Genomic DNA, 108,136 nt, shown 5'->3' with positions numbered 1-108,136 from the left:
TATTTTTCTGAAATTAATGAACTAAAACTTGAAGAAGATAAATAAAATGTCAAAAGACTGGCTTTTTTCTTTTCTTTTTTTTTTTTTTTTTTTTTACAGGCAGAGTGGATAGTGAGAGAGACAGAGAGAAAGGTCTTCCTTTTTGCCATTGGTTCACCCTCCAATGGCCGCCGCGGCTGGCGCATCTCGCTGATCCGAAGCCAGGAGCCAGGTGTTTCTCCTGGTCTCCCATGCGGGTGCAGGGCCCAAAGAATTGGGCCATCCTCCACTGCACTCCCGGGCCATAGCAGAGAGCTGGCCTGGAAGAGGGGCAACCGGGATAGAATACGGCGCCCCAACCAGAACTAGAACCCGGTGTGCTGGTGCCGCAAGGCGGAGGATTAGCCTGTTAAGCCATGGCGCCGGCCAAGACTGGCTATTAAGATTTTTTTTTAATCCATATATATGTTTGTTAGCCTTGCTTTGTTTTTCCAGGCAGTAAATCCTTTATTTTGGAAAGGACATGTCTAGAAATGGCCAGAGGAATGGGAACCACCCTAAAGCAGAGGGCAGTGGCCTTAAACTGGAAAGGTTCAGCCTAGAGGTGAAAGGTCTCCTGGAGCTTGGTAAAGGGTCATATGCTCTGGCAGTGCTTGTATGCTTGCTTGTTTGCTTTTTTTTTTTTTTTTTTTTAACATATTTTATTTACTTGAAAGGCAGAATGACAGCGAAATAGATCTTTTATCCACTGGTTTATTCCCCAAATGGCCACAATGGCTGGGGTTGAGCCAGGCCAATCAGGGGCCAGGAACTCCATCCAAGTCTCCCACATGGGGGGCAGGGACCCCAGTACTTAGGCCATCTTCCACTGCCTTGCCAGGTACATTAGCAGGAACCTGGATCGGAAGTGGAGCAGCCAGAACTTGACTCAAAGCCGGGCTCAAACAGGATGGTGATGTCCATCTGGTAGGTGGTTGGGGTGGCTTAACCCACTGTGCTGTAGCGCCAGCTCCAATAATCATTCTTAGTAGAAAAAGAAACTATGCCTGAGCAACATTCTTATCTTGGGCAGTCATTCCCTAAGAATGATTCATAGACTCTGACTGTCCTTTTCCTCATTTGTCATAGATAGGCAGAAAAATGAGTGATGCATAGAACACTAAATAGATCCATTTAAAGGGATGTCCTTTATTCTAACATAATGGCTTCCTATTTATTAATACTAATTTTTTTTAATGAATTGATTTAGCTCTTCTGTTAGGAAAAACTCTACCAACTTAGGTCTAACTGGTTGGGAGTCTGCAAATTATTGATAATAGATTAACAGGAGAAACCGTTATTACACACATAAGAGTATCCTATAGTGGGAGAGAAGCTCCTAGAAAAGGTAAGGATAAGGATTTGTTTACTGGCTTAATAAGGGGACAGTGATACTTAAGCCTTTGAAGGATCAAAGATTCTCATTAAGTCTTGTTTAATTTTGGGGGAATGTCCTGGTGTTCAAGGTCAGTACTGCCATGACTGGAGACCTTGGAGGGGAAGGGGGGATTTGTAGAAACTGACTCTCACAAAGCTCTGTTGTCGTCAGATAAAGGAAGTTCAGATAGGTTTCCTCCTACATCTTTTGAGGTTCAGACGTTTTCACTGTGAAGTGAACCAGTCTGGTGAGTTGTTGCTCTCCTGAGACCCATGCTTTCTGCCTCTGGGGTCCTAACAATGAGGGTGAAGTGAGGTTGAAAATCATAAAGTTGGAAAGTGTCAGTGGGTTCAGTTCTTTGAGACAGACAAAAAGCATACATTGGAATGGCATTTGAGATTGGCCTTAATGGTTAAATTAGGTCTTCTCCCCACCCCCCCTTTAAAAAAAAAAAAAAAAGAGAGATTTACTTACTTGAAAAACAGAGTTACAGAGAGTGAGGGAAAGGCAGAGAGAGATCTTCCATCCACTGGTTCATGCCCCAAATGGCCACCTCATCCAAACCCTGGAGCCTTGGACTCCATCCGGTCTCACTCAGGCCACCCTCCACTGCTTTCCTAGGCATGGAGCTAGATCAAAAGTGGAGCAGCCCATGTGGGCTACCAGCAGCATAGTAAGTAGGCAGCTGCTTAACCTGCTGTGCCACCATGCCAGCCGATAGGTTGTATCTACAGATGCCTCTGTGTGTGATTTAAATGCCTACTTCCTTGACTGGTGCCACGTGCTTTCTCTCACCTGTAAAACGGTAGATAATTACCTCCCTTCATAAAATGCTTTGAGGTTAAAGGAAGTGTTTTGGCTTATTATCCATAATTTTTCCTGTTTTGAAGAGCTTTAAGGCTGAATTATTGAAACCCAGAATTAGATTGAAAAACGTCTGTGGTAGCCCTTGCTTCCCTTACTCAAATATGACAATCATGTTGTGACTGAGTGAGGCCAGCATCGCAGGTGTGATAATTCTCTAGAGCAGGGAGAATGAATGGAGCTTGAAGCAGTGGACCAGCAGGGCAGGTAGAGGTAGACTAGTGCGGCAACAGAATTGTGTTCCTAGAGCTACAGTTTCTTCCAGGGTGACTGTCACCCTATGGTTGCAAGGGAGCAGTGGACACAATACTTTCTCAGGTAGGGTGAGTTTTCTGTAGCCAAAGAGATCGGTTTTTCGGGATAGGAGATTTGCATCTCTGGGTGGAGCCGGAGCTGGGGAAACGCTATCAGCTTCATCTTAGGAGACTCCACCAAATGCCTTGAGGCCACTCCCCTCCCCATGCAGATCGCATTCTAGCCCTTTGATTGTCTTTTGTTCCTTTTATAATGTGTATTAATGTAAAGTGACTGGAGAGCTAAGGTTTTTTGTTTGTTCTTAGCTCTTAAGATTCATACCCCAGTCTAAAAGAGACACTCCATAGGCAGTCTTGACTGAGTTGCTCCTTAGAGATGATTTGAAGCAGCTGTCTTACTGAATGCACAGTTCTTCTGCAACATTGGGCCACTGGTACCACGGCCCCAAGCTTGCTTCAAAGGCTGGCTTTTGGAAGCCAAGAGCTCTTACCTGTTTAAGGCTGGAATTCTGGGGCCAGCATTGTGGCATAGGTGCTGGTTCTAGTCCAGGCTGCCTCACTTCTGATCCAGCTGCCTGCTGATGTGCCTGGGAAAGCAGCCCCTGCACCACATGGGAGACCAAGAAGTAGCTCCTGTCTCCTGGCTTCGGACTGGCCCAGCTCCGGCCATTGTGGCCATTTAGGGAGTGAACCAACAAATAGAAGATCTCTCTCTCTCTAACCCTGCCTTTCAAATAAATAAATAAATAAATAAATTTCTTAATAAGGGCTGGAATTTTGAGAGCAGAATCTTAAACCAGAGACCTCAAGGTTTCTGCCATTCGTTAGTTTGTTGAGTTAAGCAGACTAATTCATTGGACTTTTATGATGCAGATTGAGAGATACACCGTAAAATAGAAGAAAGGGAGACTTTAGCCTTGAGACTAATGTCAATTAACATAACAAACTGGGAGTGGAAGAACGTAGGAGGCTTTTATTTATTTATTTATTTATAAAGACTGTATACAACTCTGCTCAATAACTTGTTTGGTTAAGTATCAGCCAAAGAAAAGTATCTTTTTTATTTTTAAGATTTATTTTATTTGAGAGGCAGAGTGACAGAAAGAAAAATAGCAAGAGAGAAATCTTCTATCCTGTTTCATTTCCCATATGCCCACATAGCGAGAGCTGGGTCAGGCAGAAGCTGGAGCCTGGAACTACATCCAGGTCTCTTGGTGACAGGGACCCAAACACATGGGCCATCATCCACTGCCATCCCAGGCACGTTAGCAAGAACCTGGATTGGAGGCAGAACAGCCAGGACTTAAACTGGCTCTATGATAGAGAATGAGGGTGTCCCAAGAAGCAGCGCAACCTACTGCACCTCAGCACCAACCCCCAAATTTATCTTCTTCACTATTAAGTGACATAATGGAGAGATAGAAAATTAAAATCATTACAAAACTTAAATTTAAATTATTTTTTAAAACTATACTCACCCTACATTAACCTCATTGTTATTAACGAAGGTTGTAGTAACCTTTCATTAATTGTTCTGTAATCTAATGCTGATCTAAAATACCATCCTCAATGACTGTCAATTCCCAGTTCCCTCCTCAATGCATGCTCTTTTCCGTAGCATTCATTAGATGTTTAGTCACATACTGCCTAGGATCTTAATATGCCATTGTGCAACAGTATGTGATGGCAAGCAGGGTGTGAAAGAGGGAGGGGACAACCCACTGTATCAGAAATTTGTCAGTAAGAATTATAGTGTAGTCTGTCACTGAAATGCTGTGTGGTTTGAGCAAACTCATTTTATCTAAGACTTATTTTCTTTAATTATAAAATGAAAGTTCTGGAACTAAAATCACTAGATTCTTCCAAGTCATTGGGTTCTTGTATAATATTTGTTTTTTACTAATTGCATTTAAACAATATACATTATACCAGTTAATCTTTTTTTTTTTTTTTTTTTTTGGACAGGCAGAGTAGACAGTGAGAGAGAGAGAGAGAGAGAGAAAGGTCTTCCTTTTCCGTTGGTTCACTCCCCAATGGCCGCTGCGGCCAGCATGCTGTGGCCGGCGCACTGCGCTGATCTGAAGCCAGGAGCCAGGTGCTTCTCCTGGTTTCCCATGCGGGTGCAGGGCCCAAGCACTTGGGCCATCCTCCACTGCACGCCCAGGCCACAGCAGAGTGCTGGACTGGAATAGGAGCAACCAGGACAGAATCCGGCGCTCTGACTGGAACTAGAACCCGGGGTGCCGGCACCACAGGCAGAGGATTAGCCTATTAAGCTGTGGCACCAGCCAATCATCTTTTTTTTTTTTTTAAGATTTTATTTATTTTATTTGAGAGGTAGAGTTACAGACAGTGAGAGGAAGAGACAGAGAGAGACCTTCCTTCTGTTGGTTCACTCCCCAGTTGGCTGCAACATCAAGAGCTGAGCTGATCCGAAGCCAGGAGCCAGGAGCTTCTTCCAGGTCTCCCATGTGGGTGCAGGGGCCCAAGGACTTGGGCCATCTTCTACTGCTTTCCCAGGCCATAGCAAAGAGCTGGATTGGAAGTGGAGCAGCCAGGACTCCAACCGGCACCCATATGGGATGCCTGCACCGCAGGCGGAGGATTAACCTACTGCACCGAAGTGCGGCCCCACCAGTTAATCATCTTAATGCAAGTATTTGTGTGAATATCAATCTAGGGAATATTTTTTTTCTTTAAAGATTCTATTTATTTATTTGACAGGTAGAGTTACAGACAATGAGAAGGAGAGATAGAGAGAAAGGTCTTCCATCTGCTGGCTCACTCCCCAAATGGCTGCAATGGCCAGAGCTGGGCCGATCTGAAGCCAGGAGCCAGGAACTTCCTCCTACTCAATTGCAGGGGCCCAAGCATTTGGGCCATTTCCACTGCTTTCCCAGGCCATAGCAGAGAGCTGGATCAGAAGAGGAGCAGCCAGGACTAGAACTGGCACCCATACGGGACACTGGCACCACAGGTGGAGGATTAATCCACAGCACCAGCCCCGGGAATATTTTCTACAGCAATAATTCTTGGATTCCCTAATGTATGTAGTCTAGATTAGGTGTGGTCTCTGTGCCTCATAAACACTTTGCGCTGGTTTGGAATGTATTGGTAAAATATTTACCTGTTTATTTAATATTTATTCTCCACTAAATTGAAGGTTCTTGAAGAATTTGTCAGTTATATAAGTCCTAACCTTTAAATAGTACTTGGAATAGGTATTTAATGAAGTGAATGAATGATGTTGCAATAGAAACTTTAGCAGTTAAAAGAAAGCAGCTGTTACAGGTAGATCACTGAGGAATCTGAAGTGTGCGTTAATATTGAATTTTAAATGAGGTGGCCCAGAATCAAAGTACACAAGACACATTTTACATAAAATTTATAACATTTATTTAGGCAAAAAAAAAAATCCCCAAACAAAAATCTATAGACACAACATTAATACTTAAGTGTTGTCCTGATTTAAAATGTAGAATGTTTCATGTACAGAATATCCCCATTTATCTGGCCATAGAGAGAATATGCCTTCAGTCCAGATAATTGAGTCTTTGAAATATATACACATTACATTTTCCATTGACTTTTTCATATCCTTTGATTGGAGTTAAACTTTTCCATCAGAATTCAAGCAAAAGATACTTTTCTCTCACATGTCAGTGAGAATTTGACAGTGGGAATTCTACAAAAGTTATGGAGTTTTAAAATTTCATTCTTTTAGTTTATCTGAGAGTATAAATATTGATAAAACACCTTCCCATTGTATTGAAGATTTATTTGAAAGGCAGAGCTACAGAGAGGGAGAGACAGATGCCAGCTTCACAGGTGTCATAAGCAGTGGCTTACCCTGCTGTGCAACAGTGCTAGCCCCTGTCTTCTCAATTTTGTTTTAATTTTCATTTATTTATTTGAGAGGCAGAACAGGGAGAAGACACACAGAGAGCTCTTAGAGACTGGTTTACTCCCCACATGTCAGCAACAGCCCCAGTGGGGCTGAAGCTTGGAGCCTGGAATTCAATCCAGGTCTCCCAATGAGTGGCAGGAACCCAGTCACTTGAGCCTTAACCACTGCTTCCCACAAACTGCATTAGCAGGAAACTGGAGTCAGGATTGGAGCCAGATATGGAACCCAGTCACTCTGAAATGGGAGGAGAGCACCTTAACTGCAAGGCCCACATCCTCCCATTTTTTTTTTAAAGAGAAAAATGCTCTCAAATTACTGCTTTCATCACCTTTTATTAGGTAAGTCACTGCTTCTAATCAGCTTAGATTAAAATAAGTGTAAAAGAATCAAATTTGCAGTTTTCCTCAAAGGAAGTTCAAAATTAAGCAATACTACTAATGAACTGGGTTTATGATTTTCAATAAAATAATTTTGATAAAATTTCCATTTTTGAAATGTTCATAGTAGCCATTCTTTCTGGCTATAAGGGTAGAACTGTCCAAAAGAACTTTACGTCATTCAGAGTAGTAAGAAACAGCATTGATCTTTGCATAATTACCCCAAAAAGTGGACAGGAGAAAAACAGGCAGAAAAAGCTAGCTCTTTCTTAGGCTACCAGTTAACATAGAGTGTCCTAGGTTAGGATTTGGAAACCAAAAAAAATGCATAATTAGGAGTATACCATGTCATGCAAAGTCTATGAAGTATTAAATAAGATAAAACAATTAATCATTTAAAGCACAATCAGCAAGATTCCTATCATAGTGCTATTCTCATCACTGGACGAAGGTTGGTTTTTGCATTATTCCTAAACAGTTCATGAGTAAACAGGAAAAATTTAAAATTTCTCAACACACAGCAAATAGTAAAGACTAAACATCCAGTATCCTTAAAATCATTTGAAACTGCTAAAACAATTTGAACGGGAAACCAAAGTTTGCAAACCTCTCTGGAAGCTGTCTCAGAGCACTTTCTGAAACTCTGGTGGTACCAAGTCCCCAGATAAGTAACATACAGATGTAACTGGAAGAGCCCATATCCACCAACAGTATGACACTGAATTTAACTTATACCTCAAGTTCAGTAATACTGTTTATACTGTAATAAAAGCTATACAATAACCCAATAGTGTAAACAAACCATTAGAATGCAAGAGAGTGTGGGTTTTGCAATTTGTTTTTATAAACAAAACAGTGAGTTTATTTTCCCTGCCGTCACTGTTCTTCCTTGCGCACTGCTTCACATCTTTCCATGGGGGGGCAATGCATTTTAAAACACTAAACCTGTAACTCATTAATTGGATTCATGCCAATTTAGCATATAAAAATATGTTTTCATTAAAGTGTGCTCAAAAGGAATGGAAGATGGCTCAATGCCATCTTTTTAAATTATTATTATTACTTTCTCTGTAATTCTTTAAAAGATTTATTAATTTATTTGAAAGGCAGAGTTACAGAGGGAAGAGAGATAGAATTTCCATCTGCTGGCTCACTCCTCAAATGGCCACAACAGCCAGGGCGGGACCAGGCCGAAGCCAGGAGCTTCATCCTCATCTGGGTCTCCCATGTGGGTACAGGAATCTAAGCACTTAAGCCATCTTCCACCATTTTCTCAGGCCATTCTCAGGGAGCTAGATCAGAAGTGGAACATCTAGGACTGGAACAGGTGCCCATATGGGATGCCAGTGCCACAGGTGGCAGCTTAACCCACTATGCTACAATACCAGCCCTGGCCCAGAGCCATCTTAACACATGGCATAATTGAAGCCAAATTAAAGTGGGGAGAAAATAGGCCAACACAAAAGATCCCATTTTTAAGAGAAGCTCCCTAGAGCTGGATATATAAGATTGATGGTTTTAGACATGATTCTTTGAGTCTTTGGAAGTTTTCAAATAAAAGATCATGAGCATGAACTCCCAAAGCAGCCTTATTCACCTCTGCCTTTAAATGCCTTTACTGCTATTAAAAGACATTCCTGTCCAAGGGGAAGAAGCAGCAATATTTATAGTCAGTTCCAGAATTGTTGGTCTAATGTGCTTTTTAAAAACCTTCAACTAAGATCAGTAGCCACTGAGTCCTTGCCTACAGGGTAGACTACAACTATTACTATTCAATTTGTCTCCTTTTAACTAAAAAAGGAAAAAAAAAATTATTGTTTAAGGTATAAAGACCATAGCAAAATTTACTTGATGCAAAAAAATATAATGCCTCAATTATATTTGCTCTAATTTGTTCTTATTTTGCTCAGTGATACCAACATGTATCATTACCATCTAAAAACTCAAATTCCATTTCCTTTAGTGGATTGGGAACTGCTTTAGTGATGTTTTGCAATATCTGAGCACACCAATGATTGCTGCAACAAAGTAGTTCAACCGTGGCCAAAACTGTGCTTTAAACAGACCTCTAAGCCACCTGAAAGGTAACCCTTGAAGGCACCAAGTAGTTATAAAAGGGAGGCCTCCCAGAGTCTGAACTCCAGACTGGCCAGTTCTACCTTATAATTTAAGTTATCTACATCTACTATGTTTTAGCCAGATTCCAGACCTTATGAACAATTCTGTGCCTTAATTATATACTCAATTTTAAGAACCATCCCAACCACAAAGACACTATAATTTTTACATATTTGAGTTATGTTCAGTTATTTTGCTTTTAGACTCAGAAGTACCTGGCCACTACTGATGATCACAGTAGTTTATTTAGTTACTTAAAGACAATTTTAAATATTTTTGGGCCTTCATCTATCAAGAAATTATTCTGAGTAAAGAAGGGATTTACTGTTTTCTGTACATTTTAGCCAGTTCTGAAAACAATGTGCAAAGATGAAAACTTAGCATACCCTTAGAGAACACATACTTTTGAAACTTGTAGCTAAACTTCTCAAATCGGCTTGCCCTTAACTACTCTAGAAGTGGTCAGCATTGTAACTTTCTGGCTACTGCAGGCCATCCTGTTTCCTGAATTTTGCCTTAGAAATTAAAACTTTTAAAAAGACCCCCAAAAAACTTTTTAAAAGGATTTTTCATTTCCTTTGAAATAAACAATCTGAAAATTCATCTTATGCCTATAAAAATTCCTCAAGCCAATTAAGACAGAATCAATTCACAATTTAATACAGTTTTTAGTGGTTCTAAATTCCCATTTTCATTTAAGTCAGTTTTTATCCTTGTGAAGGAACTCCAATAAATTCAAGCTTGATTATTCTGATAGTGGTATGAAACATGTCAAAAATGTTATCAGCATATTAGTGAACCTGTTCCTTCCTAAATTAAAATTTAGTCACCATAATTAAAACATCCCATTTAAAATCTCTATTGGGAACATTTTGGCCATTTATGGCCATCTGTGTCATCATGTGAGGTTGTAGACTAAGTAGCTGTTGTTGGCTCCCCAAGTACTAGATAGCTATTAACTGATTCTTTACTATAGTGATCAGGTATCTTAAGGAAATGCAATTGTCTGAAAAGTAATCCATCAAAAATATTTCCTTTTATGCACTGCAGGTGGAATCATTGTATTTCACCATTTAACAGCAGTCTAATTCTTCTCTTGCATTTCTGGCAGTGAGATGTGGACATCTTTCTCCAAAATGAACACATTAAGAAGATACACGTGTTTTGAACAAAAGAAAATTTAACTTTTGTAATAAAATTTACTACAATTGTAGTCAATTATATTTTAACTGAGCAGGTTAACACCATGTGTACACTACAAAAATGGCTGAAACTGAAACAAATGGTCAGTTTTAACTGCAGACAATTTTTTTTTTTTAAATTACATTTTCACAACAATTTGACATACAGATTTGGACAGTGAGTCCCGAACACAGAATGCTGTAATATTTTACACTGTGGTGATTGGGAGTATATATCTAGGGAGGCCCAGCAGTCTGTGCAGAAGCAGCACAACATGCTTCCAAGCCTAACTACAGAGAACAGGCTGCTGCTGCTCACTGTCTCAGAGAGGTGGGCCCCGGAAGGATAGAAGGAATAGTTGGAAAAGTAAACCGTGACAGCGATTCCCACATCCTAGATTCTATGCTCCCTTCCTAGTTTTTCTTTCTATTTTTCTATCAGCCAACCAGGCTTCTGCCAGTCTGTAGTTTCCATAAGGAGACTAGATTTCCATTCTTTGACACTAAGAAGGACATCTTATAAAAGTTACATAGACAGAGAATAAAGACATTTTATACAGAAGCAGTATAAAATTTACAGTGGAAGCAGTGCCAGAAATCAGGTTAACAGCTTACTTGGAGCTGCAAATTGATTGGAAGGGACTTTGAGATCAGAAAATTTGGCCTAACGGTTCGTGCAAACTTTATCATAAAACTGTAGAATCTCAAGCACAGGTGAGTTCAAACACTGAAAGATGTGGAAAATTTCCTAAAGGGCAACGATGAGGGAGGAGACCCTTTGTGCCGCGTAAGTTAAAAATCACAAGACAAATTAGAGACTGTTCACATGGGCAGTACTATACATGATCAATCCCAAACTGGTGGATGACTGTGGTCAGAAACCCCACAACATCACAGAGGGCAGGGTATTCCAAACACACCAATCACAAAAAGAATTCCTGTGGTTCAATTATCCAATTATCTATGGCTATCAATTTAGTCTGGCCTGCGGCTGCTTTTTACCAGGAGGTGGCCTCCCATGGCGTACAATATGTTTTTCTAAACTGTCCAGAATGGCCACGGCAATCTGTTGGACGTGCGGATCAGTTTGTTCGTGTTCTTTGATGTTGTATAAGTGCTGCAGTCCTCCTTCTTCTATCAGCATGCTGCAGTACCGAGAAGCTGAAACAAAACAGGAGAAACAGCTGTGCTTTTCTATTTTCCTTTTGTCTTTAAGATTTATTTATTTCAAAGGCAGAGTTACAGAGAGGGAGAGACAGAGAGAGATCTTCCATCCACTGCCTCACTCCCAAGTGGCCAGAATGGCTGAGGCTGGGCCAGGCTGAAGCTGGGAGCCAGAGCCAGGAGCTTCTTCTAGCTCTCCCACGTAGGTGACAGGAACCCAGATATTTGGACCATCTTCCACTTCTTTCCCAGGCACATTAGCAGGGAGCTAGGTCAGAAGTGGAGCAGCCCACCGGGAGTGCAGTGGAGGATGGCCCAGGTTCTTGGGCCCTGCACCCACATGGAGACCAGGAGAAGCACCTGGCTCCTGCCTTTGGATCAGTGCAGTGCGCTGGCCATTGTAGGTTGAACCAACGGAAAAGGAAGAACTTTCTCTCTGTCTCTCTCTCTCACTGTCCACTCTGCCTGTCAAAAAAAAAAAAAAGAAGAAGAAGAAGTGGAGCAGCCCTGCCCTGCTTCAGTGCTGGCCAGCTCCCCCTTCTTTTTTAAACAGCTTCTCTTAAAAATACTTCAAGGGCCGGCGCTGTGGAATAGTGGGTAAAGCCGCCACCAGCAGTGCCAGCATGATATATGGGCACTGGTTCAAATCCCAGCTGTTCCACTTTCAATTCTGCTCTTTGCTATGGCCTGGGAAAGCAGAGAAAGATGGCCCAGGTCCTTGGGCCCCGCACCCATGTGGAAAGACCCAGAGAAAGCTCCTGGCTTCAGATTGGCACATCTCCAGCCGTGGTGGCCAACTGGGGAGTGAACCAATGGATGGAAGACCTCTCTCTCTCTTTCTACCTCTCCTTCTCTCTCTGTGTAACTCTGACTTTCAAATAAATAAATAAATCTTTTAAAGAAAAAGAAGAAGTTAAGATATCGTAAAAAAAACTTAGAAATTTTCTCACAAAAGTATTCTTATGATGTTTTTGTGCTCAAATTTTGTCTATTTTGTTACTGAATACTAGTATGCTACAACTTGATAAATATTTCTATAATGATGTTATTTCTGCTGTACAAGGCCCACACATAAATATGCAATTAACCAATCATTTTCTTCTTACCCCAGCATAGATAATCTGGAGAAGTAATAAGAATCAGAATCACAAGTATCTTTCTTTGGATCCAAAATCACCAATAAGATAGTACTGTTGTACTTTTATGGATTTCCTATGTATTTTTTTTATAAACTTAATGGAACACATCCTTCACATACAAGTTCAAAATTTTTTAAGTGTTCACTTTAAAAATTTTTTTTTTTTTTTTTTTTTTTTTTTTGGTATACAGGACTTTTAAAGTGTTTTTGTCGGGGGCCGGCGCTGTGGCACAGCGGGTTAAGGATTGGCCTGAAGTGCCGGCATCCCTTATGGGCATGGGTTCTAGTCCCGGCTGCTCCTCTTACAATCCAGCTCTCTGCTATGGCCTGGGATAGCAGTGGAGGATGGCCTAAGTCCTTGGGCCTCTGCACATGTGTGGGAGACCCAGAAAAAGCTCCTGGCTCCTAGCTTTAAAAATAAATAAATCTTTAAAAAAAAATGTTTTTGTTTCAGTCATTCTACTAAAGTATAATTTATAAAAAATGAAATGGACCATTTTAAATTGACAGTTTGATGAGTCTTGCCAGATGTATATACCTGTGTAACCTGCAGTAGAGTCAAGATAGAGTATTTCCATCAACAGAAAGCTTCCCTGTCCAACTTGGCAATCAGTATCTCCCGCACCCCTCACTGCAGGCAACCACTGTTCTAATTTATGGGACAAACACTACTTTTGCCTGGACTAGAATTTCATAAAAATGGAACCATAGAATATCAATTCTTTTCTGTCTGGCTGCTTTTGTTCAGTATGAGGTTTCTGGAGATACATCCTTGTTGTTAATGTGTATTGGTTTTTTGCTTTAGGCTAGAAAATACTGCATTGTGCAGAATATGCCACATATTTTTAACCTCCTTTTCCACCAGTAAACATTTTTTTGCCCCCCCCCCCCCGCCTTCCCCCCATCTTCAAAGGTTTGTCTGCAACAGTTAAAACTACTCTGATCATTTTTGTACAAGGTATTTTGTGGACTTTTCACTTTTCTCAAATGGTTATAGAATCTTACAACCCCATCAGCAATGAATGAGAGCTGTCCCATACCCTTGACAAACTTTGTTATGGTCTGTATATCTATCTATCTATCTATATTTTAATTTTTGACAGGCAGAGTGGACAGTGAGAGAGACAGAGAGAAAGGTCTTCCTTTTTGCCGTTGATTCACCCTCCAATGGCCGCTGCAGCCGGCGCGCTGCAGCCGGCACACTGCACTGATCCAAAGGCAGGAGCCAGGTGCTTCTCCTGGTCTCCCATGGGGTGCAGGGCCCAAGCACTTGGGCCATCCTCCACTGCACTCCCAGGCCATGGCAGAGAGCTGGCCTGGAAGAGGGGCAACCGGGACAGAATCCAGCACCCCGACTGGGACTAGAACCCAGTGTGCCGGCGTCGCTAGGCAGAGTATTAGCCTGTTGAGCCACGGCGCCGGCCAGTATCTATATTTTTTTCAAATATCAGTCACACCAATAAGTTTTTTTTTTTTTTTGGACAGGCAGAGTTAGAGAGAGAGAGAGACAGAGAGAAAGGTCTTCCTTCTGTTGGTTCACCCCCCAAATGGCTGCTATGGCCGGCACGCTGCACCTATCCGAAGCCAGGAGCCAGGTACTTCCTCATGGTCTCCCATGTGGGTGCAGGGCCCAAGCACTTGGGCCATCCTCCACTGCCTTCCCGGGCCACAGTAGAGAGCTGACAGTAGAGGAGCAACTGGGACAGAATCCGGTGCCCCAACCAGGACTAGAACCCGCAGTGCCAGCAACGCAGGTGGAGGATTAGCCTATTGAGCCGCGGCGCCGGCCAAGATTTTCTTTTATGATTTATTTATTGGAAAGACAGAGTGACAGAGAGAGAGAGAGATACAGAGATCTCCCATGTCCTGATTCACTTCCCAAATGCCCGCAATGGCCCAGGGCTGGGCTAGGCCAAAGCCAGGAAGCCTGGAACTCTGTCCACGTCCCCCATGTGGGTGACAGGGGCTCAAGTACTGTTTTCCCAGGTGCATTAAAAGGGAACTGCAAAGGAAGTGAAGCAGTCTGGACATGAATCTGTCCTCTGGTGGGGATGCAGGCATCCCTTAGAGGTGGCTTAACTCACTGTGCCAAAATGCAGCCCCTTGTTTTTTATTTTTTTTTATTCCTTTTTTAAGATTTACTTATTGGGACTGACGCAATTGGGGCTGTAGCGCAGCAGGTTAACATGCTGGCCTGAAGCGCCAGCATCCCATATGGGAACTGGTTCAAGACCTGGCTGCTCCACTCCCAATCCAGCTCTGTGCTGTGGCCTGAGAAAGCAGTAGAAGATGGCCCAAGCCCTTGGGCCCCTGCACCCGCATGGGAGACCTGGAAGAAACTCCTGTCTCCTGGCTTTAGATCGGCGCAGCTCCAGCTGTTGTGGCCAGTTGGGGAGTGAACCATTGGATGGAAGACCTACCTCCCTCTTTCTCTGCCTCTCCTCTCTCTGTGTAACTCTGACTTTCAAATAAATAAATAAATCTTTAAAAAAAGAAAAGATTTACTTATTTACTTGAAAGCTAGAGATACAAAGATATAAGATGAAACAGAGAGAGACAGAGATAAGGAAAGACAGAGAGAGAGATCTTCCCAAATGGCAACAACAGCCAGAGCTGGGCAAGGCCAAAGCCTAGAGCCAAAAACTTCATACAGGTTTTCCACGAGGGTGCAGAGGCCTGAGTATCTGGGCCATCTTCCAGTGCTTTCCCAGGCACATGTGCAAGGAGCTGGATTGGAAGTGAAGTAGCTCAGACATGAACCTGCATCCATATGGGATGCTGGCATTGCAGGCAGTGGCTTAATCCTCTGTTGCACAATTGTGGCCCCTCACATTTAATTTTTTTACTATTTTTGATATTAACTTTAGGTTTGTCAAAAAAGCATTTTGTCAAATGCTTTTTCTGTGTCTATAAGATGATCAAATGGCAGGCGCCACAGCTCAATAAGGCTAATCCTCTGCCTGGGGCGCCAGCACACCAGGTTCTAGTCCCGGTTGGGGCGGCGGATTCTGTCCCAGTTGCCCCTCTTCCAGGCCAGCTCTCTGCTATGGCCCGGGAAGGCAGTGGAGGAGGGTCCAAGTGCTTGGGCCCTGCACCCACATGGGAGACCAGGAGGAAGCACCTGGCTCCTGGCTTTGGATTGGCACAGCGTGCTGGCCGTGGCGGCCATTTGGGGGGTGAACCAACAGAAGGAAGACCTTTCTCTCTGTCTCTCTGTCTCTCTCTCTCTCACTGTCTAACTCTGCCTGTTAAAAACAAATAAAAATTTTAAAAAAAGAATAACTTCTTTGGTCCTTTTTATGTATTGTTAGATATCATTTATTTAAAAGTTATTAAGAATTCCTGGGCCAGCATTGTGGTATGGTGGCATTCTGTATGGGTGCCAGTTCGTGTCCCAGCTGCTCCAATTCTGATGCAGCTCCCTGATAATGCACAGGGAAAACAGCAGAGATGGCCCAAGTGCTTGGAGCACCTATGGGAGACCCGGACGGAGCTCCTGGCTCCTGCCTTGCATTGGGGCCATTTGGGGAGTGAACTAATGGATGTAAAGTCTCTCTTTGTCTCTCCCTTTCTCTGTAACTCTAGATTTCAAGTGAATAAATCTTCAAAAAAATTTCCCATCTTTTTCATGTGAGATATTGTTCAGTAATTTTTTTTCTTTTTAAAGATTTATTCATTTTACTTGAAAGTCAGAGTTATACAGAGAGAGAAGTAGAGGCAAAGAAAGAGAGAGAAGTCTTCCATCCAGTGGTTCACTCCCCAACTGGCCACAATGGCTGGAGCTGCGCCAGTCCAAAGCCAGGAGCCAAGAGCTTCTTCTGGGTCTCCATGTGGGTGCAGGGGCCCAAGGGCTTGGGCCATCTTCTACTGCTTTCCCAGGCCATAACAGAGAGCTGGATAGGAAGTAGAGCAACTGGGACTTGAACTGGCATCCTTGTGGGATGCCGGCACTGCAGGTGGCAGCTTTAAATGCTACGCCATTGCAGCAGCCCCCAGTTTTCTTTTCTTATAAGGTTTTTGTCTGTTGTTTGTGTCAGAGTAATTCAGGCCTCATAGAATGAGTTGAAAAGTATAACCTTTCTCTTAAGATTTTTGGAACATTCCTTTTTAAATGTTTGGTAGAATTTACCAGGAAACCATTTGAACCTAGAGTTGTCTTTGTCATAGGTTTCTTATTTTTATTTTTTAAGATTTATTTGTTTATTTATCTGAAAGGCAGAGTTACAGAGAGGAGCTCAAAAGACAAAGAGAAGATGAGCATCTAGAGGAAGAGACAGAGAACATGTAAGTAAGAGTGTTCTTCCATCTGCTGGTTCAGTTCAATCCAGGTCTCTGCCTGGGTTCAGGGACCAAGTACTTGAGCCTTCTGCTGCTGCTTTTCCAGGTGCATCATCAGGGAGCTAGTTGGTAGGTGCAGCAGCAGAGACTAGAACCGATGCTCATGTGTTATGTTACTGTCAGAGGTAGTGAGTTAACCTGCTGGGCCCCCTCCCTTGTAGGTTTTAATGACAAATTCAATTTCTTTCTTTTCTTTTTTTTTTTTTGACAGGCAGAGTGGACAGTGAGAGAGAGAGACAGAGAGAAAGGTCTTCCTTTGCCGTTGGTTCACCCTCCAATGGCCGCCACGCTGCAGCCGGCGCACGGCGCTGATCCGATGGCAGGAGCCAGGGGCTTCTCCTGGTCTCCCATGGGGTGCAGGGCCCAAGCACTTGGGCCATCCTCCACTGCACTCCCTGGCCACAGTAGAGGGCTGGCCTGGAAGAGGGGCAACCGGAACAGAATCCGGCACCCCGACCAGGACTAGAACCCGGTGTGTCGGCGCCGCATAGCGGAGGATTAGCCTATTGAGACGCGGCACCGGCCAACAAATTCAATTTCATGATTAGACATAAAGCTATTCAGATTATCGATTTCTTATTGAGTGAGCTTTAGTAATTTGTGTTTTCCAAAGGAATTCATTCATCTAAGTTGCCAAATTTATTGGCATTTGTCTATAAATATTCTCTTATTAACATGTTATTGGTGCTGGCACTATGGTGTAGTGGGGTAAGCCTCCATCTGCTGGGCCAGCATCCCATATGGGCACCAGTTCAAGTCCTGGCTGCTCCACTTCTGACCCAGCCCCCTGCTAATGTTCTGGGAAATCAGCAGAAAATGGCCCAAGTCTTTGGACCCCTGCACCCGTGTAGGAGATCTGGAAGAAGCTCCTGGCTCCTAAATTCAGATGGGCCCAGCTCTGGCTGTTGCAGCTATTTGGGGAGTGAACCAGCAGATGGAAGACCTCTCTCTGTCTCTCCTTCTCTCTGTCTGTAATTTTGCCTCTCAAATGAATAAAATCTTTTTAAAAATATTTATTTTGGGGTCGGCCACGGCCGGAGCTATCTGATCCGAAGCCAGGAGCCAGGAGCTTCTTCTGGGTCTCCCACATGGGTTCAGGGGCCCAAGTGGGCCATCTTCATACTGCTGTCCCAGGCCATAGCAGAGAGCTGGATCGGAAGTGGAGCAGCCGGGTCTCGAACCAGCGCCCATGTGGGCAAAAGCCGGTGTGCTTCAGGCCAGGGTGTTAACCCACTGTGCCACAGTGCCGGCCCCTGTAACTGTCTTTCACACATATAAAACCTCAAAAAAATTTTATTATTTGCTGAAACCAAGATTGGTTTGGTTATTTTCTGTATTACTTCCTGTTCTCTATTCAACTGATTTCTTTTTTCCCTTCTTGTTATTTCCTTTCTTGTGCTTCTAATAATTTTTCCAGTTCCTTAAGTAGAAGCTGAGGTCATTAATTTGAGACTTCATTTTTTTTTTAAATTTATTTTTATTTTTTTGACAGGCAGAGTGGACAGTGAGAGAGAGAGAGACAGAGAGAAAGGTCTTCCTTTACCGTTGGTTCACCCTCCAATGGCCGCTGCGGGCAGCGCATTGCGCTGATCCGAAGCCAGGAGCCAGGCGCTTCTGGTCTCCCTTGGGGTGCAGGGTCCAAGGACTTGGGCCATCCTCCACTGCACTCCCGGACCACAACAGAGAGCCGGACAGGAAGAGGAGCGACCAGGACAGAATCCGGTGCCCCTCTTCATTTTTTTTTTAAACTGGTACTCACATGGGATGCCAGCATTATAGGTGGCAGCTTAACCTGCTATGCCACAATACTGGCCCCAGGACTTTCCTTCATTTCTAATATAGACAGTTAATAGTGTTACATGGCATGTATCCCATCCATTTGGATACATGGTGATAATGGTCATTCAGTTCAAACACTTGTACTATAGGTAATATGCCTTTTTTCTTAACTGTTTTTAATGTTTTCAGCAATTTGATATTGATGAGTTTTGCTATGATTTTTCTTAGATTTATTCTGCTTGGTCTTTGCTGAACTTAGGCAATCTGTTGTTTGTACAGTTTTTTCAAGTTTGGAATATTTTCAACCATCATTTTCCCAATCTTTTGCTGTTCTCTTCTTTCCACTATTGGGATTCTAATTACACTATAGGTCACTTGATGTTGTCCCAGAAGTAACTAAGGTTCTGTTCTTTCTTTATTAATTTTTATTTATTTATCTATTCATCTGAAACACAGACATACACAGAGAGAGTCTTCACCCACTAGTTCATTCCTCAAATGCCACCAACAGGCAGTGCTGGGCCAGGCTGAAGTCAGGACCCTGACCCTGAATCAGGTCTCCTACTAAGATGGCAGGGAACCAAGCATTGGTACATCAGCTGCAGCCTGCTAGCCAGGGTGCACATTAGAAGGAAGCTGAAATCAGAAGTGTAGTAGGGAGGACCCAATCCCAGGCCCTCCAATATGGGATATGGGCATTCCAAGCAATGAATTAACTGCTGCACCAAATGCCTGTCTCCACTTTTCTTTTTAAATTTTTTTTGTTTACTTTCATTTTGCTTAAAGGCAGAGTGACTAATAGATCTTCCACATACTGGTTAACCCCTCAAATGCCCACAACAGCCAGGGTGGAGCCAAGCTGGATTTCATTCACCATACCCGTATGCCTGTAAGTCTACAAATTGCAGGTTTGTTATTTGTTTATGTGTGCTTATTTTATAAACTGAGTTTATTTTTGTCCCCATCAAAACCATGTTTATTAACAAGAAAGGGGAGAATGGCTAGTGGGTAGGAAACCATCTGCCTGCTCAGCTACTTGCTGCCCTTGTTTCCCAGAAGGCAATCAGGATCTCCTACTTGGGTGGCAGGGACCCAAGTACTTGAGCCATTACTTGCTGCTTCCAGAGTGCACATTAGCAGGAAGCTCAAATCAGAAAGAGAGCCAGGGGGTGATGTGGTGGAACAACAGGATATAAGCTGTCACCTGCAAAAGCCAACATCCCATAAAGGAGCATGGTACAACTCCTGGCTGCTCGGCTTCTGATGGTTCACTCCCCAACAGGCCACAACGGCTGGAGCTGCGCCAGTCCAAAGCCAGGAGCTTCTTCCGGGTCAACCATGCGGGTGCAGGGGCCCAAGGGCTTGGGCCATCCTCTACTGTTTTCCCAGGCAATAGCAGAGAACTGGATCAGAAGTGGAGCAGCTGGGTCTCGAACCGGCACACATATGTTAACCTGCTCCACAGAGCCAGCCCCTGCTCTGCTTCTTGTCCAGCTCCCTGATAATGTGTGTAGGAAGGCAGCAGATGGTGGTCTAGCAAATCCTCCCAGGAAGAAAAACAGGAAGATTGTAGAATTCATTGCTTTCCTTCTTCAGAATCCTTGCTGCTTTTGTCTAATGTCTAGAAACAATTGTTTCAAACTTGTGGTTGAGTTTCCTTACAGCTGGAGCTGGTCTGGTCAGTTACTTCCATCATGGCCCAGAGGTAAATTCTTGCTTATTTTCTATAATGTCTTCTTCACTTAAAATGACATGCAACATGAAGATGGCCAAAGCCCTTGGGCCCTGTACCTGCATGGGAGACTCGGAAGAAGCTTCTGGCTCCTGGCTTCGGATCAGCACAGCTCTGGTTGTTGTGGCCAATTGGGGAGTGAACTAGCGGATGGAAGATCTTTCTCTCTTGTTCTCTTGCTGCACCTCCAGGTCTTCCACACAGGTGAAGCAGCCCAAGGACATGGGCCATCTCTACTGCTTTCCCAGGCCATAGCAGGGAGCTGGAACGGATATGGAGCAGCCGGGTCTCAAACTGGCACCCATATGGGATACCAGCACTGCAGGCGCCGCTTTAGCAGCTACACTACAGCGTCAGCCCCGTGGCTTCACTTCTAATTCCAGCTTCCTATTAATGCAGATTGTGAGGAGCAACAAGTGATGGCTCAAGTACTTGGGTCCCTGTCACCATATGGGAAACTAGATTTAATTCCAGGATCACGGCCTCAGCTTGTCCCAAGTTGTAGTTGTTGCAAGAATTTGGGGACTCAAGGCCAGCACCGTGGCTCAACAGGCTAATCCTCCACCTAGCAGCACCGGCACACCAGGTTCTAGTCCCGGTTGGGGCACCGGATTCTGTCCCAGTTGCCCCTCTTCCAGGCCAGCTCTCTGCTGTGGACCGGGAAGGCAGTGGAGGATGGCCCAAGTGCTTGAGCCCTGCACCCGCATGGGAGACCAGGAGAAGCACCTGGCTCCTGGCTTCAGATCAGCACGGTGCACCGGCTGCAGTGTGCCGGCCGCGGTGGCCATTGGAGGGTGAACCAACGGCAAAGGAAGACCTTTCTCTCTGTCTCTCTCTCTCTCACTGTCCACTCTGCCTGTCAAAAAAAAAAAAAAAAAAAGAATTTCGGGACTCAACCAGTGGTGGGAGCTCTCTCTTTTGGCTTCCTCTCTGTCTGCCTTTTAAATAAAATGAAAATAATATTTTTAAATTTAAAAAGTAGTTGGTTTAGTAAACAGTTTAGAAATGGCTCGGGGGCCAGCGCCGTGGCTTAACAGGCTAATCCTCCGCCTTGCGGCGTCGGCACACTGGGTTCTAGTCCCGGTCGAGGCGCCGGATTCTATCCCGGTTGCCCCTCTTCCAGGCCCGGCAGTGCAGTAGAGGATGGCCCAAGTGCTTGGGCCCTGCACCCGCATGGGAGACCAGGAGAAGCACCTAGCTCCTGGCTTCGGATCAGCATGATGTGAGACCTTTCCCTCTGTCTCTCTCTCTCACTATCCACTCTGCCTGTCAAAAAAAAAGAAAAAGATACTGGCTCCTGGCTCCTGGCTGTTGAGAGTATCTGGGGAGTGATGGAAGATGGAAGATCTCTCATTCCATCTTCAAAAAAAAAAAAAAAAAAAGAAGAAAGAAAGAAAGAAATGGCTCGGTGTCAGGGCCAGCGCTGTGGTGCAGTGGGTTAAAGCCCCAGCCTGCAGCACCAGCATCCCATATGGGCGTCGGTTCGAGTCCCAGCTGCTCCACTTCCAATCCACCTCTCTGCTATGGCCTGGGAAAGCAGTAGAAGATGGCCCAAATCCTTGGGCCCCTCACCTGTGTGGGAGACCTGGAGGAAGCTCCTGGCTCATGGCTTTGGATTGGCGCAGCTCCAGGCATTGCAGTCATTTGGGGAGTGAACCAGCGGAATGGAAGACTTCTCTCTCTCTGGCTCTACCTCTCTCTGTAACTATGTCTTTCAAATAAATAAAATAAGTCTTAAAAAAAAAAAAAAGAAAGAAAGAAATGACTCAGGGTCAGCGCTGTGGTGCAGCGGGTTAATGCTCTGGCCTGAAGTGCCGGCATCCCATATAGGCACTGGTTTAAGACCTAGATGCTCCACTTCCAATCTAGCTCTCTGCTATGGCCTGGGAAAGTAGTAGGAGATGGCCCAAGTCCTTGGGCCCCTGTACCCACTTCAGATACCTGGAAGAAGCTCCTGGCTCCTGGCTTCGGACTAGCGTAGCTCCAGCTATTGTGGCCAACTGTGGAGTGAACCATTGGATGGAAGACCTCTCTCTCTGCCTCTCCTCTCTTTGTGTAACTCTGACTTTCAAATACAAAAATAAATCTTTAAAAAAATAAAAAAAAAAAAAGAAATGGCTCTCCAGGGCCAGCATTCTGGCGTAGCTGGTTAAGCTGCCACTGTGATACTGCCATTCCATCTAGACCCAGCTGCTCCACTTCCAATGCACCTGGGAAAGCAGCAGATGGTTCAAGTGCATGGGCCCCTGTTCCCATGTGGGAGGCCTGGAAGAAGTTCTAGTCTCCTAGCTTCTGCTTGGCACAGCCCCAGGCATTGCAGCCATTTAGGGAGTGAACCAGTGGATGGAAGATCTATCATGCTCTCCTTATCTCTCCCTTTCTCTCTGTAACTCTGCCTTTCAAATAAAAAAATAATTTTTTTAAAAAATGGCTTTCCCATGAAAGGAGAATTTTACTTAAAAAGCAAATCATAGTTTTCTGGTTTGGTACATACGATTCTTGCTGCAGACGTGTTGCATGGCCCAAACTGCCCATAGCTGGACTCCAGGTGTTGTAAAACAGCCAAGTAATGGGAAAAATGGATTAAAGGACCTAAAGGTTTAAAAGAAAAGAATCAAGGTTATATCCTATATTTAGCATAATTTTGTAAAGCAGCAATTATCCTAAGATCTTCATTTCAGAAATTTCATCCTACTATTTGTAAATTAATATAAATAAGCTATAGGATATCTTTTCTTTGTTTTAACCATTTCAGAAAGGGCTGTATTCAGGCATGTCTTGGTAGAAGATGGAAGGTGATTAGAACATAGAACTAGGGCCAGCGCTGTGGCAAAGAAAGTTAAGCCTCTGCCTATGGTGCCCAAGCCTGCTCCTTGCTGATGGCTTGGAAAGGAAGCAGAGAATTGCCTAGGTGCTTGAACCCTTGCACCCACGTGGGATACCTGGCTCCTGGTTTTGGCCTGGCCCAGCCCTAGCCATTGTGGCCATCTGGGAAGTGAACCAGCAGATGGAAGATCTCTCTTTCTCTCCCCCTCCCCCATCTCTGCCTTTCAAATAAATAAGTAAATAAATAATCTTTAAAAAAGGGTTAATTGGACTATTAAAAAAACACAGAACTAAAATAAAACACTTTTCAAAAGCATTTTTCTGGTCTAAAATACACAATTTGAAGACTAAAAGAGTTTGGAAATTAAGACGAGAAGATAAATGATAACTAACTAGTAAATGATAACTAACTAACTAATGGTCTGAACAGAAACAGTAGAACATAAGTTGGTGAAATAAAAAATGTTGACACCACCAGCTTTTATGTAGCAGACAACAAAAATAGGTTGTAATAAAATTAACTGTGCAGCAACTGAGATATTTTGGATAATCAGTCACTTGGCTATCCAGTCACCTAATTGTCTTAAACTGGGTTAGGCATCCAGTATACACTTTAATCAATTATTGTAAATTGTTTTACAAACAAATGTGGTGCACGTTACTTCCTTTAGTATTTTTTAAAAAAAGATTTATTTATTTATTTGAAAGTCAGAGTTACACAAAGAGAGGAGAAGCAGAGAGAGGTCTTCCATCCATCGGTTAACTCCCCAATTGGCCGCAATGGCCAGTGCTCTACCGATCTGAAGCCAGGAGCTTCTTCTGGGACTCCCACATGGGTGCAGGGCCCCAAGGACTTGGGCCATCTTCTGCTGCTTTTCCAGGCCATAGCAGAGAGCTGGATCGGAAGTGGAGCAGCCGGGACTCAAACCAGCACCCATATGGGATGCCAGCACTGCAGGTAGCAGTTTTACTTGCTACGCCACAGTGCAGGCTCCAGTTCTTTTAGTATTATCACACTGTTTAGACTTCCTTACAGCAATACCTTGTTTTCTCTTCCTAAAATCTCCTGCCGCTACTTATCTTTAAAAATTCAGCTCAAAACTCACTTCCTGTGGAGGCTCTGTCATTTTCCAATGTAATTTAAATGCTTTCATCTTTAATTTCATAACATTTATGCAGATGAAGTATAATGATGAATTAAATCTGATTCACATTCCATCTCCCTCTCTACGGTATAAGACACCTGTGTCTAGGCACCAAGTCTCTCTCTCTGTCTCTCTCTCTCTCTGTCTCTTTTTAAGTAAGTTTTCATGTATTAATGTGAAAGGCACAGTGAGAGAGTGAGAGAAAGGGAGAGAAATGCCTACAACAGCTAGGGCTGACTAGGCTGAAGACATGAGTCAGGAACTCCGTCTGGGTCTCTCATGTGGGTGGCAGAAATCCAAGTATTTTGGCCATCATCTGCTGCCTCCTGGGCACATTAGTAGGAGGGAAGCTGTACTAGCAGTGGAGATCGGACTCAATCCCAGTTTTTCTGATAAGGGATGCAGGTGTCCTGAGTGGCAACTTAACTCACTGCACCACAACACCCAGTCTCTTGTTCATTTTTGATTTGAAGAACATGGAACAAATCCCTGACACTTGTCTTCTGTAAATGTGGAATGGAGGAAGGAGCGATGAATGATAAAAGGTCGGAAAAAATAAAAGTGCTTCACTTCTTGCAAAGCTAGACCTAGGGCTGCCACCTGCAGTGCCATCATCCCTTATGAGCTCTGGTTCAAGTCCCACCTGCTCCACTTCCGATCCAGCTCCCTGCTAGAGTGCTTGGAAGAGCAATGGAAGATGGCCCAAGTACTTGGGCCACTGCACTCATATGGTAGAGCTGGAAGAAGCTCCTAGCTCCTGGCTTTGGGTCAGCCCAGCTCTGGCCATTGCGGCCATTTGGGGAGTGAACAAGCAGATAGACACTCTCTCTCTCTCTCTCTTTCTCTCTCCCTCCCCTTTCTGTAACTCTGCCTTTCAAATAAAATAAATAAATCTTAAAAAAAAAAAAAAAAAAAACCTGTGCCTCCCCCAAGTAAAACAGAACTAGAAGCATGCATTTGACCTAGCATTTAAGATGTTCCTGGCTTCAGCCTGGCCCAGCCCTGGCTGTTGCAGGCATTTGGGGACTGTATCTCTCTGCCTTTCAAATAAAAAATGAAAATAAATTAAAAAAAGTAAAGCCAGAACTAAGGTAGGTAGATGCCTGAGGAAAAAAATTATACATCTAGCAGAAATTATTTCAAGGCAAAAAAAATGAGCAGGTTACAGGTTTAATATTAATTGTCATGTTGATTACCTGTATGCTACCATCTCACAGTCTGGAGTTGGCCATTTCAAAATAGCTGAATGCTGGAAGACAACAAGACACACAAGAGAGGATTAGAATACTTATTTAGCATAGTATTATTATTATAAGACTTTGACAGTTTAACCATTATGAATGTTGTTTGAATGCTTCCAGAAAATACCAGATGACCCTACCAAATCATCCAGGAGAGAATTTCTCTGGCTGTGGCTCAGTGTCCAAGCTTGTTCACCTCTGGATATTAAGTGGGCAATTATTCCAGCTGCAAAGTAGCTGACTTCCACCTCCACACTGTGCAGCAGACTGCTGATGTGGTCTATAAAGTCCTTCCACATGAGTTCCGAGTGCAGCTCTTGTACTTCAGCTATATTGTTCTGGAAAAGGAGAAGATACAAAAACTAAGCAGGTGATGCCCTGCAGCAGCACATCTGGCTGCAAAATTAAGCTATATGTATAGTTCATGGCTGAAAGAACTCTTTTCAGACGCTAGACAGCAAGCAATGCCAGAAAGGAACCCCTGGGAAAAAGTATTCCAATAAATTGCTGTTTCCAGCTTGCAGTAAGGGTTAGGGGAACCAAAAGAGAAGCTGACAGCTTTCCTGAGTTGAGACAGAAAAGCATAGTGCAGGGTGGCCAAACAAAAAACTGTGTAGAACAAAGTACTAGAAAGGGAAAAGTTCCAGGAAGAGAGAAAGAAAAAATAGACAAACAGAAACAGACTGTACAGGAGTTGCCCCAGCTTGTTGACTGAGAAGTGATAAGAGGTTGGGTGAAACTCCATGAATCCTGTAGAAAAATCACCAGAAACCAGTACACAAACAAATCACTCCAGTCACACAGAGTTAGGGATCCTTGACATTCCCACCAGAGTGAAGAGCTTTCATAATAAGCAGAGCATTTGATGGTAGTGGGACTAAGTTATCTGTTAGCCCTAGGGTAAAAGCTTATCTGAAACCACTTTAACAAGGCAGATAAACAAGCTTCAAAAGGAATAACTTGATCTGCAACTTAACTGCATGCCAGAACCAAGTATGAAACTACATAGAGGAAAACAGTAAAACCCAAGGATCACCACTGAAAATGTCACAGCGACTAACACCCAATCAAAAATCAGCAGGTATTCAAAGAGATAGAACAGTTATTCATAACCAGGAGAAAAAGCAATCAATAGAAATGACAGAGATATCAAAAAAAAAAAAAAAAAAAAAAGGCCGGTGCCGCGGCTCACTAGGCTAATCCTCCACCTTGCGGCGCCGGCACACCGGGTTCTAGTCCTGGTTGGGGCACCGATCCTGTCCCGGTTGCCCCTCTTCCAGGCCAGCTCTCTGCTGTGGCCAGGGAGTGCAGTGGAGGATGGCCCAAGTCCTTGGGCCCTGCACCCCATGGGAGACCAGGAGAAGCACCTGGCTCCTGCCATCGGATCAGTGCCGTGCGCTGGCCGCAGCGCGCCTACCACGGCGGCCATTGGAGGGTGAACCAACGGCAAAAAGGAAGACCTTTTTCTCTCTCTCTCACTGTCCACTCTGCCTGTCAAAAAAAAAAAAAAAAAAAGAAATAATAGAATGAGTCAGACTTGAAACAGCAATTATAATTGTTATAAATGATTCATCAACAGATGAATGAATATTATTTGTATTTATATTATTAATATAAAAAAGAAATATTCTGTCATTAACAACAAAATGTATGGAATTGAAGGTATTGTATTAAGTGAAATAAGCCAAAGAAAGAAAGACAGGTACCACATGTTCTGCCTTATATGTGGAAGCTAACAGAAAAAAAAATCTGAACATAGAATAGGGATCACCAGAGACTAGGAAGAATTGGTGGGGAGTGGGGGATAGAGCTTGGATAATGGGTGCCAAACTGCAGTTCAATAGAAGGAATAATTTCTAGAGTTCTACAGCACAGTGGGGTGACTATAGTTCACTAATTCATTTTATATTTTGTGAAGAACTAGAATAGAAGAACTCAAAATTCCAAACATAAAGTAATGATAAGAAAACAGAAATGCTAATTACTCTGACCACTGCATGATATACATGTGTGGAAATATCGCACTGTACCCTGTAAATGTATAATTATTACAAGTTAAAAAGTAAAAATATATTTTAAAATATGACTCAGGATGAAATGAAAACATAAGCATTAGGAGAGAAAATGAAGACCTAAGGAAGACCTAAATGTAATTTCTAGAAATTAAAGAAATTACAATATTTGAAATACAAAATATACTAAACGAACTTAATAGAAGATGAACTGCTGAAGGAAAATTAAACCACAAAGCAATAGAAAACAACCAGACTATGCAGAGAAAGAAGAAAAGACTAGGAAAAGTCAGTAAATGTCTCCTGTGATCATGAGACAGTATCAAGCATTTCAACACAACTGGAGTTCCAGAAGGAATGGAAATGGAAAGGTACTGGATGCAATAATGGCCAAAATGTTTCCAATTTTGATGAAAATTATAAAACCAGGGGTGGGTATTAACAGTGCCGTGGGCTAAGCTGCTCGGGATACCCACATCCCATATCGGAGTGCCATTTGGAGTCCCAGCTTCTCCACTTCCAATCCAGCTTCCTGCTAAAGTGCCTAGGAAGGCAGCAGATAAAGGCCGAAGTACTTGGGCCCCAGACATCCACGTGGGAGACCCAGATGGAGTTGCTGGCTCTTGGCTTTGGCTTGGCCCAGCTCCGTCTATTGTGGGTATTTGGGGAATGAACTGGCAGATGGAAGATCCGTGTTTCTCTGTCACTCTGCCTTTCATATAAGTAAATGAATAAATATTTTAAAAAATCAGAAAACTAAAACAGAAAAAATGCCTACTTAGATTTCAATAGCCAAGCAAAAATCTATCTTTTGAAAAGAAAAGCAGTATAAAAGACTTTTTTACACAAATCCTGACTTAAAATGAATCACTAGCATATCCTTCAGAAGGAGAAATGAAGAGGAAAAACAGTATATATGAACAATGAGTTTCTCACTTAATTTTTAAAATTAATTTTATTTATTTGAGAGACTCCCATCTGCTGGTTGACTTCCCAGATGCCCATAACAGCTGGGGCTGGGCCAGGAGCCAAGAACTCAATCCAGTCTCCTACATGACAACAGGGGCCCAATTATTTGAGCCATCATCTGCTGTCTCCCAGGGCACATTAGTAAGATGCTGGAATCAGGAGCTGAGCCAGGACTTCAAAACCAGGCTCTCTGGAATGGGATGCAGGCACCCCAAATGGTGTCTTACTGCTAGCCCATATACTTGTCCATCATGATTTCTCATGTTTAAGTCTATTTAGGGGCAGGCATTTGGCCCCACAGTAAAGATGCCTATATCCACATCAGAGTGTCTGGGTTTGATATTTGGATCTGCTCCTAATTTCAGCTTCTAGACAATGCAGGTGTTAGGAGGCATCAAGCCATAGCTCAAGTGATCAGGTTTCTGGCCGGCGCCGCGGCTCAGTAGGCTAATCCTCCGCCTACAGCGCCGGCACACCGGGTTCTAGTCCCAGTTGGGGCACCGGATTCTGTCCCGGTTGCCCCTCTTCCAGGCCAGCTCTCTGCTGTGGCCCAGGAGTGCAGTGGAGGATGGCCCAAGTGCTTGGGCCCTGCACCTCATGGAAGACCAGGAGAAGCACCTGGCTCCTGCCTTCAGATCAGTGTGTGCGCCGGCTGCAGCATGCCAGCAGCGACGGCCATTGGAGGGTGAACCAACAGCAAAGGAAGACCTTTCTCTCTGTCTCTCTCTCTCAATGTCCACTCTGTCTGTCAAAAAAAATAAGTAAAAAAAAAAAAAAAAGTGATCAGGTTTCTTCCATTTGGGAAACTTAGATTGAGTTACTAGCAGCCAGATTCAGCCTGCCATACCCTAGGTGCTGCAAGCATTTGGAGAGTGAACCAGCAGATTAGACTTTTGTCTCTGTCTCTTTTCATCTCTGTCTCTGCCTCTCAAATAAAATCTATGTAGTGGAGGATTGATGAAGATTACTGTTTTTGGCCAAGACAGAGTATAAGCACCTAGAATTACACTTGTGACTGAAATAGTTGGAAAAAAAAACAAAGAAAGAAACATCAGTTTACAAGGTATTGGATATTGGGCAATAAAGGTCAGTGACCCTCAGAGATGGCAAACAGTGAGAAAGTTTCTAGGCTACCTTGAGAGAGGTTCTAGGCTATGGCACAGGGATACGGGACTGAAGCAGAGCCCAGTGGACTTACAGAGTAGAGAGATGGAGTTCAGAGTCCACATAAGCTAATGCAATTTATGGGACAGAATCCCAGGAAGAAGCTCAACTGCATACAAAGAGAGAATAAATGGTCCTACACTATTCAGCAGAATGGTGATCAGAACATGAGCATGAACAAACTATCTGAGGGCAGAAAAGAACCATTAAAAAAAGATTCCAGAAAAGTGTCCAGTGCTCACACAGGGCCAAGAATAGTGCCTATTCTCACCAACCAGTACAAAAAAACTCTATTCACAATGCAACATGTACAGAACTCAGGAAGTTCTTAGTTCAGTAGTGGAAAATAATTAATCCCAGACTGATCACTACTCTGGAACCTCCTAATAATTCATAAAAATAAGAACCAAAGCGATCAAATTCTTTAAAAGTAAGCTAATTGCATTCCAGAACAAAGTCCAAGGATATTTGCAAGAAAACAAAAATACCTCGGAAACCAAGAAGGTAAAATTCACAATGTCTGGCATCCAAGCAAAAACTACAAGTAAGGCCGGTGCTGCGGCTCACTAGGCTAATCCTCCGCCTGCAGTGCTAGCACCCTGGGTTCTAGTCCCGGTTGCTCTTCTTCCAGTCCAGCTCTGTACTGTGGCCCGGGAAGGCAGTGGAAGATGGCCCAAGTGCTTGGGCTCTGCACCCGCATGGGAAACCAGGAGGAAGCACCCAGCTCCTGGCTTTGGATGGGCGCAGCGCGCCAGCCATAGCAGCCATTTGGGGGGTGAACCAACAGAAGGAAGACCTTTCTCTCTCTCTCACCGTCTAACTCTGCCTGTCAAAAAAAAAAAAAAAAAAAACTACAAGTAGCAAAAAAATTACAAGTCTTATAGCTGATAAGACATGATATCCACAGTAAAGAATTTTCAACAGCATCAAAATAATTCAGAGATGGATAAATGACTTCAACAGATACTTATCCAAAGACAATACACACATAGCCAGTAAACACTTGGAAAGATGCTCAACATCACTAGTCATTAGAGAAATGCAAATCAAAACTACAGTGAGATGCTACCTCACACCCATTAGGATGGTTAGTATAAAAAAAAAAAAGTGTTGGTGTAAGGCTGGAACCCTGTGCACTGCTGGTAGGAGTGTGAAATGGTACAGCTGCTCTAGAAAATCGTATGGCAGATCCTGAGAAGATTAAAACAGAACTGCATATTATACTCCAGAGAGTTGAAAGCAAGGTCTTGAAGAAGAGATGTTTGTACAGACATGAATGTCCCTAGCATCATTTTTCACACAATAGCTGAAATGTTGAGGCAACCCAAGTGTCCAACAATAGATGGATAAGCAAAATGGAATATTATTTGGCTTTAAAAAGGAAGAAAATTCTGGCATATGCTATAGTAAGGGATGAACCTTGAGAACATTACACTAAATGAAAAGCCAGTCACAAAAATGAAAACAATGTGTGCCTTCACTACCACGAGGGAGGTAGGGGAGTCAGAACCACAGATGTAGGTGTTGGCCAGAGACTTGGGGAGTGGAAGTGGGAGCTATTCCTTAATGAGCTCAGAGTTTCAGTTTTACAAGATGAAAAAAGCTGTGGAGGTGAATGTTATGATGATTGTACAACATTTTTTTTTATTTTTTTTATTTTTTTATTTTTTTTGACAGGCAGAGTGGATAGTGAGAGAGAGAGACAGAGAGAAAGGTCTTCCTCTGGCGTTGGTTCACCCTCCAATGGCCACCGTGGCCGGCGCACGTGCTGATCTGATGGCAGGAGCCAGGTGCTTCTCCTGGTCTCCCATGGGGTGCAGGGCCCAAGCACTTGGGCCATCCTCCACTGCCTTCCCAGGCCACAGCAGAGAGCTGGACTGGAAGAGGAGCAACCGGGAAGAATCCGGCGCCCCGACCGGGACTAGAACCCAGGGTGCCTGTGCCGCAGGCGGAGGATTAACCTAGTGAGCCGCGGTGCTGGCCAGGTAAATTTTATAATTTTGCCACAAGGAAAACATGATTCATAATGGGAACAGTCAATCATTTGAAATTGTCCAGAACTGATATGGATACTAAAGTTAGCAGAGAAGGATACTAAAATAGTTACAAGTTTATTTCATATATTCAAAAAGCAGGAACATGGAAAATACAGAAAATATTATTGAAGGCACAGCAGTGGAAAATGTACAAGCCAAACATACAGGAAAAAAAAAATTAAAAGAGCAGCAGTGAGCTGTGGGACAGTTCCAAGCATCTTTTAATATAAGGGAAACCTGCCAGAAACTTTGTAGACTTGATGAAAACTATAAATTTGTAGGTCCAAGCAGCTCAATGAATCTCAAATACAGGAGACATGAAGTTAACTAAAGACATATACATCATAATTAAAGTAGTATAAATGTTGCTAATCTTAAATCTTAAAAGTTGGGGCTGGCTGGAACTGCTGCTCATATGGGATTCCGGCATCACCAGTGACTCGAGCTTAACCCACTGAGCCACAGGCTGACCCCAGCTATGACATTTTCTAATGAGGTCTTTGTTTTTTTCCTGATTATAAAAATAAAACATGCTCAGTATCAAAAATGCAAAGAAAAGCTGTATGTATTTATATTTTTCCTTTTTAATGTGGCAAAAACAGTATTTATATACAATCTCATAGACTACTTTCCAGTTATATTATGTGTTTTTCTAATGCCATTAAGTGTTCTCAAATATTATAGAGTAGCTTTCAATGTATTGCCTCAGATAGAATATAAATACAGTATGGTATTTAGCAGGAAATGTGTATATCTTACCAGAAGTCCTAGAACTTTCTGTTGAATGGATGACTCAGTTGGGAACGACTGTAAAAAGGAAAGAAAACTTTTCACATAAAAAATCAAACGTAATAAATAAATGCTTAAATAAGTAAATCAACGAATGTTGAACTGCAGGCTGAATTGCCGTTCTAACCTCGAGGACCCTCATGAAGAGTTCCAGCCCTTGGTTTTCAATAAAGTGTCTGCAAGTGGTTGGGGATTCATCTGTGAGGTTCCAGAGTGCACTCAAAGTAAACTTCAACGTAGTGTCCACTGAATTTTGATTGGTTTTCTGCTTCACTATTTGCAGAAGTTGCTGAAAGAAGGAAAATAGAATTAATTTTTTCATTATTGAATTATTTTATAATTTTTGACTATTGATAACCTGAGTCTAAGAGACTCAATCTCATGGCTTAAAGCCATTTCCCATAAATGTTTATTTAATGCAATAGCCCCTGTATTGGATTTTTCTTTCCATAAGAAAAAAAATCCAGGATTCCCATAAATTGATCTATATTGTTCTGATCATACCTACAATCTAATCACCTGTAAATAGCACTTAAAAGACAAAATGATTAAAGCTATGGAACAGTTATCTTAATTAGTTTATATATATTTAGATCCTAGGATTTAAAAAAAATAACAGTTAGAAGGGCCGGCACTGTGGCACGATAGGTTAAGCCTCCTCCTGTGGCGCCAGCATCCCACATGGGTGTCTTTTCGAGTCCTGGCTGCTCTACTTCCAGTCCAGCTCCCTGCTAACAGCCTGGGAAAAACAGCAGAAGATGGCTCAAATGTTTGGGCCCTTGCAACCATGTCGGAGACCAGAAAGAAGCCCTTGGCTTCTGGCTTTGGCCTGGCCCAGTCCTGGGGCATTGTAGCCATCTGGGGAGTGAACTGGCTGATGGAAGATTTCTCTCTGTCTGTAATCCTGAATTTCAAATAAATAAATCTAAGAAGTTCCTACCTAGGCGTTGTACCTGAATACCTCCTCAAATCTTAAGTCTTTTTTTTTTTTTAAAGATTTATTTATTTATTTGAAAGGCAGAGTTACAGAGAAGCAGAGAGAGAGAGATCTTCCATCCATTGGTTCACTTCCAATGGCTGCAATGGCTGAAGCTGGTCCTTTCCAAAGCCAAGAGGCGCTGCAGGCAGCGGCTTTACCTGCTACACCAAAACGCCAGTCCCAGCCCATGCTTTCCTAACATAAATCACAGAATTTTAAACTAGGCATGATATGATATATATTTATTTATTTAAAATTTTCATTTACACATTTTCCTTGAAAGGCAGAGAGACAAAGAAATATTCCATCTACTAGTTTACTTGCCAAATGGCCACAATAGCCATAACTGTGCCAGGCTGAAGATAGGGGCATGCAGTGTCTTCATTGCTGCCCTAAACACCCTCCCAAAAGGATTTTTTATTTTTTAATATACAATGTCAAGAGAAAGACAACACTGCCTGAAAACTGTTAACAAATGAAGATCATCTGGTGTGGCACACACCGAGTAGATGGCAGACTCACCCTGACAATGAAGAGCTCAGCACCAAGCTGTGCAGTTTGTTCAGTAGAAAGCTGTAAGCAAACAAAAGACAAAGTCAGCGTCCAAGAAGTCACAGTGTGAGTTCACAGTCATTCCCTGTAAGGCTTCAAAGGTCAGGCTCAAATCTCTGATCAACCTGGAATTGTGAAATACGGAATGCAGCTTGAATAGGCAGGCAAGCAGAGAGGCTAGCTAATCTTTCTGGCACATGGATGTGTAGGAAAATAGTAATGAGTAACAGCTGCCTACAGAACATGCGGCAAGACTTCAGGTACCTTGGCAGCCAGGATGGAAATGATAGCAACTGCCATCCTTTGCATGTTTTGGTCCTCATGGTTGCAGAGCCACTGCATGACAAGCTTGGCCGCTTCAAACCTGGGAACACACAGAGGGGTTCATGAATTAATCCTGGAGGCCAGGCATGGTTGCAGAGCTCCAGCTTGGTACTGATGCTACAACCTAGGTGAGAAGGAAAGGGAAAATCCCTCTTAACTGATAGAGAATAACAATTATATTTCATGTTTTAGAGATGATGCCTTTTTATTAATGCTGACAACATTCTGTAAAGAAGTAAGAATGTGATCAAAACTATAAGAATTTCTGAAATCCAATGAAAATTGTCAGGCACTTTATCTTCTGGAATTACTTTCTTTGTTTTTAAAGATATATTTATTTATTTGAAAGCCAGAGTGATGGGGTGGGGGAGGTGGGGTAGTAAGAGAGAGAGGAGAGAGAAAGATCGAGATCTCCCAACAACTGGCTCACTCCCCTTCCCCTAATTCCCATGATAACCAAAGCTGAGTCAGGCCAAAGCCAGGAGCCAGGAATTCCATCCGTGTCCCCCATGCGGGTGAAAGGAGCCCAACTACTTAAGCCATCATCTGCAGCCTCCAAGGACACAAGAAACTGGATTGGAAGCACAGTAGACAGAACTGAAACTGGCATTCTGATACAGAATGTGGATATGATATGGGTGCCCCAAGCAAATACAAATTCTTCTCTCTCTTTTTTTAAGATTTATTTATTTGAAAGGGGTTGGGGTAAAGAAAGAGATCTATCTCCGCTGGTTCACTCCCAAATGGCTACAGCTGGGCAAGGACTTGGACCATCTTCTGTTACTTTCCCAGGTGCATTAGAGGGAGCTGGATCAGAAGTGGAGCAGCCAGGACTCGAACTGGTTCCCATATGGGATGCCAGCATTGCAAGCCGCGACTTAACCCCTTATGCCACAACACCAGCCCCGTAAATATAAATTCTTATTCAAAGAGTTAGAGAAATGGGCCAACTGCTATTATGAATGTCACTTAATTAGAGAATTCAGGTTAGCAGTAAAATAGAGAAAGTAGGGGCAAATGCTCTGTTGTAGTAAGTTGGGCTGCCACTTGCAGCACCGGCATCCTATACTGGCACCAGTTTGCATTCCGGCTGGTCTCTTTTCTATGCAGCTCCTTGCTAATTTGCCTGGGAAAGCAGCTGAAGATGGCCCAAGTCTTTGGGCTGCTGCAGCCACATGAGAGATCTGGAAGAAACTCCTGGCTTCAATCTGGTCAAATCTCAGCTGTTGTGCCATTTGGGGAGTGAATCAGCAGAGGGAAGACTTCTCTGTCTCTCTGTTAACTCTCTGTTAACAATTAGAGAAATTAGGGACCAGCACTGTGGAGCAGTGGGTTAAGCCACCACCTGCAAAGCCAGCATCCCATATGGCCACTGGTTCAAGTCTCAGCTGTTCCACTTCTAATCCAGCTCCCTACTAAAGTGCCTGGGAAAGCAGTGTAAGAGGGCTCAACTGCTTGGGCCCCTGCACATATGTGGGAGACCTGAATGAAGCTCTTGGCTCCTGGACCAGCTCTGACTGTTGCAGCCATCTGGGAGAGTGAACCAGTAGAGGGAAACTCGCTCTTGCTCAGTCTCTTTCTCTCTCTTCCCTTCCCCCTCTTCTTTTCTAAAACTCTACCTTTGAAATAAATAAATTAATTTTTTTAAAAGTAGATTTAGCAATTTATATAGCATCCCTCGATCCTACTCCATTCATTTTTCACCAAGGATGTTCTAAGTGGTGAGAAATGACACCATATGCTTTGCTCCATTTGAAGCTCCAGGGCTACCACTTGCCTGTTAAATGGAACATCTTGAAGGATCCGGTCACTGCAAAGTGAAAGGAGGCAGTTCTTCTGTAACTGAAGATTCAAAGGGAGAAAAAAAACCTTAGATAAAATACCACTTTGTTGTTACCTTTCAACCATAGTTAGTCTACACAGAAAAGGCAGGCGACGAATAAAACACTAGTCACTTCTTACACCCTTCATTCTACCCACTTACTGTTGAAAGACTGACTCTGCTGGACTCACATTAGTTTACTGGCACGTTTGTATGTCCTTTCCATTAGGTGAGAAACAAGATACGATAATTCCTGCTGATTTCCATTTGTGGTGACCTACAGAGTAACTTTTTTGTGTTTTGGAGATGAAGAGAGTAAGAAAAAGAGGTTGAAAGCTTTGCCTGGAGTGGGACCATTAAGAATTTATTCACTTGGCAGGTGCCGCAGCTCACTAGGCTAATCCTCCACCTGCTGCGCCGGCACCCCGGGTTCTAGTCCTGCTTGGGGCACCGGATTCTGTCCCGGTTGCTCCTCTTTCAGTCCAGCTCTCTGCTGTGGCCCAGGAAGGCAGTGGAGGATGGCCCAAGTGCTTGGGCCCTGCACCTGCAAGGGAGACCGCGAGAAAGCACCTGGCTTCTGGCTTCGGATCGGCGCAGCACGCCAGCCATAGCAGCCATTTGGGGGGTGAACCAATGGAAAAAGGAAGACCTTTCTCTCTGTCTCTTTCTCTCTAACTCTGCCTGTCAAAAAAAAAAAAAAAAAGGGAAAAAAAAGAATTTATTCCCTAGGGGCCAGCGCCATAGTGGTAAAGTTCAGTGCCAGCATCCCATACGAGCACCGGTTTGAGTCCCAGCTGCTCCACTTCCAATCCAGCTCTCTGCTATGGCCTGGGATAGCAGAAGATGGCCCAGGTGCTTGGGCGCCTGAGCCCACAAGGGAGACCTGGAAGAAGCTCCTGGTTCCTGGCTTCAGATCAGCACAGCTGTGGCTGTTGTGGCCATTTGGGGAGTGAACTAGCGAATGGAAGACTTACCTCTCTCTCTCTCTCTGTCTCTCACTCTCTCTCTGTCTCTCTGTAACTCTGCATTTCAAATAAATAAATAAATCTTTTTTTTTTTTTTTTGAGAGGCAGAGTGGACAGTGAGAGAGAGAGACAGAGAAAGGTCTTCCTTTTTGCCATTGGTTCACCCTCCAATGGCCGCTGCAGCCGGCGCACCGCGCTGATCTGATGGCAGGAGCCAGGTGCTTCTCCTGGTCTCCCATGGGGTGCAGGGCCCAAGCACTTGGGCCATCCTCCACTGCACTCCCGGGCCACAGCAGAGAGCTGGCCTGGAAGAGGGGCAACCGGGACAGAATCTGGCACCCCGACCAGGACTAGAACCCGGTGTGCCGGCGCTGTAGGCGGAGGATTAGCCTACTGAGCCACGGTGCTGGCCTAATAAATAAATCTTTAAAAAAAATTTTATCCCATCCTGCTTTGAAGATAGAATGACTCAGGGCCGGCGCTGTGGCGCAGTGGGTTAACGCCCTGGCCTGATGCGCCGGTATCCCATATGGGCGCCGGTTCTAGTCCTGGCTGCTCCTCTTCCAATCTAGCTCTCTGCTATGGCCTGGGAAAGCAGTGGCAGATGGCCCAAGTTCTTGGGCACCTGCACCCGCGTGGAAGACCCAGAGGAAGTTCCTGGCTCCTGGCTTTGGATCGGCACAGCTCTGGCCATTGCAGCCATTTGGGGAGTGAACCATTAGATGGAAGACCTCTCTCTTTCTGCCTCTTCTCTCTCTATGTAACTCTCAAATAAATAAATAAATCTTAAAAAAAAAAAATAGAATGACTCTAACCTAGAGGATACAGGGGGAGTGTACATAAAAATTATACATACATATGGGGTGCCATGTGATGTCTAAACACGTGGATGCAATATTTAATGTTCAAATTAGGGTGTATATATATACACACACATTGTAATATATATTTTTAATTTTTTTTAATTTTTTTTTTTGACAGGCAGAGTTAGACAGTGAGAGAGAGACAGAGAGACAGGTCTTCCTTCTGTTGGTTCACTCCCCTAATGGCCGCTACGGCCAGCGCTGTGCCAATCTGAAGCCAGGAGCCGGGTGCTTCCTCCCAGTCTCCCATGCGGGTGCAGGGCCCAAGCACTTGGGCCATCCTCCACTGCCTTCCCGGGCCACAGCAGAGAGCTGGACTGGAAGAGGAGCAACTGGGACTATTACCCGGTACCCCAACCAGGACTAGAACCCAGGATGCCGACACCGCAGGTGGAGGATTAGCCAAGTGAGCCATGGCGCCAGCCAATAATATATATTATTGTATTATATATACATAATACATAATAATATATGTATTATATATAATACATATATAATAATATATGTGTATATATATATATATATATATATATATAACATTGTAAATTGTAGCCACCCAATTGTGCAAATACCAGAATATTTTTCTCCTGTCTTTTGGATGAAGTTTAGATCAGTGAGTAAAAATGGAAGTTAGTTATCAGCAGAGTCTAGGTACACCATCCTCACAGAAGAGTCACTCAGGTTAGTTCCATGAAACAAAATAAGAACTTCTAAGGTGTAGATTTCAAAAAAAAAAATATCATGTTAGGGCCAGTAGGGCCAGGGTATAGTGGGTTAAGCCACCATTTGCACATATCAGAGTGCTGGTTTGAGTCCTGGATGTTCTGCTTCCAATATAGCTCTCTGATAATGTGCTTGGGAAAACATCAAAAAATGTTACAAGTACTTGGGCCCCTAGTGCCCACATGAGAGAAATAGAGTTCCTGCCTCCTGGCTTCAGCCTGGCTCATCCCTAGCTGTTGCAGCCATTTGGAGAGTAAACTAACAGATCTTTTTTTCTCTGTCTTTCCCACTCTCTGTCACTCTTTCAAATAAATAAATCTTAAAAAAAAAGTCATGTTATATACTTATAATTTTAATTTGGAAAATGCCTTTATAAAAAGCTTTCTGTGTGGTTGGAAGATCTCTCTCTCTTAAAGATTTATTTATTTGAAAAGTCAGAGTTACACAGAGAGAGGAGAGGCAGAGAGAGAGAGGTCTTCTATCCGCTGATTCACTCCCCAGTTGGCCACAAAGGCCGGAGCTGTGCTGATCCAAAGCCAGGAGCCAGGAGCTTTTTCTAGGTCTCCCATGTGGGTGCAGGGGCCTAAGGACTTGGGCCATCTTCTACTGCTCTCCCAAGCCATAGCAGAGAGCTGGATTGGAAAAGGAGCAGCCGGGACTAGAACCAGCACCCATATGGGATTCCAGCACTTCAGGCCAGGGTGTTAACCCGCTGTATCACAGCCCTGGAAGATCTCTTATCAAAAGACTATAAGGGAGTAGAATCATTGAAGGCAAAACTCAGCTTAATGAGGGATATAAAGCTATTCAAGATGCTGAAAATCAAATGAACATCCTATTTGCTTCATGGAAGATGTACAGAGATTCTATAACAGAAGGAAAGGCATGGAAAAGATAGGGTAGTATTAAATCTCTGCTGGATATTATTGGACAAGTCAGATACAAGTATAATTCATTAACAGGGTTTCTCAAAGGAGCTGGTGCTATAGTGAAGCAGGTTAAACCTCTGCCTGTGACTGGCATTCCATATGAGTTCTGACTGCTCCACTTATTTTTTTAAAATTTTTAAAAAAGATTTATTTTGGCCGGCGCCGCGGCTCACTAGGCTAATCCTCCGCCTTGCGGCGCCGGCACACCAGGTTCTAGTCCCGGTCGGGGCACCGATCCTGTCCCGGTTGCCCCTCTTCCAGGCCAGCTCTCTGCTGTGGCCAGGGAGTGCAGTGGAGGATGGCCCAAGTCCTTGGGCCCTGCACCCGCATGGGAGACCAGGATAAGCACCTGGCTCCTGCCATCGGATCAGCGCGGTGCGCCGGCCGCAGCGCGCTACCGCGGCGGCCATTGGAGGGTGAACCAACGGCAAAAGGAAGACCTTTCTCTCTGTCTCTCTCTCACTATCCACTCTGCCTGTCCAAAAAAAAAAAAAAAATTAAAAAAAAAGAAAAAAGATTTATTTTATTTATTTGAAAGAATTACAGAGAGAGGTAGAGAGAGAGGGAGAGAGAGAGGGAGGGAGGGAGGGAGAGGGAGGAGGAGAGAAAGGGAGAGAGAGAGAGAGAGAGAAATGTCTTCTATCTGCTGGTTCACTCCCCAAACAGCCACAACTGGTGCTGAGCCAATCTGAAGCCAGGAGCCAGGAGCCCATCTGGGTCTCCCATGTGGGTGCAGGGGCCCAAGGATTCGGGCCATCCTCCACTGCTTTTCCAGGCCACAGAAGGGAGCTGGATTGGAAGTAGAGCAGCCAGGACTTGAACTGACGCCCACATGGGATGCTGGCGCTGTAGGCCAGGGCCTTAACCCACTGTACCACTTCTGATTTCTCTGCTAATGTGCCAAGAATGCAGCAGAAGATGGTCCAAGTGCTTGGGGCCCTACCACCAACATGGGAGACTTGAAGGAAGCTCCTGGCTCCTGGCTCCTGTCTTTGGCCTGGCCCAGCCCTGGCCACTGGGGCCATTTGTGGAGTCAACCAGCAAATGAAAGATCTCCTCTCTTTGTCTCGCCCTCTTACTGTAACTCTCTCATATAAATTATTATTATTTTAAAAATAGGCTTTTGGGTGCCAGTGCTGTGGCCTAGAAAGTTAAGCCTCTGCCTGCAGTTCCATCATTCCATATGGCACTGGTTCTAGTCCCAGCTGCTCCACTTCCAATCCAGCTCCCTGCTAATGTGCCTGGAAAAAGCAGCTGAAGATGGCCCAAGCACTTGGGTCTCTGCACTCACATGGGAGACCCAGAAAAAGCTCCTGGCTCCCTGGCTTCTGCCTGGCCCACCCCCAGCTGTTGCAACCATTCAGGGAGTGAACTAATAGGTAGAAGATACGTCTCTTTCTCTCTTTCCTTCTCTCTGTATCTCTGCCTTTCAAATAAATAAATCTACAAAAAAGGGGGGGGGCAGTTCTCAGCAAGTTTTGTAGACACCACAGATAGTCAAAGTGATAAAACAGACCCTGCTGAAGCATCCATTTTCCTCCTCTAAAATCTGAATAGTTGACTGGCAAGTGGGTGACTCTATACTGACTTTCTCCCCAGATAAACACAAGAATTTATAAGGGATCCATGGAATAAGAGATGCAATAAGGTTAATAATGTAGAAAGCCCATTCCTCCTCCTTTTCTGAAACAAAAAGTTTAATTATTCTTAGCTACTGGAAAGGCAGAGAGAGAGAGAAATATTCCATCTGCTGTTTCACTCCCCAAATGCCTACAACATCCAAGGCTAGGCCAGGCTGAAGCCAGGAGTCCAGAACTCCATCTGGGTCTTCTTTGTGGGTAGCAGGAGTCCAAGCACTTGAGCCATCATCTGTTGTCTCCTAGGATGCATTAGCAGGAAGGTGGATTAGAAGTGGAGGAGCTGGGTCTCGAACTCCACTCCAGTATGGGATGTAGGCATCCCAAGTGGTAGCTTAACCTGCTACAAACCTGCTACACTACATTTTGTGCTTCTGTGTCTGGATTTGCAGAGCTTAGCTCAAGCACACATAGTCTGAGTTCAATAAGGAGACACTAAGTTTAACTGAACTAACGGCTAAATTGGTAACAGAAGCTTCACTAGATCTATGGTTTACTGGCCTCTGAAATGCAACACAGGCAGATACAGAAAAAAATGAGGATATTTGTTATAATCCTCAAGTTCTGCTCAGCTAGCATTTTGATTTTGAGAAGTAGAGCCTGAATTTTTTATGCAGCCATTCACAGATCTAATGCTTACTCCTGTGGTGAAGTCTTACCCGGTTTTCATCATGTGACTCAAATGTCATCTCTCCTTTTAAGTCTTTTATTTTTATTTTTTTAATTTTTTGACAGGCAGAGTGGACAATGAGAAAGAGAGAGAGAGAAAGGTCTTCCTTTGCCGTTGGTTCATCCTCCAATGGCTGCCGCGGCCGGCGCATTGCGCTGATCCAAAGCCAGGAGCCAGGTGCCAGGTGCTTCTCCTGGTCTCCCATGTGGGTACAGGGCCCAAGCACTTGGGCCATCCTCCACTGTACTCCCGGGCCATAGCAGAGAGCTGGCCTGGAAGAGGGGCAACCGGGACAGAATCCGGCATCCCGACCGGGACTAGAACCCAGGGTGCTGGCGCAGCAGGCGGAGGATTATCCTATTGAGCCGCGGCGCTGGCCTCCTTTTAAGTCTTGTCTGGTGCCTTCGTCCATTTACCAGTCCAGCCTACAGAATTAATCATTCTCCGCAAGGTTGTGTGGCAGTTAGTTCAGTCAGCTAAAGAGAATTTATATAATAGCTTATAATATATGCAACTTTCTGACAGTTGGTGAGTTCCAAGGGGCTATTTTTAATTCATAGTTTTAGTATTTTTATTAAATAAATACAGGAAATATCTATATAGTGTATGTTAGCATAAGGCAGTGTTTCTCATACTTTAATGTGTATACAAATCACCTGTTTGATTTATTTGAAATGCAGACTGACAGGAAGAGAGAGAGAGAAAGAGATCTTCAGTCTGCTGGTTCACTTCCCAAATGATCTAGCCAAGGCTGGATCAAGGCATAGCCAGGAGCCTGGAACAACTCATCCAGTTCTCCCACACAGGTGGTAGGGTCACAAGTACTTGGGCCATCTTCTGCTGTTTTCCCAGGTGCACGTCAGGGAGCTGGATTGGAAGTGGAGCAGCTAGGATTCAAATCAGCATTCTGCTTTGGGATGCTAGCATTGCAGGCAGTGGCTTAACCAGCCACAATGGTGGCCTCCCACGTATCTTTATAAAATGATTCAGTAGGTTTGGGGTAGGCCTGAGATTGTGTGGTACTAGACAGTTTGCAGGGATCAGCACAGTTGGTTAACAGAACACACTTTGAGTAACAAGGATATAGGGAATACTAATACAGTGAATAACCTGTGTACCTACCATGCATTTAAGAAAAAGAATATTTCACCAAGAGCACCATCAGCAAACTCAGAGTGTCCTCCTGTATTCCCTCTCACTTACACTCAGAGGAACTGCTGGCCTGAATTTTGTGTTTAACAGTCCCTCACTTTTTTTTCCCTAACACATAACTTATGTCCTAAATAATGTAATATATAGTAAATATATAAAATTTACTAATAATATTTACTCTATTTAATAATAATATTACTATAAGGAATATATATAATTTACTAATATATAGTAAATATATGTGTGCTCTTCTGCAAGTTGTTTTTTTTTCTGACAGGCAGAGTGGATAGTGAGAGAGAGAGACAGGTCTTCCTTTTTGCCTTTGGTTCACCCTCCAATGGCTGCCACGGCCGGCGCATCTCGCTGATCCGAAGGCAGGAGCCAGGTGCTTCTCCTGGTCTCCCATGCGGGTGCAGGGCCCAAGCACTTGGGCCATCCTCCACTGCCTTCCTGGGCCATAGCAGAGAGCTGGCCTGGAAGAGGGGCAACCGGGATAGAATCCGGCGCCCCGACTGAGACTAGAACCCGGTATGCTGGCGCCGCAAGGCGGAGGATTAGCCTGTTAAGCCACGGCGCCAGCCATCTTCTGCAAGTTTTTATATCCATCTTAGTTTTTGGAAAGATTTATTCATTTATTTGAAAGAGTTATAAAGAAAGAAAGAGAGGGAGAGAGAGAGATATCTTCCATCCATAGGTTCACTCCCCAGATGGCCACAAAGACTAGGGCTGGACCCGGCCGAGGCCAGGAGCCAGAAGCCAGGAGCTTCATCTGCCTCTCCCATGAGGGTGCAGGAGTCGAAGGACTTGGGCCATATTCTGCTGCTTTTGCAGGTGCATTGGCAAGGAGCTGGATCATAAGCAGAACGGTCAGGACTCAAGCCAGCATCCATATAGGATGACAGCACTGCCTATGGCAGCTTAATCCACTGAACCACAGCACTGGCTCCTAAACCCAGTTTAGAATCAGGATTGATCTGGGTTGTAGTCTGGAATTGTAATTCACTCATCACTCACTGCTGATGGACAGCTGTGCTTCTAATTTGTTGCCATTACACATAGTACTATTGTGAATATTCTTTTTTAAAATATCTGACTTTATGGATATAATTTCCATGCTAAGCGGTCCACCTATCTAAAGTGAACAACTCAAGGGTTTTTAATATGTGAAGAGGTATGCAGCCATCACCACAATCAATTTTTAAATATTTTGATCACCCTAAAAAGATACCCTTCTATCCATTACAGTCACTCCCTATCCGTACTTCCCAATCTTTTTTTTTTTTTTTTGACAGGCAGAGTGGATAGTGAGAGAGAGAGAAAGGTCTTCCTTTTTGCCGTTGGTTCACCCTCCAATGGCCACTGCGACTGGCGCATCTCGCTGATCCGAAGGCAGGAGCCAGGTGCTTCTCCTGGTCTCCCATGCGGGTGCAGGGCCCAAGGACTTGGGCCATCCTCCACTGCCTTCCTGGGCCACAACGGAGAGCAGGCTTGGAAGAGGGGCAACCGGGACAGAATCCAGCGCCCCAACTGGGACTAGAACCCGGTGTGCCGGCGCCACAAGGTGGAGGATTAGCCTGTTAAGCCACGGCGCTGGCCCCCAATCTTGTTTATTTGCATCATCTTTCATTTTTATCTTAATAGTTTGTCAGTAAAATTTCAAAAGTTTTAATATGTTCAAGTAATCAATGCCTGGCATTGTTGATTCTCTCTAATCCAACGGCACATCTGTCTTTTATTTCAAAAGCTTTTACTTCCATCTTTATTATTTTGTTTCTTCTACTTTCTTTGGGCTTATTTTCTTGTTGCTCCGTACCACGTGCCGATTTATTTATAGCTCCCTTTTACTAAGACTTTATCCCATAGGGAAGGGAGTCATAGCTCTTTTCTAGAGATCTGTCTTCCATCCACCCGACTTCCAGAGACCTTAAATTTAAACCAGAGTCTACATTTCACTGACTTGGTAACTGCCCTCAGTAAGGAAGCTAGTTTTCATGACCCAGCCACCAATCTGGGCTGCCATCTTTACTTAGCTTTAGGTATTTTTTAGTAACTTGCCACCTCGCTGCTCAATTTCGTAAGACTTACAAAAATAATTCAAACATCATTTTTAATATTCTCCTGAGGACAGGACAGGTTATGTGGCTCACTGTATACCTGGAAGAGGAAGACACATCCATTTTCATTTCTGTGTGCTAGCTTATGACAGTGTCTAGCCCAGAGGAGATCCTCCATGCCTGTTTGCTGCATTTATTGTACACTCAAGATCTGGGTGGAAGAGGAGTCTCATGTGGCTTGCGCTGTAAATCCAGTGTAGGGATTTAACTGCTTTTAGATGGGACTGTACTCTTTAGTCATCTTACACTAAGACCACAAATTAACTACAACCCCCAAGGGAATTTGCATTTCCAGCCCTTGTCTATTAAATTCAAATGTATGGAGGTAGAAGATGAGTAGGAGGACACACTTAAAGGACTACTTGAATGGGAATTTACATATGCTTACCTGCTGGTGATTGGGAAAATGTTCCATGGCCTTGAGCAGCAAATGGGTCACATCAGCCAGGAGTCGAACAGGCATTCCTACAGCAAGATCTTGCTTGGTTAAGTTAAATACACAGGCGCTTGCAGCCAGTTGCACTGGCAAGTTCATAGGGTGGTTTCTCATCCCAGTAACTACAAGCTGAAAGAAAAAAATTAATGCTATTAATTCACCTTATAAACATAAGCCCCCTTCACAGAACAATATTACTTTGTTGATTATCACAATTTCAAAGATACATATGTTTTTCTCACATGCAAAGTTCATAGTACATAGCAGTTACTCACAGATAGTTCCTGGCTGAGCTGGTATCCAGTTGGTCATATCCAGAGATTTTTCTCTAAAGCTAATGAATCATTTCTACACAGGTACTCATCTCTGTATTTTATTGAGTTTGAACAGTGCCTGCTGTATGGAAGGCAGTGAATAAATCCTCACCAACGTGCACAGAATAAACCAGTGGTGAACTTCACTCTGCGTTCTCAACCTTCATTTCTTTGAGAACATCCCTAAAGTTAGCATGCCTAAATTCTACTGACTTCCCCAAGGCCTAGACAAACATTTTGCACCTTTTCCTGTTTCCTCAAACCCTAAACAAATACTCCCCCTTTCTTCCTATCTGCTGAAGACTGCTTCTGCCTACACTAAGAAAACTGAAGCACCCAGGAAGGAACTTCAGATTTTAACCATGACAGGATTCCCCTCAGCAGCATGTGTGCCTGCCTGCCTATTACCATGATGGATCTTTCTGGGCTCCTCTCTAAAATTTAATCCCAACATTTATTTGCTAGATCATTCCTTTATTGTCTCCTCCTCTTGTCTTCAGCTGTTCTCTTCCCTCACTTCTACAACTTGTTTTTATTCTCTATTGGATCATTCATGTCCGCAGAATCACATTCACATACAAAGAAAGCTATTTCTCCCATCTTGAAAAACAAAACAAAGCCCTCTTTTAATCCTACTTCTTCAGCCAATTACCACCTTTTTCCTTTGTCTCCCTTTGCAGCAAAACTCTTTGTAAGAATTGCCTGTATTCTTTAATTTCTCTGTGAGTCATTCTCTGAATGAGTATTTCAGATCAGGGCTAGAGATCTAGTCCTTTGTTGCTCTGGTTTATAATGACTAAAAACAAACAAACAAACAAAAAAAAAAAAACAATGCATACACCAAGTATCCTCCGGTATGTGGAAGCGAGTGACAGGTGTTATAGATAATATCCTAGGGACCGAAATGGACCCGGTTCCTGTCCAAGCACTTCATTCTCAAAAAAAATTTTTCCCCCATTGGATAATATTTTTTTTATTTTTAACTTTTATTTAATGAATATAAATTTCCAGTGTACAGCTCATGGATTACAATAGCTTCCCCCTCCCTTAACTTCCCTCCCACCCGCAACCCTCCCCTCTCCTGCTCCCTCTCCCCTTCCATTTGCATCAAGATTCATTTTCAATTCTCTTCATATACAGAAGATCAATTTAGTATAAAGATTGCAACAGTTTGCACCCACATAGAAACACAAAGTGAAACATACTGTTTGAGTACTAGTTATAGCATTAAATCAAAATGTACATTTCCCAGGTTTAGAGAAGGACAGAGGCATCTTAGTACAGGAAGCTTACAGAACCCCTAATAAACATGACCAAAAGAGATCCTCACCACGACACGTTGTAATCAAACTCACCACAGTGAAACATAAAGAAAAGATTCTAAAAGGTGCAAGAGAGAAACGTCAGATTACTCTTAGAGGATCTCCAATTAGACTCACAGCAGACTTCTCATCAGAAACCCTACAAGCTAGAAGGGAATGGCGAGACATAGCCCAGGTACTAAGAGAGAAAAACTGCCAGCCCAGAATATTATATCCTGCAAAGCTCTCATTTGTGAATGAAGGTGAAATTAAGACTTTTCATAGCAAACAGAAACTAAAAGAATTTGTCGCCACTCATCCTGCCCTGCAAAAGATGCTTAAAGATGTGTTACACACAGAAACACAGAAACATGGTCACCAATATGAAAGAAGGTAAAGGAAGGAAACCTCACAGCAAAAGATCACAGGAAGCTCAATTTCTCTTTGACATAGAATTAATCTCTGATGCTCTGTTAAAGCAATGTGTTAAAGTAATCTATTATGTTCTCTTGATGTCTGTTAAATTCTAATTGTTCAAAAACAGCTGAATTTTTATTAAGAGCTATGGGTTATTTAAATATGTGCTTATTTTCAAAGATTTGAATAATCACCTTGTAGCAATGATCAAATTTGGTCTATGTTATGTCATGATTTTAAGGAATCTTATTTCAACCAGATATTTTGGATTTTGAGCCTTCTTGGCATTCTTGACAGGCATTCAAAAAATCAAAGTTTCAAACAATCTGGTCTCTAAAATTTCCAGTAAATCCTGGACTTTGGTTTTTCCAGTTTGGGCCCAACTGAAAAAAATCGAAGGACATATGTCTCTCATCTTAGAGAGACACCAACTAATCAGTCTATTTGGATTATATTAGAAGTACTGTCAAGATGTGATGTGGTACCAAATTTTAAGTTTCTATAATGGAAAATGCTATTAATACAAATGTTTGAGAATTAAAAGTCTAATGATTTTGTGTTACTAGACATGATAGTTATCTTAATGAGAAAGTCCCAGAGGCCTAAAGGGTTAAATACTTGTAAAATCCTACAGGTGCTTTCAAAAATACTGTGAAGTAAGCAAGTGCCTCTTGTTGGTTGATGAGTTTATAATTTTAAACATGGCGACTTAAAGTCTTTTGTCATCCACAGTTATATATGATTTGCTGCTCATAAAACTAAAGCATTGTTGGTTCTGTGTTTAGCTGTCCTCCTATAGGTTCCTATGGACTTTTTCCAGCCACTTCTATTGTATTCAGTACTTTGGGATGGCTCTGTAAACAGATGAAGCCAATAATGTATTAACAGTACCAACTGAGAGAAAGTATGGTTAACTGAGGTTACTAAAAACAAAAAGCAATTCAAATCAATTGGCAATCTACAAAAAGAGTTAAAGATTTTAAAAGCTATTATTAAAATTGCTATATTGGTCTATTATGCTATGTTATATGTGTGTATATATTGTATGTCCACATGGTGAAATTTTATTAAGAGTTTTATTTTAAATGGCTTATAGATAAGATTGTCCATAAATTTAAGCTGCTAAAATTAATCAAAGATACATTTTAATTTGTGTGACCTGAATCTGTGTATCATATGTTTTAAACTTGTTGGTAGAAAGAAACTAAAAACATCTTATATGGTTGTGCTTAAGTTTACTGGTTAAACAAACTACACCATGTTAGATATTTAAGAGGTGTTTTCAAATACATGATTCTTAAAATTTATAGAAGGCATTGGACCTTCTGGTAAATGTTTTCTTCAGTTGTTATCTAATGGTTGAAACGGTTTGCTAAGTATTCATGTGATATTGCTATTGTCAGCAAGCGATCTAGGACTTGCTCCCTCATTTCTCTATTCTCAGCCCAACTTGTTCTTTCATTTCTCTATTCTCTTCAAGGTAGAAAACTAATTCTATTATGAAGGAATCTGTAGGACGCACAATTTAATCTTTAGACCTTATAAAAGAGATGGCTAACATTTTTCTGTAATAGCATAGCCAAAATAAGAACTTAAATAATAATCTCATAGCTAGATTCACTTCGCCATCAGCGAAGTATACAGTAAGTAGAAAAAACCTCCCTTTCAGACCAAAGGGAAAGAGTTTTAAAGAGAGAATATAATTTTCCTCATAGGCATTGTCTACCTTAGAAAAACTACTACAGAACATGCCTGTGACTATAGGCTTATAGTTCAGGCCACCGAAGATTAGAGATGGGACTTGGGCACTCCCTTGACTTGCATCCTCTGGTCTGCTTTAACAAAAACCAGGAGGAAAAGAAAGCTCGGCATCAGAAGCAATGGGTGGCAGGCCTATTAATGGCTGATCTGTACAGTGATCTGCCCTCAAGGAGACCCAACAGGCCAGTGCACTGCAGTGGCTTTCAATGTGGTAAGCCTGGGCTTCAGCAGAAGTCAGCTTGTGAAGACCCCTGGCAGCTCTGCCAAGAGTTGGATCACTGGAAATGGACCTGCCCTGGAGTCGAAGGATGCCCAGGTCAGAGCCACAGATCTTATTGGCTCCAAGCTGAAAAGCCCTTCAGTCAGCCCAACTTCCAAAGTGACCACTGCAGCTGAGGGGATGGTCAAGTAGGGTCAGCAACATTGAAGGCAGAACTGTAAATTTCTTGTTAGAGATGTCATTCTCAAAATTTTTAAGATATCCAGGAGGTCAAATCAGTTCTGGTTCTGCCACTGACTTACTCATCTCACAAACCTTCAGATTCACCATCTGTAAAATAGAAGACAGAACCTATCTCTTGCAATTGTGACCAAATATACTAGGACTCACCAGTTTTGAAAAATTAGATGTACATAAGAATGCTCTTGGGAGCTTATAATGCAGATTCCTGTGCCCCATCTAGCCCTACTAAATCTGAATTACTGGGGTGGGGTTCACAAATAGGCTTTTGTAGCAGCAGTTGGGGTCCCGGCTGCTCCTCTTCTGATCCAGCTCTCTGCTGATGCACCTGGGAAAGCAGCGGAAGATGGCTTGGGCCCCTAAACCCACGTGGGAGAGAGAGAAGAAACTCCTAGCTTCTAGCTCCTGGCTCCTGGCTTCGGATCAGCCATCTGGGGAGTGAACCAGTGGATGAAAGATCTGTCTGTCAGTCTCTCTCTCTGTAACTGCCTTTCAAGTAAATAAATAAATCTTTTTTTAAAAATAGGCTTTCTAGGCCGGCGCCGTGGCTTAACAGGCTAATCCTCCACCTTGCGGCGCCGGCACACCGGGTTCTAGTCCCGGTTGGGGCTCCGGATTCTATCCCGGTTGCCCCTCTTCCAGGCCAGCTCTCTGCTGTGGCCCGGGAAGGCAGTGGAGGATGGCCCAAGTGCTTGAGCCCTGCACCCACATGGGAGACCAGGAGAAGCACCTGGCTCCTGGCTTCGGATCAGCGTGATGCGCCAGCCGCAGCGGCCATTGGAGGGTGAACCAACAGCAAAGGAAGACCTTTCTGTCTCTCTCTCTCTCTCACTATCCACTCTGCCTGTCAAAAAGGAAAAAAAAAAAAATAGGCTTTCTAAAATAAGCAATATCCAAGACTGCTAGTGGTCAAAGGGCCACATTTCCACAAACACCACCCTAAGCGATCAACAAGATGAACGGTCTCCTTTCTTGTCCTTCTAAAGCTGTCTTGGTTAAAATATCTTAATTGGGGGATAACATGTATCAGTTACAAAAATACAGATGGTTCATAAATGGTCTGGAAAAATGCTTATGGAATTGCAGTATTGCATTTCTTTTTTTTTTTTTTTTTTTTGGACAGGCAGAGTGGACAGTAGAGGGAGACAGAGAGAAAGGTCCTCCTTTTTGCCGTTGGTTCACCCTCCAATGGCCGCCGCGGTAGGCGCGCTGCAGCCGGCGCACCGCGCTGTTCCGATGGCAGGAGCCAGGTGCTTCTCCTGGTCTCCCATGGGGTGCAGGGCCCAAGCACCTGGGCCATCCTCCACTGCACTCCCTGGCCACAGCAGAGAGCTGGCCTGGAAGGGGGGCAACCGGGACAGGATCGGTGCCCCGACCGGGACTAGAACCCGGTGTGCCGGTGCCGCAAGGCGGAGGATTAGCCTACTAAGCCGCAGCGCTGGCCTGCAGTATTGCATTTCTAAAAAGATCCCACATGGGAAGCAGTATAGAGTTAATATACAATAAAGTGCCCTGATTCCATCTCACACTTCCATTATCTACTACAGCTGGTGGCAAAATGTAGCAGTCACTGGTTTTAGGGAGTCACATATGCACAGGAACGCATCTGTACTGCTTAATGAGACTACTGTGAAACTCCAGTAATGCTGTGCAACTGTTTTCTCTCTCAGGGATAATAACAAATCACAGATTATCAATCCTATTATAAATAAAAACCAAAGGCTAAATGCAAATACTCTTCACAAAATCATCACCTATCCAGGAAGATAATTACAAAAATTTCATAATAAGTTGCTTGTTCTTACCTTTAAAATTTCTGGCTTTGTCTTTTCCATCACATGAGTCAGGCTAAAAAGGTGAAAGAGAGCTTCCCGGACAAAGAACGCTCGTTCGCTGTACCGCTTCAGTGCTTCTGCAATCTGAGTTTCATTGGCTTCTCCAGACACCTGGAAGGCAGCCAGAAGATTAGCTTTTAGAATTCTTTTCAATCCTTTTAACTCCATCTAATACAGTATAGAAGATGGTGTCCAGAATTGCTATTATAATGCGTGAAACAAATGGAAACTATTACTTTCAGCCCATCCAGAATAGTTCATCTAGAGGTGTATGTGTCCTAAAAAGATGTGTTAGATGGCTCTTAACCTAGCACAGACCTATAGGTACAATTCTTCTATATCATACCTAAAATAAATCTCAAGATAGTTAACATTATTTATAAGGCCTTACCACGTAATTAGGCTCCAGCTTCCTTTTACGATAACCCTGTTCCCCAGCTTCCAATGTTAGGACTATACTGGCCTGTTTGGCTGATCTTTCAGTAAGCTGAGTTCTTTCTCAGTGAAGACCATTACATGTAATATACTCTCTGAATGAAAGCTGACTACTTTATACTCGTATTTCCTAATTCAAATTAAACACTTCTTTAGAGAGGATGGCGTTATGACACACTGTGTTAAGACACCACTTGCAACACCAGCATCCCACATAAGCGCTAGTTCAAGTCCTGGATGCTCCACTTCCGATCCAGCTCCCTGCTCATGTGCCTGGGAAAGCAGAGGAAGATGACCCAGCCCCACCAAACCCCAGTCATTACAGCAATTTCGGGAGTGAACCAGTGGATGGAAAACCTTTCTCTCTGTCTCTCCCTATCTCTGTAACTCCGCCTTTCAAGTAAATAAGTAAGTCAAAAAAATAAATAAGGGCCCACATTGTGGTGAAGTGGTTAACACCAGCATCCCACATAGCACTGGTTCATATCTCAACTGCTCCACTTCCAATCCAGCTCCCAGCTAATGACCTGGAAAAAGCAGCAGAAGATGGCCCAAGTACTTGGGGCCCTGCACCCACATGGGAGACCCAACTGAAGTTCCTGGCTCCTGGCTTCTTTCTTTGGCTTGGCCCAGCCCTGGATGCTGTGGCCATTTAGGGAGTGAACCAGTGGATGGAAGACCTGTCTGTCTCTCTTCTCTCTATAATTCTACCTTTCAAATAAATAAATAAATCTTAAAAAAAGAAAAAAACAGAGAAGACTGGCCCAGGGACCTAGATCAGGTATGCCTGAAACATGTCATTCACAGCTGTCATCATAATCCTCCCACTAGACTGACCTTTTCCATGCTGTACCCCAACAGCTAGAATTGTACTTAGCTCAGAATACGTACTCAAATAAGTATTCATCACATAAGCGTATTCATTAATCTTCCTGAATTTACCCGTTAAGAGGTTCTGTTCAAAATTAAGTCTGTCTAGGAATTTCCATTCACACAGATCAGTGTGCTTACCTTTGCACTGTGGTTCTTGTCCTATTGTGTAACCAAATAGAATAGGAAGTAGCTCTTTATGAAAGCAACTCAACTAGGAAGTGAAAATGAAGTAACTAAGATAATCCCCAGTGGATTAATGGGTGCAGGTATTGAGCAGCAGTAACTCTAACATCACAGAAAAGAGAAACAACCAGGCATTATTTATATACCTCCTAATGTAAGAGCACCACACATGAGGCTCTTACCAAAGGGAGCAAACATTAGTCTGTTTAAGCCTCCAAATCCAGCTACTAATTTGCAGAAAATACAAAGAAATATGTGTCATGAGTATATAATCAGTAAAATCCAAGCTGAGCGAAGCTCTGCAAGTCAAAAGGACTGGATACTTCAACAGACAAATTTTACAAAAAAAGGAAGGAACCGAGGAGGAACCTGTAAACTGAGATACTCAAAAGACATGCCAAATTTTTTTTAATGTGCAAGACTGGAGCAGGTCTTTTGCCTAACAGTTGATGCTCGTTAACACTCACATCCCAGATTAGAGGCCTAGGTACAACTCCAGGCTCCAGACCTGGACTCCAGCTTCCTGCTAACGCAGACTCTAGGAAGCAGCAATGATGACTCAAGTAGTTGAAGTAGTTGGGTTCCTGCCATGTATGTGGGAGACCAGGATTGAGTGCTTGGCTGCTGGCTTTGCACACTGCCAACCTCACTTCCACCCTCGGTGTTACAGACATTTCAGGAGTGAACAAGTGATGGCCGTGCTGTCTCTTCCCCCTGACACACCCCAAACAATTTTTTATAAGAAAATTTTTCTAATGAGCAAGATTAACCAAGTGCCTAAAGATAAACAGTTGGATCATAAAATAGAGAAATGCAAGGTAATGATTACTAACAGAGTCAAGACAAAGTTTACTTCTGTGGAGGAGGAGGGAGCTGTGATGAGGACAGGCACATGGAAGAGCTTTGCATTGGCTGACCAAGCTCTTGAGTGATGGAATCAACTGTATTTGCCTTATTTTCACTCATTAATATATGGTTGTTATTGTCTTTGTTTTATTTTATTTTATAATAAGGTAAAATGCAAAAATATCATTTAGGGGGCTGTGCTGTGGTACAGCAAGTTGAGCTGCATCCCATATGAGTGCCAGTTACTCCACTTCTGATCCAGCTCCCTGCTAATGCGCCTGGGAAAGCAGCAGAAGTACTTGTGTTCCTGCATACAAGTGGGAGACCTGCATGGAGTTCTGGGCTCCTATCTTAGGCCTGGCGAACCCCTGGAGATTGCAGGCACTTGGGGAGTGAACCAGCAGATGGAAGATCTCTTTCTTTGTCTCTTTCTGTAACTCTACCTTTGAAATAAATAAATAAATGTTTATTCATTCTAAAAAATCTTGAGACATAATTTCATCAAGGGGAAATTTAGTTTTTTATGACAACAGCATTTTTTTTTTTTTGGACAGAGTGGACAGTAGAGGGAGACAGAGAGAAAGGTCTTCCTTTTTGCCGTTGGTTCACCCTCCAATGGCCGCCGCGGTAGGCGCGCTGCGGCCGGCGCACTGCGCTGTTCCGATGGCAGGAGCCAGGTGCTTCTCCTGGTCTCCCATGGGGTGCAGGGCTCAAGCACTTGGGCCATCCTCCACTGCACTCCCTGGCCACAGCAGAGAGCTGGCCTGGAAGAGGGGCAACCGGGACAGGATCGGTGCCCCGACCGGGACTAGAACCCGGTGTGCCGGCGCCGCAAGGCGGAGGATTAGCCTACTGTGACAACAGCATTATATAAGCTGACACAAAAACATGTATCAATTGTTAACTAAGTTTTATATGAACACCTTGTACTCAGATTGTAACAGTGCAGCTTTAAGAGAAGGGCTGCATTATGGCTGACATTGCAACAGCTGTTATGATAGCTACAGAAGCCTAAGAGGAACCAGACTTTAGTACTGAGGTCCACCAAGTGACACTGGGGCACACACTGAGAATTTATAAGATTGCAGAAGTAACAATGGAAGTTTTAGTTTGTATTCGTGTATATATACATACATACAAATTGACTTCGACTGCATATTCACATATATAAACGGTTACTGAATAATAAAAATTTTCAATTTATGCAGTCTTTTTTAAATCACCCTACACTTTTTCTTATAGATTCAGAAAGACACTGAAATGTGAAATAAAAAAGATCATAAGAGGGAAAACATACAACAATAACTTCAGTCAGGCTTCATTCATCCACATTTGCTTAGCTCCAACAACTTTTATAAATCTCTTATTTGAAATCAGCTTCCAGTTACCTTACAATGTAAAATTTAAAAACTTAACCATTAAATTTAGCCTATTAATATTTAATAAGTACATTAAAATTAACACATATCCTTTTTTTTTTTTTTTTTTTTTTTTACAGGCAGAGTGGATAGTGAGAGAGAGACAGAGAGAAAGGTCTTCCTTTTTGCCATTGGTTCACCCTCCAATGGCCGCTGCGGCCGGCGCATCTAGCTGATCCGAAGCCAGGAGCCAGGTGCTTCTCCTGGTCTCCCATGGGGTGCAGGGCCCAAGCACTTGGGCCATCCTCCACTGCCTTCCCGGGCCACAGCAGAGAGCTGGCCTGGAAGAGGGGCAACCGGGATAGAATCCGGCGCCCCGACCGGGACTAGAAATTGGTGTGCCGGCGCCGCTAGGCAGAGGCTTAGCCTGTTAAGCCACGGCGCCGGCCACAGCATTTCTTACATTGGACTGAAGTTCTTTTTAAATTTGTCAATTTCCTGGGCCAGCACTGTGATGTAGTAGGAAAAGCCACTGCCTGCAATGCCAGCATCCTATATGGGCACCAGTTGGTGTCTCGGCTGCTCTGCTGCCAATCCAGCTCCCTGTTAATGGTCTGGGAAAAGCAGCAGAGGATGGTCCAAGTGCTTGGGCCCCTGCTACTCAAATGGGAGACCTGGAAGAAGCTCCTGGCTCTTAGCTTCATCCTGGTCATTGCAGCCATCTGGGGAGTAAACCAGCAGATGAAGGATTTCTCTCTGTCTCCCTCTCTCTCTCTGTTAACTCTGACTTTCAAATAAATAAAATAAATCTTAAAAAAGATTTTTTTTTTCTGTTTCCTCTGATTAGAATGGAATTCCTCAAGACCAGGGATACTCAGACATCTTTTTTAAATTTTTTTAATTAATTAATTTGAAAGGCAGGTGAGGAAAGAGAGATTCATCTTCAATCACTGGTTTATTCCCCAAATGTCTATAGCAGCCAGGGCTGGGTCAGGTGGAAGCCAGGAACAAGGAACTCCATCCTGATGTCCCACATGGTGGTAGGTACACAAATACTTGAGCCATCATTTGGCTACCTTTGTAGGCTCATTAGCAGGAATCTAGATTGGAAGCAGAGTAGCCAGGACTCAAACTGGTACTCTGTTACAGGATGTAGGCATTGCAAGTGGCAACTTAACCCGTTGTGCTCTAATGCTGACCCCTCAGATGTCTTTTAATAAAAGTACTAAATTTTTTAAAATATAAATAAAAATTTTTAAATAAAAGTACTGAATTTTTTAAAGATTTATTTATTTAAAATGCAGAGTTGCAGAGCGAGAGATATCTTCCATCCACTGGTTCACTCCCTAGATGGCTGCAATGGCTGGGGCTGGGGCTGGGCCTGGGGCTGGGGCTGGGCCAGGCCAAAGCCAGGAGCCTGAAATGCCACCTGGGTCTCCCCTGTCCTTGGGTGCAGGGGCCCAAGGACTGAAGTGTGAAACAGTTCAACATTTAGAGGCCTGGAAGATAAGGACAAACCAATAAAGAAAAATAAGGCTGAATAGAAAGAAACGTAGAGGGGAGAAATGAGCCAAGTAGGGCAATTAAGTAAAAATAATGACTTTGAGGAGGAGGGCAAGATCAACTGTGTCAAATAAGATGAAGACTGAGAGTAACATTGATTTTCAATGATTCTCAGAAGCTGAGAGCCACAGCTTGGTAAATAAGGTAGTCAGCAATTATATGAATCCTAGTGTGGAGAGGCAGAAGGTTCAGGAAACTGAGGGTGACATAGGAAAAAAATTGGGCAGGGAAATAGCAATGACACAGTTAGAAATTCTATGGTCAGAAAACTGAGGGGAAAGGCTAGAACCAGGACAGTTGAGTAGAGGCAGTGTGATGTAGTAGATCAAGACAGGCTACGGAATCACAGTCTAAAGTCCAAGAGAAGGCTCTAACCAGCTGGCTGTGACCCTTAAGAAAGCCGCCTCCCTCACACAGTCAGGAAATCAAAATAAATAACGTAAACAAAAGGGCAATAAACAAATTTGCTCTTATAACTGTGTTGCCAGAGTGTCACGTAAATACCAGAGAGTTACACTATTTCTTGTATTCTTTAGGATGGCTTAAAAAGCAGAGGTCTATGGAACCAAATCCCAATGAAAACTAAAGCATCCCAACAGAGTACTGAGATAATCATTTCAGACAAGGTTTTCTTTTTCTTTTTTTAAGTCTATATTTGAAAGGCAGAGTAACAGAGAGAGAGAGAGAGACAGAGATCTTCCATCTACTGCTTTACTCCCCAAAATGCCAGCAGCAGTAGGGGCTGGGCAGGGCCAAACCCCATCCAGGTCTCCCATGTTGATGGCAGGTACCCAAGTACTTGGGGCCATGGTCTACTGCCTCCCTGGTGCATTAGCGGGAAGCTGGATCAGCAGCAGAGAAACTGGAACTGGTACTGGCATTCTGATAAGGGACACAGGTCCTAAGGGGTGGCTTAACCCAGTGCACCACAACTCCCACCCCAGACAAGGTTTATACTAACCATGCTACTACGATGTGGCAATCTCCACTCCTGTTCTTTAACATGTCTGTTATTTTTCAGCTGTCAGACTGGTAATCAAGCAAATCAAAAGGAACAATTTTTATGCATAAATGAATAAAGGGCAGCATTCCAATAATCCTTATTTTTAACAAAATATTTTTTTAAAAATGATTCTCAGGGTAGGTGTCTGATCTGGTAGTGAGGATGCCTCTTGGGACACCCACATCCCATATCAGAGTTTGAGTCATGAGCCTGTTCCTGATTCCAGTTTCCTGCTAACAGGCACCCTTGGAGGCAGCATGGAATGGCTCAAATACTTAGGTCCTTGCCACCCACGTGGGAGACCCAGACTGAGTCCTGGCACCCACCGTCAGCCAGGCCCAGCCCCTGCTTTTGGAGGCATCTGGAAATGAACCAGCAGATGGGAGGTTTCTATCTCTTTTTGTCTCTCTGCCTCCCAAATAATTTTTAAATCAAACTTAAAAATTTTAAAGGTATTCTCAATTTTGGTTCGATATTGCAGTCCCCTTGGCACCCCTTCCCTTCCTACCCCACTGGCCTCCATACATACTATTCTCTCTGCCTACAACGCTGTCTGCCAAGACAGTAACGCTGAGATCTCCATTCAGTCATTTGTTCCTCAGAGAAGCCTTAAACTAAGTCAGGTCTCTCATTAAACATGCTCATTTATAGTATTGTGTTTGTCTAAATCCTTAGACTACACAGGTTTTTTTTTGTTGTTGTTGTTGTTGTTGTTTTTTTTTTTTTTTTTTTTTTTTTTTTTGACAGGCAGAGTGGACAGTAAGAGAAAAGAGACAGAGAGAAAGGTCTTCCTTTTCCGTTGGTTCACCCTCCAATGGCCACTGCGGCCGGCGCACCGCACTGACCCGAAGCCTGGAGCCAGGTGCTTCTCCTGGTCTCCCATGCGGGTGCAGGGCCCAAACACTTGGGCCATCCTCCACTGTACTCCTGGGCCATAGCAGAGAGCTGGCCTGGAAGAGGGGCATCGGGGACAGAATCCAGCGCCCCAACTGGGACTAGAACCCGGTGTGTCAGCACCGGAGGATTAGCCTATTGAGCCGCGGCGGACCAGACTACATATAGTTTTAAAAACGATAGTTTGGGGCCAGCATTGCAGCACAGCAGGTTAAGGCCCCAGCCTGCAATGCCGGTATCCCATGTGGATGCCGGTTGGGGTCCCGGCTACTCCTTCTCCAATCCAGCTCTCCACTGTGGCCTAGGAGAGCAGTGGGGGATGGCCCAAATCCTTGGGCCCCTGCACCCATGTAGGAGACCTGGAGGAGGCTTCTGGCTCCTGGCTTCGGATCAGCGGAACTCCAGCTGTTGTGGTCATTTGGAGTGTGCCAGCAGAATGGAGGACTCTTTCTCTCTGGCTCTACCTCTCTCTCTGTGACTCTACCTTTCAAATAAATAAAATAATTCTTTAAAAAAACAAAAACAAAAAAACCCTATAGTTTATAAAGTGTGTATATTACATATTATATATCAGTAAATACATATAAATATAAAAATGTGTTTGTGATGGTATCACTGCCATTCCTATTAGACTAAGCTGTGGAGGTATAGCCAGTGTATTTTATCTTTGAATCTTAAGCTGTAACAAATCCAACTGATGTTTTTCATCTAAGTTTAAACCATTAGACATCAGAAATCTTTTTTTTTTTTTTTTTTTGACAGGCAGAGTGGATAGTGAAAGAGAGAGAGACAGAAAGGTCTTCCTTTTTGCCATTGGTTCACCCTCCAATGGCCACCGTTGCCGGCGCACCGCGCTGATCCGAAGCCAGGAGCCAGGTGCTTCTCCTGGTCTCCCATGCGGGTGCAGGGCCCAAGCACTTGGGCCATCCTCCACTGCCTTCCCGGGCCATAGCAGAGGGCTGGCCTGGAAGAGGGGCAACCGGGATAGAATCTGGGCCCCAACCGGGATTAGAACTTGGTGTGCCGGCACCGCTAGGCGGAGGATTAGCCTGTTGAGCCACGGCGCTGGCCTAGACACAGAAATCTTAAGCAAAATTTTACCATTTCTATAGTAGAGATCTCAGAGAACTTGATTTCCCATTAGGTATACAATTCAAAAGATCTCTGGATTCTCAAGTGATCCCCTTGAAACAATGTATTCAATGGTTCAAAATATTGAAACATCACCACAATATCTATTGTTTACTCAGGACTTACTCCCTGAGCTGCATTTTATGTATGAAGAATTCTGCAAGCTAAGAATGCTATCTCTTTTACAAAAAGGAAACAGAAACTCATATCAGCTTGCTCTGGGTCATGAAGCAAGTAAGCTGGGCTTTTAATTAGAACTGAACTCAAGCAGGCATTTCTGCTGTGCCATGCCCTGTGACATTATTATTATTATTAGACATTCATTTCAACAGAATCTCATGTAACCAAGACTCTGGTCAGCTTGACAAAATAAAGTCTAACCTTCAAATGTCCTTCGCCTGTGAGGAATTCAGAGTAACCAGCATCAGTGGCCAGCAAACCTACAAACTGCATGCTGGGCCGTTGTTGTATGAAGGCTTCCACGGCTTTGTCTGTCACGTGCTTTCTCCCAGAAACATCCAGGGAGACAAGGTTGGGTAGGATGTCCTTTTGTTCTAGCAAGCGGAGAGCTATGTCCGATGTGAACTGTTTATCATCTGAGATATCCAGGTGATTCAGGTACTTGAGCTCCCGAACAACATCCAGTATCTGGGTGGTGGTCATCTTTAAACATTTCAAGTGGTGCATGGTTAAAGACTTGAGTCGGTCTTTGCAGGCCAGCAGAGCAGTGATGTCTGTGATGGAGGTGTTAGAAATGTCCAGGCTCTCTAATCTTGGCAGCGAGGCCACCTCAGCCAGGTCTTCATTGTAAAAGAGGACATTGGTGATGCTTAAAGCGCGAAGGCCAGAAAGCCGACTGAAGCACCGCTCGTAGGGGTCCTCGAGGGAGAGCGTTAGCGAGTTCAGCACGAGGCACTGGAGATTTTGCTGGATCCACTTGTTACTGCCAAGCCCACTGATAATGTCTGTGATGGTGATGTCGGCATTCACACCTGTGGCATCAAGTTCCACTAACTTGTGGTGGCAGAAGGCTTTCCGGAAAGCGACAGCTGAGATCTTTGCTTTGCGAATGCACGCTCGCTTTAAGCGCATCTGGTTGCCCCTAAAAATACCCACGGTTCCATCATTCAGCAGACCTGGAGAAAACAAACAGCATTTTAACTTCAGGAGAAGATTAAAGACTTAAAATTTCCATCATACTTTCTGTTTCCAAAGCACTCCCATGTTACAGTATTGCATTTGATAATCACGACAATTCAGTCAGGATATCGTGATAATTTATAGATAGATAAGTCAGGGTTCAGAAAGCAGCTTTAAAAAACCACAGAGCCAGCAAGAGGCAGAATCAGAACTGGTAGACATCACTGATGAACCACTAACATTTGGCTCTTGTTGCCTACTATTGTAAACAGACAGCTACATTTCCCAGGCCTCTCCTGGAGTTAGGTAAGGCCATATGTCTAGTTCTAGCCAATGGGCTGGAGCTAAAGCCCTCAAGAACCAGTGCATGACTTTCCATGCTATCTTCAGCTAAGACAAGTGAGGCTTCCAGTTCTACAGCACATATCAGGATACTAGGGTGACTATGGAGGAGAGCCTGCTATGGACTTGCAGAATTTATATAGCATAAATGAGATATAAACCTTGTGCGAAAGTATAAGATGTGTTACCAATACTTTTCAAGCCTATCTTTTTTTTAAAAAAAATATATTTATTTGAAAGGCAAAGTATCAAAGAAGGGAAAGGGGGATCATCCATCTACTGTTTCACTCCTTAAATGGCCATCACAGCCAGGAACTCCATAATGGTCTCCCATGTGGGTGACAGTGACCAAGCACTTGGACCATCTGCTGCTGCTTTCCCAGGTGCATTAGCAGGGAGCTGGATCAGAAGTGGAGCAGCCGGGACTTAACCCACTGCACCACAACACTGGCCCCAAAGCCTATTCTTTAAATGCACTATACCACATTATTCTACACATATAATCAATATTTTTAAAGCATATATAATACCTACAATTCATTATTCAACCACTAGCTAGATAGGAAACTTTATTAAAGGAATTTACTGGTTATAGGTTACAGCCCCTCCATCTCAGATGAATGCAAAGTGGACACAGTAACTTCATGAAGTCCCTTAAAGATCTACCTCTATGCCTGCCAATTGATAATGCTACATGGAGCAGCCAGGATTCGAACTGACACTCATATGGGATGACGATGCTGTAGGCAGCAGCTTTACTCATTATGCCACAGTACCAGCACCTGTATTTTTTTTTTTTTTTTTTTTTTTGACAGGCAGAGTGGATAGTGAGAGCGAGACAGAGAGAAAGGTCTTCCTTTGCCGTTGGTTCACCCGCCAATGGCCGCTGCGGCCGGCACATCGCGCTGATCCGAAGGCAGGAGCCAGGTGCTTCTCCTGGTCTCCCATGGGGTGCAGGGCCCAAGGACTTGGGCCATCCTCCACTGCCTTCCTGGGCCACAGCAGAGAGCTGGCCTGGACGAGGGTCAACCGGGATAGAATCCGGCGCCCCTGCCAGGACTAGAACCTGGTGTGTCGGTGCCGCAAGGCGGAGGATTAGCCTGTTAAGCCACGGCGCCGGCTTTTTTTTTTTTTTTTTTAAATATTTATTTATCAGGCCAGCGCCGTGGCTCAACAGGCTAATCCTCCACCTAGCGGCACCGGCACACTGGGTTCTAGTCCCGATCTGGGAGCCGGATTCTGTCCCTGTTGCCCCTCTTCCAGGCCAGCTCTCTGCCGTGGCCCGGGAAGGCAGTGGAGGATGGCCCAAGTGCTTGGGCCCTGCACCCCATGAGAGACCAGGATAAGCACCTGGCTCCAGGCTTTGGATCAGCACGGTACGCCGGCCGCGGTGCGCCAGCCACAGCGCGCCAGCTGCGGCGGCCATTGAAGGGTGAACCAATGACAAAAAGGAAGACCTTTCTCTCTGTCTCTCTCTCACTGTCCACTCTGCCTGTCAAAAATTTTTAAAAAAAAAATTTACTTATCTATTTGAAAGTCAAAGTTACTACAGAGAGAAGGAGACACAGAGAGATCTTCTATCTACTGGTTCACTCCCAGCTGGCCACAACAAATCCAGGAGCTTCATTCGGGTCTCCCCCCTGGGTGGCAGGGGCCCAAACATTTGAGCCATCTTCCACTGTTTTTCCCAGGCCATTAGCAGAGAGCTGGATCAGAGGTGAAGCAGCCAGGACACAAACTGGTGCTCAAATGGGATGCCAGTGTCGCAGGTCGCAGCTTTACACTGCCACAACACCAGCCCCTATGTCAGCACTACAATGTAGAGACGAAGAAAAATGAGATGTTTCAGTACTTGAAGAATTTATAATTCCATAATGTAAAAAAAAAAAAAAAAAAAAAAAAGACACGGCCAACCATAATGTACCAGTTTTGAGTACAAAGTACACAAAAGCAAAAAAGAAGGAAGTAATTCACTAATTCACCATGACTGGAGATGTGAAAAAGATTCCTTGGAAAAGGAGATCTTTGATTGAGCCCTTCCAAGATGGAGATAGGCGGGGAGGGATATTAAAGGCAGAATGTACAGCATAAATAACAGACGGGAAAATGCAGCACACGGTCAGCAGAGGGCAGGCAGTGCTGGCTGCAGCCTGGCAGAGGAAGAACACAGGTAAGGACCTGGATACGAAGGGGAAGGTGGTGCGTTTCTGGGGATGTGAGTATGCAAATTGGGAGGCAAGTAATGAGGCTGAGAAGGTAAGTTAGGGGTAAATCACTCTGAAAGGTAAAGAGAAGAAAGACCAGCTACAGACCATGGGACCCAAGGAATAGCACACTGGAGTTCCTGGTGGTGGTAGTTCTCCTGGTCGTATATCAAAGACCTACAGTGGAAGAAGTCAGCTACCCAGAAACTCCAGTGGGACCAGACCAAAAAAAGCTCCCCCAAAACATGCACACTCCAGTCAACGTACCAGGAAAGCAGCAGCCTCGCAAGACAGGAAGCTTTTAGGTAACTGCTGCTCCACGCTCTACTTCAGCCAAAAAGTTGTCATCCCACTCCTCCCATGCCAGCAAATGCCAAGGGGAGCCTCGATTTGCACCATCAGTAGGCTGTAACTACCTGCCAGTTCCCCACATGGGAAGCTCAGGGAAGGCTGAGTGGAGCACTAGGACCAAGCCCTCCCCTATGACACCAGGAGTTACCATCTGAGGAACCTGGCCTTTCACACCCAAGCAGCAGTGCGGATCTCCATTCCTTCCCTCCTCGTGGGAAGTCAGGACTTTCACAACCGCCCACCAGTAATGAGGCCACCTTCTCCCAATGCAGTGTAACTGGAGGCAGGAAATGATGGCTTCACGCCCTTCTCAGCTGAGGAGCACAGTCCTCGTAGGGAATCAGAATTTCATCCTCTGTACAGCAGGCATGAGGCCCCACCTCGGGTGTCAACCAAAGCCAAGGAGGGCACAGTCTGTGAGCAAGGAGGCTGTCCCCTGCCTTCCACGGCTGGAGTGCTGTCAGAAGCACATACACATGAGTCTCCTACCATCCAGAATATCCAGGTTTCAACCAAAATCCCTCATCACACCAAGGCTAGAAAGACAATCCAGTAGATGCTAACACAGAACAGAAATGTTAAAATTATTCTACAAAAGTCTTAAAGGAACCCACATCAAAATGCAGACAACATTTTCAAAAGTGAGCAATTACAAACACAAGTGAAACACAGGAAGGAAATAAAAGATAAAGAACCAAATGGAAGTTTTAGAACTGAAAACATAATAGTTGAGCTCAAACCAAATTGAGGAAAGAAACCAGTGAACTAGGGGCTGGCGCTGTGGTGTAGTAGACTAAGTGTCTGCCTGCGGCGCCAGCAGCCCATATGCATGCCGGTTCATGTCCTGGCTGCTCCTCTTCTGATCCAGATCTCTGCTTATGGCCTGGGAATGCAGTGGAGAATGGCCCAAGTACTTGGGCCCCTGCACCCACGTGGGAGATCTGGAAGAAGTTCCTGGTTCCTGGCTTCCAATCAGCCCAGCACCGGCTGTTACAGCCATTTGGGAAGTCAACCAGCATATGGAAGACCTCTCTCTCCGCTTGGGACACCTGCATCCCTATCAGAACGCCTAGTTTGACTCCTGGTTACTGTTTCTAATCCAGCTTCCAGCTAATGCATCTGGGAGGCAGTGGATGCTGTCCCAAGTGCTTGAGTCACTGCCTCCCACATGGGAGACCTGGATGGAGTTCCTGTCTTCAGCCTGCCTTGGTCCTGGCTGTGGGCATTTGGGGAATGAACTAAATGAAAGATCGCTCTTTTCTGTCCTCCAAATAAACAAATATTTTTTAAAATAAAATAAATATATAAAGGAAATAGTTAAGACAACTGTATTTTAAGCAGGAAAGAGTAAAAGGATATAGGAGGAGGTAAGGTTTCTACATTTCACTCAAACTAATAAAGTGATAATATAAAGAGACTGTTCATGTTATCCACAAGAAACTCACTTCAAATATAACCTGAGCCAGGTTGAAAGTAAAAGGATAGAAAAGGTTATGTCAAGTAAATATTAATCAAAAGCATGTACGGCACATTAACATCAAATAAAGAACACTAACCAGATAGAGGCAAAGACGGACATAATGTCATGAGAAAAGGTCAGTCCACCAGGAAGATACAGTATGTTACATATTTATGCACTGAAAAATTTGCAAAATATGTGAAACAGAACTGTCAGGAGAAATACACAGATCCAAAATTATTGTGGGAGAATTAACATCCCTCTTTCAACAAGTGATTGTACAACTAGGAAGAAATCAGCACAGACACAGAAAAATTGAACCCCATTAAACAACAAGATCTGGTTCTCACTCAGAGAACACTGAGTCCAACAACAGCCGAATGAAGACATTATTTGCAAGTGCTCACAAAACATAGATCAAAAAATACCTAGTCCTAGGCCCTTATGCAAACCTCATGAAATGTAAAAGGATTGTTATTATAAGTGTGTTACCCAACAATGGACTCAAACTAAAATTCAGTAACAAAAAGTTAAAAGAAAATCCCCAAACATTTGGAAGCGAAACAATACATTTCTAAATAATCTATGGACCAAAAGGAATCTCAAGAAAACAGGAGCCAATGTTCTAGCACAGTGGTTAAGCCACAGCTTGCAATGCCCACATCCCGTATCAGAGTGCCATCTGAGTCCAGACTGCTCCACTTTTCTGTCCTAATGCACCTGGGAAGACAGCAGAAGATGGCTCCAGTGCTTGGGTCCCTGCTACCCATGTGGGAGACGCAGATGGAATTCCTGCCTCATGGCTTTGGCCTGGCCCAGCCCTGGCTATTGTTGCCATTTGGTGAGCGAAACAGCAGATGAAACATCGATCTCTCATTCCCTCCCTCCCTCCCTCTCTCTCTCTCTCTCTCACTCTGCCTTTCAAATAAGTAAATCAGAGAGAGAAAACATAAAAATACTGAACTAAATGAAAATATAACACCAAAAGTTATGGAGCTTAGCTAAAGTAGTGCCGAGGGACATTTAAATACTAAGTGATAACATTAGAAAAGGAGGAAAAGGTCTCACATTAATATAATCTCAGCTCCCATATGAAGAACCTGGAAAGGAAAATAAACCAAGCAGAAGATGGAAAATAATAGAACAGAAATCAATGAAATTGAAAACAGATAAACAAAGGAAAAATGGAAGAAATAGCTGGTTCTCTAAAAAGATAGTAAAATTGATAAATTTCTAGCAGGGTTGCCAAAGGAAAAAGAAGTCATCAGGGAGCCGGCGCTGTGGCACAGCGGGTTAAAAGCCCTGGCCTGAAGCACTGGCATCCCATGTGGGCGCCGGTTCTTGTCCCGGCTGCTCCACTTCCGATCCAGCTCTCTGCTATGGCCTGGGAAAGCAGTAGAAGATGGCCCAAGTCCTTGGGCCCCCGCGCCCATGTGGGAGACCTGGAAGAAGCTCCTGGCTCCTGGCTTCAGATTGGCACAGTTCCGGCCATTGTGGCCATCTGGGGAGTGAAACAACAGATGGAAGACCTCTCTCTCTGTCTCTACCTCTCTCTGCAACTTTGTCTTTCAAATAAAATAATAATTTTAAAAAGTCATCAAATGTTACTATCAGAAATAAAACATGGGATGTCACTACAGAACTCCTGGTTGGGACACAGTCACATAACCTGCATTCACAGTTAATGTATTCTACATACATACACAGATGAGGGGGCTTCCAAAAGTTCATGGAAAATGGAAATAAAATATTTTGGTGCAAAATTATTGTGAAATCCATATGTAGTTATTTCACAAAATACAATTTCCATGAACCTTTAGAAGATTCCTCATAATATAAATTCATATAATTATCTGTATACATACATACATACAAGTATATATATATAAGTCACAGCAAGAGTATAAATCAGGATATGAGCATTTGGTGTAGTGGTTAAGCTACTGCTGGAGCTGGTGCTGTGGCATAGCAGATAAAGCCGCCGTTTCAGTGCTGGCATTCCATACAGGCGCCGGTTCGAGTCCTAGCTGCTCCATTTCTGATCCAGTTCTCTATTAAGGCCTGGGAAAGCAGTAGAAGATGATCCAAGTACTTGGGCACTTGCACCTGCATGGGAGACCTGGAAGAAGCTCCTGGCTCCTGGCTTCAGATCAGCCCAGCTCCAGCCATTGGAGGCCATTTGGGGAGTGAACTGGCAGATGGCACCCTCTCTCTCTCTCTCTCTCTCTGCCTCTGCCTCTGCCTCTCTCTAACTCTGCCTCTCAAATAAATAAATAAATAAATCTTAAAAAAAAAAAAGATACCGCTTAGGACACCTGCATCCCCTTCCTGGAGTGCACAGTTCCAGTCCTGACTCTGCTTCTGATTTTAGCTTCCTACTAATGCACACCCTGGGAGGCAGCAGATGACAGCCCCCAAGTACTTGGGTCCCTGCCACCCATGTGAGAGACCAGATGGAGTTCTAGGTTCCCGGCTTTAACCTGGCCGAGTCCCAGCTGTTGTGGGCATTTGAGGAGTAAATCAACAGATGGAAGGTACCTCTCTCTCTGCCTTTCAAATAAATTAAATAAGTAAATAACTTAAAAAAAAAGATTCAGGATAGAGTAAAAATAAATAAAGGCTTTCTGGCCCTTTCTGTTATTTATCACAAAATAATTACATGACCACAACAATACTTCAAAACCCAATGCCAGTTCACAGCGTACAATCACGTTTTGCTCTGTTTATGCTTACCGTGAAAGGCCATGGTCTGAAGCAGTCGGTCAGCCACCTCCTGTGGGAACACTCCAGGCTCCTGCAGACACAGCGTCCCATCCTGTCGTGCTGAGCAGAACTTCTCCAGGTGAGTCGTCAGGAAACTGAGGCAGATATCAAGTAAGGAATAGGGAGATGCCTCCTCCTTGGAGCCCAGGGGAAACATAAAGGAACACAAAAGCCAGCCAGTTAGCATCCAGAAAAGCAGAGAAGGAAACATCCTTTTACTCTTTCAACAAGTACTTACTCAGTGTCTATCAAATGCCAAGGGTGAGACAAGGGGAACACAGTGTGAGAGAGAAACAGTGACCATTCCATACAGGCTGTTAGAGGGGGCAGCACATGGGGAGGGGGGTCCAACCCACCAGGGATGCCCAGGGAAGACCTCAGAAGCACGGCAGATTACTCTTCCTAGATTACTCATGACCCTCCCCTGCTCAAATCTTCAGTGGATTCCCAAGGGCCTCAAAATAAATTGTTAAGTTCATGTCTGAGAACTTCCCAAAGCTAGCCCCAGCTTACTTTCAGCTTGATCTCCCACATAATTCCCATCCCAACCTGATGGTTCAAAAATAAAACATTTGGCATAGGAGCCACTGTCACAATGGGGTAAGCCACTACCTGTCACACAGGCATCCCAAATGAGTGCTGGTTCAAGTCTCAGCTGCTCCATTTCCAATCCAGCTTCTACAGCAGAAGATGGCCCAAGCACTTGGGGCCCTGCCACACACATGGGAGACCTGGAGAGAGTCCCAGGCTCCTGGCTTTGGCCTAGCCCAGCCCTGGCCATTGAGGCCATTTAGGGAGTGAACCAGCAGATAGAAGACCTCTCTATCTCTCCCCCGTCTCTCTGTCTCTATCTTTTTGTAACTTTGCCTTTGAAATAATCTTTTTAAATAAATAATTTGGTATAGATATCGCATTCTCACAGAAGAAAGCTTAATACAGTCATTCTGGTCTGATGAATAAAGAACTAATCAAATTAGTAAAAAGATTTAAGCATGAGGGCTTTACACTTGATCTTAGCCAAAAGGCCGAGAAACGGTAAGCATAAGAGCTTTAATTACAGAAATATTATGCATGTCCTCAACAGTATTGTAATTAAAATATAATTGTATTTAGTCACCCATTAGGTGATTTCTGTATGACTGTGCTGCTTTACAAGAATTATCCACTGTGTCATCGATCCTTCATCACTATTTTACATGGTACTAAAGCATCCTCATTTTTGCATAATTGAAAATAGTTTCAGGGGCCCAGCATTGTCCCTCAGCAATTTAAGCCCCTGCCTGTGTTGCAGTCATCCCATATCTGATTGCTAGTCAGAGTCCTGACTACTCTGCTTCTGATCCAGCTCCCTGCTAATGCGCCTGGGAAGGCAGTGGACTATAAACCAAGTGCTTAGGCCCCTGCCACCCACATGGGAGACCCAGATAGAGTTCCAGGCTCCTAGTTTCAGTCTGGTTCAGACCTGGCTATTGTGGCCATTTGGGGAGTGAACCAGCAGCTCTCTCTGTTGCTGTATCTTTCAAATAAATAATAATAAATAAATAAATCTTTTTTCAAAAGAAAGAAAATAGGCTCTGAAAAATAACATCTTTCTCTAAAGCATTCCACATACAGTAAGTGACAGTGTGGCTTCAAAATACAAACTGATTTGAGAGCACAACTCTTAACCACATAATATTGTACATGTAACATTTTAATGGCTGAATAATATGTAGTCATTAGAAATTATATTTCACGGCCGGCGCTATGGCTCAATAGGCTAATCCTCCGCCTGTGGCACCGGCACACCGGGTTCTAGTCCTGGTCGGGGCACCAGATTCTGTCCTGGTTGCTCTTCTTCTAGTCCAGCTCTCTGCTGTGGCCCAGGAGTGCAGTGGAGGATGGCCCAAGTGCTTGGGCCCTGCACCCATGTGGGAGACCAGGAGAAGCACCTGGCTCCTGGCTACGGATCAGCACGGTGCGCCAGCACCGGCCACAGCGGCCATTGGGGGGTGAACCAATGGAAAAAGGAAGACCTTTCTCTCTGTCTCTCTCTCTCACTGTCCACTCTGCCTGTTTAAAAAAAAAAAAAAACACTTATATTTCACACCCAGCATTGTGGCACAGCGGGTAATGCCACTGTCTGACACTAGCATCCCAAGTGGGCGCCTGTTTGCATCCCAGCTGCTTCACTTATGACCTGGCTCCCTGCTAACGGCCTGGGAAAAGCAGCAGAAGATGGCCCAAGTGAATAGTCGCTTGCCAACCATGTGGAGATCCGGAAGAAGCCCCTGGCTTCAACCTGGCCCAGCCTTGGCTGTTGCGGCATCTGGGGAGTAAACCAGTAGATGGATGATCTGTCTCTCACTCTAACTCTTAACTTTCAAATAAATAAATACATTTTTTTTTTTTTTTTTGGACAGGCAGAGTTAGACAGAGAGGGAGAGACAGAGAGAAAGATCTTCCTTTTCCGTTGGTTCAACCCCCAAATAGCCGCTATGGCTGGCGCGCCGTGGCCGGTGCGCTGCACCAATCCAAAGCCAAGAGCCAAGTGCTTCCTCTCAGTCTCCCATGGGGTGCAGGGCCCAAGCACCTGAGCCATCCTCCACTGCCTTCCCAGGCCACAGCAGAGAGCTGGACTGGAAGAGGAGCGACCGGGACTAGAACCCGGGGTGCCAGCACCATAGGCAGAGGATTAGCCAAGTAAGCCATGGCACTGGCCAATACATCTTTTTTTTTTTTTTTTTTAAAGAAAACTATCTTAGTAAACGAGAAGGTATTACATATTAACGATCAGATGACTTAACAGTGTTAAACTGATCTACAGATTCAATACAATCCCTACCAAAAGGCTACTTGCAGGGTAGTGTTTGTGGTACAATGGGTTGAATATTTAGTTCCTCCACTCTCTGGAGTTCATGTAAAGCGATGAGCTCTATGTGACTGCTGGACACAGGTTAGCCTCCAGCATGCCCTCACTCCTCGTGTGAGCTCCCCCCTTCTCTCTGTAACTCTGCCACTTAAATAAATTTTAAAAATTAAAATCTTTTGGCCGGCGCCGTGGCTCAACAGGCTAATCCTCCGCCTTGCGGCGCCGGCACACCGGGTTCTAGTCCCGGTCGGGGCACCGATCCTGTCCCGGTTGCCCCTCTTCCAGGCCAGCTCTCTGCTGTGGCTAGGGAGTGCAGTGGAGGATGGCCCAAGTGCTTGGGCCCTGCACCCCATGGGAGACCAGGAGAAGCACCTGGCTCCTGCCATCGGAACAGCGCAGTGCGCCGGCCGCAGTGCGCTACCGCGGCGGCCATTGGAGGGTGAACCAACGGCAAAGGAAGACCTTTCTCTCTGTCTCTCTCTCTCACTGTCCACTCTGCCTGTCAGAAAAAAAAATAAATAAATAAATAAAAAATAAAATAAAATAAAATCTTTTTTTTAAAAAAGTTAAACATAGTGTTACTATATGACCCAGCAGTTCTACTCCTAGTTGAACCATACCTGAGGGAAATGAAAATATGTCTATTCAAAAACTTGCACATGATTTTTTATAGCAGCATTATTTGTGATAAATAAAAACTATAAACTGTTGTTACTAACAACATTACTGATACCAAATGTGTTTGTGTTTTCCCCATACCAACAACGAGTTCTGACACTGAATGTCCAAAATTCAGTTCAAGTCTAATATAAACTATTTGAAATGGGTATAGAGCTTACAGGTTAAGTCTCAATCCCATAAGAGTGTCCTCACTTTGGAACCAGTCACAAGTCCCAGGTCTCTATTGCACTTCTGAACAACAGGCTATAACTTGGGGATTCCTGAGAATGACTTCACGTTCAAGTATTGCTAAAATGACTCACGGAATACAGGAAGGCACTTTACTTACTATTAATCTCTAGGGAGGGAAGATACTACAAGTTGAGTGAGTCATCAACAGAGAATCACTTAATCAATCATGCATATATGATGAGGTTTCCATATAAACTCAGAAGTCTGGGCTTTGGACAGCTGGGTTGCTGGACTCAGTGCTGGGAGGGGGGCCCACCTAGAGAGCACAGAAGAAGCTCAACGCCCCTTCTGTCACACCTTGGTCCTGTGTATCTTCCACCTGAGTGTTCATTTGTAGCCTTTGAGATAGCCTTCATTATAAACTGACAACAGTAAGAACTTGTTCCCTGAGTCTGTGAGCTGCTTTGGCAAATTCTCAAACCCAAGGGGGAGGTTGTAGGAACCTCCAGTTTGCAGCCCTGTCAGATAGAAGTTGTGGGTAACCTGGGGACCTACTACTTGAAATTGGCATCTAAACTCAGGTTGGGCTTATGGGACTGAGCCCGTAGCCTGCAGGCGTCTGTGCTAATCTGGTTATTGTCAAAACTGAGTTCAATTATAGGATACCCAGCTGGGGTCCGTAAGAGCTGCAGAACTGCTTGGTCTGCAGGAGAAAACCCACTTGTTGTCAGTGTTCTTTTTGGAGGTGACAAGACAAGAAAATAGTTCATTTCTTGTGTTACACAGTTTTGTGCCAAAGTGAAGTACCAAGAGTACTGTGAGTTGGTTTTTGTTCCCATCACATGCCTTGGTCTTCTGGGCAACCAGCCCACATCCTATAGCTATCCAGGGACCACCAGCCACAAGCTATCTCATCAGCATACAGAAGACACTGCATTCCAGGAGATTTCAAGGGCTTTAGGGCAGGGCCACCATCATGGCACTGTGCACTGTGGTTAAGCTGCAGGCATCCCATATCAGAGTGCTGTTTTTTGTTGTTTTTTTTTTCAAAAGATTTTTTTTCAGCCGGCGCCGGCTCACTAGGCTAATCCTCCGCCTTGTGGCGCCGGCACACCGGGTTCTAGTCCCGGTCGGGGCACCGATCCTGTCCCGGTTGCCCCTCTTCCAGGCCAGCTCTCTGCTGTGGCCAGGGAGTGCAGTGGAAGATGGCCCAAGTGCTTGGGCCCTGTACCCCATGGGAGACCAGGAGAAGTACCTGGCTCCTGCCATCGGATCAGCACGGTGCGCCGGCCGCAGTGCGCCTACCGCAGCGGCCATTGGAGGGTGAACCAACGGCAAAAGGAAGACCTTTCTGCCTCTCTCTCTCACTCTCCACTCTGCCTGTCAAAAAAAAAAAAAAAGATTTTTTTTCTTTACTTGAAAGGCAGAGTTACAGCGGGGCAGAGGCAAAGAAAGAGAGAGAGAGAGGTCTTCCATCTGCTGGTTCACACCCCAAATGGCTGCAACAGCTGGAGCTGGGCCAATCTGAAGCCTGAAACCAGGAGCCAGAAGCCAGGAGCTTCTTCCAGGTCTCCCACATGGGTGCAGGGGCCCAAGGACTCAGGCCATCCCGTACTGCTTTCCCAGGCCATAGCAGAGAGCTGGATCGGAAGTGGAGCAGCCAGACACAAATCAGTGCCCATATGGGATGCCAGCACTGCAGGCAGCAGCTTTAACTGCTATGCTACAGCACCAGCCCCTTTTGTTTGTTTTTTTAAGAAATCTTTTATTTAATGAGTACAAATTTCCTAAGTACAACTTTAGGAATATAGTGATTCTTCCCACCATACCTGCCCTCCCACCCCCACTCTACCCCATTTCCTCCTCCCTCTCCCATTCCCATTCTCTATTAAGATTAGTTTTCAGTTAACTTTATACACAGAAGACCAACTCTATATGAAGTAAAGATTTCAACACTTTGCATACACACACACACACACACACAAAATATAAATAACTGTTTGAGAACAAGTCTTACAGTTAATTCTCATAATACAACTCATTGAGGACAGAGGTCCTGCATGGGGAATAAGTGCACAGTAACTCCTGTTGTTAATTTAACAATTAACATCAAAGAATTATTTTTTTCTTTCTTTTTTATTTATTTTTATTTTTTGACAGGCAGAGTGGACAGTGAGAGAAAGAGACCGTTGGTTCACCCTCCAGTGGCCACCGCGCTGTGGCCAGCAAACACGCTGATCCAAAGGCAGGAGCCAGGTGTTTCTGGTCTCCAATGGGGTGCAGGGCCCAAGCACTTGGGCCATCCTCCACTGCACTCCCTGGCCACAGCAGAGAGCTGGCCTGGAAGAGGAGCAACTGGGACAGAATCCGGTGCCCCAATCGGGACTAGAACCCAGTGTGCCATTGCCGCAAGGCGGAGGATTAGCCTATTGAGCCGCGGCGCCGGCTCAAAGAATTATTTTTACTTGCCTGGCCACCTCCCCAGCAGGTGACCTCCTCACTGCAGACTGAGGCTGCTGTCCACCCAGTGACTACCATGGTGCCTTGCAGAGGGTAATGCCTTCCCCCGTTCTGCTCCTCCCACCCCGAGTTTTCTGTCCCTGTGAATTCCTTCCTTAAAGCAAAGCCTCCCTTCCCCACCTAACAGGTGGAGTGTCTTACTGCTGCCTCACCTGCCCTTTTTTTTATTTATTGGAAAGGCAGAGTTATAGAGAGAAGGAGAGGGAGAGATAGAGGTCTTCCATCTGCTAGTTCACTCCCCAGATGGCTGCAACAGCCAGGACTGAACCAAACAGAAGCCAGGAGCTTCTTCCCGGTCTCCCATGTGGGTGCAGGGATCCAAGCACTTGGGCCAATTTCCACTGCCTTCCCAGGGAAAGGCACTAGCAGGGAGCTAGATCAGAAGTGGAGGAGCCGGAACTTGAACTGGCACTGATATGGGATAACAGTGCTGCAGGCAGACTTTACTTGATATGCCACAGCACTGGCCCCAATTTCTTTTTAATATTTTCAATCCACAGATAAATAACCCACAGATACAGAGGGTCAATTGTTTATTGTTTCAATCTAAACATATTTTAGGGGTGGGCATTTAGCATCAAATTAATTAATTTTTTAAAAAAATAATAACAGTCTTTAAAACACTCATATTCCATGTTGCAGTACTTATTCATTCAGGACTTCCCTCCTTCCCAAAAAGGAAATAATCAGAGATATAAACAAAAGATTTATCCAAAGAGATTAATCACAGCTTTTTTATTACTGCTCCCCCCCCCCCCCCCGCCCCCAAATACCAACACACACACACAAGTCAAAGAATGGGGGAAAAGATAAGCAGATGATGGTATTTAAGGGTGGGTTGTTTTTGTTTTTTTTTTTTTTTTTGACAGGCAGAGTGGATAGTGAGAGAGAGAGACAGAGAGAAAGGTCTTCCTTTTTGCCATTGGTTCACCCTCCAATGGCCGCTGCAGCCGGCACATCGCGCTGATCCGAAGGCAGGAGCCAGGTGCTTCTCCTGGTCTCCCATGCGGGTGCAGGGCCCAAGGACTTGGGCCATCCTCCACTGCCTTCCCGGGCCATAGCAGAGAGCTGGCCTGGAAGAGGGGCAACCAGGATGGAATACGGTGCCCCGACTGGGACTAGAACCCGGTGTGCCGGCGCCGCAAGGCGGAGGATTAGCCTGTTAAGCCACGGCGCCAGCCAAGGGTGGGTGTTTTGGCACAGCCAGTTAAACCACGGCATGGGACATCTGCATCCCATCCTGGAGTGCTGGTTTGAGTCCCTGCTACTCTGTGCTTCTGATTCAGTTTCCTGCTAATGCATCCTGGGAGGCAGCGGATGATAGCTCAGGTACTTAGGTCCCTGCCACCCACGTGGTAAACCCAGATGGTATTCCAAACTCCTGACTTCAGCCTGAACCAGCCTTGGCTATTGTAGGCATTTGGGGAGAAAACCAATAGACGGAAGTTCTCTGTCTCTCTCTCTCTCTCCGTTGCTCTGACTTTCAAGATGAAAATAAATAAAGATTAAAAAAGAAAATCATGGTACAAAAATTCTGTAGAATATTTTTCAATAATTTAAATGTTTCTGAATTTTTATGACAAAGCAAAATACTAAGAATAAAATATTAATCTAAGCTAAATAAAAAATCTGTAAGTGGACAGAATTGCAATTATATATCCACACAGGTATAGGAAATGATACTGCCTGAAAATTGACTTCAGAATGTTAAAATTAGAAAGCTCCCTCTAAAACAAATAATATATTATAGTAAACCTATAGAGAAAAGCAAGGAAAATATTTAAAATAAAACAGGGTAGTGATTATGGGACTAGGGACGGGGCAAGGAAGAAGTAGCACAGAGGGGCCAGGGCACACAGGGAGAAATGATATGGGTCGTATTTCTTAGAAGTTGGTTGCCCACAATGGCCAGGGAAGAAGCTAGGCTTACTCCAGGTCTCCCATATGCAAGGCAGGAACCCAACCACCTGAGCCATCCCCACTGCCCTCCTAGTCTGCTTCAGCAGGAGCTGAGTCAGAAGCAGAGCTGAGGATCACACCCAGGCACTCTGAGGTTGGATGTGGACATCTTAACCACGAGGCCAAAAGCCTGCCCCAGAGGCTGCAGCTTTAGATACTTGTTTTGTTCTGTGGCTTATATAAATACTTCATGTAGCCTTTTGAATATATCAAATTATTAAAAATGGAAAATGGTAAAATTTTTTTCAATTATGTTTCTACTTTCCAAATATTGTGTCTTGGTAACCAAAAACAGGGTCAATTTTATCAGTGATAGTCATATTTCTCAATGATAAATGTACTCACACTGGTAAGAAGATACCTTTGGGACTGGCGCTGTGGCATCACGGGTAAAGCTGCCTCCTGCATTGCCTGCATCCCATATGGGTTTTGGTTATGTGAGTCCTGGCTGCTCCACTTCTGATCCAGCTCCCTGCTAATGTGCCTGGGAAAGCAGCGGAAGATGGCCCAAGTGCTTGGGCCCCCATGCCCACATGGGAGACTCAGAAGAAACTCTTGGCTCCTGGCTTTGGATCGGCCCAGTAAGGGCAGTTGCAGACATTTGGGGAGTGAACCAGCGGATGGAAGACCTCTCTCTCTCTCTCTCTCTGTCCCTCTCTCCCTCTCTCTCTGCCTCTGCTTCTCTGTAACTCTGCCTTTCAAATAAATAAACAACTCTTTAAAAAAAAAAAGAGCTTTTCTAATAGACTCAGTGAAATTATTTTGTAAAAGTGTGTATTTATGTATATATGTGTACAGATGTATACATATGTGTATATATATATACATACATATAACAGTATACTTTTTAAAAAAGATTTTACTTATTTATTTGAAAGTCAGAGTCACACAGAGAGAGAAGAGGCAGAGAGAAAGAGAGGTCTTCCATCCGCTGGTTCACTCCCCAGTTGGCTGCAGCGGCCAGAGCTGTGCTGATCTGAAGCCAGGAGCCAGGAGCTTCTTTCGGGTCTCCCACATGGGTGCAGGGGCCAAAGGACTTGGGCCATCTTCTACTGCTTCCCCAGGCCATAGCAGAGAGCTAGATCAGAGGAGGAGCAGCCAGGACTAGAACCAGTGCCCATAGGGGATGCCAGTGCTTCAGGCCAGGGCGTTAACCTGCTGCGCCACAGTGCCGGCCCCAACGGTATACTTTTATTTTTCCTAAATTGACTGCAATATAACTTTTCAGTACTGCTTTCATGCCTTTTTATATCCCCAGACTTTTAACCATCAGATAATGACCGACTGAGTTTTAGGGGAGTTCTCAGCGAAGCAATTAGAATGTGTAAGTAGTAAATAAAAAAGGAAGTTTGAGGACTATATCCATGAACTCTATATTGTACTTCATGTTTCAAGAAATGTATATAAAGGGCCCAGTGTTGTGGCACAGCAGGTTAAATAGCCACCTGTGATCCCAGCATCCATATCAGAGTACTGGTTTGACTTCTGGCTGCTTCACTTCCAATCCAGCTCCCTGCTGATGCACCTGGGAAAGTGGGATGGCCCAATGAAGTATCACTTTGTAAGAAAATTTTATACATGTTGCCTTAAACGATAAGGAAATTGAGGCTTCATGTTTGAATAAAAAGTCAAAGAACTATTAATGCAATACACATCACCACAAACCAGACTTAATTAATATACACAACAAATGAGATAAAGCTAAGTTATTGATAATTCATGATTAAGAAACAAAACTAGTAACAGTCACAACTTCAACCAATTCAAGACAACATGCTGTACAAGGCTCCCTTAAGAAATTATAAGAATTCCTACAAACACTTGTACAACTGGAGCTTTGTAACACTTCCAAGTGTCACACTTAATAAAAAATTAGAGTTCCTAGTAAACTCTAATAGCTGCTAACTTTAATTTGATAATTACTCAATTTTATTAATCCTTAATAACTCAATCAGTAGTTCTCTAGTCTGCAGGCTTTAATAGTAGATAAAAATTTAAAAGGAGAAAAAACCTGCATCATTTACCAGCCCCTGGGAGTTAAGGAAAAGATTTCTGGAACAGTTCATGATCCACCAAGAACTCTAGGTTAAAACCATCAGTGTTAAGAACCATACCTTATCCAATTTTGTATTCCCTACACTGAGGATACATGCTTCCTGTCTACTGAGTAAGGAATAAAAGAACTGTTCACAAGTAGATCCTCTGTTTTAAATCACACTTCTTTTTAAAATTTAAAATTTTATTTTCACTTTATTTGAATGGCAGAGGGACAAAGAGACAGACATTCTATCCACTGGTTCACTCTCCAAATACCCACAACAGCCAGGGGTGGGCTAGGCTGAAGCCAGGAGCCTGGAACTCCGTCCAATTCTCCCATGTGGGTGCCAGGGACCAAATACTTAAGACATCACATGCTGCCTCCCAGGGTGCACATAGCAGGAAGCTGGTTTGGAAGAAGAGGAACTGGACCTTAACCGGAGCACTCTGATATAGGATGTGGGCATCCCAAGTGGTATCTTAACCACTGCACCAAATGCCCACCCCAGAACCACAGCTTCCTATAAAGAGTTGAAACACCTGGGGCACGAAGCAATAAAGACAAGGCAGAAAGGAACCTCAGACCATTAGCTCTTCCTAAACCTTCTCAGGGCTTTCTTTTCGTCTCACCTCCCACTCTGATTGGTTTCCCCCCTTTTGTCTTATTGTCTCCCCTTCCTTGAAGTCACCTCCACGAACCTCAGCCGGAGGCATGTGCTTCCCCATGACTTAGTTATGTGTTTTGTTGGTTGGTTTTGTGAAGTTTCATGTTGTTACTGTATTTCCAGAGCCATGGCAAACAGGCATTTCAACATTCTGGGCACAGCCCCATCCGTTTCTACCAAACCGTCTACTGGTGGGGGAAGGGGCTGGGGCTTCCCCTGCCACTGTCATGACCAACAACGAAAGCCATTCTCACGGACCAGGCATGTTATACCCAGGAACTGAAGCCCCACAGTATGCATCCAACTATTTGCTGAATTAGTGAATTATGGGATGGATGATTTGTCTCAAAATTTGTGTCTCCTCATGATATTACTTCAGGAAACATCTGATATAAAAAACAATAAAATGGCCTCAATTCCTCAGTAATGGACCTGTGACCTTCAGAATCTGAGTAATGAGGCCTGTGATTTGGTTCATTACAAAGAAAAGTATCCTTTTTAATTCTATCAGTTAGTATCAGCAGACACTAGTCTTGTTTATGTGATCCTTTTGACTGTTTTTTTTTCATTTATTAAACTTTAATTTAATGAATATAAATTTCCAAAGTACAGCTTATGGGTTACAATGGCTTCCCCCCTCCCATAACTTCCCTCCCACCCGCAACCCTCCCCTTTCCCGCTCCCTCTCCCCTTCCATTCACATCAAGATTCATTTTCAATTCTCTTTATATACAGAAGATCAGTTTAGTATATACTAGGTAAAGATTTCAACAGTTTGCCCCCATATAGCAACACAAAGTGAAAAAAATACTGTTGGAGTATTAGTTATAGCATTACATAACAGTGTTCAGCACATTAAAGACAGAGATCCTACATATAATATTTTTAATTAATTAATTTTCTATGCCATTTCCAATTTAACACCAGGTTTTTTTTTTCATTTCCAATTATCTTTATATACAGAAGATAGATTCTGTATATAATTAGTAAAGATCTTGTTTATGTGATCCTTTTGACTCTTAATCCTATCATTATGATCAATTATGAACTGAAACTGATCACTTTGACTAGTGAAATAGCATTGGTACATGCCACCTTGATGGGATTGAATTGGAATCTCCTGGCACGTTTCTAACTCTACCATTAGGGGTAAGTCCGATTGAACATGTGCTGAACTGTACATCTCCTCCCTCTCTTATTCCCACTCTTATATTTAACAGGGACCACTTTTCAGTTAAATTTAAAGGAGAGAACAATCCAACATGGGAAGCGAGATACACAGCAGACTCATAGAATGGCAGATGTCCTAAACAGCACAGGCATTCGAATCTGGCTAAAAAGCCCATGATAGTATTTCAGGCATGGAAAGCCAAGACACTCTGGCAAAAAAAAAAAAAAAAAAAAAAAAAAAACCTAAATGAAAGATCTCTGTGAGTGAGATCCCGGCAGAAAGAACAGGCCACCAAAGAAGGAGGTACCTTTCTCTGAAGGGAGGAGAGAACTTCCACTTTGACAATGGCCTTGTCTAAATAAGATCAGAGTTGTCGAACTCAAGGCTTCCATAGCCTTGGCAGCTCATGACAAGAGCCTCGGGTGATTACTGACATCATAAATAAGAGTGTCAATTGTTAAATCAACAACAGGAGTCACTGTGCACTTACTCCCCATGTAGGATCTCTGTCCTACTGTTGTACTGTGTGAATTAATGCTATAACTAGTACTCAAACAGTACTTTACACTTTGTGTTTCTGTGTGGGTGCAAACTGTTGAAATCTTTACTTAGTATATACTAAATTGATCTGTATATAAAGATAATTGAAAATGAATCTTGATGAAGAATGGGAAGGGAGTGGGAGATGGGATGGTTGCAGGTGGGGGGAGGGTGGTTATGGGGGGAAAAAGACGCTACAATCCAAAAGTTGTACTTTGGAAATTTGTATTTATTAAATAAAAGTTAAAAAAAAAAAAAAACAAAGAAAAGTATCCTTTATGGATGATGCTGGCTAACCACAATGGCTTACAATCAAACACTGTCAGATGCTTTATTCCATTTGATACAATGACCCTCTGAAACGAAAGTGCTGCAAACTTCGTTTTACAGATAAGGATGCAGCAGCCACCAAAACAGAGTGACTTCTCCAGAAGAAAAACGCTGAACGGCCGGCGCCGTGGCTTAACAGGCTAATCCTCCGCCTTTCAGCGCCGGCACCCCGGGTTCTAGTCCCGGTTGGGGCGCCGGATTCTATCCCGGTTGCCCCTCTTCCAGGCCAGCTCTCTGCTGTGGCCAGGGAGTGCAGTGGAGGATGGCCCAAGTGCTTGGGCCCTGCACCCGCATGGGAGACCAGGAGAAGCACCTGGCTTCTGGCTTCGGATCTGTGCAATGCGCCGGCTGCGGCGGTCATTGGAGGGTGAACCAATGGCAAAAGGAAGACCTTTCTCTCTGTCTCTCTCTCTCACTATCCACTCTGCCTGTCAAAAAAAAAAAGAAGAAGAAAAACACTGAATTGTATTCAAATTCCAGGGTGTCACAGTATTATCAGACTTCTCTGAGCCTAGGTCTGTCCTTTGTGGACAAGGATAGTATGAGTCCTTATCTTATGATGCTGCCATTGATACGACATGAGACAGGGTAGTTAAGGTCCCAGCGTAATGCCTGGCTGAGCAGTTTTTAGGTAAGTGGCCTTTCTCACTGCCCACAATCTTGCACAAGGAGACTTCAAAAAGTTCGTGGGAAATGGAACTAAAAGTTTATGATGGCACCAAGGACTCTTGAAATCCATCATAATTTTTCCATGAACTCTGTGAAGATTCCCTCATACAAACTTAGGTATGAGACACATAGGATGCTGGCATGGCTGTAGTTCTCAAGAAAACCTTTTCCCATCAGAATCCCGGTCAATACAAACTCCTCCTTCTCTCCTGTGCCACAAGGCAGACAATCTGTAGTCTACTTTTCACCAAGAGTGCAGGTCTTGTAGGGTCCTGGCTTTATGTTGTATCAGTTGCATATGAATCAAGTCTAAGGTTCCATTTCTCACTTGAAAGTTTCCTAAGACTGACAGGTCCTCTGACAGACTACAATGGCTCTGACGACAAGTGCTCTTTTTTGCACTCCTCAGAGATGCTATTTTTTTTCTTCAAGATTGGGCCACAGACCAGGTGACTAAAAATATTCCAAATGAGAGTCTGTAGAAATCTTACTGACATCTTTCATTAGGCCTGTGTAATGCTGTGTTTGGTAGATGGGGCTGGCGTTGCAGCGCAGTGGAGTTAAGCCACCCCCGGCAGCACCAGCGTCCCCTCTCAGATCACAGTTCAAGTCCTGGCTGCTCTGCGTCTGGTCCAGCTCCCTGTTAATGTGCCTGGGAAGCGGCAGAGGATGGCCAAAGTCCTTGGGCCCTACCACCCTCCTGGGACACCCGGATAGTGTTCCAGCCACTGCCATTGTGGCCATTTGAGGAGGAAACCAGCAGATGGAAGATCTCTTTCTCTCTGTTACTCTGCCTTTCAAATAAATAAATAAATCTTAAAAAAAAAAAAAAAAAAAGAGTGAGGATCTGGGAGTCAGGCTGCCTGGATGAGAACACCAGCCCTACCTCTGAGAAAACTGCAAAACCTGAAGCAAAACACTTAACCTGCTCCTTCCATCTCAGTCTTACCATCTGTAAACTACAGACAATAGCAACTCCCCAACCACAGGACTATCGTCAGAATTAATAACTTCTGCCAGCATGGTGGCACAACGGGATAAGCCATGACCTGTGATGTCAGCATCTGATATGATCGCAGGTTTGAGTCCTGGCTGCTCCACTTGAATCCAGCTGCCTGCTAACGTGCCTGGGAAAGCAGCAGAGATGGACCAAGTCTTTGGGCCCCTACGCCCATTTGGGAAACCTGGAGGAAGTTCCTGGCTCCTGGCTTCAGATTGGCCCAGCTCTGGTCATTGCAGCCGCTTTGGGGAGTGAACCAGTGGTTGGAAGATGTCTCTGTCTCTGTCTCTGTCTTTAACTCTGCTTTTCAAATAAATAATAAATAATTTAAAAATATAAAGAATTCTAAGTGTAAAACACTGAGGACAGTGACTGGCGTATATTAACAGCTCATAGATATTAGCCATTGTTGTATTCCCAGAGCCTGAAACAATGCCTACAACATGGTGGGCACTTATGTGCTTATTGAATGAATAAGGGGATGGTGCAAGTACAATTTTTTTAAAAAAAAGTTTATTTTATTTATTTTGAAAGTCAGAGTTATAGAGAGGAAGAGACAGACAGAGAGAGAGAGAGAGAGAGAGATCTTCCATCAGCTGGTTCATTCCCCAGATGACCACAATGGCTAGCACTGAACCAGGCCAAAGCCAGGGGCCAGGAGCTTCATGCAGGTCTCCCATGTGGGTGCAGGGGCCCCAAGAACTTGGGCCATCCTCCACTGCTTTTCCCAAGCACATTAGCAGGGAGCTGGATCAGAAGTGGAGCAGCAGGGATTTGAACCAGAACCCATAAAGGATGCCAGTGTCACAGGTGGCACAGCTTTACCCGCTATGCCACAGCGCCAGCCCCAGTGAAGTACAAACTTTTTGTTAGGTATAATTAGAGTATTTTTTTTGCCTCTATAGAAAGAGATTGTATGTCCAGAAAGACATATTAAGTCTTAAATCTAGCTTGAAGTTCAAGAATGGAATTGAAAGGTAGACATGTGCCCTCTGAGTTCACAGGTACCTGGAAGCAGCTTCAGATACCAGACATCTCTGACTCCCATTCTAGTACTGCCATAGCAGTCGCTTCTTAGTTTATGGCTACATCTTCTCCTCTGCATTTCAACCAAGCCAGGCCTCCAGAAATAAGCCTCAGATGTGATCTAATCCCCTCCCCTCCCCCTACCCTATCATTTCAGAGAGGAGAAGGCCAAGAAGGAGCCAAGTGTATAGATACTTTGCAAATTTGCCATGAACCATGGGAGCTATTTTTCTTTTCTAAAACCACCAGCTACTCTTCAGAGACCCCTACTGCCCAATTTGAAAGCAGGCAAAGTGAGCTGCTTGCATGGATCACCACAAGGCCTGCCATAAGAACAAGCAGCTCAAGGGCACCGAGGGAGGGTTCTCCATCCCAGAGAGGGGAATAAGCCCCCTCCCTTCCAGCTCAGGCCCTGTAATGAAACTAGTCAGACACAGAACCACAGATCGGGTCAGAAATCGCTGGGCTGATGAGCAGACCATAGGGCTTGATAACTCAAAGAGGTGCTGTGACTCTAACCTACAAGCGTGAGTTCTGAAACAGATGCAGGGTTAGTAAAGGAAAGAGCACTGGGCTTGCAGGCAGCCCCGGCCCCACTGTTAACTAGCTGTGCCACCTCGGGATGATCAGTTTACTTCTCAGTTCCCTCATCTGAAAAAAACTGAAGCTAAGCCTCTTAACTGGGATGTCTATTGAAAATGCCTTTAAGACACCAAAGTTGGGGGGCAGACATGGTCTAGCAGTCAAGCCACTGCTTGGGAAGCCCGCATCTCATATCAGAGTGCCTATGATTGAGTCCTACCTCTACTTAAGATCCAGCGTCCTGCTAATGAGCCTAGGAAGCAGTAGATGATGGCCCATGTACCGGGGTTCCTGCCACCCACATGGGAGACCAGGATGGAGTTCCTGGCTCCTGGCTTGGGTCTGGCCCAGTCCTGGCTTTTGCAGGTATTTGAGCTGTAAACAAGCAGATGAAGATTCTCTCTCTCTCTCTCTCTCTGTTTCTCTTTCACCATGCCTTTCAAATAAATAAATAAAACTTAAAAAATACTAAAGCAGGGCAGGCATTTGGCCTAGCAATTAGGATGCCACCAAGAACACCTATAACCCATACTGGAGCACCTGGTTTCAGGTCCCAGGTTCACTCATAGTTTCAACTTCCTGCTAATGCATGCCATGGGAGGAGGTGAAGGCTCAAATATTTGGGTCCCTGCCACCCATGTGGGAGACCCGGATTGAATTCCTGACTCACAACTTTGCTGTTGTATGCATTTGGAAAATGAACCAGCAGATGGAGATCTCTCTTTCTCTTTCTCTCTTTGTGTGTATGTGTGTTGTGTGCGTCTGCATCTCGAATAAAATAGTAAAGCACCATAAAGATGTTTCCATTGTTAACTAAAGGTGTCTGGTGTGAAGAGGTGGATAGTACATTCACGGAGGTAAGGCTCAAATTACACAAAACTTAAACCTACAAAGACAGCCTGCCCAGATCCCCTGGCACCACAGCTAACAGGATGTATCTGCTCTACTCTAGGACTCTATCCTACCTTACTTTTAAGAGAAGAAATTAGAGATGAGATTCCAGGTACCTGGAAGCAGCTTCAGATACCTTCTTATTTTAGAGATTTTAAAATGGAGATAATAAAGAAGTGAAATGAGATGCCATGAGATGCATTAGGTCTAAGAAAATAACTGACATTACGTCACCAAGACACTTCAAGCTTTTTTAAATGCCCTTAGAAAGGGAGACCACAACACCGAACAGGCATTAAGAAGCTGGACATTAAGAAAAACACTTACACCAAGGACAACTGGATATAGGAAAAAAGGCAAGAAAGAAAAGATCCTCATATAGAGGTAATACATTTTTCTTAAATAATTAGCTATCCCTCTGGATTCACCAGTAACTGACTGCTTCCTACTGGAGTTTCAATATTCTGCTTTCTGGAGGGATGCCACCACAGATCATAGGTTTCCTGCCAAGGGTTTAAGCTCAGAGAAATACTGCTTTGAGATTTACCCCAAAACCACTTGGCCTCAGCCTTCCTGTTCTCAACCCTTCTGGCGAGAACGCCTGTCCTAGGTCAAAAGCACCAGCAGGGCTAGGGAGAGAAACCATCTTACCCGCCAGACCTCTCTTTCCCCTTAAGGGGACCTGTACAGAGTGTTCAGCTTTTTCTTTTCCTCTTTCACAACTCACATCTCAGTTAACAGCACCTTATGCAATCTCTACAGAGCACACACATTCATTCACTGAACAAATATTTGTCAGCTTACTGTGTCTAAGGTGCTGTGTTAAGTGCTTAAGACATGAAGCTGAAAAAACAGCAGAGCCCCTGCCCTCAGGGAGCTCACGGTGTGGAGAGACAGCAGCTTTGTAACAAGCCGTGAGGTTAAGCAGAACAGCTGCAACCGGCACATGCAGAGAGAGCATGGAAGAGGCAGTGGCAAGGAATGACCCTACCCGCCTGGAGGAACCTGAGGGCCTTACACAGGTGGAGGGCTTAAGGAGACACCTGAAGGCTTAAATGTCAAAAACCCATCAAAACAAAAGTTAAAGAAAAAGCACCTTAGAGGCACGAAAAAGAACATACTCTGTGTTCAGTGTTACTGAGTTTAAAATGCAAAGACTTCCTCATCCAACAAGAAATAAGCCTGAAGCAGCAGAAAAGATTTGGTGATAAGGGTCCTTGCACACCATAATATTTTCAAACCCACAATTTTTGCTGAGACCCTACCCCAAGGGTACTTCAAAAAGTTCATAGAAAATGGAATTAAAATGTCTATTTTGGTACCAAAAATTAATTTGTTTAAAGATTTATGTATATACTATGTGAAAGAGTTAACACAGAGAGAAGGAGAGACAGAGTGAGGTCTTCCATCTGCTGGTTCACTTCCCAAATGGCCTCTAAGGCCAGAGCTGGGCCAGGCCAGAGCCAAGAGCCTGGAATTCTATCCAGGTCCCCCAAGTGGGTGGCAGGGGCGCAAGTACTTGGTCCACCTTTCGTTGCTTTCCCAGGCGTATCAGCAGGGAGGAAGCTGGATCGGAAGTAGAACAACCAGCACTAATAGAGGGGTGCTGGTATTGCAGCCAGCAGCTTAATTCACTGAGCCACAACGCCAGCCCTGTTGCCAAAGAATTTTGAAATCACATTTATAAGGAGTCTTCCAAAACTTCACAGAAAATGTATATTATGAAAAAAAGTGTGGATTTCAAAAACCTTTGCAGTAAACCAAATTTATCTATTTAAAAATGTTTATTCATTTACTTATTTTGAGAGGCAGAAAGGCAGAGACAGTTCTCCTCCATCGGTTCACTCCCCAAATGCCTATAATAACCTGGGCTTGGCTAGGCCAAAGCCAGGAGCCAGAAACTCAATCCAGGTTCCCCATGTGAGAAGCAGGGACCCAACTCCTTGAGCTATCACCCCTGCTTCCCAGGATATGCATTAGCAGGAACCTGGAATTGGGAGTGGAGCTGGGACTCCAACCCAGGCACATGGTATGCAAGGATTCCAAGCAGTGTCATAACCCTCTTAGCCAAATGCCTGCCACAAATATATCTTTTAATTTCATTTTCCACAAGCTTTTATTTACTTATTTATTTGAAAGAGAGAGAGAGACAGACAGAAAAAGCTCCCATCTACTGGTTCACTCCCCAAATGGCTGCAACAGCCAAGAGTGGGCCAAGCCAAAGACAGGATCTGGGAACTCACTGCAGGTCTGTCACATGGGCAGCAGGAACCCAATTACTTGAATCATCACCTCCTGCCTCCCAGGATCCCCATTACTGAGGGCTGAGTCAGGAACCTCGGGAGGGGTTTCAAGCCCAGATTCTCCCAATGTGGGATGAGGGCATCTTAACTGATGTCCTTACCAGTAGGCCAAACATGTGCCCCTAGAAGTGTTTTGTTCAGGACATTATTAAATAGTGTATACAATCTAAAAATAAATTTACCTTTACTTAAATTTATCCCTTTCTTCTATCACACCAAAACTATTTTAAAAAATGCTCTTGGAAATAATTTAAGCATGACTTCTAGAATGGACAAGTTTAATAAAAAGGACTAAATAGTAACATCATTTTGAGACATAGTTATTTTGAAATTGATAATCCATAAGAGGTTTGATATACAGTGCCACAAAGTTAGATATGATGAAAATTTCAGTAACTTAAGATAATTTTTCCTAGAGAAAGTCAATACAGGTTACTCAGAAAATAACTGCAATGACTATCCCAGAGAGAACAAAGTGGTTGAGTCTTGTTTGCAAATGTTAGTGAAATAGGAACTGGTGCTGTCTTCATAAATGATGGCTCCCATGGACAAGATTTATCATCTATGGAAAATAACCACCTCTGTGGCGGCACTGTTTAATTTAGAAATTATTTAGTCAGCTAATAAATTACATGCCTGAAAGTAGGGTTGGGGAGATACAAAATACCACCAGGGTTAAGGTTAATCTCTACATACAATTCTAATTCTACATATAACATATAATTTTTTTTAAGCAAAAAGGAAATTTGGTAAGATTTTCATCCTCCTGTAGGACATTCCTCCACTGCGCTTCTGACCCCATTCACATTAGGCTGAGATCTCTCAGACTGGTGGTTCAAAAGCACATGCGTGGAAGGGACTTCTGTTGAATGGCTCCTTCCCCCACCCCACCCCACCCCACCCACACACCCTTTTGCCCAGTTGCAAGAAGACATTTATAAGGCCTGAGCTGTGGCACAGTAAATTAAGCTTCTGCCTGCGGCCCTGACATCCCATATGGGTGTCAGTTCGAGTCCCAGCTGCTTCACTTCCAATCCATCTCCCTGCTAATGTGCCTAGGAAAGCAGTGGAAGATGGCCCAAATTCTTGGGCCCCTGCACCCATGTGGGAGACCTGGAAGAAGCTCCCAGCTAACACCAACCTCCATCTTTTTAGCGTAAAATGCCACTGAAATAAGAAATATAATAATTGGTAGCCCCAGTGCAAACCCCAGGAAGGGGGGTCATTGTTGCCTGGGAATTATTTTCCTGTTGCTCTGTGTCTGCCTTGTGTGCACACTCTTCAGGGACAATGTCCCTGACTTCCATATACCCACATAGTCTGAAGCCCTAGGCAAATACCATATGCTGAGAAGGCACCAAAGATGTGCTCCTCGACGGGATCCTAGTAGAGAGCATTGTGAAAACAGGACGCTGCCCCTTGCCTCTCCTCCGGCTCTCTACGCAATATATGTGAAAAGATGTGTCTGTGTCTGTGGTGACTATCACTTAATATAATCTGTACTCAGCCATTACAGGGCAATAAGGATAATATCAGCAACCAAAGAAAAAATAATAAATAAGATGGGAGCAGGCATTGGGTGCAGTGGGAGAGACACCACCCTAGGACACCGGCATCCCATAGCAGAGTGCCTGGTTGCAGTTCCTACCCTTTCACTTCGGAACCAACTTCCTGCTACAGCACACCCTGGAAAGTAGCAGGTGTGGCTCAAGTACTTGTGTCCCTCCCACCCAAGTGGGAAACCTGGATTAAGTTCTAGCCTCCTGGCTTCAGCCTGGCCCAACTCTGGCTGTTGCAGGCAAATGAAGAGTGAGCCAGCAGATGATTTCTTTCTCTCTCTGCCTTTCAAATAAAATGAAAATAAATATTTTTTAAGATTGGGGAGTACTGATTCCCAAATATTCATGCATAAAGTTTAGGAGGCTATGGGTTACATATAAAGGACTTTGGTATATTCACTATTTTGTTATTCTCAAAAATCCCCAAAAGTAGCATATATGAAAACTGAGGACCAGTGAGCAAAACTGCAACACTATTAGGAACTGCATTTCTCCTACGTAAGTCACCGCCACCCTAGCAAGAAGAGGGTGAAAATTCACACAACTGCTTTTCACCTAGACTAGTACAAATTTTTCCACTCCAAATCCAGGTTCCTAATGCATTTAGAATGATCATCCTCAAAATTTCCTCTTACAAATCTTCACACAAAAATGCCTTTCTCATCCCACCTCCCACTGCATCCTCAAAGCTAGACTCACACATTTCCCAGAATACATCACACCTACTTCGGCCTCTGTGTCTATGCTCAAACCAGTCCCTCTGCCAGGAATGGCCTTCCTTCCCGAACTCCTAACCAATAAAATCCCACTTATGGTTAAGGACCCCCTCCACACCCAGTTCAAATGCCCCCTTTGCAGCAAAGCCTTCCTAAATCTGTGGTCATCCCATCCCCCACAGCTACTCATTCATTCAACAAAGATTTCCATGCCAGGCTCTTTGTAGGTGTTAAAGATGTGAGAATGAACCAAACAAGTATGGTCTTTACCTTCACAGAGCTAGTACCTATCTCAGTGGGTTGCTCTGAGGATTACAGTAGATAAAATATGTAAAGCACTTAAAATGATATGTAATAGTCAAGTTCAATAAGTATTAGCTATTAATGTTGCTGCTTAACCTACAGATCTAAAAATGTTGACACACACGCACCACTTTGTATCTTACCCTGATCTATTTTTTCTTAGTGTTGGTAACTACTTATCATTATAGACTAATATATTTATTTACTATCTGTTCCCTCACTCCCCCATGTCTTTTTTTAACCGCTATAACCACAGTGCCAAGAACACAATGCCCAGCCCTTATGAGAGGGTCAGAAGACATCCCTGTATCAATGACTTTTATACTCTGGAGGTGGAGACAGGCTCCAATCAAATAATCACAGCAAGAAATACAAATATGACAGCTGACATGTAGTCCCCAGAAAAGAGCTGCAGAACAGAAAGGACTGGGGTCTGGTTGTTGTTGAGGGTTAGACAGGACAGATAGGGTTTCCCTGAGTTCCCTGAGTTAAGAATCCAGGACATGTCAGAGTTAAGCAGGCAACAGAGAGAACCACAAGTCATTTGCATGTACTGTTCCTTCTAGCTGTGTTACTCTTTCCATAACAACAACTCCAATAATTTAAGCCCTCAGTTCTCTACTTGAAAGACATCCTCTGCAAAGCTACGCCTGACAATCCTATCCCATGATGCTACAGCTTCCCCTTGCTTAACACATTTACAATGTGCTAAAACGCTTCATATTTAAAAGTATCAATATAAATAAGGTATTAAAAAGCAGGGACCACATCTGTTTCAATATCTGTGATATTCCCAATGCCAACACAGTCAACAGCACTCCAAAAGCATTGCTAGATGAATGGGAAATAAGAACTCCACCTTAGGCCACTGCTTCTCAAATTATAGTTCCAAGAGCAGCAACATCAGCATTCCAAGGGTTCTTGTTAGAAATGCAAACTCTCAGGCGCCACTCCAAACTTCGTGAATCAAACTGTGGAGGTAGGGAGAGCAGCAAACACACACACACACACACACTGTGATTCTGATTCATGGTAAAGTTCAGTGCTTAGGCATCTCAACTATTCAGAAGATAACAAAATAAACAACTGAAATTTTTTAAATACAAAGTTTTATAAAACTCATTCAAGTTCTAGTTACTGAGTGCCTACTAACCCTATTACACAAGGAAAGCAATAAAGCATCCTCTACAGATAATTCCAAGTTAATAACATCCTAATATTTTGCCTTTCCTTCATCTCTCCTGAACATACATACAATCTTACCCAGCATGCACCTGTTTCAACAACTAAGGAAAACTCAAGTCAGTTGAAGGCAAAAGTAAAACACAGTCGTGCTTAGGATGTCTGCTGTGGTCTGAAAGTTTGCAGCCCCTCAGATCTCGTATTTGAAATCCTGAGCCCAAGGTGATGGCATTAGGTGGGAACTCTGGTGTGACCGAATCAGGAGGGTGCACGGATCCTTCATGAGCAGGACTGGTGCCCTCAGAAAAGAGGCCCCAGGGAGCTGCCTTGCCCCTTGTACCCTGTGAGGACACAGGTGAGGGCACCAGAGACAAACCAGGGAGGGCGCCCTCACCAGGCCCCAACTCTGACAAAGCCATCTCTGTTGTTTACAAGGTACTGGGTTTACGGTGTTTCATTACAGTAGCCCGGACAGACTAAGACAATGTCTTTCTAACCGACTATACATCCTCGTTCTTGTGTGCTTATGATAACCCTGCTTCCTGTAACACATCCCTATTCCTGTCTACTGTCTACTCACACTTGCAAAGAAGCAAGCTTCTCCTTCCCAGAACAACCTTTACAAATGCATCTTGCAGGCCCACCCGAACGGACACCGTCCTATCCTAACTACCCAAGGAAGAGTTCCCAGGCGGCCCTCCGTGCTCATGCCTTCACCCTCAGTGCGAGCGCTCACTCTTCCCAACATCTGGCGACCCGAGCCCACGTCTCTGCTGAAGACAGCATCCTCAGCATCTCACTAAATGTCCTTTTTGTACTGGAAATAAGATGCACACACCCATTCTTTCTTTGTAGTCCACTGGTTGCCTCCAGTTTCAGTTTAATTTCTACTTATCCGGTGGGAAAATGAGACCCTAAAATGGATCATTTAAGCCCCCACTTGGCCTGAACAACTGGGAATAAGGAATAAGGCACAATGGCTGCCACTGGGAGAAACAGTACCAGTGTGGAAGTGAAAAAGAACAGGAGAATGACAAGCTAAAAATGGAGGAGTTGGGGCCAGCATGTGGGTGCAGGGCCCCCAAGGACTTGGACCAGCATTGAGACATATCAAGTAAAGCTGCTACCTGATACCAGTTTGAATCCCGCTGCTCCACTTCCAGTCCAGCTGCCTGCTAATACCCATGGAATGCAACAGAAGATGGCCCAGATCCCTGGGCCCCTGTTACCCTCGCTACCCTCGCGGGAGACCTGGAAGAAGCTCTTGGCTCCTAGCTTCAGCCTGGCTCTGCTCTGGCCATTGTGGTCATTTGGGAACTGAATCAACAAATGGAAGATCACTCTCTCTCCCTCTCTCTGTAACTGTCAAGTAAATAAGTAAATAAAAATAAAAATGCAGGAACTGGTGACTCCGGGCAAGTCCACTGACTAAATGATTTTATGTAAAGCGCTTTCCAAAAAAAGATGGAAAACAGAAGCTGACAAACGTCTAAGAAGAATATGGTTAGGCCGGCGCCGTGGCTTAACAGGCTAATCCTCCGCCTTGCGGCGCCGGCACACCAGGTTCTAGTACCGGTTGGGGTGCCGGATTCTATCCCGGTGGCCCCTCTTCCAGGCCAGCTCTCTGCTATGGCCCGGGAAGGCAGTGGAGGACGGCCCAAGTGCTTGGGCCCTGCACCCGCAAGGGAGACCAGGAGAAGCACCTGGCTCCTGCCTTCGGATCAGTGCGGTGCGCCGGCCACAGTGGCCATTGGAGGGTGAACCAATGGCAAAAAGGAAGACCTTTCTCTCTGTCTCTCTCTCTCTCTCACTATCCACTCTGTCAAAAAAAAAAAAAAAAAAAGAATATGGTTACCAGGACTCAGTTTTAATTAAAATGCTTTAACTCTACCAGAGACCAAAACGTAGCTCACTGCATGCGATGGGGCAATGATTTTAATAAATGTGCTGCAAACCACGTGTAACCCAACTCCATGAAAAAACAACAGAAGTCTCAACCCATTTTGAAACAGGAAGGAAGAAATCTTCAAATATGAATGTCCTCCCAAGAAAAGGCAGAGGGGGCCCACCACATGAGCCCCTGCAGAAGAGACGGCAAGAATCTGACTGCCAAACGGAAGCCTCCAAACAAAAACGAGTCATCTGTTCCCAGTAACAGCGGCCAAGCCTGTAAAGAAACGTCCTCTCGACTTCCCAAACTGTAACTCCACATCAGAAGATGCACAAGGTAAAAGCGAATTTCAAAACATGAGTAGCGATTTGTGTCAAAACGCTAAGGATAAGGTCACGGTACGCACGGCCGGCCCGCACCCCATCCTTAAGGGTTTGCGGTGACTCTAGCTACGAAGGTTTCCAGGCACTCTCCCTTTTCCAAAAAAGAACAGGAAGAAGCGAGCCTAGGAGTCCCTCTCTGCCCGCCCCACAGCTACTGGAAAGCAATAGCCCTGGAATTGTTCCTGCTCAGACCCCCGACGCCTGGAGCAGGAAGTGGGGACAGCCGGGTGGGTGGGGGCACGAGGACGAGCGATGGGGAGGAAGCGCGGATGGCAGAGGGGGACGGGGAGGAGGGGGCAGTGAAGATAAAGCGCGGAGGGCGGGCCAGCCCACAGGCACAGCCAGGCAGGACACAAAGCAGGGAGGACCGGCGATGCGAGTGCAGACGGCAGGAAAGGAAGGCACAAAGGTGGAGGGCGAGGGAAGCGGGGAGGGTGAAATGATGGGCTGGGGGCGGCCAAGGGAAAGCGAAAGAGGCTGTCACCGCGGGGCGATCGCGGGGAGGAGGGGGAGGGAGGGGTGTCACCCACAGGGTGCGCCCCAGCAGGTGGACAGGGAGCGCCGGGCGGGATGGGAACCCCGGGGCGAAGTACAGGCTGGGCGCCCGAGCGCTAGGGCAGCCAGCGCTAGGGAGGGGCCGGCCCGGGGGGCTAAGCTGGCGCGCGGCTGCAGCTGGGGCAGGCCTCGCTCCCTCACCATCGCTGCGCTGGCCTGGTCCTCCGGCATGCAGCCTCTGTCCGGCGTGAGGCGGCGGGCGGGACTCCAGCCCGCCGCCAGGCTGAGCCGGCGCGGGGGGCTCCGGGGGACTCCGGCGAGCGGCTGCTCGGGGCTCGGCCCAGGCCTCGGCCTCCGCGGCTCGGCAGCTCCAAGTGCAGCAGCCGCTGCCGCAGCCGCAGCCGCAGCCGGAGCCGGAGCACAGACTCCGCCCCCGTGAGGCCCCGCCCTCGCCCGCGAACCCGAGCTCGGCCCCGCCTCCGAGCTCAGTGCGCAGACTCAGCCGAGGTAAGGCCACACCGGCTTCCAGGCCCTTAAAGGAGCCCACACCTCCCTCCTCTAGTCCTCCTAACGGCCCTTTAAAAACAGTGAGAGCTTTAAATATTACGTCATGACAGGAGGTAGTTACCCATACACCCCCGTGTCACTCACCATCATTCTTTAACATTTATTCACTGCGATTCATTACTATTGTCATGATTCTTAGTGTTTTCAACATTCTTTTAGGTGATTTCTTCCAGTGCTCTGGTCTCTCCTTTAGGGATCACCCTGCCTCGGCCTCTCACGCCCCTGCTGGTGCCTTAGATTTTGATCTGCTCATCACCAATAATGGCAACCCGGCTAGGAGGATAATCTCGATTTCAGTCAGCTAACACTCCCACACAGCCTCCTTCCTTCCTCACTCACACCTTGCCACCCCAGCCCCAACACCCACTGGTCTTGCTCCCTTTTCCTCGCTCCGCACACTGCCCTGTGTCCTTGCATCCTTCCTCAAGCAGCTCAGAGTCTGTTGTCCCCTCTGAAAATCATTCCCGAGCGCCCGCGATCATTTCCCTCCTCTCTCTTATAGTCAGGAGCAACTCCGAACCTAAACCTGCAGCAAAACAGGAGAGGGTGGAGAAAATGCCGAAACCTTACTCGCTGGTCGACTGAGTCCCTTAGATTTGATAGCATTACTCTCAGAGGGGCTTTCAGACTTGGCTATGCAACCATGTTTCTCCAGCTTCACTCACTGTCCCACCCTCCCAGGTAACTTTAAAAAGTTTTGTTTTTTTTTTGTTTTTTTTTTATTAGAAAGGCAGAGCTACAGAGAGAGATGGGGAGGTAGGGAGAGAGAGAGATCTTCTATCACTCCCCAAGTGGCCACAACAACCAGGGCCTGGCTAGGCTGAAGCCAGGAGTTTCTTCTGGGTCTCCTATGTGGGTGCAGGGGTCCAAGGACTTGGGCCATCCTCTGCTGCTTTCCCAGGCCATAGCAGAGAGCTGGATTGGAAGTGGAGCAGCTGGGACTCGAACTGGCGCCCATATGGGATGCCGGCACTGCAGGCAGCAGCTTTACCCGCAACTCCACAGCACACTACCCCCCCATCGGGTAACTATTTTATATCTCCCTCTTTAATTCTCCCACCTTCCCCCTCCATCTTCATTTAAAACTGATGATTTTGTTTCCAAAAAAAAAAGATTTCTGCATGGCCTTATCTCCCACCATGACTTCCAACTAGCTTCTAACTTTGCTTCTACAAGGGCGCTTCTAAAAGCTCAGGAGGGGCTGGTGTCGTGGCACAGCAGGATAAGCCACCATCTGCAACACTGGCCCCCATGGGCATAAGTTCAAGTCCCGCTGCTCCACTTCCGATCCAGCTCCCAGCTAATGTACCTGGGAAAGCAGCAGAAGATGGCCCCAGGGCTTGGGCCCCTGCACCCATGTGGGAGACTCCAGGTGGATTTAGCCCCACCATTGCTGCCATTTGGGGAATGAACCAGCAGACAGAAGATCTCTCTCTGTCTCTCTCCCTCTCTCTGTAACCCTGACATTCAAATAACTCTAAAAAAATCTAAGTGTACTTTAGTGCTAAAAATTTTGAAAGCCATGCATAGCATATGCATTTTCAATAGACTCATATAGTCTGCCTTCCTTTCCTTACTACAAGTGAATTATTTGTGTTTGAGCTAATGTCAAACTCAATAAAAATTAATTACAATAAAAAATGAAATTTAAAACCAGACATATAACGGAAACCTTTGTCACTTGAGGTGGTGATGGTTTTGGTTTTACCATCAGCCAGTGTTCAGTGTACACTTCAGTGGCATTAAATACATTCTCAGTGCTGTGCAGCCACCACCACGACTCAGTTCCAGAACTTTTTTCAGCTTGCAAAACTGAAACTCTCTATGCATTAAACAGTAATCCTCCATTTCCTCCTCCTCCCAGCCCCTGGGCAATTACTGTTCTACTGTTCTGTCCTCCATTTCTATGAATCCCAGTATTCTGGGCCAGAAATTTTAGTATCAGAGCCAATAACTTTCAAATTTTTGGGGCCAGCTGTACAGTGACGGCATACCATATGGGTGCTGGTTCGAATCTGGGCTGCTCCTCTTCTGATCCAGCTCTCTGCTGTGACCTAGAGAAGCAGTAGAAGGTGGCCCAAGTACTTGGGCCCCTCACCAGCGTGGGAGACCCGGAGGAAGCTCTGGCTCCTGGCTTCGGATTGGCGCAGCTCCGGCCATTGTGGCATCTGGGGAGTGAACCAGTAGATGGAAGACATCTCTCTCTCTGCCTGTGCCTCTCTGTAACTCTGCCTTTCAAATAAATAAATAAAGCTTAAAACCTCAAAGTGTTATGTTATTTACTCTTACCTTCTGCCGCAGGCTGGTGACAGATGACTTGCAGACTGTCTGTGGCCCGTAGACCACAGTTTGAGGAACACAGCTGCTCGGTGTCACACCGATTCCCTTCCTCAGAAACACTTTATCCAGGAAAACTTTTGCTTTCCTTTCCTATCACCATCAAACAGGAATTTATTTCTTCCATCTTAAAAAAGAAACAACAATAGGCAGGCGCCATGGCTCAACAGGCTAATCCTCCGCCTAGCGGCACCAGCACACCGGGTTCTAGTCCCAGTCAGGGCGCCTGATCCTGTCCCGGTTGCCCCTCTTCCAGGCCAGCTCTCTGCTGTGGCCCGGGAGTGCAGTGGAGGATGGCCCAAGCCTTTGGGCCCTGCACCCCATGGGAGACCAGGAGAAGCCCCTGGCTCCTGGCTTTGGATTAGTGTGGTGCGCCGGCCGCAGCGGCCATTAGAGAGTGAACCAATGGCAAAAGAAGACCTTTCTCTCTCTTTCTCTCTTTCTCACTGTCCACTCTGCCTGTAAAAAAGAAAAAACAAGCAAAATAAACCCTCTCTTGACTTGTCTCAACCCTCCAGCCACAGCCTCGCATCCCTGCTCTCCCTCACAGCCCTGACGCCGTACACAGGTGGCCCGTCCTGCACTGGAGCCCCTGACCTCCTCCCAGCCATCTTCTGTGGGCTCCTCTCCAGTTACGCGTCCATCTCCATCGCTCCACTGAACTGCCCTTGTCACAGTCACCAGTGACATCCATGTCTCAATTCCCGGTTTCCCGGTTACTCGACCCGCCAAGAGCACCAGCCACAGCGCATCATCCCCCTCTCCCCTGGCCCTGCTCCCTCGCTGGCTGCTCCTGTTTGCTCCTCATTTCTCTGACCCCTGCACACTGCAGTGCCCTCCCACTGGAAGCTCACACTTGTTACTTTTTCCATTTACACTCTCCCCAGTGGTCTTCTCCCATCACAATACTTTAGTGATAACGAACCCCCTAAAATCACACCTCTGTTCTGCACCTCTGGGACTTAGGAATCCAACTGCCACCCAAACATCACCTAATAGTCTAACAGGATACTGTTTTTCCTGGTAGCCTCCTAGACTTCCCCTGAAATCTTACTGGCCATGGATAAACTGACACATAACAAAGGGAATACAGCTGTTATGCGCTGAAACCAGTCATGATTCGCTCTCTGTATCTTTCCCTAAAGACCTGGTAGTAGTGGAGGGGAATCACCACAAGAAATCAGGGTTTTGCCACGAAGAGAGAATGGGAGCCACAGCTGATCTGTAGTCCACGGAACAAGACAGGAAGTCCCCAAATATATCCAAATATATATGGGAATTTTATTTGATAAGGGTATAATTTCAAATCAGGAAGGAAAAGTGGACTTTTGTTTGATGTCAAAATAAGTGGATAAGGGCCAGCGCGATGGCACACTAGGTTAATCCTCCGCCTGCGGCACCGGCATCCCATGTGGGCGCCGGGTTCTAGTCCCAGTTGCTCCTCTTCCAGTCCAGCTCTCTGTTGTTGTCCGGGAGGGCAGTGGAGGATGGCCCAAGTCCTTGGGCGCCTGCACCTGCGTGGGAAACCAGGAAAGAAGCTCATGGCTCCTGGCTTCAGATCGGCATAGCTCCAGCCATTGTGGCCATTTGGGGAGTGAACCAACGGAAGGAAGACCTTTCTCTCTGTCTCTCTCTCTCACTGTTCACTCTGCCTGTCCAAAAAAAAATTAAATTAAATTAAAATTAAAAATAAATAAATAAAAATCTTTAAAAAAGTAAGTGGATAAGAAGTTAGAAAATTTTGGCCGGCGCCGTGGCTCAACAGGCTAATCCTCCGCCTTGCGGCGCCGGCACACCGGGTTCTAGTCCCGGTTGGGGCACCGATCCTGTCCCGGTTGCCCCTCTTCCAGGCCAGCTCTCTGCTGTGGCCAGGGAGTGCAGTGGAGGATGGCCCAAGTGCTTGGGCTCTGCACCCCATGGGAGACCAGGATAAGCACCTGGCTCCTGCCATCGGAACAGCGCGGTGCGCCAGCCGCAGCGCGCTACCGCGGCGGCCATTGGAGGGTGAACCAACGGCAAAAGGAAGACCTTTCTCTCTGTCTCTCTCTCTCACTGTCCACTCTGCCTGTCAAAAATAAAAAAATAAAAAAATAAAAAAGAAGTTAGAAAATTTTAATTGGGATCCACAGCTATTCACCAGAATAAATTTCAATTAAGTCAAAGACAAAAATGTAAACAATAAGAAAAAACAAAAAAATACTGGAAGGAATCATAGAAGAATTTATTATCATCTCACAGGGAGGAGATTTTTTTTTAGGAACAAAACAAAACCTACTGTAGAAGGTTGATAAACTTAGCTATGTGGAACTGAAAAGTGTCTTAAGGCAAAGCAGCCATACAGCGAGTGAGATGAGAAATGACTATATACATATATTTACATTTCATATTGTAGGAAAATGGATAATTTTCATATTTGTGTAAGAGCTGAAATCAGAAAGCACAAAAACCCAAGGGCGGAAATGTGCAAAAGATATGAACTGATACTCACAGAACAAGAAGCAGAAATGATTCCTAAATGATCACCCTTACTCATAATAAGAGAAATGAAAATTAGAATTTCTTTGAAATACTATTTTTCACCTATCAGATTGGTAGAGAGCCATCAGAGTGGTAAGACACTGTGTGGTTAAGAATGGAGCAGTATATAACCGGGACTCTTGTATTTTGCTGGTGGGAGTACAGATTGGAATAACTCAGTGGTGGTATTTATCATATTTTAATTTATTTGTTCATTTATTTGAGAGAGAGAGAGAAAGAGAGAGAGAGAAAAAAACTCCCGTTCCATGGTTCACTCTCCAAATACCCGCAAAGGCCAAGGGCTGAGCTGGGCCTGGGGTCAGTAGCTAGAAATGTGGTCCTGGTCTCCCATGTGAGAGGCAGGGATTCAGTTCCTTGAGCCATCATCACTGCTGTCTCCCAGGGTCTGAAGCATCAGGAAGATGGACTCAGGAACCAGAGCATGGAATTAAATCCAGGTACTCAGATGTGGAATACAGGGTTTTCGTCTGCAGACTAACGGTCCACTGCCCGTCAAATTTTTTAATGCACACTCTTTTTCACCCAGCAGTTCTCTCTAAAAGTGTAATCTGTGCATATGTGCCTGCATATGTTCAAGCCTTATTTTAATAGCAAAAGGCTGAAAACACTTGAATGTGTATTAATCCAGGCCTGGTTAAACCACAGCGTAGACATATAAAGCATAATTTTCAGCCAGAAAAAAAAAAAAATGAGAAAGTTCTTGTATACTGACACAAAAGGATCTTCCAGGCCTATTGTTGAAGGAAAAAGCAAGGTCCTACACAGTGTGTATGTGTGTGTGTGTGTGTGTGTTTTATTTGAAAGGCAGAGTTACAGAGAGAGGTAGAGAGAGAGAGAAAGGTCTTCCATCCGCTGGTTCACTCCCCAGATGGCCGCAATGGCCAGAGCTGTGCCAATCTGAAGCCAGGAGCCAGGAGCTTCTTCCAGATCTCCCATGTGGGTGCAGGGGCCCAAGGACTTGGGCCATCTTTGACTGCTTTCTCAGGCCATAGCAGAGAACTGGATCAGAAGAGGAGCAGCCGGAACACAAACCGGCGCCCATATGGGATGCTGACGCTTCAGGCCAGGGCTTTAACCTGCTGCACCACAGCGCCAGCCCCACAGTGTGTGTTTATTTTATGCTACCATTACTGTATGAAATGAAGAGTAGTGACATGGGTTCATAATTGCTTATATGTTAATAAAATACCCCTGGAAGAATTTAACAACAACAATCATTGACTGCGTGATTGCTGCCAGGAGAACTGGATGGCAGGAGACAGGAAGGAGGAAGACTTTTCCTAGTGAATAGACTCTTCTATCTTTTGGTTCCTTTTAATCCTGAGAATATATTACCTACTCTAAAAGTAAATTAATAGGGACCAGCGCTGTGGCACAGCAGATTAAGCTGGCACCCCATGTGGGCAGTTCAAGTCCCGGCTGCCCCACTTCTGATTCAGCTCCCTGCTAATGCACATAGGAAAACAGTGGAAGATGGCCCAGAGGCTTGGGACCCTGCACCCACTTGGAACACCCAGAGGAAGCTCCTGGCTTCTGGTTTCGGTTTTGCCCAGCCCTGGCTGTTGAGAACATTTGGGGAGTGAACCAGCTGATGGAAGATCTCTCTCTCTCTCTCTCTCTGTCTCTCCTTCTCTCTCTTTATAACTCTGCCTTTCAAATAAATTAATTAAAAAACAAATGAATATAAATTTTAAATGAATAATTTAGAGCCAATTATTATTATTATTATTTTTTTTTTGACAGGCAGAGTGGATAGTGAGAGAGACAGAGAGAAAGGTCTTCCTTTACCGTTGGTTCATCCTCCAATGGCCACTGCAACCAGCACACCGCGCTGATCCGAAGCCAGGAGCCAGGGGCTTCTCCTGGTCTCCCATGGGGTGCAGGGCCCAAGGACTTGGGCCCTCCTCCACTGCACTCCCAGGCCATAGCAGAGAGCTGGCCTGGAAGAGGGGCAACCGGGACAGAATCCGGCGCCCCAACCGGGACTAGAACCTGGTGTGCCAGCGCCACAGGCGGAGGATTAGCCTGTTGAGCCATGGCGCCGGCCAGAGCCAGTTATTTGTTTTATAAGATTAGTTTTTACAGTGAGGAATGCCTTTATCAATGGAATGTCAGGTTATGTACCGTCTTTCATTTTTTTAAACAAATTTTTAAAAGATTTATCTGTATTTGAAAGGGAGAGTGACAGAGGGAGAGGGACAGAGAGAGAGAGAGAGAGAGAGACATCTTCCACCTGCTGGCTACATCTTCCATTCCCCCAAATGGCCACAGGGCCCTGGGCTGAGCCAGGCAGAAGCCAGGAACCTGGAACTCCATCTGAATAACTCATGTGGGTACAGGGGTTCAAGGGCTTGGGCCATCTTCTGCTGCTTTCCCAGGTGCATTAGCAGGGACTTGGATCAAATGTGGAACAGCCAGGACTGGAACTGGTGCTCTGGTATGGGATGATAGCCTTCGTAGGCAGCAGCTTTATCCACTGTGCCATACATACAGTGGCCCCAGTCTTTTACTCTTGTAGAGATTATGAAAACTCCATCAGGGGTTACTCATCATAAGCTTGCTGAATATAATCAGCATCCTTTGGCAAACAGAATTGACAACTTTAAGGAAACACATGCTTTCTACAATAAGCATTCTGACAAATGAAATTTCTATATCAATGCATTGATCTCAAGAATAATCACTGAAATTTCTTAGAACTACTAAAATAAACTTTTTAGGTTATTGGGAAGCTTTGCTTCTTTTGATGAACATAGACACTCAACTTTATGAGGAAGGATTCAGAGTAAGTATATCTTTAAGTTGAATTCGAAGATAAATGCTATGTAATTATGCACCTTTTTTGGCCTTATCTGTGTAAACAGAAGTTAATGGTTAATGCAGTGATTTGCTCTCTCAAAAACATTTGTGTCCTTTTAAATTCCTGCTATTGAAGTTTATGCATCTAGTTTCAACCTAATTATAATCAAAGCTTAATCTAGTGTATTCAGGGCTTATAATTTATTTCTCCAGGAACTCCGCACTTCTCAGAATTTGAAAGACTCCTTCATATCCCTAAATAATAGCTAGTCTTCTTCTTATAAAGAGAATGTCAACTTGTTCTAGGAGGTAGAGCCAGAAGCAAAAGGAGACTGGGGAACTGCAGGAAAGTAGATTCCAGTTCAAGAAAAGGAAGAACTTTTTTGAAAGATTTATTTATTTGAAAGTCAGAATTACAGAGAGAGAAGGAGAGTGAGAGAATGCAAGAGAGATGGAGATCCTCCATCTGCCGGTTCACTCTCCAGCAGTCAGGGCTGAGCCAGGTCGTGACCAGAAGCCAACAGCTTATTTGAGGTCTCCAACATGGGTACAGAGGCCCAAGGACTCAGGCCATCCTCCACTGCTTTCCCAGGCACATTAGCAGAGAGCTGGATGGGAAGTGGAGCAGCCAGGACTTGAACTGGTGCCCATATGGTGCCAGCATTGCAGATGGTAGCGTTATCCAGGAAGAATATTCTTTTTTTTATTTTTTAATTTATTTTATTTATTTGACAGATAGAATTAGTGAGAGAGAGAGACAGAGAAAAAGGTCTTCCTTCTGTTGGTTCAGCCCCCAAATGGCCGCTACGGCTGGAGCTATGCCAATCCAAAGCCAGGAGCCAGGAGCCAGGAGCTTCTTCCTGGTCTCCCACGCAGGTACAGGGCCCAAGCACTTGGGCCATCCTCCACTGCCTTCCCGGGCCACAGCAGAGAGCTGGACTGGAAGAGGAGCAACCAGGGCTAGAACCTGGTGCCCATATGGGATGCCGGCGCAGCAGGCGGAGGATTAACCAAGTGAGCCACGGCGCCAGCCCCTCCCAGGAAGAATACTCTAAGAATGAGAAGTACCCCATACATTATGGGCTACTTTCCAATGTGAAAGTTCCAGAGATGAGCAAAAAGTGTTGATTGACTAAATGTTAGGAATATGAAAAACAGGAGTTTTATGGTGACTTTTAAAAAATCAAATTTTATGATTTTAAGATTCTTTTTTAATTCTGGGGCTGGCGCTGTGGCACAGTTGGTTAACACACTGGCCTGAAGCACCAGCATCCCATATGGGCACCGGTTCGAGACCCGGCTGCTCCACTTCTGATCCAGCTCTCTGCTATGGCCTGGGAGAACAGTAGAAGATAGCTCAAGGCTTTGGGCCCCTGCACCCACATGGGATACCCAGAAGAAGCTCCTGGCTCCTGGCTCCTGGCTTCGGCCTGGCCTAGCCCAGGCTGTTATAGCCATCTAGGGAGTAAACCAGCAGATGGAAGAACTCTTGCTCTGTCTCATCCTCTCTCTCTCTATAACTCTAACTTTCAAATAAATACATATATCTTAAAAAAAAAAAAAAAGGGGGGGGGGGAGGGGGCCGGCGCCGTGGCTTAACAGGCTAATCCTCTGCCTTGCGGCACCGGCACACCGGGTTCTAGTCCCAGTCGGGGCGCCGTATTCCATCCCGGTTGCCCCTCTTCCAGGCCAGCTCTCTGCTATGGCCCGGGAAGGCAGTGGAGGATGGCCCAAGTGCTTGGGCCCTGCACCCGCATGGGAGACCAGGAGGAAGCACCTGGCTCCTGGCTTCGGATCAGCGAGATGCGCCGGCCTCAGCGGCCATTGGAGGGTGAACCAACGGCAAAGGAAGACCTTTCTCTCTGTCTCTCTCTCTCACTATCCACTCTGCCTGTCAAAAAAAAAAAAAAAAAAAAAGGCAAAAGCAAAGGATTATGAATTTCAAAATAATTTCCTGTTATTTTTAATATTCAGTGCTCTGAAAGTTTCTGCCATCGTGTGTAAATCCAGTTTGATAATGAGAAAGACTTACAATTAAAAATAAATTATAGGACAGGCATTCAGCCAAGTGGTTAAGATGTCTACATTCCATGGGGCCGGTGCTGTGGCATAGCAGGTGGGGCCTGCAGTGCCAGCATCCCATGTGGGTGCCGGTTCAAGTCCCCGCTGCTCCACTTCTGATCCCGCTCTCTGCTATGGCCTGGGAAAGCAGTGGGGGATGGCCCAAGTCCTTGGGCCCCTGCAGCTGCATGGGAAGACCCGGAGGAAGACCCTGGCTCCTGGCTTCAGATCGGCACAGCTCTAGCCATTGCAGCCATTTGGGGAGTGAACCAACGGAAGGAAGACCTTTCTCTCTCTCTCTAACTCTCCTCTTTCTGTAACTCCGAGTTTCAGATAAATAAAATCTTTAAAAAAAAAAAAAAAGATGCCCATATCTCACATCTGAGGACCTGAGTTTGATGCCCATCTCCAGCTCCTCCTGATGTATTTCCTGGGCATCAGCAGTTACGGCTCAAATAATTGGGTCCCTGCCACCCCCATGGGAGACTGGGCTGAGTTCCTGGCTGCTGGCCCCAGCCTGGCTCAGGTCCAGCCCAGCGTTTGAGGAACGAACCAGCTGCAGCTGGGCGTTCTCTCCCCCTCTTCTCCCACTGTCTCTCTCTCTCAAATGAAAATAAATAGGTAAACAAACTGCTCCTTAATAGCGTACTAAGAGGGAGAGCAAGTGTGATGAAATTTCCGCTGGCCACTCCCTGAGTACGAGGTGCTGGGCTGCATTCCCTCCCTCCCACGCATCAGAACCAAGACTCAGGGCAGACGTTTCCAGCACACATCATCTATTAAAAGAAGCACCCTGGCTGGTAGCTAGCTACTCTCTGTAAAGCTCAGCAGTAGCTCCCAGGTGTGCACAGGGCTGGAGGGAGCAATCCACACAGGAACCCTGGCGGCCCCTCACAAAGGCACAGCACACAGCTCGGTAGAAATAGCTCACAGCAGTCCTCTGGAGCTGGTGGAAGGGACCATTATCCCATTTGCTGGAGGAGAACACAGGCTCAGAGAGGGGAAGCTGCAGTCAGCCATGGGAGAGCTAAATCCCACCCCAGAGTTTATTCCACTGCCTCACAGCCTTGGAGGGGACTGGAACTGCCATCAGGAGGTCTTTCTAGTGTGAGGCTAATTTTCTACTATTGTGTGTCACAAATGGTGTCTATCAGAACCTGCTGGAGGGCTAATGCACTTGGCTAGGTCCCTTCCCCAGAGTTTCTGATGCATTGGGCCCAGGTTGGAGCCCAAGACTTTGCATCACCTGCACGTGCCCAGGAATGTTGACCTGGAAGACACTGCAGAGTCTTCCCCTACTGTATCTTTTCTTTTTTTTTTTTTATTTAAAATCATTTATTTATGTGAAAGGTAGACAGAAATACAGAGACAGAGATTGTCCATCCATTGATTCACTCCCCAGATTCCTGCAGCAGCCAAACACAAGGCCAAACCCAGGAGCCCAGAACTTGATCTGGGTTTCCCAAGTGGGTGACAGGGAGGAGCCCAAGTACTTGAGCCATGCCTGCTGCCTCCAGGGTGCACATTGGCAGGAAGCTGGACTCAGAAGTGAAGCTATAGGGCCAGCGTTGTGGTGTGTAGCAGGTAAAGCCGCTGCCTGTGACACAAGCATCCTGTATGAGCACCAATTCATATCCTGGCTGCTCCTGTTCTGATCCAGCTCCCAGCCAATGGCCTGGGGAAAATAACAAAAGATGGCCCAAGAGTTTGGGTCCCAGCCACCCATGTAGGAGACCCAGAAGAAGCTCCTGACTGCTGGCTTTGTCCCGGCACAGCCCTGACTATTGTGGCCATCTGGGGAGTGAACCAGAAGATGGAAAATCTCTCCCTCTCTCTGTAACTCTGACTTTTTTTTTTTTTTTTTTTTTGACAGGCAGAGTGGACAGTGAGAGAGAGAGAGACAGAGAGAAAGGTCTTCCTTTTCCGTTGGTTCACCCTCCAATGGCTGCTGCGGCCGGTGCACCGTGCTGATCCAAAGCCAGGAGCCAGGTGCTTCCCCTGGTCTCCCATGCAGGTGCAAGGCCCAAGGACTTGGGCCATCCTCCCCTGCACTCCCGGGCCACAGCAGAGAGCTGGCCTGGAAGAGGAGCAACCAGGACAGAATCCGGCACCCTGACCAGGCTAGAACCCGGGGTGCTGGCACCTCAGGCGGAGGATTAGCCTATTGAGCCGCAGCGCCGGCCTGTAACTCTGACTTTCAAAAAAATAAATAAATCTTACAAAAAAAAAAAAAGTGGAGCTGAGAATTGAAATCAGGTGGTTCCATCTAGCATGGGGGGTGGTGGTGGTGGTGGTGGTCCCGATTCTTATCAGATGTCAGAAAGCAAGTGAGAAGGATTTGAGCAGAAAAACAAGCAGACTCTGAACTGTTTCCCAGATGTGAGTGGCCATTTTAGGATAAGGCTGAGCAGCACTGCAACAGGGGCCAGAGGGTTGGATCCTAGTCCCTGATTCTGAAACTGGAGAGGCTGAGACTTAAAAACTTTTTTTTTTTTTAGATTTATTTTATTTATCTGAAAGAGTTACAAAGAGAGGTAGAGACAGAGAGAGAGGTCTTCCATCGACTGGTTTATTCCTCCAGATGGCCGCAACGGCCAGAGCTAAGCTGATCGGAGCCAGGAGCCAGGAGCTTCTTTTGAGTCTCCCACATGAGTGCAGGGGCTCAAGGACTTGAGCCATCCTCTACTGCTTTCCCAGGCCACGGCAGAGAGCTGGATCAGAAGAGGAGCGGCTGGGACTTGAACCTGTGCCCATATGGGATGTTGGCGCTTCAGGCCAGGGCTTTAACCCACTGCGCCACAGCAGTGCAAGGTGAAAACCTTTAAGGTCATTTGGAACAGTGAGACACTGAGGGCTCTGACAAACCTCCCCTCTCTCTGGCACTCCCTTTGAACGTCTGCGGAACATCCTGGGGGAGGGGGGTAAGTGGTCAGGAGCGGGGCTCTGCAGCAGTTCCACATCTTGGCCCTGTACTTTGTAGCCAGGGTCTGCATTTCTCTAGATTCCTATGCCTCCAGGATGGCTAGGGTAGTTTGTATTTAACACAGGCCACGAGAATTCTGAGACAAGAGCTGGCCACTGTGACCCAGTGGGTCAAGCTGCTGCATGCAACACCATACAGGTTCAAGTCCCAGCTGCTCTACTTCTGATCTAGCTCCTTCTGATGTGCCTGGGAAAGCAGCAGGAGGTGGCCCAAGTGCTGCAGTACCTGTCAAACGTGTGGAAGACCCAGATGGAGCTCCTGGCTTCGATCGGGCCCACTCCTGGCCATTGTGGCCATCTGTGGGAGTAAACCAGCAGATGGAAGATCTCTCCTTCTCTCTCTCTCTCTCCCTCTGTGTGTGTGTGTGTGTGTATCCACACATGCATGTGTAACTCTGCCTTTCAAATAAATAAATCTTTTTAAAAAAATAGAATTCTGAGAAGGAGAGTATGGTGGGAAGTCCTCTTCCTATGGTGGCTCCACAGTCTTGAGGGTTGGAGTTGAGGGAGGAGTGGACCTGTGAGGACTGACTGTAGAACCCAAAATTATCTACAGAGGATAAAAAATGGATAAAAAATTCGATTTAGTACCTTCTCTCCCTGACTTGATTCAAAAGGGAGAATAGAGAGAAAATAGAGAGGAAGCAAACCTCTTAGCTTGGGAAGCACCGTGATGTGACAGAGCCTTCTCGTGTGAC

General features: G+C 44.9%; 1 protein-coding gene across 1 annotated transcript; it reads right to left on the bottom strand.

Moving 5' to 3' along the window:
• Nucleotides 1-5,907: 5,907 nt before the first annotated feature.
• ZYG11B (zyg-11 family member B, cell cycle regulator) lies at nt 5,908-94,533 on the bottom strand. The gene is made up of 14 exons (XM_062191347.1): nt 94,356-94,533; nt 68,200-68,365; nt 60,352-61,106; nt 51,655-51,795; nt 45,549-45,725; nt 36,063-36,127; nt 34,226-34,325; nt 33,932-33,982; nt 32,558-32,719; nt 32,401-32,448; nt 25,601-25,798; nt 25,416-25,468; nt 22,743-22,840; nt 5,908-11,258 (listed from the first exon to the last, which is right to left on the bottom strand). The coding sequence occupies exons 1-14, from the start codon at nt 94,383-94,385 to the stop codon at nt 11,068-11,070; spliced, it is 2,235 nt and encodes a 744-aa protein (XP_062047331.1). The 5' UTR covers nt 94,386-94,533; the 3' UTR covers nt 5,908-11,067.
• Nucleotides 94,534-108,136: the final 13,603 nt, after the last annotated feature.

The sequence above is a fragment of the Lepus europaeus genome, chromosome 5, assembly GCF_033115175.1.
Source record: "Lepus europaeus isolate LE1 chromosome 5, mLepTim1.pri, whole genome shotgun sequence".
Lineage (NCBI taxonomy): Eukaryota > Metazoa > Chordata > Mammalia > Lagomorpha > Leporidae > Lepus > Lepus europaeus.
Note: the sequence above shows the minus strand (reverse complement) of the source record. Positions and strands in the feature narration are given on the sequence as shown.

Coding starts and splice junctions, on each gene's coding strand:
- ZYG11B (XM_062191347.1), bottom strand. CDS start 94,385: ATGCCGGAGGACCAGGCCAGCGCAGCGATG. Junction 32,720..33,931: donor CTGAGCTCTTCATTGTCAGG/GTGAGTCTGCCA, acceptor TCCTTCTTTCAG/CAACTTCTGCAAATAGTGAA. Junction 25,799..32,400: donor AGAAAGTTCTAGGACTTCTG/GTAAGATATACA, acceptor CTCCTTTTCCAG/AACAATATAGCTGAAGTACA.